This window comes from Lupinus angustifolius, chromosome LG05 (genome assembly GCF_001865875.1).
Source record: "Lupinus angustifolius cultivar Tanjil chromosome LG05, LupAngTanjil_v1.0, whole genome shotgun sequence".
NCBI lineage: Eukaryota > Viridiplantae > Streptophyta > Magnoliopsida > Fabales > Fabaceae > Lupinus > Lupinus angustifolius.
The window spans coordinates 76,388-220,566 of NC_032013.1; the positions used below are offsets into that span (position 1 = coordinate 76,388).

At 31.5% G+C, this 144,179-nt stretch overlaps 16 protein-coding genes across 22 annotated transcripts in view; 6 read left to right on the forward strand and 10 right to left on the reverse strand.

Annotated features, from left to right (window-relative positions):
• Nucleotides 1-920, forward strand: part of LOC109347249 (actin-97-like) — a 2,318-nt gene extending 1,398 nt beyond the window's left edge. The window contains exons 4-5 of the mRNA XM_019586959.1: nt 1-574; nt 671-920. The exon at nt 1-574 is cut by the window's left edge and continues 40 nt beyond it. Coding sequence (XP_019442504.1) covers nt 1-574; nt 671-736 — 640 coding nt within the window. The 3' untranslated portion in view covers nt 737-920. The remainder of the gene's footprint in view (nt 575-670) is intronic.
• Nucleotides 7,036-16,058, reverse strand: LOC109347248 (mediator of RNA polymerase II transcription subunit 33B-like). 3 transcript variants are annotated; one of them, XM_019586957.1, is made up of 11 exons: nt 15,274-16,058; nt 14,757-15,088; nt 14,551-14,642; nt 13,836-14,196; nt 13,197-13,407; nt 11,671-11,785; nt 10,533-10,694; nt 9,567-10,233; nt 8,868-9,074; nt 7,234-8,391; nt 7,036-7,193 (listed from the first exon to the last, which is right to left on the reverse strand). In XM_019586957.1, the coding sequence occupies exons 1-10, from the start codon at nt 15,996-15,998 to the stop codon at nt 7,268-7,270; spliced, it is 3,996 nt and encodes a 1,331-aa protein (XP_019442502.1). In that variant the 5' UTR covers nt 15,999-16,058; the 3' UTR covers nt 7,036-7,193; nt 7,234-7,267. The 3 variants fall into 3 exon arrangements, with proteins under 3 accessions (XP_019442502.1, XP_019442503.1, XP_019442501.1); XM_019586958.1 differs by having other exon boundaries at nt 7,036-8,391; nt 15,274-15,549; nt 15,580-16,057; XM_019586956.1 differs by having other exon boundaries at nt 7,036-8,391.
• LOC109347251 (2-hydroxyacyl-CoA lyase) lies at nt 17,639-20,483 on the reverse strand. The gene is made up of 2 exons (XM_019586962.1): nt 19,045-20,483; nt 17,639-18,156 (listed from the first exon to the last, which is right to left on the reverse strand). The coding sequence occupies exons 1-2, from the start codon at nt 20,431-20,433 to the stop codon at nt 17,842-17,844; spliced, it is 1,704 nt and encodes a 567-aa protein (XP_019442507.1). The 5' UTR covers nt 20,434-20,483; the 3' UTR covers nt 17,639-17,841.
• On the reverse strand, nt 28,772-29,759 carry LOC109347165. The gene is made up of 5 exons (XM_019586886.1): nt 29,699-29,759; nt 29,528-29,617; nt 29,265-29,396; nt 29,075-29,164; nt 28,772-28,977 (listed from the first exon to the last, which is right to left on the reverse strand). Exons 1-5 carry the CDS (start codon nt 29,723-29,725, stop codon nt 28,975-28,977), a joined length of 342 nt encoding a protein of 113 aa, XP_019442431.1. The 5' UTR covers nt 29,726-29,759; the 3' UTR covers nt 28,772-28,974.
• Nucleotides 29,831-30,416, reverse strand: LOC109346916 (nuclear transcription factor Y subunit C-2-like). Its single transcript, XM_019586655.1, has 3 exons — nt 30,346-30,416; nt 30,166-30,236; nt 29,831-30,088 (listed from the first exon to the last, which is right to left on the reverse strand). Exons 1-3 carry the CDS (start codon nt 30,413-30,415, stop codon nt 29,831-29,833), a joined length of 399 nt encoding a protein of 132 aa, XP_019442200.1. The 5' UTR covers nt 30,416.
• Nucleotides 32,666-38,974, forward strand: LOC109347252 (lisH domain and HEAT repeat-containing protein KIAA1468 homolog). Of its 2 annotated transcripts, none has more exons than XM_019586963.1 (19): nt 32,666-32,892; nt 32,997-33,319; nt 33,404-33,520; nt 33,610-33,786; nt 33,849-34,325; nt 34,602-34,676; nt 34,879-35,007; nt 35,078-35,152; nt 35,251-35,460; nt 36,030-36,182; nt 36,268-36,485; nt 36,599-36,716; nt 36,819-36,951; nt 37,124-37,325; nt 37,415-37,520; nt 37,586-37,726; nt 37,816-37,942; nt 38,034-38,153; nt 38,446-38,974. In XM_019586963.1, exons 1-19 carry the CDS (start codon nt 32,697-32,699, stop codon nt 38,778-38,780), a joined length of 3,432 nt encoding a protein of 1,143 aa, XP_019442508.1. In that variant the 5' UTR covers nt 32,666-32,696; the 3' UTR covers nt 38,781-38,974. The 2 variants fall into 2 exon arrangements, with proteins under 2 accessions (XP_019442508.1, XP_019442509.1); XM_019586964.1 differs by having other exon boundaries at nt 37,819-37,942.
• Nucleotides 41,061-41,757, forward strand: LOC109347255 (non-specific lipid-transfer protein 2-like). The gene has a single exon (XM_019586966.1). It carries the CDS (start codon nt 41,064-41,066, stop codon nt 41,397-41,399), a length of 336 nt encoding a protein of 111 aa, XP_019442511.1. The 5' UTR covers nt 41,061-41,063; the 3' UTR covers nt 41,400-41,757.
• On the forward strand, nt 46,022-47,625 carry LOC109347254 (protein NtpR-like). Its single transcript, XM_019586965.1, has 4 exons — nt 46,022-46,127; nt 46,222-46,395; nt 46,513-47,081; nt 47,208-47,625. The coding sequence occupies exons 1-4, from the start codon at nt 46,040-46,042 to the stop codon at nt 47,484-47,486; spliced, it is 1,110 nt and encodes a 369-aa protein (XP_019442510.1). The 5' UTR covers nt 46,022-46,039; the 3' UTR covers nt 47,487-47,625.
• LOC109347126 lies at nt 57,451-68,464 on the reverse strand. Its single transcript, XM_019586851.1, has 3 exons — nt 68,349-68,464; nt 65,483-65,488; nt 57,451-57,981 (listed from the first exon to the last, which is right to left on the reverse strand). The coding sequence occupies exons 1-3, from the start codon at nt 68,432-68,434 to the stop codon at nt 57,558-57,560; spliced, it is 516 nt and encodes a 171-aa protein (XP_019442396.1). The 5' UTR covers nt 68,435-68,464; the 3' UTR covers nt 57,451-57,557.
• LOC109347256 (serine/threonine-protein kinase HT1-like) lies at nt 98,420-101,304 on the reverse strand. The gene is made up of 6 exons (XM_019586967.1): nt 100,568-101,304; nt 100,351-100,483; nt 99,816-100,011; nt 99,272-99,396; nt 99,027-99,185; nt 98,420-98,869 (listed from the first exon to the last, which is right to left on the reverse strand). Exons 1-6 carry the CDS (start codon nt 100,696-100,698, stop codon nt 98,549-98,551), a joined length of 1,065 nt encoding a protein of 354 aa, XP_019442512.1. The 5' UTR covers nt 100,699-101,304; the 3' UTR covers nt 98,420-98,548.
• LOC109347257 (glucuronokinase 1-like) lies at nt 102,602-105,689 on the forward strand. Its single transcript, XM_019586969.1, has 5 exons — nt 102,602-102,996; nt 103,066-103,254; nt 103,329-103,445; nt 103,790-103,950; nt 105,265-105,689. Exons 1-5 carry the CDS (start codon nt 102,646-102,648, stop codon nt 105,503-105,505), a joined length of 1,059 nt encoding a protein of 352 aa, XP_019442514.1. The 5' UTR covers nt 102,602-102,645; the 3' UTR covers nt 105,506-105,689.
• On the reverse strand, nt 108,580-109,819 carry LOC109347258. Its single transcript, XM_019586970.1, has one exon. It carries the CDS (start codon nt 109,814-109,816, stop codon nt 108,752-108,754), a length of 1,065 nt encoding a protein of 354 aa, XP_019442515.1. The 5' UTR covers nt 109,817-109,819; the 3' UTR covers nt 108,580-108,751.
• On the reverse strand, nt 110,955-113,116 carry LOC109347259 (putative glucose-6-phosphate 1-epimerase). 3 transcript variants are annotated; one of them, XM_019586973.1, is made up of 9 exons: nt 113,022-113,116; nt 112,778-112,916; nt 112,442-112,516; nt 112,282-112,341; nt 111,971-112,128; nt 111,759-111,890; nt 111,578-111,680; nt 111,351-111,450; nt 110,955-111,273 (listed from the first exon to the last, which is right to left on the reverse strand). In XM_019586973.1, exons 2-9 carry the CDS (start codon nt 112,853-112,855, stop codon nt 111,044-111,046), a joined length of 936 nt encoding a protein of 311 aa, XP_019442518.1. In that variant the 5' UTR covers nt 112,856-112,916; nt 113,022-113,116; the 3' UTR covers nt 110,955-111,043. The 3 variants fall into 3 exon arrangements, with proteins under 3 accessions (XP_019442518.1, XP_019442516.1, XP_019442517.1); XM_019586971.1 differs by having other exon boundaries at nt 110,961-111,276; nt 113,022-113,113; XM_019586972.1 differs by lacking the exon at nt 113,022-113,116 and having other exon boundaries at nt 110,961-111,276; nt 112,778-112,950.
• LOC109347260 (alkane hydroxylase MAH1-like) lies at nt 122,061-123,791 on the forward strand. Its single transcript, XM_019586974.1, has one exon. The coding sequence runs from the start codon at nt 122,120-122,122 to the stop codon at nt 123,629-123,631; it is 1,512 nt and encodes a 503-aa protein (XP_019442519.1). The 5' UTR covers nt 122,061-122,119; the 3' UTR covers nt 123,632-123,791.
• Nucleotides 128,145-130,948, reverse strand: LOC109347261 (glycine-rich RNA-binding protein 3, mitochondrial-like). 2 transcript variants are annotated; one of them, XM_019586975.1, is made up of 6 exons: nt 130,761-130,946; nt 130,562-130,602; nt 130,302-130,465; nt 130,080-130,179; nt 129,707-129,876; nt 128,145-128,871 (listed from the first exon to the last, which is right to left on the reverse strand). In XM_019586975.1, the coding sequence occupies exons 1-6, from the start codon at nt 130,916-130,918 to the stop codon at nt 128,332-128,334; spliced, it is 1,173 nt and encodes a 390-aa protein (XP_019442520.1). In that variant the 5' UTR covers nt 130,919-130,946; the 3' UTR covers nt 128,145-128,331. The 2 variants fall into 2 exon arrangements, with proteins under 2 accessions (XP_019442520.1, XP_019442521.1); XM_019586976.1 differs by lacking the exon at nt 130,562-130,602 and having other exon boundaries at nt 130,761-130,948.
• LOC109347264 (glycine-rich RNA-binding protein 3, mitochondrial-like) lies at nt 136,670-139,471 on the reverse strand. The gene is made up of 6 exons (XM_019586978.1): nt 139,286-139,471; nt 139,087-139,127; nt 138,827-138,990; nt 138,605-138,704; nt 138,232-138,401; nt 136,670-137,396 (listed from the first exon to the last, which is right to left on the reverse strand). Exons 1-6 carry the CDS (start codon nt 139,441-139,443, stop codon nt 136,857-136,859), a joined length of 1,173 nt encoding a protein of 390 aa, XP_019442523.1. The 5' UTR covers nt 139,444-139,471; the 3' UTR covers nt 136,670-136,856.

Sequence of the window (144,179 nt, forward strand, 5' to 3'; positions counted from 1 at the left end):
TCCTATATACGAGGGTTATGCCCTCCCACATGCCATCCTCCGTCTTGATTTGGCTGGCCGTGACCTCACTGATACCTTGATGAAAATTCTGACTGAACGCGGTTATTCTTTTACAACCTCAGCGGAGCGTGAAATTGTGAGGGACATGAAAGAAAAGCTGGCTTACATTGCCCTTGACTTTGAGCAAGAGCTAGAGACTTCCAAGACCAGCTCTGCAGTGGAGAAGAGCTATGAGTTGCCTGATGGGCAGGTTATCACTATCGGTGCGGAGCGTTTCCGGTGTCCGGAGGTGTTGTTCCAACCATCCATGATAGGAATGGAAGCTGCAGGCATACATGAGACAACATACAACTCCATAATGAAATGTGATGTTGATATCAGGAAAGACCTGTATGGTAATATTGTCCTTTCAGGAGGGTCAACCATGTTCCCTGGCATTGCTGATAGGATGAGCAAGGAAATTTCCGCTTTAGCTCCTAGCAGCATGAAGATCAAGGTCGTAGCGCCACCTGAGAGGAAGTACAGTGTCTGGATTGGTGGTTCGATCCTGGCATCCCTTAGCACCTTCCAGCAGGTTTGTTATGTTCTTTGATTTGATTCTTCTGTTTTGTTGTGAGATATGCCTTTTCATGTTTTCTAATGAGACAAACTATCCATTCTTTGAGTGCAGATGTGGATTGCAAAGGCAGAGTATGATGAGTCTGGACCATCAATTGTGCATAGAAAATGCTTCTAGAAATGTTTTAAGGAGTATGGTTGTTGAACATAAACAAGATTGAAGTGCATTTTGTAACCTTTCATTCTAGTTTTTGTTATTCTTCGGAGAAGGCTAGGACTTTGATTTTCAAAATGTTCCAATTCTTTTTAATATTTATTATCTTGATCATTTTTACATTCATTATTATGCGTCCCAATTTTCTGAGACTATCAAATGAACTAACACATGTATCCATTGAATTACATATTTTGGATTTCCAAAGTTAACTTACCAAGCCTGTACATTATTTCTTAAACAATGACCTTAAAGCACTTATAAATATTATACTAACAAATATTTTGATAAGGGTGATTCTGTAATTCTGTTCAAAGTTAGTTAGGAAGTAGGCTATAAATAGAAACTTTTCAAATGGTAGTTAATAACAAATTTCCATTTTTAGAAAGTTTCAAAAACTTCTTCTTCTTCTCTCTTCAAACCAAATTCTTGTAATTCTTGATTGATTATAATAAGAAAGTTCGAATTCCTTTCTCAATTATAGGAATTCATACGCTTATTCCATTGAATTCATCGGTTCTTGTGTGATTCCTTGAATTCTATAAAACAACCACAACAATTGGTATCTAGAGTTTTTTTTCTGGGGTGGGGAATGGCAGAGTCTACGCGTGTGCAAGCCGTTGCAAGAGAAATTGAAGAACGGTTGGAAACACGCCTTTCGGATAAACTAGAACTACGTCTCGCTGAATTGGTGAGCTCAATGCAAAAATCCATGGCGGAATCTGTTAAGCAATCAGTGGAAGAGGTGTTCAGGCAGAATATGGTATCAGAAGGATCATCATTGCCGAACAAATCGGGCATGGGAAGTGGAGATCACCACCATCGCAATCAAGGTGAGCGTAATAATAACTACTTATATGTGTGTCACACACGGTTATCTAGGATAGAATTTCCTAGATTCAATGGAACTAATGTGAAGGAGTGGTTATACCAATGTGAAACGTATTTCATGGTGGACAACACTCGGGAGGAATTTAAGGTCAAACTTGCAATAATGCACTTTGAAGGTAAAGCCTTGAAGTGGCATCACGCCTATGTGAGGTCGATGTGGGTGAACTCACTACCTACCTGGGGAGAGTATGTGAAGACACTAATTGAAAGATTCGAGGAGGTTTGTGATGACCCTATGGCAGAGTTGATGAAACTTAGGCAGAAGGGCACCATTGTTGAGTATCACAAAGAATTTGATGTTGTCATTACAAGGCTGGATCGTTTTGAAGATTACATTTTGAGTTGTTTTCTGAGTGGTTTGAAGAACGATGTACAGATGATGGTACGAATGTTTCAACCCCAAACTGTAAGGAAGGCCTTCACTTTGGCTAAACTTTATGAAGCTGCTAGTCCTACCATTCAGAATCAGGGGAGAGTCAAGAATCCTTCTTATAGCAATACGGGAGGAAGACCCTTAATCAGTTCTAAACCTGCTTTGAATACTGATTCAGAAGGATTGAAAGAGAAGACAAGATTTAACAGAAGCTTGACACCGACATAGATGAATGAGAGGAGAGCAAAGGGTCTCTGTAACTTTTGTGATGAAACATATACAAATTTCCATTTTTAGAAAGTTTCAAAAACTTCTTCTTCTTCTCTCTTCAAACCAAATTCTTGTAATTCTTGATTGATTATAATAAGAAAGTTCGAATTCCTTTCTCAATTATAGGAATTCATACGCTTATTCCATTGAATTCATCGGTTCTTGTGTGATTCCTTGAATTCTATAAAACAACCACAACAATTGGTATCTAGAGTTTTTTTTCTGGGGTGGGGAATGGCAGAGTCTACGCGTGTGCAAGCCGTTGCAAGAGAAATTGAAGAACGGTTGGAAACACGCCTTTCGGATAAACTAGAACTACGTCTCGCTGAATTGGTGAGCTCAATGCAAAAATCCATGGCGGAATCTGTTAAGCAATCAGTGGAAGAGGTGTTCAGGCAGAATATGGTATCAGAAGGATCATCATTGCCGAACAAATCGGGCATGGGAAGTGGAGATCACCACCATCGCAATCAAGGTGAGCGTAATAATAACTACTTATATGTGTGTCACACACGGTTATCTAGGATAGAATTTCCTAGATTCAATGGAACTAATGTGAAGGAGTGGTTATACCAATGTGAAACGTATTTCATGGTGGACAACACTCGGGAGGAATTTAAGGTCAAACTTGCAATAATGCACTTTGAAGGTAAAGCCTTGAAGTGGCATCACGCCTATGTGAGGTCGATGTGGGTGAACTCACTACCTACCTGGGGAGAGTATGTGAAGACACTAATTGAAAGATTCGAGGAGGTTTGTGATGACCCTATGGCAGAGTTGATGAAACTTAGGCAGAAGGGCACCATCGCTGAGTATCACGAAGAATTTGATGTTATCATTACAAGGTTGGATCTTTCTGAAGATTACATTTTAAGTTGTTTTCTGGGTGGTTTGAAGAACGATGTACAGATGATGGTACGAATGTTTCAACCCCAAACTGTAAGGAAGGCCTTCACTTTGGCTAAACTTTATGAAGCTGCTAGTCCTACCATTCAGAATCAGGGGAGAGTCAAGAATCCTTCTTATAGCAATACGGGAGGAAGACCCTTAATCAGTTCTAAACCTGCTTTGAATACTGATTCAGAAGGATTGAAAGAGAAGACAAGATTTAACAGAAGCTTGACACCGACATAGATGAATGAGAGGAGAGCAAAGGGTCTCTGTAACTTTTGTGATGAAACATATACACCAGAACATAGCTTGACCTACAAGAAACTATAGATTCATCTGTTAGAGGTGGATGAGTTGGAGGATGAGGAGGTTGAGCTTGGTGGGGGGCAAGAAGCAGTCATGAATTCAAGTGAAGAGCCACACATTTATGTTAATGCTTTAACTGGGGTGGCCAATTTCAGAACTATGCAGGTCACGGGTAGGTACAATAACAAGCCCTTGCACATTTTGATTGATAGTGGCAACACTCATAACTTTCTTGATAGGCAAGTAGCTGAAAGAATTTGGTGCAGAATTGAGGAATTGCAACCTATCTTGGTCACTGTGGCAGATGGGACAAAACTACCAATTTATTCGGTTGTAAGGAACTTTAGTTGGACTCTTCAACAAAGTACCTTCACCTCATATGTGATGTTGCTTCCATTGGGGTGTTGTGATGTCGTCTTGGGCATTGAGTGGCTAATCACCTTGGGGGATATTACATGGAATTTCAACAAGTTGACCATGGAGTTTTGCCTCCAAGGAAGAAGACATGTGCTTAGGGGTGCCACACAATTTGAATGCAAATATGTTAAGGCTCAACAGTTGGAGAAGGCTATGCTCATGGGGGTCCATCTCTCAATAATTCAGATTGGTAGTGCAGAAGGGGGTCTCTTGCATACTTTAACAACTCATGCGGATTCTAGTCAGATTCCTCCAACAATTGAGTGCATACTACAAGCATATGCTGATGTTTTTGCCAATCCTACTCAATTACCACCAACAAGAGCAAAGCATGATCATAGGATTCCATTAATGCATAATATGGATCCTGTAAACAAAAGACCATATAGGTATGCTAAGGAACATAAGGATGTTATTGACAAACTGGTCCATGATATGCTAAGCTCAGGAGTAATCTAAACAAGCAATAGCCCTTCTGCGAGTCCAGTTGTTTTGGTGGGGAAAAAGGATGGCACTTGGATACTATGTTGATTATAGGGAGCTAAACAAGGGCACCATCAAGGACAGGTTTCTTATTCCCTTAGTTGATGACCTCATGGATGAGCTACATGGCTCTAGTATCTTTTCTAAGATCGATCTGAGAGCAGGCTACCATCAAGTGAGGATGAGTTCCAATGATGTTCATAAGACAGCTTTTAGAACACATAGTGGGCACTTTGAGTATTCGGTGATGCTCTTTGGCCTAACAAATGCATCTGCTACATTCCAGAATTTGATGAACTCAGTTTTCAAGGAATTTCTCAGGAAATTTTTGCTTGTCTTCTTTGGTGACATTCTTATCTATAGCAGTATAATAAATGAACACCTTGTGCATCTAGAGCTAGTACTTACTAGGATGAGGGAACATCAATTGTTTGCTAAACAATCTAAGTGCTATTTTGGATTTAGGAGGGTGGAGTACTTGGGGCACTTCATATCCGAGGAAGGTGTAGCCACTGACCCAGCTAAGATCAATGCAGTCCAGAATTGGCCCTTGCCTCAAACACTGAAGCAGTTGAGGGGATTCTTGGGGTTAACAGGGTACTACAAGAGGTTTCTGAAGGGATATGCATAGTGGCCAAGCCACTCACTGAAATGTTAAAAAGGGATAACTTCAAGTGGTCTGCTGAAGCCAAATTGTCATTCCAAAAGGTGAAGGAGTTGTTAACTACTACACCTGTGTTGGCTCTACCTGATCTAACACAACAATTCAGAATTGAGGTAGATGCATCAGGGCAGGGAGTTGGTGCTGTGTTAATGCAAGGCAACCATCCTATTGCTTTTATTAGTATAATGTTAAATCGGCAACAACAATCACTCTCAACATATGAAAAGGAGCTTATAGTTGTGGTTTTTGCAGTCCAAAAATGGAGGCACTATCTCTTAAACAAACACTTCATCATCAAGACTAGCCATAGGAGCTTGAAATATATGCTGGATCAAAGATTGACCACTGAATTTCAACAAAAGTGGTTGGTAAAACTTATGGAGTTTGATTTGTGTGCAGATACTCCTCAGCAATGGGTATGTTGGTTGCCACTAGCTGAATGGTGGCATAATACTACATTTCACACCTCCATACAAGCAACTCCTTATGAAGTAGTGTATGGTCAACCCCCTCCCACTTACTTGCCAGGAGAATCTAAGGTACAACTGGTGGATAGGAGCTTGGCTAAAAGAGAAGAAATGTTGAAGGTGCTTAAGTTTCATCTAAGAAGGGTCAAAGATAGAATGAAACAATTGGCGGATAAACATAGAAGTGATAGGCAATTTCAGGAAGGTGATTTAGTCTATATCAAGTTGCATTCTTACAAGCAAATTTCAGTAGCAGCTAGGAGTAATGAGAAGCTTGCTCCTAAGTACTTTGGTCCCTTTCCTATACTCAGCAGGGTGGGATCCGTGGCTTACAAAGTGCAGATTCCAGAGCATGCTAAAATCCACAATGTGTTTCATGTCTCTCAACTGAAAAAGCATGTTGGGCAGGTCGTTACTTCTTCAATTCTTCCTTCTACTACAAGTGCAGGTAATCAAGATAAAGAACCCAAGCTCATACTTGATAGAATCACAGTAAAACGCAAAAGGCAGCCACTAACCAAGGTTTTGGTTAAATGGAAACATCAATTGATTGAAGATGCTTCTTGGGAATTCTACTATGATCTATGCAAAAGATTTCCAAATTTTCATTCTTGAGGACAAGAATGTTCTTATGGGGTGGGCAATGATAAGGGTGATTCTGTAATTCTTTTCAAAGTTAGTTAGGAAGTAGGCTATAAATAGAAACTTTTCAAATGGTAGTTAATAACATATTTCCATTTTTAGAAAGTTTCAAAAACTTCTTCTTCTTCTCTCTTCAAACCAAATTCTTGTAATTCCTGATTGATTCTAATAAGAAAGTTTGAATTCCTTTCTTAATTATAGGAATTCCTATGCTTATTCCATTGAATTCATCGGTTTTTGTGTGATTCCTTGAATTCTATAAAACAACCACAACATATTCTAAAAGTATTTTTAAGAAACATATAATAGTATAATAAGTAAGTCGATATTAAAATAAGTAATTCCAACATAAATGCAACATTTCATCATTTCATAGTCATTTTTTTAATTTTGTTTCCTTAAAAAATAATATTAAGAGGCTTGTTAACCTATAATAAAAATAGAAAAACATGTATATATTGTCCGTGTAAAAGTTTTTCATACTGTCATTATATCATTTATCACTATTCATTTTCAATTATCATTAACTATTTTCATCAAAGTAATACAAATGAACAATGAATGATATACTGACTATATAAAAATCTTTACATTGTTATTAGTACATAAATATTATACTTTAATAGAAATATTATTGCATTCACCATTCAGTTTAACATGCACATTTAGACAAGGGAGTTAGCCACAACAAATCACACAGACTACAAAATTGCAAGGAAGTTCCCAATATTTATTGGCTATCTTGGTTGATATTATTATTTAATAATTATTATATATGTTGGTGTGGTGTGAGGTGCTTTTTCTCCTCACCATAGCGAAATTGTATTCAGAATTCATAGAGATAAATTATTAACAGAGATGATTTTTAAGGAACAACTATATTCTCCTCACATGGCTAACGTCAAAACCTGTTAATTCTTTAACAGTATATGATGACATTATCTATGTTACGAAATTTACATTGAATATGTACACAAGTGATAGCATATAACAGATCAAGTGACATTTTTCCTCCATAGAAGAATATCAATATGCCTAACAACACAAAAAGGATTCTTAATCAGGCACATATGCACCAAGCTTCCAAGTTTTTAAAATCTACTTTGACTTATCATTTCTGCTACCTCGCCCATGACGCTCCTCCCTCGAATTTCTAATAAGCGCAGAGCCAAGTCTTCTTCATTCAACTGTCTTAATCCCTTGCTCACTCTCTTCAAAATACCCACATCAAGCTCCTCTATCCACTGTGGTGTGCAGCTTACCATCAAGCTCATAACCCCTGACACATAAGCACGCCATGTTGCACTATCACAACGAAGTGATACTTTCCCATCAAGGGCATTTGCAAGAAAGTCTAAATGAATCCCAAGAACCTTAGGTCGTCGTTTCGATGCCGGTGATGAAGAGTCGATACCCCAAGCAAATGTCCCACTAAGCACGACAAAACATGCCATTGCATAACCTCTCAGCATTGCAACCACAACTCCAGATTCTAAAACATCCTGCTCAAACCCATGTGCAGATAAACACAAGGAAGGTAGAGTCTCAGTTATCAAAGATTGGACCAAACTTGAACCACCAGATATCCAAAGAAACGAAGCCCCGAGAAGAGCGGCATGCTTGACACGTGTCATCGACGCAGCAAGAGAAACCTGTCCATATCTCATTCCATGCTTAGTCTTCTTCAGTTTCTTCTCCGATTCACCCTTCGGCAGCCCACCATTCGCTATATCTCTAACTGAAAGCATTAAAAGGGCTACAATTTCTTCTGTCAAGAACATGACATCTCTAATGGACCTGTAAACTCTTAAGTAGAGAATCCCCGGTGCTACGGGAGAGATCCCACCGGAGAAGTGAGAACCAAAGCCATGACCAAGGAGTGCACCAACGCCACCATTGTTATAAATACAGGCAGAACCAAGGCCAAGGGTGGATGTGAAGCAACTATTTAGGAGCTGAACTACAGCATCCCTGCTGTGGTTGAAGACTGTTCCGGAAGCTTTGAATACAAAAAAGTCACTCCAACGCTTCACCTTCTGAGCCCACAAAGAACCTACAATCGGCATGCATGGCCAGGGACAACCAGCAGCAAGTGTAATCAAACTTGGGCCAGTCAAGATAAGGTAGCGCTCAGCAGATTTGTCCAGTTTATATGTTATTGTGAGACTTAGAAAAGCTGCCAAGGGCAAAGGAAGTGTGGCTGGCGCATTCCCATCTGCTTGCAGCAATTCAAAATGTAGTGTCAACATATTGATTTAATAAACTTTATGTCCATATAAACAATGAAAATAAACTTAGTCAGCCACAAACCCAAAAGACAGTGAGGGTATATTTCCAGGTCAATCATACATTGGGGTGGATATAGGCCGAACTAGGCTAAGCTTTGCCTAAATAGGCCTAGAGCGGTTTCACCATTGTTAAAAACAACAAAATCTTGTTTTCACCATTTCAAAACACAAAACTGAAGGGAAGCACAGCAATATTATTGTAATTATTAGTAAAAAATATATTATCTGGATAAAAACAGAAAACAAATCAAGCACCCCATTAGTTGACCAACAGATTGAAAATAACATTAATGCCACATGTGTCACCCAGGAAAGGATGGTTTTATCGTGCAAAAGGGGCTGTATGTAATGATTTACTGTTTAACTAATTTCCACAGACCGAAAAAAATGGTAAACTTCAAACCTATAGCAAGGCTTGGGACGTCAACACCTGTGGCTGCTAAAATTTTCTTGATTTGTTGCTCAACAGTTGATAAATTTGCAGCAGGGCTAGGCCAATCAGTTCCATTCATAAAAGCTGGCTTCCATATGCCACGTGTTACTTCAGCTGATAGGTAGCTTACAATAGTACCCAAAGTTGCCGGAAGAAAATCAGCAAGATCTTTGAGACCTAAGATAAAAAGCAAGCACATAGAACCTACTCAGAAAAAGCTTGAAGGAATAAAGCATTGGTAATGTAGTTTATTGTTTTACCAAAATATTTTTATTAACATGTATTTAATCAAACAAGGTAGTCTATGCCAGCTTAAATAAGAAGCAAGGGCTAAATAGAGAATGCAAATTTTCTAATAGATCTTGGACCAAGTACCTTTGGTTATGGCCAAAAGATACTAAAAGGAATAAGCAGTTTCCGGTCGAACCAAACAAGGGTGGAACTTATATTCTTCCAAAGTTAACTTCCTAAGTTATTTGAAGAATCACATTTTATGTTAAATCTTATTTCTTCCAGTCATAGACCTTACTCTACAGTTCAGACATTCTCACGATTGATAGCATGAAAGCCTCATGCTAATCATGAAATCGAGATCTCAATGATACATAATGAAGAATCAAATTAAAAATTAAAAAGGCATGAATATATCAATCAGAAAACTGGGAAAACCTGTAGCCAATTCACGAGGAGAGAGTCTTCCATGAGCACAAGCTGTAAGAGCAGCATCAAGAACAAATGGAGCTGCTTCGAGGATATCCCATGCAGGCACTTTGAGTTTCATCATAGCATCATCCAATGAAGAACCAGAAGAAGTGCTGCTTCCTGAAGTTGTAGGTGTCAATGCCTGAGAACTTCTACTTATTTTCTTGCACATCATGCTTAGTAGTGCATCAACAATCTGAAGAACAGAGCCTCCAGGTGCAAGAGCAGAGCGAGTTGATGCAATACATTCTTGATGTTGACGATACCAAATGTTCAATTTTGGAAAGGAATCCATAAATATGGGATCTGTAGAAAAACTTATCATTTTTGAAAATCTTCTACTGCTTACTACGAATCTCGGTAATTTCCCAAAGGACGCTAACATACAATTCCGAACCAACAAAAGGTACTCAGGACCTAACTGTGATCCTAATGCTGGAGTTGCAGCACCCCCCATCACATGGTCAAGAGGTGGATGATTGAACCGCCATAGTCTCAGCAGGAGAATAAATGCATTAGAGAATACTGCATGGCAAGAGAGTTTTTCTCCTGTTGCAGCAGTCCATGAGACGTTAGGAAGACATGATCCAAAAGCCTCACATATTGGCATTAGCTCAGCTGCAAGTAGTGGAACCTGAATGAATTTGGCAAATTACTGCACAGAATTAGGAAACAAGCTAAATGCAGCAATATTATTCATAAATACCCTGTCCCCACTAGAAAAGAGTGTGTTTAAAGTGCATTTTGTTGGTTATAACTTAAAAGTGAATTGAGCATAGAAACTTCCCCATTTTCTTTGGGGTGGGGGTTCTTCACAAACAATTGGCCTCTTTATTTTATTTTCCCTTATTTAAAAGGGAAAAAATAAACTATAGCCCACTTTCCATGTACATGTATGAGTTATAATATAAAGATTATCAAATTTGAACATACCGCACCATGTAGAGAGAATATCTGAACACAATCTACAGGTGAAATTCCAACAAGAAGGACATTCAAAAGTGGAGCATAGCTAATCAAATGGCTTTCACTACCAGAGTATTTCGGAGGAACTGGAGGTGAGAGCAATTTTATCATGAAAAAAATGATGTGTTCCTGCAAATAAAGATAATCATTTTAGTCACAAAGGAAAAGAACATATGGAGGGAAATTGTTGGCTTTCCTTCCTTAATTGATGGGGAGAGATCTAGGTAGTCAATTGTGGATAATGGAACATAGTGACCAACCCCAAAAACACTATCCTGAGATAGCCGATACAAGTAAGAAACAATAGTAATTTATTCAGTATTCATACCAAAATTCACTAGATTTAGGTATCTTGGGTCAATCATACAAGATGATGGAGAAATTGACAAAGATGTAGATCATAGGATTCAAACGGGTTAGATGAAATGGTGGAGTGCTTCAAGTCTCAAATGTGATGGAAAGATATCATTCAAGCTTAAGAAGAAGTTTTGCCGCACAATTATAAGACATGCAATGTTATATGAGACTAAATGTTAGACGATAAAATGTCAACAAGATAATAGACTCTATGTAGCAGAGATGAGAATGATGTGTTGGACACAATAGACAACATAGGATTAGAAATGATAGCATTAAGGAGAAAGTTAGAGTAACTCCTATTGTAGAAAAGATGGTAGAATCATGACTTATGTAGTTTGGACAATGTATGAAGGAGACTGATAGAAACCCCCATAAGGAAAGTAGACTAAATGAAGGCTAGTCCAATTCCTAGAGGAAGGGGGGACAAAGAAAAATCATAGACGAAATAACTAAAAAAGACTTAGAGATTAATGCTTTGTCGATCAACATGATTTATGATAGACATTATGGCGTCGTTCAGTACATGTAGTCAACCCCACCTAGTAGGATAAAGGCTTGGTTGTTGTTGTTATTACTTCCGCAAGTGCCTCTTTTGCATTAGGAGGGGAGATTGATACTTTTTCCCAACACAGAAATAAGGGAACGGGACAAAGCTAACTAGAAATAAAGAACTAAACAGATAAAAAGTAGTGGAATAAAACTATCTGATTTTGCAAAAGCCAAATGAAACGGGTGTCAGGATTACCTGCACATTCCAACCACGTACTAGAGATGCCCCACAAAGTATGGTAGCAGCAGATATCTTTTCTTCATCAGAGCCATTGATTGCAAATTCAAATATTTTCTCAATCTCTGCTAAGCTTCCATAAAATTCACGAGCTTAAATTCAGTCGCATTACCACAAGTAAATATACAAAATAGAGCATCTGATATACTACAGCCAATTAGACAGATACCACTTTCAAATACACACATCTCCATGAGTGCATGCATATGTGTCTGTGTCTATTCAATATCTATGCATCTATCCCTACTTTGCCACAGAGACGGGTATTTTTCTATTGTTCTTTTCCAGATTAAATAAGTTCCATTATCCAAAATTGTAAGAGTAATAAAGCCCATAGACTTAGACAAGGTAAAACCCTTCCAAAGCTACATTAAGAAAAGGTACTCCTTAAAAGAGGTCTCCAATTTCTGAGTGTGAAACAAAGAAACCCCTTTAGAACAAAGACATGCACATGTGCATAAACCCGCAAAGAAACAGTGAAGATTATCTTACCCAAACAAGATTTACGTTATGAAAAAATATATTGATACATTTATTAATAAATGGCTGTGTCTAAGAGTGAGGTAGAAAGAGAAATAAGAGTGGGGATGAATAAATTCCCTTTTTTGCCAAAACTTGAAACAGCTAGGAAGAGTAGATTGTGTGAACTAAGGATGGCTGAGGTTCAAATCCTGCTAGGGTTTTTGTCAGTGACTCATCTATATGTAATGTAGACCCCCATAAGCGCTCATTGAGCCTGGAGGCGTGGCCTAAACCTGAGATGAGGGTGGGGCACACCACCATCCTTGACCCTAATTTCTTTTTCCTGCAATTCAAGAAGTTGTTACCACAACTTGAACCTATGACCTCTACCCAAACTCATCTCGACCATTTCAGTCTCAGGATGAATAGATTCCATGCTAATATTATGTTTTTATAAAATGATACAGAAATGGGAGGGAAACAACAACGGCACAATCAATACACATGCTGAAACAGCAAAGGTTTCCTTTGAGTACAATACTACATGCTGTGGATAAGTCCTGTTGAAGAAATTAGCTTATGCCGACAAACATCTAGAGATTAATTTGGTGAGTGAAAGAGAATAAAACACAACTCAAGTTCTGCTTTCCAAAAAAAATGGAATCTGAATCACCATTGATAGCATTAATAAAATATATACTTCATTCAGGGTAGCAACTATAGCAACTGAAGTAAAAGGACATACTAATCTACAGTAAAAAGCTCAAAATATTGATGCTAATCCAGTAATCCACTAAGGGTTATCTCAATCAGCAGACTAAATGGCAGAAACCCAAGGGTATTCATAATATTTTTTACTGTTGCCACGTTGAAAAAAGCAACTGTCAAAAGCACACATGTGATAAGGAAAAGTAATAGCTCTTGTTTATATGAAGAAACACAACCATCTAAATTGGTTGCTTGAACCAACCAACTTCCTACCAGGGAAGGTGGGGCAGATATAATATGAGGCAGCAGGATACCTAGAAGCAGGAGTTGCGGCTAAGACGTTAACCAATGGAGGAGTTAGCGGTGATCCCTTCATCAATGATGACCAGCTAGGCAGGTGGTTAGGAATGCAATGAGGTATTTGATTGCAAGGTGCACTGACATAACCGGGCCAAAAATAAGCTGAAGTATCAAGCAGATGTCTTGCAATACAAGCCTCGACAATCAGATGCCATAAGTTACCAGCTGAAAAAAGAACACAATACAACAAAATGTCAATCACCAAAGCCACCCAGGACAAATATGAAAAGAACATTATGAGACTACCACACCTGGGAGCAAATAAACAGAGGGAAACAGAAATCATGAGTATTGACAGCAAATGCATGTCCATATAACCAAGCTAAATTGCAAAACAACAGAGTAATTAAATTATCATGAAATTATTGATGACTAAAGCTATGATGACCAAGATAGAGAGAAAGTTTAGGTCATATTGACAGGGTAGACAAACATTTCCATTTTTTCTTTGTTATGAAGTTTCCATTAGATTTTATTTGCAAATTGCACATGCCACAAGTAAAGGACACTTATCAAAGCACAACCATTTAATTGAGTTCCCACTGTAACCAAACACCTCTTTCACATTCCTATTACTAAAAGCTACTACTTACAGTAGTTCGTGGGTAAGTCATTCACATTCATACTCTCCAAGTATCCATTACCAACAGCATGACCTGATACGAACATAACAGCCTTAGCAGCAGCCTGATTGGCTACCCAAGTAACTGGTTGAGGCGGATTCAGTAAGCCCTCATAATCACCCAATAGCTGTAAGCTGATAACCAATTCCCCTCGACGCTCTCCCAAGGCAGGTTTGTCCTTCCTTTGATTTGTAGGGCTACGCTCAGCTTCTACAATCAATTCACCTTCCTCTTCTTCGATAATATTAGCGACCACGAGGGTTGTAATGCACAATAACATACACAAGCAGGTATCTAGGCGAGGTACAGGACCTTCACTTGGATCCCTCTCCTAAAATAACAGGGGGAAATGGAAGTCTTAAAATAAGTGACTTGCATGCAAATTTACAGTGTCACCAACTGGAATGTAGTGGAGAAAATAAGTTAAATGTAAATCTGCCAACAAAGACAAAAAAAAACAAGATGCAAATGACATGCTGCATTATTTTCCCCTATTTATGACTTGAATTATCATATATTCAAATGACAAGATATTACACATGCCTAAGTTCATCAAGTACTTGCCTTCATTCTAGCCTACCAACAACAAGATTATAAAATCAATATTCTGTATTTTCTTTCGGGAACTCCCTTAAAACTACAAGAAAATATGACAATTAGTAACCTCCCTTGGATCTGTCCTTACCCTTTGAACTAGTCTCAGTGCTGCCATCCATAAGCCTAAAAATGCATTGTGCCATGCAGTACCATTAACTGCTTGTAAAGATTTCACCAACCCTGCAATAGTCATTTCAACTAAATAACATTACTTATAAAATTTAAACTTCTTATCAATCCCAGCTACACTTAAGTTAAGCAAGAGTAACAGTGGTACTCAAATTTTACCCATACCAGTAAGAACATCAACAGCACTAGTTTCGGCAACATGATCACCATTCATTGCATCTTCAAGGATAAGATCAATGGGAAGCCAAAGCAAAGACCAACTATCATCATGAGTTTGAAGTGCACACGATATCTGAGAGCCAGCACCAGCAGCCATGACTGCATTAAGCTCCAGCTTATGTGTTGTTTTCCATTGAGAAGACAACAGCTTCAGCCCATCGGACTTGATAGTAAACGACAAGAGAGACTCGGGAGTAACATTTTTCAAAGTCCTCAAAAGTAATGAGTTTGCGGCAAGTCGCTGCAATTGGTGAACAAAAGTTTCCCAATGTGTTGGCCTACAAAGATCGAAAAGTATACATGTAAAATGAATGAATCATATAGTGCCACGTCACTGTGGAGGATTTTAAAAATAGATCTGAGGCAAGAAATGTTGAATGTGATTACTAATGATTGAGAATGTAAGAAAGTTAAGAGTAAGAGGTTAAATAAAATGAAAGAGTTATGTTATTTGGAAGTATACATGTTTGTACGAAGCAATGAAAGGATCCTTGATGTGAGTTTGTTTTGAAGAAACAATGCAATGAGTTCAATAGTCATTCCTGTATTCTTCCTCAACAGAGCTTCCTTCTCAGGCTCAGACATGATGACATCATCATCATCGACATCATCATCAACAACAACATGAGGCTTGTGTTCCAATAAGCCTTCATCATCCAAGGAAGCTTCAAGTAAACGAGAGAGAATGGTAAACAAGAACCAAACAAGAATAACTCCAGGTTCAGGATCGAGATCGGAATGAGAATGAGAATGATTATAGAGTTTAGAAAGGTGAAGAGATTGATCAACAGATTTCATGATGTGAGGGTAATTAGGGGAATTGATATTAGAAGAAGAAGAGAGAGACAAAATGAGATGTCGTTTAATAAGAGAGAGGAAGAGAGTGAAAGCGGCAGGGTAGAGATGTCGTTTAGGGAGAACACGAGTAGAGAGAAGAGAGAGAAGAAGGAAAGGAGGAACGATGTTAACAGAGATAGCTGCATCAAGGTACTTCCACGTGATAGGCACGTGATTATCCCAGCATATGTATGATACCAGACGCCGTGACAGCTCCGTCGATGGTAAACTCACTCCGGCAGAGCTCAGGGTTGAGCTAACCTCTACTGACCACAACACTGGGTCTGTGTTCTTTGATTGCGCCCACTTCGTAAGCTCTATTACACCCTCCCACACGCTATCATCACCCATCTTCTTCTTCTTCTTCTCCTTCTCTCACAATATTCACTCACTTTCTCTTTCTTTGACTGTAAACTCCGCTTTCGAGCCTTTCAGACAAATTCCACCACCCTCTCTCTCATACCCTTTGCAACTTGCAATAAATAAATAAGAAATCAAATAATATGATGACTAAAATCACATTATTTTTAAAACTAATTCTGGCTAATAATAAATATAAAAACTATAACATTATTACTACTATCATATAAGCTTTTTAGATTAAAAAACCAACCTATATTATTATTATTATTATTATTATTATTATTATTATTATTGTTGTGTATATACTTAAAATGAGAACACAAAGCATTCCTACTGGGTCCCACATTAAATCAGACCTACTCACAATCACAAAGAGAGTTCCCCTTTTCAAATGAAAACCAGCGCCCAAACACTCACTCCTATTCATGTTTTTCAACTATTGTATTTTTAGATTATACATTATAATGGGAAAAAATAAATCAAATACTCAAACTATAACATTTTTTTCTTTTCTTTCTTAAACTAACTTTATAAACTGAAGAATATCCATTTATAAAAAAAGTTTGTAGTTTATAGTTTATACACACAAAAAACAAGCACAATTGTACACGTTTTTTTTCCCACATCTAACTTTTTAAACACATTAAATATTATGTTAAAGGGTTGAATGATCAACATTTTTCCAATTCAAGATTTTATCCTCGCTTTTATTATTGTAGCTTCTCTTCCATTTTATTTGCAGCCATAAGCTTGTCTTCAAGTTTGAAAATGAAAATGACAATCTCCAACTCCAACAACTTCTAAAGGGAAGATAAAGGTTATGTATTTAACTGAGTATGCTAGGTGTATAATCTAGCATGAATAAAACATGTAAAGTAAACACAAGCAAGCAAGTTGTGTATTTAAGATATCACATGGTTTAGCAATATATCTTTCTATACTCAAAATGAGAGACTTTGCTTAATGGTCTCACTAATAAAAGTAACACAACTCATAAAGTCATAACTAAGATGGTGGTGAAAATGATAGTTTGGAATGTAATGACACAATTCAAAACTTGATGGTGCTAAGATTAGAGCTTTGAAATGGAGTATCACTAATGAAAATAGTGATAAAATAATGTTGGGTGATGGAAATAAGACATGTAAAAATTGATTGGCCAAAGTATAATTTCCAAATTTCTAATCTTGTATTTAATAACAATGAGCTAACTTTTAAACAAAAGATGAATTAATATTCACCTCCAAGCATAGTATTCAATTTACTTCAAAATAAAACAAATATTCACCTCTAAATTACTTCATAGGGTTTTATTATTACATAGTATTCAATTTTCCGTACTTTATTGAATTAATAATAATTCAAACACTAACTTATTATTACTTTTAATTGTCTATTACAATAAGCAAACGTTACAATTCTAATAAATAACAGTTCTTTTTTATAATAAAAAATTCTAAAAATACAGCATTTCTGATAGAGATCTGAAAAAATAGTAAATTATGTTTTTTTTGTTGCTCTAATCAACACTTATAATGACTAGGCCGATGTTGACATATTTGAGGTTTTATGTAAAAATATAAGCAGTTATAAGCAAAGTTTTTATGAAGATTCAGCTCAAAACAAGGAAGCAGACACCATCACTCTTTTCATTACAAATAAATCCTTCAGGTTCCATTACAAACTTGCTAAAATACACAGATTCAGTTGCATCATATATATATATAAAAGGTTTTATATTTATTATATTATCGCATCACCAATCAATTTACTGAAAGAAGTCCTTTATGTTTAATACTTGTGTGATCTCATAATAACTCAGAAGTAACAGTTAATTCTTGTGTTGAAGCCTTCCACTCTCTGCACCGGCATAGGGATCAATGATGACATTTATCACGGCTGGTTTCCGAGCAGAGAAGGCTTCTGAAAGAGCATTCTTCAGTTCTTCGGGTGTCCCAACAAGATACCCTTTTCCACCAAAAGCTTCTATCAAAGCATGGTACCCTGCATTTGGGACAAAAGATGTGGGTGCAGGATCATCTTTGTGAGGTCCATCTATCTCTTCAGGGCTTCTGCGGTCGCCACCATATACACCACCGTTGTTAAAAACAATCACAACCACCGCCAACTGATACCGAACCAGCGTCTGTGCAAAAGTCAGAGCATCATATGATAAAGGAACTAACTTGAGTTTGGAAAACAAGATATGAAAGCTATTCCAACAGAAAATCACAAACCCTGAACACATTAGTGTTCTAAAATTGGGCTTGGTATTTGGGCTGTCATGTGGTAATGTACTATACACTTATACAGTATACAGCTTATGTCATCATCTATCACAGTAGACTGTCTAAGCCTTATGGAGATGTATGAAGCACTAATAATTTAATATCCTTCACGTATTCGTACCCAACACTCTTCGATACTTTCTAGATACTCTTAAAATGCTATCTCTCTAGACACCAAAACTACCATACAAAAGCATTTTAAGAGAGCAAGAATAAACATAACATGTAATCATCAAGTGGAACATAACACTCAATCTATCCAGAGAAATCATACAGAAAGAAAAGACACATCACATGTATTGCATAGAGAAAGAAGAAGAAATGCATTTGAGTAATGACAACCAAGGATTAAATGAGACCGATATTAATCTTATTTGTGGGCAATATAGAGTGATTTCTTATGACAATATGATTTTCTTGTGTATTTAGTGATTTCTAAGAAGACTGTTCTTTATTTAGAATTTCAAAACACCAATTACATGTTAATTATGTTTTATGAATTTGATGCACACATTTGAATAGGATGTGTTCTCATCATTTGATAAATCACTTGAAGTGACTTGTGTCTTATAACAAGAGCTTATAAGCTCGTTTTCATCATTTTATACTTACCAATCAGACTTGTAATTAAATCACTTAGAGTCATAAGCTATGAGTCAATGCAGACTTGAGCTGATTTTGCAAGCAAGTTTTGTCAAACAAAGTATTAAGAAGAATGAACATCTTGTTTTAGCAATATGACATACCTCAACTTCAATAGCACTAAATCCAAATCCAGAATCCCCTTCAACAGCAACGACGAGGCGATCAGGAGACGCCACTGCTGCAGCAATGCAGTAACCAAGACCAACTCCCATTGTCCCCCATGTCCCTGCATCTAGCCTTGTCCGCGGCTCGGTCTGAATCAACACAGACCTTCCCACATCCATAGTATTAGCACCCTCAGAAACCACAATAGGAGCAGGGCTTCCCAAAGCCACAATAGCATCCCTTATGATTCTCATGGGCGTTAAGAAATTAAATGGCACAACATCCTTAACCAACTGAGCCTCCATCTTGTTGACATTGTCCTTGACCTTTTTAGATATAGCTTCCACCCAAGTATGACTCTTACCTAAACAAAATGGATCATCTTTAATCTCCTTATTCAAAGTCTCCACAATCTGTTTAGCATCTCCAACCAAACCTAAATGAGGTTTCCTAAGTTGAATCTCTTCCTGAGAGATATCAACCAATATAAACTTAACATCATTAGACCATTTAGGAGATTCCCCGAAATGAAGCAACCAATTCAACCTTGCACCAATTACAAGTGCAACATCACATTTACCTATAGCAAGTGACCTGGCAGCAGTAGCAGCAAGGTGATGTGTATCAGGTAACAAGCCTTTCCCTAAAGGAGTAGGCAAAAATGGAATTCCAGTAGACTCAACAAGTTTCTTTAAAGTATCTTCAGCTCTAGCATAAGCAGCTCCTTTTCCAAACACAATTAAAGGTCTCTCTGCATGTCTCAGCAAAGATACTGCTTCTGATATTTCATGACTTGTTGTTAGTGGTAGTGTTGAATCAGAAGGATTATTGTTTTGGGTTTGGATATTTTGTAACAAAGTTTCAGCTTCTTCCTTTGATATCCTCTGGTGGAGTACATCAGAAGGGAGATCTAAGTAGCAACCACCGGGTCTGCCTGATGCGGCTGAATTAAGAACCTTTGACAGACAATTTGGGATTTCAGTTATGTGAGTTGCTTTCAATGACACCTTTGAGAATGGTTTCACGGCTTCGATTTGGTCCAGTTCTTGGAAATCGCCGCGGCCAACGTCATTCTGGTCGCAGGAGCCGGAGATCATTATCATGGGCCAGGTGTTGGCCATGGCGTTCGAGAGACCAGCGAGGCCGTGAACGCAGCCAGGACCGGAGACGGTGAGGAGGACGCCGGGGGAGCCGGTGAGGAAGCCGTAGGCGGAGGCGGCGTAACCGGCTGACTGCTCGTTGTGGAAGGCGATGAAGCGGATGCCGAGAGAGACGGCGCGGTTGGCGAGGGAGGTTACAGGGATTCCGACAACGCCGAACATGTGACGGATGCCGAATTTTGCAAGTGACATTGCGACGAGGATGTTACCATCGATTTCCTCCATTGAAGTCAAAGGGGATTAATTATTGAAATGGTGATATTGGAATTGAGTAAGAATCTATTCTTATAATGGATAGAAAAGGAAAGGTGTAATGACAACTTAGTCCTTAGCAAAACTCAAATTGTTGTGTGAGACAACTTCTTCATTGCCTGAACCTGCCCACAAGTAGCCCCCACCTCAGCTACCAGACTAGTATTTACAAAGGCTAAAAGGTTAAGGTTTACCTTTACTTAAATATTGATTGAGTCATGTTTTTGAGTTTAGATTCGGTTTTAGATTCGAAGTTAATCTGATCATAAACATTAATTTGGTCAATAATTAAACTTGAACTTAGATCTAATTAAATATAATATATACATAGTCAATACATTATTCACCATTTGTTTGGATTATTTTTTTTGAAAAGTCTATAATTATTGAAAATGAATGGTGAATGATGCAATGAAATGACAATATAAAAAAAACTCTTACACTATTAATATATACAATTTTTTCTCTGTGATTATTATGCATAGATTCATATGAACATTGATAACATAGCTTAAACATAAAGTATAGTTAAAGATTCATATATTTTCATTTTGTTAATTTAGTTAAGACACATAGTTATCTTGATAAGTTATTAATATGACCAATATATTGGTGATTAATGCATTTTGGGTGTTGCACTAAACTTAATTTCACATGCATAGAAGTATGTTTCATGAGTTATAAATCTTCACTTTGTGTGTAAAATTATTAGACATGAAACTTTATTGCATGAACTATTAAATTAACTTAGAGTCTAAGACATTAGCTTTTATTATTATTAAGGTCTCCCAATGTATAAGAACCATTGATAAATGAATTTATGTTGTTGACTCTAGTGTATTTGGATGGTGAGTAGTAACTTGATCCCAACATCTTATTTCAATATTTTTATATAAGTTAAATTGTATTTAGTCGGTTAAACAAATGAAATAAAATCTTTGAAAATCTAGTACTCAATAGTAAGTGTTTATGGATTAGATAACTCATTCATGTTCTATTTTGGAAATAGTGTTGATATCCAATGTCGCTCCTTTTACTTCACTGCAGGAGTGTATCCAAACAACATCACTAAGAATTCATAATGACTATCTGTTGTACGGAATGTTGTTTTATGTGTATCAACCGGGTCAAAACGAATTTGGTGTTAACCTGCTCATAAGCTAATTCATTTAAATTTTGATAATCTACACAAAATCTCCAATATCCATATTTTTTTCTTACCAACAACACAAAAGATGAAAATGGGCTTGTGCTTGGGACCATAATGCCCTCCTGTAACATTTCTGCTAGTAAAGTCACCATGACCTCCTTTTGCGAGTGAGGTAGCGATATGGTTTAACATTCACTGGGAATTGGTTAGGTAAAAATATAATTTTGTGGTCATGAGATCTAGGTGGTGGTAGGTCCGTTGGTATGGTAAATATAGTGTCAAATTCCTCTAATAAAGATAGAATGTCTGGGCAGTGTCAAATTCCACTAATAATGATAGAATGTCTACGTGATGGTCCTTTGTTGGGTAATTCTAGGATGAACGTAGGGTGGTTAAGGTATTAAGAGAGGGTTGTGGGTTAATTGTAATGCGAAAAATATATGCAATCACATTCATCTCGGATAAGTGGTGATGTTGGTGAAAAAAGGCTAGAGTTGGGGTATTTGAATGTTGTCCAATTATAATGATAGGCTTGTGGTCATGAGTAAAGCCGCTAAAAGATAAAGGACTATAATCTGGTGAATATCGATAAGTGAAAGTCGTTGTGGACGTTGACCCTTAAAGGTGTGACAATGTTAGGAGTTCCACATTGAGTAAAATAACAAACTCAATGTGGTACTTAAGCCATGAGGCTCTTCTATATAATGTGAAGAAGATCTTTGCTCCTGATCTTGGCACAGTTTTGATGAACACACCAACATCACCAAAAGGAAGAAAAGGAAGAATACTTATAAAGACAATGAAGATTCAAACTTCAAGATATTCAAGACTTTTAGTCTAAGTCTAAAATATGTACTTCAATCTTATACTCTTGATTATACTTTTTATTTTTCTGCATATATTTTCCGCTGCACTTTAATTCTTGATTTTGCAGAAAAAGTTGCCATAATTTTTAAGTCAACTAATTCACCCTCTCTTAGTTGCAATCTCAGTCTAACAATTGGCACCAGAGCTATTTTTGAGTAAGATATTCTCAAATCTGATCTTATATCAAAGATAGCCTCAAGATCATTCCTAGGAGAAGGTTCCAACATCAATCGCCCTCCAAGCTTTGTTGGAGAGTGTTATGATTTCTGGAAAATCATAATGAGAATCTTCATAGAATCTCAAGACTTGGATATATTGAATGCAATTGAAGAAGGACCATATGAACCCTTCATCATTGTGAATAGTTTAAGGTAAGTAAAGCCAAAATCTTCATAGAATTATGAAGATAAGAAGAAGGTGCAGTATGATCTCAAGGTAAAGAACATCCTCACTTCAACACTTGGCATTGATGAGTTCTTTAGAGTATCAAACTGCAAATCTGCAAAAGAAATGTGGAATAATCTAGAGACTACACATGACGGGACGTAGGAAGTAAAAAGATCTAGACTCAACACTCTTTCCCAAGAATACGAAATATTTCGTATGAAACCTAGATAGAAGATTCTGGATATTCAAAAGAGATTTACTCATCTCACAAATCACCTTCTTGCTCTTAGTAAGGTCCTATCAAATAGTGACTTGAACTTGAAAGTTCTAAGATCATTCACCAGAACATGGCAACCCAAGGTAACAGTCATTTCTGAAAAGAAAAGTTTATTGAAAATGTCTTTAGCTGCGTTGTTTGGAAAATTGCAGGAAAACGAACTAGAACTCAACCAACTTGACCAACATGAAGATCAGAAGAAAAAGAAGAATATCTCTCTCAAGACAAGAGTGGATAAATTCGAATCATCGGAAGATGAATCTGATAAGGAAGAGATGGAAGGTATAAGTCTTTTTGTGAAGAAATTCAGCAAGTTCCTCAAGAGAAACAAATGTGCTAGAACTGGACAAACAAGGAAAATCACCAAGAACAATGACACCTCCACTTCCAACCAAAATTTCACATGCTTTGAATGTGGCAAGGCTGGTCACATGAAGATGGATTGTCCTAATCTAAAGAAGAATTCTTTCAAATGGAAGAATGAAACAAAGAAAGAATGGACGAAGAGCCTACATTGTTTGGGAAGACAACGATATCAGTTCCACCTCTGAACCTGAAAAATGAGGAACAATCACATATCTCTTTAATGGCATCTCATCATTCTGATGATGAAGTGGTAAACGACACTCAACTATATTCTTCTGAATTACAAACTGCTTTCAATGACTTGCATGACGAATATGTCAAACTTACTAAAATGTTTCTAAAATAAAAATCTGAGTTAGATGTATTTAGAAACAAACCCTCATCATCTTCATGTCAAAACTATATTACTCTTGAAAATAAAGTTTTAACATTAAGTCTTGAACTTAATAAAATGAACAAGAGTAATAAAAGTTTGGAAAAAATCATAAGTGATCAAAGACACTCAACAGATTGAAGAGGTCTTGGCTATTCAAAAAGCTATGTTTCTAAGAAACAAAGTGTCCCAACTAAGATAAACTTTGAAAAACAAGATATCCATGTCTTTAAAAATAGTAAAAATAAATCTAGGATACATGATCATCAACCCACATGTACATATTGTAAGAACCTTGAACATACACCAAATACATGTAAAACTAGAAAATATGATGTACCCCTAGGTCATTTTAAATAGGTTGAGAAATTTACTAACTATGTATGACCCAAAGAATATTGGGTACCTAATAAAACTTAAATTGTTTTGTAGGAAAATTTGAGAGCCGCCTGCAACTTATGGTACTTAGATAGCGGTTGCTCAAAACACATGACGGACAATAGAAAGAAGTTCTTTGTCCTCAATCCAAGGGACAAATAATATGTCATTTATGATGATAACAAGAGAAAAATTCTTGGAGTTGGTAGAATCGATAAACCACGCTCAACAACTATAGAAGGTGCACTATATGTTGAAAGACTCAATCACAACCTTCTAAGCATAAGTCAATTATGTTGAAGGACTTAAACACAACATTCTAAGCATAAGTCAATTATGTGCATCATTGAAAGTAAAAATTATCAAAACTCTAAACCTATTGATAAAATGATAAATAATATATATATAATTGACATAAATTCATCTTTATTAAGAACATGTTTAATTGCAAATGATAATCATAATGCATGACTTTCGTAATAAAAAGATATTGCCTATTTTATTTATTAGACAAATGTTTAAAACAATGTTGTAGAAAACCAAAAAATCATGGTCTAAACAAACACATTAGACTAACACAATTACATGGCTATTACTATGATAAATAGAATGATTTTGCTAAACTTGATAATGATTTCAAATGATTGTTGTAAATAAAAAATGTTGCAATAGTTAAGATGCTTTGGTCAAATTCTTCTTCATTTTACACATTTTCTATGCTTTAATATAATTTTAAATTTGATTCCCTTGGCATCATTAAAATTACAATTATTTATTAAATTATGAAAACCTAAACCCTAAAAAAAGCACAATTTAAAAAATAAATAAATAAATAAAAAACCACATTGTGAAGTTATTAGCATAGAAAGAGAAATTATTTTGGTAGAAGTGATTAATGTAAAATGTAGTAATTATATAAATGATAATAAAAGTTATACATAAGCACACTATAAGTGCATGGAGTAGTAGAGGACAATAAAGCAGTTCAATCTAGTAAACAAAAGAGAGATACAACTTCAAATGTGTATTTGTATCCCATAATAACATTAAAATATATATATGAATAGCGCGCTTAATAATAGGATGGTGGTGGAGGATGAGGCCATCCAGGCGGTGGAGGACCGGCTGGGCGAGGTGGTGGAGGTGGATGACGATGAGGATGATGATGATGATGAGGATGATGATGAGGAGGAGGAGGAGGATGTGGATGATGATGAGGATGATGGGGACGTAGTGGTGGTGGTGGTGATGGAAGGTGAAAACCAGGTAGAAGTGGACCGGGTGGTGGAGGTGGATGGACAAGCCCGGGTGGTGGTGGATGCGGTGGTCCTGGTGGAGGAGGGTGCCTGTTGTAACTCATGATTACTTTTGAAGTTGAATATAGTTTGAGAATAGAATGTAAAAGGTTTGAGAGATGAATGAATATATATAAAGAAAAGTGAAAGTGTGAAAGTATGAAATGGAGAAACTTAGAAAGGAAAGTTCAAAGTTCACAGCTTCTTCCATTATCAATAATACTTTTCACTTGGAACGGTGCGTGTATGCTTTTGGTGACTTTGACTGGATATGCATCTCTAGAAAACCTTGACGCAGTTGATGTTGAAGAGAGTGTGGTGACCCATCAACAATGATTCCTTGACTTGGTAAATCATGGTTATTTTTATGGTTTTTGTAAAATCAACGATTATTCTTACCAAACTAAGAGTATCATAAGTATTTATTATGACTTTGTAAAATTGATAAATCACAAAAATTGCATAATTTTTAGCACTACTTCACATTGGTTTCATCTTGATTCTTTGACTGTCCTTTCAATTATATATTGCTATTATTAGGAATATAATATATCAAGGTATGAGGTGTTAGAAAATTTGAACGAATGAATTTTAATAATCTTTAAATTAATTTTATTCTCCTTGTCCATTAGCTTTTAGTTATTTACTTTCTTTGATGGAATAAGAAAATTAATTGCATTCTTGCAAGTAAGCCGTTCCCCTTATTATTAAAAAAAAACACCTTACCAACCTTTGAAGAAAATAATTTTTTTTGATCGAGAAAAGATAAAATTATATTAAGAGATTAAAGAGTTACATGAGATTGTGGAAAGAAAACATGAAAAAGCAGCCAAGAAGCCATTACATTTCGGTATTGAGGCAAGAAATATGTTTAAAAACCCAATCCGAAAAAGTAATAGGATCATTGTCCGTTTGCCTATTAATACAAAGTCAAGATTTTACCCTAACAGATTTTAGAATCTCCCGAAGAGAGGGTTGAACATATTTAAAAATAAAATCATTCCTAGTTAGCCAAATGGACCAAGTAATAGCTAACCAAATGATACTCCAAAGATTCAAGTTGCTCTTATATGAAATCATGCCCATGTGAGTAAAAAGGTGATGGATGGGTTGAATAGGAAGAGCGGTGTTGATGTTCAAATAATTGTAGAGCTGTCGTTCAAACAATTGTAGAGATGCTGCCAAACAAAATAAGTCATGTTGCAAGTGAAGAAAAGATATTGGGAAGTTTCTGCAATGCTCATTGCAAAAAGGGCATAAGGGACCCCCTATGTATGCTAGACACACCCTCTCTTGAGTAGGGCATCTATAGTTTGAAGTCTATCCTGAAAAAATCTCCACGCAAAGGCTTTCACTTTTAAATAAGCTTTGGATTTCCAAAGCATGTGGAGATGGGTGGGAGTGTGAGCTGACTGCTGGTGAAGCTGAGTGAGAAGGTCATAAGCTAATCTGACCGAGTACTGAGTATATTTGTCATTGTGCCACTCTCAAGAATCAACAATGTTTTCTCAGATTGCTATCTCTTAAATCTTACTTAGAAAACAAAACTGTACTTGAAAGACTATTTCTCTTATTAATCAGACGCCAATTCCATTTCCCAAGAATAACAAGATTTAAGAGATAGATATTCTTAACTCCTAATCCACCGTCAGACTTACGATTACACACGTTATCCTATTTGAACAAGGGTCTTCCTAGGACTCTCAGTCCATCCCCAAAGAAAATCCCTTTGAATTTTTTCGATTGAACGAACAACAAAAATAGGACATCAGTAAAAGGACAAAAAGCACACGGGGAGAGGAGAGATAACAACATTAATCAAGATGAGACAACCACCGAAAGCAATATGATCCATTTTCCAAGAAGAAAGTCTTTTATGAATTTTTTCAATAAGAGGTTTCCAAGTATCATGTCTTTTATGATTCACATTAACAAGAATACCCAAGTAAGTAAAAGAAGTAGAGGAAAGCTTACAATGAAGGGAATCAACTAGTCTTTGGATATGATCCTTAACAACATTTAAACCAAGCAATTTGCTTTTGGTGAAATTGATTTTAAGACTAGAGGACAATTCAAATAACCGCAAAATACTTTTCATAACCCAAATACTTTTCACCAATTAAAATAGCATCATCAGCAAATTGAAGCAAAGACACTTCAATATTGTCAAAGTTCACCTTGTAAGGTGTGAAAAGACTATGAGAACTAGCTCGACTCATGAGCCCATCCAGACCTTCAACCATAATAAGTAGGGGTGAGCAAGACCCGACTCGACCTGTAAACCCGTCTCAACATAATGACTTAGGGACGGGTCTGACCCATCCTAATAAATAAAAAAGGACAAACCCGATTAAAAGGGACAGACCCGTCGTCAAAAAGGACGGGTTTGGGTCAATGTCCGAGTCACACGATCCGTTCCTTATAGTTATATATCAAGAATAGTTGAATAAGTACCTAACAATATATTATAAATCATGAATTTCATGTTAATGGTATAATCACTAAAGGTGTCAATTCTTTTTTATTTGTTTAATCGCGAATTTGTCTAGTCACCAATGGGGGCTATATACTGATCTCCCTAATTCGCCGCTTATACAAAATCCTAGCCAAGTTGCTCGCTAACAGATTACGGAAAGTGTTTATTATGGTCATCAATGATATTCAATCTGCTTTTTAGAAAGGCATACACATTTTGGATGGTGCAATGATTCTCAATAAAGTCATCCATGATGATAAGAAAACTGGGCAGCAATGTGCAATCTTTATATGATGTCTCGCTTAGGTTTCTGTCAAAAATGGAGGGGTTGGATCATTGAATGCTTGATTAGTGTAACAACGTCTATTCTGATTAATGGTATTCATACTGATGAGATCCATCTCCAACGTGGCATTCCTCAAGGAGATCCCCTATCCCCTATCCCCTTTTCTCTTCCTTATTATTAGGGGTGAGCATGAGACGAGGGACGTGTTAAGCATGTCTCTCACCCATCCTTAAATATTGATAGAGTCAACTTTTGAACCCGAACTCGTCCCTAATTAGGATGGGACGTGTGAGAGACGAATCCAAAATAAGACGGGTCAAGATAGGGACGGATACGATTGGAAAATGACAAAGTGACAAACTAAGAATATCCATCCCAAATCCCTTGTTTGGTTGCTTATTGTAAATTTGTGCAGGATATGATTTCTAAAATCGATGATGATGACATTTGATATAAGCATTCAAATGGGGTATTATTCATCATTTTTATTTAGTAAGTTTAAACATATAGGCATCCCATAAATTTATTAAACCAAAGTTTCTCATACATCGAAGCCATGAAAATGATGGGGACTCATTTGAAGTAAAGGGTGACATCATATATGGTTGCTCCAGTTCCACAATTGTAACAATTGTTGCATACTTGCACTGCAATTAAATTCACTGCAATAACAAACCGGGAATCTTAAAACTGAGAGGAAAATATGCTAATAAGGTTATTTTGCATTGAATTTTGTATCAATATATATATTCCTCTCACCTCGGGCTGAAAAAAGTTGTACTGGAATGGATCAAAATCAGACAGCATCATCCGAGGTTGTGGAAATTCTTGGTTTGTTGCCTCCATTTCCTGTAAAGTAAATTAAAGGATATCCACTGAATTAACCAAATCCATTAAGTCATTGTGTTATATAAAATATCATATTTTCTTCAAGTTACTTCATACTCACATCCATAATATTTTCCTTCTTATCTTCCATACAAGTACAAGTACTCATACCCATATTTGTCATAGTATTTTCTTTAGAACCAGCAACATCAAATAAGGAAGCTAGGTTTTCTTCTTTTCCAGCCTTCGTTTCCTGGTTTATGTATACCACAATTACATATATTTTGGATCTGAATGCATATTTTCAATCATATCATAAAACATGACTATATTTTAAAACCATGCATGCATGATCCACACTATCAATAATAATGTTCCTCTCACCTCAAGTTCAAAAAAACTGTAAGTAAATGGATCAAAATGCATCAACATCATCTGAGATTGAGGAATTTGATTGTTTGTTGTCACCATTTCCTATAAAATAAATGAAAGGTTAATTAAGAAATTATTGGTAAGAATAACATATTTTGTCATATTAATTAATTTCATACTCACACCCACATTGGTTTGAGCATTTTCCATAGAAGTAGCAACATGAGACAAATAAGCTTGGCTTCCTTCCTGCTGTTAAATAAATACACCATAACCCTAACTGCTGGTTAGTAGTTACATAAGTTTTGTATTTGATTATAATAATGAACCCAAATACAAGTTAAGAAAGAGAAAAAAGAAAAGATCGACCTCGTAAAATTGAAGCTGATCACAGTGAAGAAGATTGGTGAGGAAATGAAGGACATGTATTTTCTGAACAGCTTTAGCAATGTCACCATTCTGAAGGGTGCAACTCTCTTTGTCTTGAGTAAGAATCCATGCTCGAAGGGTTAACTCCTGAATGAAAATCTCACATGCTTTTGCCATAAATAATGGAACTTCAGCACTCACCATCTGCTTAATAACTCTACAATTAGTTTCATCATGTAATAATCGTTTGGAATGAAAAATATAAACACAAAATTGCAAACCTTCACATCCTTGTCTGCTTTCACAATCCTTTTAATTCGAGATAGAGGCAATTGTTTGTTGTTCCTAAATGCTGCAATTTATATCATAAACAAACATATATATATATTATCATGAAACCAAATGGTTAAGTAAAACTAATACTTAAATATGAAAAGTGCTTTATCTTGGAAATAGAGAACCTTCGGTATTTCGAATATCCAATAGCTGTTGGACCCAAAATTGCTGCAGACTCTGTTTCTGTATATGCATCAAAATATCAATTTATTAAGAGACAAGTTTTTTACAATGAAACTAACAGAATTAATAATAAATATTTTCCATGTTATAAATAATTAAAGAGGAATGAGTTCACCTCATTGTCTTGTTGATGGGAATGAGAGAAAGCAAACTGATTTGGTAGAAGTGTTGAATTACTAATTAAATTCATTGTTGTCTCTTTGTCTTCTTCATGGAATTGAGGATGAGAGTGCTTTGGCATGAGATTAGAGAGTTCATTTGTAACAAATGAAGCATTTCTAAAATACATCACTCTTTTTAATTTGTTTCACTCTTGTTTTCCCAACCACAAGAGACGTGAGTTTAAATAAATACCCATTTGCCTAACTCTTCTTTTACTTTTTTCTCCTTTTTCCTTTTCATCATCATTTTTTATTACAAATTAAAATAAAAAATTGAACATTAAATATATTATTAAAAAATGAGATGGCGATTATTTTTGTCACGTAAATAGGTAATATGCATTAAATATATGCAAATGCATTGATCTTAACCCACCCCACTTTATCATTTTGGTAAATACCACTTTATCAATATACAATAAACAATTAACATTACTAACATTTGCAAACAATCTTGTTTGAAATACGTATCTTTTATGATAAATAAGTATTTGAGTTTCATCATGGATAATTAACATGATTCATAATAAATTTATCAATATATTTGTCCGGGGAATCATAATTATAATTCTTAAAAAAGTCATAATCTTAAATCATAAAATACCACTCATTTATCATAAAACATATTAACCCAGTAGTCTCTTAAAAAAGATAATTAGACAAGTAGTTTCTTAAAAACGATAATTAGACAATGAAATATTAAGATGCTTTATCTTATTTATCTATTGCAATATTTTATATTTTTCTCTTATTTTTTATAGTATTTGTTATTATCATTTTCTATCTGTTGTTATTCTTGTTATAAATGTATTATCTAATAAACACCACAAGTATTGTACTAGTATACATCTAACAAAATATCATTTCAACATAATATAACTTTTAAGAAAAATATGTTACATGCACTTTCAAAATTTTGATACTTTTCAATCAACTTACTATAGAAACTTCAATGATTTTCTAATTAAGAATAAAATATCTATTTATATCAAAAGATAAATTATCTATTACAACTACTAGAATCATGATATGAGTCCTATATTTTTAGTTTTTAGAAATTTACATGCTATAATTTTAGAGGTTAGAGAAAAAAATTGATCTTATAATATAAAGAAAAACTTTATCTCATAATAGATGAGGATGAGGAGATACTTTATTATCTTTCTAATTTCCTCCGTATAAATTCACTTTAAAAAATCAATATAGTGTTAATGAGAATAAAGGAAAATGATGATTAAAAAAAGATGAAATATTGAAGAAAAAGTATCTTAAATACTTTTCATCTATTGCTATTCTCTAAAAAACTATTTTCATACTGCATGCCATATAATATTAGAAAAATAAAAAAAAAAAGTTATATTTTTCAAAAAGTGACACATGTCAAAACTTACTCAGAAACAATCTATACTATTAATAAAGCCAAAACAAGTAATAACCATTATGTATGGTATAATTTTTAAATTTTATTTTTATCATTTTTAACCTCTCTCCTTAATAAATGGAAATTTCCACATTTTGCTTTCATTTTTTCATCAATATATTATTACTCATCCACACATTCTTTTTTATCTTCTCTCTTTCTCAACCCAAAAATAAAACAGTAGCACATGAAAAAATATATCCAACAACTCGATAATGATTATTAGATACACGAGAAATTTATAAATTTTTTGTGTATATCATATCAATTATTACATCTTATATTCTTAAATTTACATTTTCTATTGAATTTATATGTTTCATTTTTTATACTTATAACTTATATTAAAAAATAAGAATGCGGGTCGACCGGCGCGGAGTGTCAATCGACACGCTAATACTTATAATTAAAATTTTCTTATGGCAAGCGCGGATATTTTTTATGGGAGTGAAGGAAAAACACTTGTTAAGAATTCAAAGATTTTTACATGGAAAAGAAGCGTCTTTAATATAGAAATCTAAAATGGTGAATAAATAAATAATATAATTATAAATAAGTGAGTTTTGGTTAGAATTTGATTGGTGAAATAGAAGAGTAGTAGCGAAAAGTAGGGATTTGGAAATGAAAAAAGAAATAGTAAAATGCATGCATGGATGCATGCATGCATGGTGATAGGTTAATGATTAATGGAATGAGAAATTGAGATATTGAAATGGAGAAGTACTCATCGGTGTGCAATTTGGTGGTTAAGTTTCTATTAGAAGAAAACTATTTACTCACTGCCTTTGAACTTCTCCATGAACTTGTTGATAATGGTCATCATATTCATGCCATTCGTCTCCAACAATACTTCTCCAATCCTAACCTCTTCCCTCCCGATTTAATCTCCGGCTTCAATTCCCTTCCATGTATAATAATCATCATCGTTATCATCATCATCATCATCGTTGTCGATCTTTTCCATCTTAATTCATTAATTAATTATATATATATGTTCATTGCATTTTTACAGTGGCAGATCCTCAAACCTTGTTGCATGAAAAAGAAGCAGCAGAAGAAAAATTCGCCATTACTAATTATGAATTGCGTTTGGCTCAAGAAGACATATTAAAACTCCAAGCTCAATTACACACCAAAACTGAATACCTTATCAAAACAAATGGAGATGTTTCAGTGAATAATAATGTGGTACAATCTGAAGAACAAAAAATGAATAGTTCCTTCAATGATTTAGGGCCAATAAAGGAGAATGAGCGTCTCCATCTTAATTGCGCGGTTAAAGAATATTTGCTTATGGCTGGATACAATCTTACAGCAATGACATTTTATGAAGAGGTTGATTAAGAAATGTTATGTTATGTTGTATTCACATTTTGGTGTTTAATATCGTTTAATCTTTATTAACTACTCTTCTTATAGGTTACAAATCATCAGAACATGGACATTTGGAAGAATAATAATACTAATACATTAACACCTGATGCATTGCGTCATTATTATTATCATTATCTTTCATCAACTTCAGAGCTTGCTCAGGTCTTTTATGTAACAATGTTGACAAGATTAGTTCTATACAATTGATTTCAAATTACTGTTGACAAGATTATGAATGAATGAATATGCAGGAAAAAGTAGCCCTAATTAGAGATAATGAGAAGTTGTTGAAAGAAAATGAGAATCTGAATGAACAAAAAGAGAAGCTTATTGAAGAAAATAAGAGGTTATTGAAGGACAAAGAATTGGAAGATGGTCAAAGATCTTTGGAAGAACTGCATAAAGATCTTAAAAACAAGGGCAACATGGTAGTACCCTTTTATAAACAATACTCATATTTTCTATTATGAATACTGATTCTAATATTTAGGTACAAGCACTAAAACAATCCTTGGAGAATCAAACAAAGGAGCTCAATGCTTGCAGATCAGAGATTAATAAGCTGAAAATGCACATTTCTCAATCGGAATCTTTAACCAAGTACAAGGAAGAAATTAAGAATTTGCAGATGGAAATTGAATGGTTGAAGGAAAAGAATATAGAAGCTCCTGTATCTAGAAATTTTGATGGTTCTGAAAATGAAATTGTGCAGACAGAAGACAAAGCCATAGTAATTCATGAAGATAAAGGTGCAATATCTTATCCTATTGACACAGCTTTGGATGATAAAGCAGATGCTCAATCACATTTTGAGCAAACTCTTAATGATTATGCTGATAAGCATGAAGATACACTTCATGCCTTATCCAACCCTGCAAATGCCAATAGTACTTTTGAAAACATTGAAAATGTTTATGAACAAAATGTTGGGAAGCAAGAAGAGGATGAATCAATATATGATAAAACAGTAAGTCCATTCTCCAATTTTATTACTTGCCAAGCTTCAACCTTTTAGCAATATTATCCAATCATGTGATGCAACATTATTATCATAGTTTGAAAATGGTATATGAGTGGTATTTGTTGTCATCTTCCTTAGCAGTAATGCAGTGCATATGCAAATATAAAGAGCATAGAGTAAGTTGAAGGCTATGGAACTTTTACATTAAAGTGTATGTTTTTGTCTACAACATTATGTAACTTATGTTTTGTCTTATTCTTATCTATGTTTATCCTATGACAGGGATTAGGAACCATACAGATACTCGCTGACACTTTGCCAAAAATTGTTCCCTATGTCTTGATCAATCATCGCGAGGTTTGCTACTCACTAATCATCGTACTGCTTCCGTTTAATATTTTTGTTTAGGTTACAAACAAAATAAAAGAGTAGGTAAGTGGATAATACAGAATATACTAACAATATAACAGAATGAAACATGAAAATAAGAACTAGACCTGTGTAACGCAGTCCATATGCTAGTTTTATTTTCAGTTGTTGTAGTGTTGCTTGATTGCAGGAGCTCCTTCCTCTAATGATGTGTGCAATTGAGTGCCATCCAGATAGCAGAACACGAGATTCGTTGACTCATACATTGTTTAACTTAATCAAGCGTCCTGATGAAAACCAAAGACGAATAATAATGGATGTAAGTTATATTGGATTACTAAGTATGTTTAAAGATTCTAGTTTTAAATGAAACATTTTGATCATTTCAGGCATGTGTCACCCTTGCAAAGAATGTTGGAGAGATGAGAACCGAAATAGAATTGCTTCCTCAGTGTTGGGAACAAGTACATTCTTCCCTTAATAATTTTTGACTCGCTCTTAAGATTATCCTGACTTAGGAACCAAGTATTCAGTTAGTTTTCTGGTGTCTTATGAATATTAGATAAATCACATGTACGAGGAGCGCAGGCTGCTTGTTGCTCAATCATGTGGAGAGCTAGCAGAATTCGTGCGGCCTGAGATTCGTGATTCACTTATTTTATCTATTGTGCACCAACTAATAGAAGATTCTGCCACCGTTGTTCGAGAGGCTGCGACTCATAATCTTGCAATGCTGCTTCCACTTTTCCTGAACACGGATAAATATTTCAAGGTCAGCCTCACTATATTTGATTCGAGGCAATCATGGAGAAGATTTCTGATTTGAGAGAATTGAGCGTAATGAAAGCCTTGGAACAGGTTGACAAGAGGGTGGATAGGAAATGGAGTATTGACTCTTACCATAAAATGAAAACTTCTAAAGAAATAATAAGGGAAAACTTCAAAAGCACCCCCTTGAACTTTGCAGAATGTGTGATTTATTCTCTAAACTTCAAATTGTCTAAAAATGACCAACTCAGGTTTGGATGATAAATGGTCCTTTGTCTTGTAAAATGTTAAAAATGGATAAAAGTATCACGTGAAAAGAAGAGTTTAGGGTACTTTCTTATGCATTTTTTAAGCTTAGAGACTAAATCACACATCATGCAAAGTTCAGGAGGTGTGTTTTAATGGTGAAGGACTATTCTTTACCCAAACCAGAGTTGAGGGTCCTTTTTATGCATTCTTAAAGTATCGGGACTACGTAGCGCATCATGCAAAGTTTAGGGGTGTTTTCGGACTTTTAGAGAGTAATGAAGATAAAAAGTTACTCAAATTCTTGGGTTTATTTGTTGTTGCTAGGTGGAGGAGTTGATGTTCCAATTGCTATGTGATCCCTCAGGAGTGGTTGTGGAAACTACTCTCAAGGAATTGGTTCCTGCAGTTATAAAATGGGGAAACAAGTTAGACAATGTTTTAAGAGTTTTACTCTCTCATATTATAAGCTCTGCCAAGGTATTTGTACTCAAATGTTATATCCCTTGTGACTAAGGAATTCATTCATTCTTTTTGGCAATTATTTGTGAATGAAATATTGCAGAGTTGTCCACCTCTTTCTGGGGTTGAAGGGGATATAGAGTCACATCTACATGCCTTAGGTGAAAGAGAACGGTGGAACATAGATGTACTATTGAGAATGCTAGTGGAATTGGTTCCTTTGGTGCACCAGAAAGCAATTGAGACATGCCCTTTTCAGTCCACCACAGAAACTACACAAAAAGTTGTGTTTTCAACCTCATTGCTTGAATTGTATGCAAGGTAAGCTTGGGGCACAAAATGTTGAGATTGAAATAACACCATAAGGACTATTGAAGATAGAACACAACACTAGTTGTTGTTTGCATAATGAATGTTATATACTTTTTTGTTAGGGGAGATGTTAAATGGGATGCATTTGAATGGATGCATGTTGAGTGCTTTCCTAAATTGATACAACTAGCTTGCTTGTTACCAGGGAAAGAAGATAATTTACGTACCCGAATATCAAAGGTTACACTTCTCTACCTTTCCTGTTTTTGTTGTTGTTGAAAATTGAAATGTTTAGGATCACCACTAAGTGAGTAATTTGTTATCAAAATTATATGATTGCAGTTTCTGTTATCCGTTTCTGAAAAGTTTGGAGACTCCTACATCACATGCATAATGCTACCTGTATTTTTCACAGCACTTGGGAATGATGCTGATTTCACATTCTTTCCTAGTGCCATTCATTCAAGAATTAAAGGTAGTGGTTCTTCAATTGTTACTGTGAATTAAAGAATTAGTTCGATCGCAAAGTTGGTTAACAAGATTATGATTATGAGGTTTGAGATGATGGTAAATGAGTATAAGAGACATATTTTAATCCTTATTTATAAGAATATACAGGAGATATATAATTGCGCATTTGGTTGTAGGTTTGAGGCCGAGATCGGGTATTGGTGAGGGGGTCTCTACATTGTGTGTCCTACCACTAGTATTGGCTGGTGTTTTGGGTGGTCCTGAACAAGGAAAACAATTAACAGAGTACATGAGAATGTTGTTACTTGAAGGGAATGTCAAGGAGAATCCCTCATTCAACCACACTTCTCATATTATTAATGCTGTCCGCTTCATTTGGTTTGCAGCATATCCCACCAATATTATACTTTTTTATTTCTATAAGTAATGAATTTTGTTGTAGTCATTATCAATGTTTTAAAATGCAGCATATATGAAGAAAACCATAGTATGGTATTCAACATATTATGGGAAATGGTTGTTAGCTCTAATGTCAACTTGAAAATAAATGCTGCCAAGCTTCTCAAAGTTATTGTAAGTTTAATTTCATTAATTTTACTAATAAAAATGGCAAAAGTAACATAAGTTTTGATTAATAGGTGCCATATATTGACCCAAAGGTTGTTTCAACAAATGCATTGCCTGCCCTGATTACACTTGGATCTGAGCAAAATGTGAGTGTTAAGTGTGCTAGCATTGATGCATTTGGTGCTGTGGCTCTACACTTCAAAAATGAGATGGTATCTATTGCTTGTATATATAAATTAATGGTGTTGGTGTTGGTGTTGGTGTTGCACATTGCAAATTTCTGATGAAATAAGAAATGTAGCAGATAGTTGACAAGATACGAGTTCAAATGAGTGGTTTTCTTGAAGATGGATCTGATGAAGTTACTATTGCTGTCATTCATGCATTGGTGGTCACAGTACCTCATACAACACAACAGCTTAGAGATTATATCCTTAAAATGACATTGTTTTTAATGTTGTCATGTTTTGTCTCTTTTTCTCACTCTTAAATTAAATTGTTTCACTTAACTTTATGTACATCTTTTGTCCAAGATTTCTCAACTTACAGCCATACCAACTCCTTCTTCAATAGATTTGATGCATCGCCGAGACAGAGCCAACGCATTTTGTGAGGCAATTCGTGCTCTTGATGCCACAGGTTTGCTCAATTCGTGCTCTTTACACTGACAGTATATAAATATTATATCATTGAAATATATCTATAGGGTGTGGGATACAATTTCAGAAGTTTGGTGTATAAATAATATAGTTGTTTCTTTTTCCTTGATACAATTCCAATACACCCTTCACAATCCTCACCTCTATAGTCTTGAATTGAAACGTTTCATAAAAAAACTATAGTTTACAAGGTATAATATTTTGATGATCTTTAACATTTGTTTCTTAGATAATGTATATTAATTCTCAGTTTTATCTTCTTATTGTAATAGATCTTCCTGCAAATAGTGTTCGAGACATGCTGTTACCAGCTATACAGAACCTTTTAAAAGACTTGGATGCACTTGATCCAGCTCAAAAAGAAGCCCTTGAAATTATTATGAAAGAAAGATCAAGGTCAAGTTTTGAAAGTGTAAATAATAATTATAAGGCAAAGGGTGCTCATAGAAACTCGTTTAGTGAGGGTAACTTGCATGCCAAGAAAGATAACATAGAACAAACATCATCTGAGACAGTTGTGTCTCCTAAGGACACTAGATTCAGGCGCATAATGTTGGGACATTTTGGTAAAGTCAAGGGAAAATCACACCAACAAACTCAGAACTAATAAATTCGGATTCTCTATACTCAATTGCACTGTAGTAGCTAGCAACCGTTATATGGGTAATTTTAGACCCATCTAATGGCTCAAGTTGCACCATGTCATTGAATATGACAAATGTGTGCAAATTCGAATATAGAGATTCCAAATTTGATGTTTTTTCTGCCTTGTAATTTTGTTTGTTAATCCGAATACATTAGCGAATATCAATATTGTTTCCGAATATACAAGAAATATTTTGTATAAATTATAAAAAAAATTTGATTCAACCTTTCTATAGTGATTTTGATGTGACAATAGTTGAAAATGTTGATAAAAGTACATTATGTTATAATTGGTTGCTTTAGTGTGGAGAATGAACAATTGCAAAACTCTAAGGGTAAAGTTCTGAGAATTTACCATCACTAAAACCATTGATTTAGTGATTTAAGATCCTACTTGATTCCTAAGTAAACCAAATGATCAAATGTTCGATTTTTAGGAGTTACATTTGTTGAATAAGCAATCATACATCTCGAAATGAATTAGTTTCTTAATCGTATAGTGAGAGAATACATTTGATTATACAAAAAGAAAAACTTTGTTTAATGTAATAAAATAAAGGATGGTTTAACCTTTAAGTTATTATATGATGAAGCTTTTACTGAATGAGCTAGCAGCAAAGAATATTGGAATCTATAACATCTTTCTTAAATTACTATCATTACCTCCATTGTGTCAATGAAAGTAGGCATTTTGACAATATTAACATCTATGTTGCTTATTTATTCCTTTCTTTCTTTATTGAGTAATATATTGCTAAGTTCTAACAATGAGAGGAAAGGATTCTCTAATAAAATTTTGTCCTAGTAATCATAATTTCATATTTTAAAATTATCATTGTTATATATAGCATTAATTTCTTGTTTGCTATGATACTTGAGTTAGAGGGATAGGATCGGAAGTGGAAGGTGTGAGGTGTCCACAATTTAATTTCTATATTTGTGGAAGTCCATGGCGCTACGCATTTTCATTATCGCCATATTGTAGTGAATCACACATGTCATTGTCACAAATATAAAAATAATAAGAGTAACCTTTATTGCAAATCCTCTACATCACAATAAATAAAAATATATCATTCATAAATTAATTATTAATAAATAAAATTAAAGTTTAATAACATGTTAATTTTTGTTATGATGAAGGAGAATTTATAAAGGATATGTCATTTTTCAACAAATAATATATTAAGAAACATGTAGTGCAACTCATTATGGAAGTGGGTTATTATTACACCTCTTTACCTTCCACTTTGTAGTCCACACATAGGCCTAGTTAGCCACTAACCCAATCCACCATCTCCCCACTTAATAATCAGATTACAGTAATGAAATTATTAACAATCTCCCTAATTCGAGATATGACATATGTACTACTAATAATCCGGTCACTTCTCAATCTTAATATATAAAAAGGAAATATGCAATACTAATTGCAACCATTCTTCCATTCTCAATTTTATTTAATTAAAAATGTTTATAATAATATTTAGTTTTTATTTAAAGGAATTAATTAATTAATTGAAAGAACAATAATTGCAAAGAGACAACATTGGTTGTAAACTACCTTCCTACTTTAAAAGATAGCATAAATAATACTACTAGTTATGATTGCATCTGTCTCCTATGCGTCGACGTCATCATGAGCACAATGGAGAAGGATGCACAACGGTAGAGGTCTAGGGACTAGGCTATGCTTTTAGTGACATCATCAAAGATGCTCGAAGATTGAAGGGGTCCAGAGCTCTTATGTAAAGGAAATCTCATGGAAGAGATGAATAAAGAGAGTTAGACATTATACAAAATTCATAGATAGCAAAAGACATTCTTAAGATGAAGATTGTTGATGTGTAGAATATATAATAACTTACGATTATTGTGCAGATGACACATATTGTAGATTAGTTTTAGGGTATGGTAAATTATCTTTTCAATATTATAAGAAGAACAATATAATTTTATCTCATGTAAAAGGGTTGAGATATTAGCCTATAAATAAATATATTATATATTTTTTATATGTGCTTGACTGCATCTTATATTTGTAATCCATATCTTTAATAATATATTTGTAGATGTTTAATATTTTGGTAGATGTAGACATAATTGAGGGAAATTCCTTAGTAAGTGTGATGTGTTTTTTGTCTATTATTTTATTTGATTAGTTATAGTGAACCATACCTAATGATAACTCCATATTACTAATAACACCCTTCAACATTCCACTCTTATAAAGAGCTGCCAAGTAATGAAAACTGAGATGAAGATGAAGATGAAGAAGGTGTGTAGCTCTAGTGTGGGTGGGTGTTCAATAATAGTGGTGGTGTTGGTGGTGGCAGCACTGCTTCTGGTGGAGGTTTCAACCATTGCAGAGGCTGTAACATGCAGCCCTGTGGAATTGAGTCCATGCCTAGGGTCAATAACATCATCATCTCCACCATCAAGTACATGTTGCCAGAAGGTGAAGGAGCAGAGGCCATGTCTTTGTGGTTATCTCAAAAACCCAAGTCTCGGTCAGTATGTTAATTCTCCTGGTGCTAGAAGGGTTGCTTCTGCTTGTGGACTCCCCTACCCAACTTGTTAGTCATCAATAATCATAAAACAAATATTATATTATCACACTTATTCTCACATTTCTTTTCTTATATTTATTTTATAATTATTGATCGAAATATATTGTTTTGAAAATAACAATGGAAACATGATCAATGATTATAAATTAGTTGTGTTTAAAAAAAGAGTGTGAGATAATTTTCTTATGTAAAACTGCATGCAGTGTGCAAATTTGAACTACTATGTTGTATAATAGTGATATCAATACCCAAATAAGAAAATAATGATGTTCAAGAGTGGCATTAGCATGAACATATATCAAGGAATATGTAATGAAATAAATGTTGAAGAAATATGATTAACTGGATTGAATATCAAGTTTTGCAATATTTTAGTTATTGATCTTCCTGCTTTAAATTCTGCTCCATGATTATATTGAGACTGGCACCACTGGACCACCTAACTTTAGGGTTGCAATTTGCAATAGCTACTATAGTGGAGAAGAATTATATGTCTCAAATTCTAGAATATCTCTCTTAAGCTTATCATATATTGATATATAGATAAAATAAAAATTTTAAAAATAAAAAATAAAAATAAAAATATTTTAATTGATTTGGGATAGAAAATAAAATATAATTTAGGACAAATAATATTTATCCTACTACAATTGCTTGGGTGGAGATAGTACTTACACTTTTCTTGTAAGGTGCTTTTTATCCTAAAGCTGTAAAAGGACCTCAGAGAATAACCTACGGTCATGAGAGCCTCACACAATTCTAAGAATATGTATATAGGATGGTTTGGGATTTAAGATCTTCAAACCTGTACAAACAAATTATAATAAAATAAAAATAGACAAAATTACGAATATTTAATTTTTTAATTAATATGATATATTATGATTGGTTTGTGACATATTTTGAAATATCAAATCCTTATCTAGTAGTTAGTATTAAACATGATCTCAATACATTATTGAAAGTAAAACATGTGAAATGGGAGAGTGCATAACTTTTATGGTTGGTCTTACAATTTCAGTTCATAGACTTTGAGCATTAGGTGTTACATAATCCTTCACTACATATTGTCTCGATCAACCATTTCTTATATTTGTTCTCATATTTTTCTTGCTTTTTTCATTTGTTGTCGTCTTATTCTATGAAGTCTTATCAATTCTTGCGTTAGCAGTACTTGAAATCCTAAAATTTCAAATGGTTTGCATATACTTCGATCAACAACTTGTTAATGTTCCATGAGAAAACAATGACCTCAAAAACTTGTATATATCCAATATTTGGATTATCTAATAATCCATCTCTAGTATATCCATGATATGCAAATAAGTGACCAAGAAACTTACATGAATAAACATATAAACAACTGAATTGTAAGGATGGACTTAAGATAGAAAAACTTATCATTAATCATTTATTATCAGATGACATAGTCCAATCCTAGAAACTAAGACTACAAAGTAACAATAAAGATATATAGAGGAAGAACATCATCCTAGAAGAAGAGGGATGAGAACTGCTCTAATCCTAATTGCCTTTTTATTAGAGTTTATATATATCTACTTAGCTTATGGAAGAGCATATCTATTTAGTTAGTTTTATTTATTAATAATTCAGTTACTATTTATAAAAGGTTGAGCCTTGTGAACTTTAATTCATTAAATGAATAAGAGAATAATGTATCTCCTCATATCAGGAGATAACTTATTTCCTCTCTAGCTAGTAAAAATGTGACATGTGTGCTATTTTGTTTATTTTATCCTACTGCTTCAGTCTTACAAATCAAGGGCTTTAGTGACTCTAATTAGGCATTATGCCCTGACACTAGACGTTTTGTATCTGACTACTCCATGTTCTTAGGAAATTCCGTAGTTTTATGGAAATCTAAGAAATAAAACATGATTTCTAGGTCCTCATTTGAAGTGAGTATAAATCATTAGCCATTGCATCTTATGAGATCCAATGGTTGATGTTCCTTTTGACTGGAATTTGTATTCAATACAAGCAACCTATTTTACTCTATTGTGATATCAATTCAGCAAGATACATAACAACTAATTTGATCTTCAACGAACACACCAAACACATCGAAATTGATTGCCATGTTGCTCGAGAACGTTTACCAGGGGTGTAAAAGTTCGGTTGGATTTTTGGTACAATTTAATGACTGAATCGAACACAAATATATGGTTCGATTCACCTCAATTAACCGCAAGTTTTATTGCAAGAACCGAACAGAACCACTCATGAATGGTTTGGTTCGGTTCATATATAAAACACTATAATTCACAAAAAAAATGATAATTTAAGTCACAAAATTGGTTGAAGAATTCAAACAACAATATAGCATTATTCCTTAATATATATTTCTTTAATATGTGGCTTAGTTCTAAATGTTCCTAAATTTTTAACACCATGAACCGAACCAAACATAGATGATTCCTTAAAAAATATAACCGAACCGAACCATGAAACCAAACCGAACCACAATTTATGATTTGGTTCAATTTCATTCCACTAGTTTCGCAGTTTAAACTGTGACCACTTACACCCCTAATGTCTACAACAAAAACTTTTCCATCTACTTCAAATTCCTAGTGCTGAAGATCTTGTTGATCTATTTACAAATGGCTTTAGAGCCTGCCACATTTGGTTACTTATTATCCAACTTCGATGTAGTCAATATCCACTCTCGAGCTTAATGAAAGGATATTAGAGTTTATCTAGGAATATATCTAGTTAGCTTATTTAGGAGCATATTTAGTTAGATAATTTTATTTATTAGTAATTTAGTTATGGTTTATAAAAGGTTGAACCTTATTTAAACTCCATTTCATTCAATGAATCAAATATGAAATTAACATCTCCTTCTTTCTTCTACTACAAAACCTTTACTCTCTAAGAGGATACAAACAATTTATTTGGAAAATGTGTAAAATTAAACTATAAAGATCCTATTTATTGATGTATAAGTTGGGTCCATGTCCACAAATCCGAGTGAATAAAGGATAAGAGGAAGTGTTGATCCACGAACATGTCAAGATATACATGACTAGGCCATGAATAGCTTCTGAATGAATATTATTTTTATCTAATTTTTAGAATATAGTCATTGTCGAGAACATGGTTTAATTTAGTCATGGTTCTTCATCTAATAATCACTTGCTCTACTTGTCTTCATGCTTTCTACAAGCTATTTGCTGCTTTTTGGAAAATTCATTGCATGGATTCTTCCTCTTTTGGAAAATTCATTGGCAACCTAACAAAACACCAAAAATATTTGCACTTCACCTGAAACTAAAGGAAACTATATTAAAAATAAAATTAAAATCCTAATGAAATTAAGAAATACATGCAAAATAATGTAAATATGCTACAATTATACATACATTAGAGTCCGCTAGATCTCTTTATTTGACATAATGTCGACTTTTAAATTATGTTTAATTTCTGAATAGTTTTTTTGTGTCAAATATGTACTATTACTCATCAATTATAGAAAAGTTGTAAGTGAAGTTCGTAGTGATAGTAAGTCTTCTTTCTTAACATGGGCGTGTTGTATCTCTAGAACGAGCGTGCTTCATCTTCATATGGCTTAATTCTTAGAAATAATAATGTATCATGCATATTCATATTGTTTTGAATGTGCATATATATGTAGGGGTTATTAAATTGGTAACCTCTAGCAAGTACTATCGACCCTTCAACGTTGGAACCTCCCCTACGTAACTAGTACATCCCATATTAATTTCTTTCTAACTATTTATATACTAAAGCAACAAAGGTAGAATAAATATGATGTTGCTGCTTTAACTTGTTTTCATCACATAATTAATTTCTCCTTTTCCCGGTACATGTATTTCTGCATTGTTTTCATGCATACGCTACACACTGCCCGCTGCTGCATTATCTCCTAGAAAATGATATATTCTTCTACTAAATCCTTATTGTAGTTTTTATATCCATAAAAAAGTAATGTATGTCACAAGATAATATTTTATTTATTAAGGATTAGTTTACAAGTAACATATATCACTATCTTATAGATAAAAAGATTAATATGAAGATTTAATATGAAAATATAACTTTTATCATATATGCCTTCAACCTTCCCAGAGTACCACCTTTTCCACTTAACAAATGAATTTGTAATCATTCACTGCGGTTTCTTCACATAAATTTTGGATTGTGACATCATAACCCATAACTTGGATACAAAAAACAAAAAGTAGAGGTCATATATAATTAATAGAACATACCCACCCTGGTTGAAAACTTTAGAACCACCTCGAAATGTTTCAACCCACACTTTAATACTCAACATTAATTGTGTAAATCCCAATTTAAATAAAAAAACTATGAAGAGAGCTTTTATTTGAACATTTTAAATAGCTCAATCTAGCATAGTAGCAATATTAGCAATAATATGTATAAGAAGAATGGTAGGATAAGTTCTCCACCAAATGAAACCTGCAAATTCTATGTTAAACTTTGACCTGTCTTCCACGTATGCTACCTTCGTTACATGCTAATCACTAACCACGTGTCTTGCATGCTCACTTCTAACACTCCTTATCTAATTCACTCTATAAATACAACTCTAATTCCTTATGTTCAAACCCGTCATAGTATAATATCAAATAACAATAATAAAATGTCTTCAGATCTTTCAATGATTCTCCCTCGAGTTGTAATCGTTTCTAGAAGAACCGTTCGCAAGAACAAATTCGTTGATTTTGTGGGTAAGACTCTCTAGTTCTATTTGAATTTGAGTTAGTTAATTAATTATTGAATAATAATATAATAATATATTAATGGGTTTTGTTGTATTGTCAGGGGAATATCACCTTGATCTTATAGTAAGGTATGGTGCAGTACCAGTAATTGTTCCTCGTGTTTCTGGGGTTCATATGTTGTTAAATAGTTTCCAACCAATTCATGGTGTTCTTCTTTGTGAAGGAGAAGACATTGACCCTTCTTTCTATGAACAAGACATCATTACTACTTCAGGTTTATTAACTAACAAAGGAACATCAAAATGTTTTATTTTTAAATCTAGTTTCCATGTTGTTACTGTTTGTTTTAGAGGATGATATATATAAATGATAGTTGTTACGTTCGTTGCAGGTCTTTCGCAAGAGGAGTTGGATGAGATTAGAAGGGTTCATGTAAGTGATACATCAATTGATAAAGAGAAAGATTCAATAGAGTTAAGTCTAGCCAAGCATTGCGTTGAAAGGAACATTCCATATATGGGTATATGCAGAGGGTCACAGGTCCTAAATGTAGCATGTGGGGGTACCCTATACCAAGACATAGAGAAAGAACTTCCAAAGTGCCGACCAGAAAGTGAAACAGTGATGCACATAAACTATGATGATTATGATGGGCATAGACATGTTGTTAAGGTTGTTGAAAGCACCCCTTTGCATCATTGGTTCAAGGATTCTTTACAACAAAATGGGAAAATGGAGATTTTTGTTAATAGCTATCACCACCAAGGGGTTAAGAGATTGGCACCACGTTTTGTGCCCATGGCATTTTCTTCAGATGGTTTGATAGAAGGGTTTTATGATCCAGATAATTATAATCCTGAAGAGGGTAAATTTATTATGGGATTGCAATTTCACCCTGAGCGAATGAGGAAGCCAGATTCTGATGAATTTGATTACCATGGATGTCCATTTGCTTATAAGGTTAACAACTTTTCTCTCCCCTTTCAATTAACAAAACTTCCAAATTCATTCTCTCTAACTAAGAGTATGGATTTGATGGTATTACCTATTATTACATTTGAATTTGAATTCATGGTTGATGTGCAGGAATTTGTGAAGGCGGTGATAGTTTATGAGAAGAGGTTGAATGGTTTAACATATGTACAAAAGCCTCTTAAGCTTAACAAGGAAATGGAGAAGAAAAGGAATGAAATTGAGAAAGTGAAGGTGAATGAGGAGAAAGAGAAAATGGCAAGAAATGTGATGGGGAAAATGTCAGTGGAGCAATTATCTGATCTCTTGTCTTTCTACCACACCATGGGACACATTTGTTGTGAAGTTCTTGAAACAAAGATTAATAATCATGTGAATTATGACTTTAGTTAATGATTTTGTTCTTTTCTTTGTCTTTTATTGTATCACTCACATGAATCTTGGTTCTTTGGTTGGTGGGTGTGCTTTCATCACACAGTATACCTGCAAGGAGAAGCTAATTCATTAAATTCTAATATTCACATTTTAATTACAAGTCAGAGTAGGAAAGGAATCCAATCCACTTTAACTATTGAATTAGCCTTCATATGCATTCAAGATACCAAACTCACTCATGGTGATGCAATCATCATTTGCTTCCAAAATTAATCTATTTTCACATGTTTTAATCATAAAAATATAATTTAAAATTATTGCTTGTTATGCAAGGTAAATGGATTTAGACTAACGAAGGTAGAACTTAATGATGAAGGTAGAACTTAATGACGTTGTTCATCAAGAACCAACACAATAGAAAGAAAATCAAATGAAATTAAATGATATTATTTTTTTAAGAATATCATATGAGTTTCTTGGTCAAAGAACGAGAGAAATCTAGAATATAATGAAATATGAATAATATTATTGGTCAAAAATAACAATGCTCAAGAATATCATCTTGTTTTTTTGGTTAAAGAATGAGAGAAATCTAGAATTCGATGAAATTGGAAAAATACTTCTTCAAGAATCATAATGCTCAATAATATCATTTTGGTTTCTTGGTCAAAGAATATGAGGAATAATTTGAGTCATTTTTTCTCAAGAATAACAAGAGAAAAATATGATGAAATATGAATATTTTTTACTCAAAAATAACAAAAGAAGAATATGATGTAATCTGAGCAATTTTCCTCAATAATAACAAAAGAAGAATGTGAAAAAAATTATAAAGAGAGAGCAAGAAGATGAATAAGGATTTTTAATTTTGGCATAAAAGTTGGTTGTTGATCTCATAAGTGTAACCATCCCTTTGAAAAACTGTACCTTCTTCTTCCAACATTTCTTTCCTTGAAGTCCTTGAATAACTCTCTTCCTCTATATCATAGAGGATATAATTACGTTGCTTTGATACCATTTATTTCAACATTCACAACCGCAATTGAACCACATTTTATAGAATTTTCCATAATTGCGGTAAATGTTACACAATTCCAATTGTGACAACAATTTACAAGAATCTCTCCTACATGGATAGTCGGTGCAATAAATGTCTATAATTATGGATAGTTCGTGTTGTTTAAAATATGAATGGGTAGTTTATGTAATGTATGCATACATTATTTTAAATTGACAATTAAAATGATATATATAAATTATAATAACAAGAAGATAAAAATATTAAGAAGTTGACATGAAGGGCCATCATTTCAAACAAGCTATTTTCTATAAGGATGTGTCTTCTATGAGTCTTTTAATAAAGACCTAAGTTAATCTTTTGTAGGACCTATTTTATTTTATTTCTTCACTATTATTTACACATCGGGCTATTTTTTTAAAATTTTATAGCACCTAACACCAAAATTCAGTGAAGTCATTCAGATATTAGTTCTTGCTACGTGTCTACCATTTCTTTGTGTAATTAAAAAGAGGGATAGAGGTAGTAAGAAGGATAAAAGGCATCAATAAAATGTTATAAGCATGAGACCAAAGAAGAGAGTATATAATCTTAATTAATCGAGTAGGACGGAAATCAAGCCACCAAAGAAGGATTTGAGTGTAGTGATCAAGCTGTCCTTATCTCTAATTTTTTATTTAGATTTATCAAGTTCAAAACTTATGGAAAGTAAGTGATCATGTTGATACACTACTTTATTTTCATTTGCCTTAATTCATGACATATGAGTTACAAATATAAATTATAAAAATGGCAGACTAGTAAGAAAGCTCAAATATTATTTAATTGAAGCATTACTAAATCAAACAAGCTAACTTACATAATATATTATTATTATTATTATTAATCCCTTCCGTATGAATTAAGTGGTTCAAGAGCAAGAGCTGGTTCTTGTTGTGTAGAAGGGTTAGAAATAAGAAACATCTTCCTCTCTTGAAGTTCATGTTGTCCTGTGGTATTCCATGGAAAGCAATCAAGATGGTTGGAATAATACTTACATGCCCCTGACTTCAGAATTAACCATTGACAATAAGAGCAATTATCTCTAATTTGAACATAAATATCAAAGTAGTGACTTTCTCTATCCCAACTAAAGAGGCAAAACCATTGGGTACGATTAATAAAATAGGGAGAAATTACAAAGCCGAATTGGTAATTTTGACCAGGAGCCAAAGTATGAAACCCATTATTACGATGTTTGTCCTTGCAATGAAAGCTCAATTGCAAATTGGGAAGTTGGTTTTCTATTCCAATAACTACTCTTGGAATAATACTGAATGACTCCACACCATTCATCATTTGCAATATAACAAATATTGTTACTAATGTAAATAAGGATAAAACAATTTTGTTCACTAAAGCAACCATTACGATGGATGATAATGGTGAATGATAAATACAATAATTATTGGAATGATATTAACTAGAGATATATTTCTTCTTATATATATAAGATTAGAGGGAATGGGCTACGATTAAACAAAAAAGAATTACCTCTAATATTGAAGAGGTAAATTGTAGTTTTTGTATTGCATTGAAAGGTAAAAATGTCACACTATTAAATCTAACGGATAAAAGTCTCACATCAGTCTATTTTTTCGTTTTTTATACACTTCCCTCTTCAATTTTATAGAGAATCCTAACTCCACTAAAACATATCAAGTGTCCAATCAATATCCTTCTGTTCATTATACTACATACATATTATTGTACTATTAATTCCAACAAGTGTCGTTCTCAGGAATAAAATCTTTAATCTTTTTGTCTATATGCGGATCTAGTAAAGCATTACATCACTAGACGAATTTGATATTAATTTGGACAATAATTTATCTTTTGCATTAATTATTAGTCTGATATAAAATATGTGATTAATAAGTTGTAAATTAAATTAATTATCTAATATTAAAATGTTAATAACAAAACAAAAAAGTGGAAGCTACTTCATGATGATAATTACATCATATTTTACTTTTATAGATATTAGTGTGCGACAGACAATTCGTGTCTGTCGATCACGTTCTTATTTTAAAGTACTAAGTAATTAATTTTTACACACTTCATTTTGTAGAATTAAAATGTCTTTTTTGTATTGTATTTACTTTATATTATATATAATTTTTTGTCTTTACTAGAGAATATGCAACTTATAATTAATATGTTTGAGGTGATTATATAGGTTTATATGGTTTTTTAAATTAAAGAATTGAAAGGCAAAATATGAATATATAATTATAACATGGTGATGATTACACCATGTTTTGACTTTATATATAGTATAGATATAGATTATTGATATATATAGATTACAGTCAATTGAGTTTTTCAAAATTTCAATTCATTTGATGTAACTAAAATGCATGCACTTGTGTTACGCTTTTGTCTTTTTCAACATTAACATATGACTAAATTACACTAATATTCCACGAGTTTTAGTAAAATTATAGAGTTTACTTTTCCTTTTTTGCACCTACCTACTTCCTTACTTAAAAAAAATGATGTTTTAGCATTTTCTTTTCTTCCAAACATATTTTAGTATTATAAAATAAAATAATTAAATATATATAATTTTCAATTATGTAATTTTTTATCATATTTACATTTTTATCTTAAATTTAATCATTTGACTCTCATTTATTGAAGTATTAATGTTGGCCTCAATGTATTAATATTACAATATTTTATAAAAACATGTCAAATATTGATATCATGTAATTATTTCTTAATTGCTGTACATAACCATTAAACATAAATATTTTATGTTTTCCCAAATAAAATGTTAAAATAATAAATGATAAGAACAAAATATTAAACACTAAAATTACCTTATGATTTAGAATTTTTATTTTCTTCCATATATCATAATATTTTAAAAACCTAGTACAAAAAAAAACGTTTTATCTATTATTCCTTTATTTATCATATATTATTTTAATATTTGATTAAATTATCCATTCACGGAAATACTAATATTATTAAAATATTTCTTTATTAGTAGATAGAACATCTAGTATTATAATAAAAAAATCAATAAATTTATTTATAAATTTAGAACGGATCATATATAAAGAGCCAAAATAAATTTATGAAAAAGGTTGTACCATAATATGTGTATTTATTATTTTATTGATAAAACTAAATTTTCATAATGACCATGTTTTCTGAAATTCCACCTTTTAATAAACTTTTCAATTTTAAAATTTCATAGTTTCAACATAAAATAATTCAAAGTTTCTTTATTTTTGAAATAATTTAAATAATAAAATCTATTTGGTAATTGTAAATTATGAAATGGTAATTATTATTACACCCTTTTGACTTTATAAAAAGTCAATTCATTTTATGTAACTAAAATGTATTTGAATGCATTCACTTGTTTTATGTTTTCTCTTATTTAATACTAATATATTCCTCTCTCCTTTACTTAGAAATTGATATTTTAGCATTTTCTTTTTTTCCATACACTTTCTAGCTAGTGTTATAAAAGTTAAATAATAAATATGATTTTTTTCTTAAAATTATACTTTATTTAGCATAACCGATTTTTTATATTCAATAAAATCATCCAACTCTCATTAATTGAAATATTAATGTTGGACTTTATTGTCGCGACCCAATTTTTGGTTGGAAGACCGACTCTGCGACTTAGGGAGAAACAAATTCGTTTTTGACCTCTCCCAAAGGATTTGGAGTCGCCACTATGTTTTTTATGGTTAAAACGTAGAAACGCTCTATTATGCCCAACTTGGATAATATGGCCATTAAACAAAGATTCTGAGCTTGAGAGTTGATTACAGATCGGAGAATGTATTAGCATCTCGTCTGCCCATATTAAAACGATATCCTCACTAGTAACATGGACTTTTATACCTTTAAGATTATTTGTTAAATATTCAATTACTCAAGAAAATTATTTTTTATTTTTATGTGTGACAAAAGTTTATCTTGCTCCTACGCATTCCTAGGTCCAATAGGGAAATCATGACTATATAGTTATGGTTATGAAAATTGATTTAATTTGTTTGGTTGATTTGGAAAACATCGGTTTGATTGAGTTGATTTTTATTGGTTTTTAAAATATTTCTAATATATGATTGTTTTAATTCAATGGAACTAATAGCTTAGAGACGATGTCGGTCGTAGACCTCTTTTTCATTTTCATAGAAATTAGCAATGACTCGAACCATGTGTTGAACAGAGATTTATAAAGTTAGCAGTTAACCGTATCACTTCTTTTGAAGGGTTGGTAAAAAGAATAAAAAATAAAGCAATAGATAAATACTAGTTGCGGAAAAGTAAACGACAGAAAGTAAATGTTAGTTGTGGAATGTAAATGACATGAAGTAATATTAGTTGCAGAATGTAGATGACAAAAATTAAATTGTACTGATTATATTTATTATTCATCACTCTTTTATTGTTTAAGTAACAATCCATTGTTTGGATTGTAGTTTTTGCATATTAGTCATATGTACAGAGTTACAAACCACAAATTGGTTGGAACTTATGTTTTTAGGAATCTTTAATCAAGAAATAAAATTTATAAGTTAACACTTCAATATATACATTTGCATCTCTTTCAAGATTCAATTGTAATATAATATAGAATTATATCGATCCAAAGGTAATTGCATTAATAGAAGAAAATCATATAGGCATATTATAGCAAAAATAATGATTAACAATTTTTTGATGATTTTATGTTATGTTGAATAAAAAATGAACAAAGAAACATAAGCTAATATTCACAAATTCTTAAGGAGAAAATTGGTTTGAAATATGAAATTATGTCTAGGCTCAAATGATTTTGAAAATACTAGACTAGTTACATGTTATACTTTGGTTAATTCCAAACACCAAGTCTTAATCCCCCATCTAGTGTCCTAGTATGGAAAGATGATTTTAAACCATATGTAAAACACTAAATAATTATTAACTGCAACTTGTCGGAGTAGTTTGTCACAACCTATTTCAGGATTCATTAACTTTATTTAGCCTTGAACATAAGTTGCTTAAAATATATGCTTTGAAATGGCAAATGAACTAAGGTGTAGGTTATACTTTTTAGTTCACCTCCCAATATCTTAAGAAGAAGCATTTTGGATCTTTAAATCAAGTTTTAGGTGATCAAGCTAAAATCGCATTAAGAACTTCTTAAAGAATCAAAACTAACCAAAAGTAATAATTTGAATATATTGAAATCAAAAGATGATACAAATGAAGAAAAAAAAATAACATTACACCATAATCTAAATCAATGTGTAGGACCATTATCTATCTATCCAAGGATGAGATGCTTTTGGAACCAAATGAGATTACAAAATTAACTTTTGCATCTCATTTTCCGACTCCTTTCTCCTATTGAATTCTAAGAGAAAATTACAAAATTTACCTAAGAACTAGCTTGGAACCGTAGCCCCAAAGTACAAAAATTATAGAGAGAAGTGTTTTGGAGAGAAAAAGTGAAGAATGAAATGTATGTTGGATGGCGGAATATGGCCTCTATTTATCGACAACTAGGTTACTGCCTAGCCCTCTTGGTCCACGCTAGGCGCACCAAACCCTTCAACTTGGGTTTGGTCCTTAGTCAAGCAACTTAGTCAGCTGCTTGGTGTTAACTCACCAAAGCTACATGTGAGTTACTTGACTATGTTATTGTGTGCTATTCTGAAAAGTGCTCAGAGACCTTGTCAAGTGAGGTCATGCATGATGTCATCATTGCTTGGTGGCCAAGTCAAGTTGACCACTTGCTGGGTCTAACCTGTTGGGCTACTTAGGTGGCACTGCTTAGCTGCCTGCTTGAGTAGTTTGTCCGATTCTGGTCAGGTGTGTGGTTCGAGGCTGGGCAGTCCAGGTGCACACTAAGTTGTCTGCTTTTACAAGTTGTCTTGTGTTAGGCTTGAGTCTGACTGTGCCATGCTTGAGTCTAACTGAGTCAAGTTGGTGTCAGGTCAGCTGGGCGATCTTGTTTGTCCAGGCCAGGCTACTTAGTAAGCAGCTTCATGTGTTTGGTCCATGCTTTGGCCAAGCACTTAGCTTGTCATGTGTGCATCAAAGGTGAATGATGTGGACACCTTGTTGCTTGACTATTTTTCTGACTTTTTCTTCTTTTTGATTTTTCCTAAAAATTTCACACAAAGATTTAGAAAAGAGGTGGACAAAATATACAATCAACCAATGACAATTTATCTAAAAAATGTTGAAATAAGTTGGTTTTGCGTGAATTACATAGGATAAGTGCCATGAAAAGTGTATGAAAAGTAGGTATTTTTAGCACTTATGAACTCCCCCCAACTTAAGACTATGTTTGTCCTCAAGCCAATGGTAAAATAACATCCGAATTTGTTTTTGGCTAATTTTTAAGATTAGATTGACATGATTTCAAACTTTGCTTAAGCATGCTCAAAATGTTCAATGAGATTTTTCAAGATTTGTGAATTTCACACATAATGCTTCAAACGTCAATCTTATGCTTATGTTCATAAAAAATGTGTAACAAAATCAATGCAAATAATTTTCAATCAAAAAGTGTTTGTTGTGCACATAAGTTCAAAAATAGAACTTTTCAAGGGATGTAAGTATTTCACTATATTTTCAACCATTTGCATGTAGTAATTTGAATTTGTTCTTTGTCTCACCTATTCTCTTAAAATTGCATTTTCAATCAAGGATCACTAAGAACTTTTTTCGCTTGTAATGAGGCTAGGCTTGAAAAAATCATGGTTTTTCTATATAAACAAATTTATTTGAAGAGAGCAAAATTTTGTCAAAATTTTCTCAACGAATTACTTCACTCTACTTTTTTTATAATTTCTTTCCCAACCTTTTAGCTTTTGAACCTTGGTTCTTTTTGGCTTTTTCATTCTCTTTTTGTTTTTCTATATTTTTGACAACTTTTGTTGCTTTTGCAAAGAGATTGAATTTTTTTTTCACTTTTCCTTTTCAAGAAGTCAAGCACTTTTCCTTGTTATTCTTTTTCAAGCACTTTAAAAATTCATGCTCTCTTAATTAGAACTTTTTGTTCTAGTTTTTGTTCATGAGTTTGTTTGAAAAAAATAATTCACTTTGTTTAGGCTCAAAGGGGTTTATCGAAGGATGATCCTATTTTTTGTTAGACTTTTTGGTCAATTTTGGTTCAACTAAAAAATAAACATGTACTGATCATTTCCTATCAATTCTATGCAATTAAGAGAACTAGATACTAAAACAAATTTAATTAGACAAAACAAATGTTGTTTTCACTCTTATTCACATGTCTTTGGATCATTCTTACACTTGGTTTGGATTTACACTTTTGTTTTGAAAATTGTTTGCAACAATTATGTTACACAATTTTAAAATTTCATTTGCACAAAATTTTCTTGTTATGATATTATGTGGTTTTTCACAAAACATTTTTGGCCTTATATCTAATTTTTCTCAATGAAAGCTTAAAAATGTGCTTAGCAATTTTTTAATCATGCAATTTTGTCAATTTGTTTCATTTAGTCAATTCAATTCGATTTTTGAGTTTTTTTTGAGTTTTTATGGACATACAAATTATTTTCTAAATAAATGTACATTCTACAAAAAATTATAATTTCCACACATTCATCAACCATATTTCCACTCTTTAAATGATGGTTTGTCCTCAAGCAAATGAAAAAAATTGTCTTTGGAAAAGAGATGTTTGATGAATATGGAAAATTATTAAAAATACAACTGAACTAAAAATTTGCAAACAATTTAAAACACATAACATAATTCAAACTAAAATTAAAACATGAAAGAAAATAACAAAGTCTAAAGTATGAACACATGGAAATAGTTTTGCAAAGTATCAAATGAATGAAAATAAAGTAAAGAGAAAATCTAATTTATTGCTTTGCTCAATCTTCATCTTCTTCATCAAGACCTTGTGATCTTCCTTCCAGCCTTTGAGTGATAGCCACAAACTCCTATAGGTTCCAAAGTTTAGATGAGAGCCATAGATGATATGAAAGCTTCTATACATGCTTGTAAAAGCAATTTTTTGTTGGTTTTGGAAGTGTTGTTCTTGAACAATTGCTTCTAAAGTAGGGTTACTTGCTCTTCCACGCGATGGTTGAGAAGAGGAACCCACATCTCCAAACTTCTTTCTCAAATGGGCCCTAGCTTGGGCCAAGATTCTTTCCTTGCAATAGGATTGGACATAAGAGGTGTTGATCTCGGTTTTCAGTGTCACGATATCCCCATAAGCTTCGGGTACTTCTTGGTACCTACATAAGTCATTAATAAGTGATGGTAAGATCAAAGAAGTTATACCCCTTGAGATGAAGTTAGCAATTGCATCCAAGATGATGGTCGCGATGTCAATGGAATCTTCCTCATAAATGGATTTGATGAGCTTTGTCTTTCCTAGAGGTAGATCCGAGACATGAAAAGTCGGCCAAATGTTGGACAGTCAGAATGCACTATTTTACACTGTTACTGACTTTTTTATGATTACCTCAAATGTATACATTATTTTAAATTGACAATTAAAATGACATAATAAAATTATATTAAAAAGAAGATAAAAATATTAACAAGTTGATTCATAATATTAATTTTCGTAGAGCCACATAACTATTTATAACCAAAATTGATAGAAGAAATACAAGTTGAATTTATATTGGATTTAATCCTTTTAGTGAGCTTTGTCTCCTAAGTTGAACGAGTTTGAGGTCGCTCAGCGAGACATATGTAGTAACTTAAAAATTTCTTGATGGAGGACTTCGCTATGCAATAGCATAGGGACTAGTCCTCATTTTGAGACATTAAAGACTTGTTGAGCGAGTAGTTCCAATTTCTATTTCATCTATATTTTCTATCTTTTTTTCCTTTTATCAATCAAAGTGGATATATTGTTTTTGCACCTAAATTCTTTTTACAAACGTGTCACAAATATAAAGTATAATAATTAAATGATTGAGAAACTAGTAAGAAAGCTGAAATATTATTTAATTGAAATATTATTATATCAAGATTTGAAACAAGCTAACTTACATAATATGTTATTTATATCCCCTTCCTTATGAATTAAGTGGTTGAAGAGCAAGAGGTGGTTCTTGTTGAGTAGTAATGTTAGAAATGAGAAGCCTCTTCCTCCCTTGAAGTTTATGTTGTTCTTTGTCATCCCAAGTAAAGCAAGTATAAGAATCGGGTGGCCCAAGATTCTTACATGGTCCTTTCTTCTGAATTATCCATTCGCAATTTTTGCAGCTATCTCTAATTTCAATATAAATATTAAAGTAGTGACTTTCTCCTTCCCAACTAAAGAGACAAAACCATTGCGTACGATTAATAAAAAAAGGAGAAATTGCAAACCCGAAGTTGTAACTTTCACCGGGAGCCAAAGTATGAAATCCATTATCACGATACTTATCCTTGCAATGAAAGCTCAATTGCAAATTTGGAATTTTGTTTGTTATTCCAACATTTGCTCTTGGAATAATTCTGATTGACTCCACACCATCCATCGTTTGCGATATAAAAAATATTGTTACTAACATAAACCATGATAACACAAATTTATTTACTAAAGCAACCATGATATTATGGTACTTGTGATTGATAAATACAAAAACTATTGGAATCATATTAACTAAAGATATATTTCTTATTATATATACAAGATTGAGGGAGAGGGCAACTGGAAACAGATCAAGTGCCCCAATCATCTATCTATTCAACATTCTAGATACATCGAATTAAGTGATTGGCTTAAAATTTTAATACTTTAACATAACATTCAATGTTTCTTCATTTTTGCATTAAATTCAATAATAAGTTATCTTTTGCATTAATTAATATTGTGATATAAAATTTGTGATTAGGGAGTTGTAACTTGTGAAATAGTATATTATTACACCCTCATTTTCAAAGTTAAATTCATTTAATATAAAAAATGTCTCTAAATGCATGCACTTGTTTGATTAATTATTAAAAAAAATAGTGGTCAGACACAATGAGAATGGTTTTTAATCATGACTATCATAATTTAATAGGCAATGATCAATAATTCTTCTATATTCCTTTTGAAGAACTATATAAAAATAAAAAATAAGAGAATAATATAAAAATTGTTAACTATTGTACTCTAAGAACACAAATTTAAAACCGTTGAAAGACAAGGCCTTGTTTTAGGCCAAGAATATACTAATGAGTAGCAGTCAAAACTACAAGCACGAAATGGTAGCTAGAATTTTAAGAAAGCTTATACAATATTTAATTGAAATGTTGTAGTTAGATTACTAGATAAAGATTTAAAACTAGCTATCATTTTCTCTAAGTTGGAATTGCTCCAGATCTGATTTTCGGTTAAACATCAGTTACACAACTTCTATCTTACATTATATTTTATGTAAGGCCACGACTATTATTATTTTGATGCCTTCAAAATTTGAGATTTTAAATTTAACATTCAAAGTTTCATGCATCAGAGTTTTCTTTGTCTCTGCCTCTTCCCAATGTTTTAAATTGTTGTCCCGATTGTGATTACATTTCCCATAGAAAATTATTGAAAAACGGTGTCACAATGACATTATTCATACTCATGTAACTGTAATTCAAATGCATATTTTTTGTCTCACAAAGTGTGTCCTGTAACACCTTGTTTTGTAACTAAAAAATTAGGACTTTATTATAAAAATGTGATAACAATATATAGAAATTTAAAGTTAACATCTTAAAAATTAGAGTAGATTTAAAACTTTTCGACTGACAAGTTCAAGATACAGAAACATTCAATATTATCTTTACCCAAAAACGAGACATTATGTTCAACCTCAAACATCAACCATAAATATAATTATCGTTGTTTAAGTAGGCAACTTTATAAATCATCGATTAATCTTAACAAAATGATTATAAAACACATCATATGTGCAAAAAGAATCATTCTAAAATATTTTTCATAAAATGTAACATAAAAAAATTAGTTCAAACCTGATTCATCAATTTGATTGATCTTAAACCAAGCCCACCTTCTTTGACAGGGTAGCAAACCTTACGCCAAGCAAAAGTGACTAGCTTTTTGACCTTAGTATCCCCAGACCAGATGAAGTTTCTTATGCAATTGTCCATCCTTTTTAGCAAATTGACAGGCCAACTATAGACATGAAAACTATAAACTAACATGCTATGAATTATAGATTTAACAAGCTCAACTCTGCCCATAATTGAGAGGCAAGATCCCTTCCACTTGGCCAACTTGTTGACAATTTTGTCTGCTATTGGCTGCAAATGAATAGCTTTTGGTTTTCCTTTGAACAAAGGAACACCAAGATAGTTGAAGGGCAATTGACCAGCTCCAAAACCTAGCCAGGTAGTGAGTTTCCCAATTTTCCTAGCATTTGCCTGAGTAGAGTAAAACTTGCACTTGTTCAAGTTTAAACACTGACCAAAAATTCTAGCATAATCATTAAACAGATCTTTTATGGCCCACAGTTCTCTCTTGATTTAATGTAATGAAATATATTATTAATTAATCTACATTAAATATTAGCCTTGTATGTTATTCTTCATAGAGATTGTACACACTGAGGATGATTAGGTGAGATGGTTATGGAGGTTTAGTTTGGACCAAGTTGAAAACATTTTGTAATAATTCGCATTATATAAATTGTATTAGAGAGTTTTTAGTATTTGGAAGGGTTCTTTTAATGGAAGACATGAGGAAAATATGCTCCATAGGTACATGGAACCTTAAGCTTGGAATCTTGAGGCTATTTCTTTGGACTTCAGATTTCAACCCCAATCACCAAAAACAAACTCACTCTCAAACTTGGATTAGAATTACTGGTTTACCCCAAGAATATTGGAGTCCAAAAATCATTTTCTCTACTGCTGGAGGTATTGGAACTCCTCTGTCTTTAGATGTTGCAACAAGTAACAGAACATTTGGCCATTTTGCCAAAGTTCTTGTAGAGATTAACCTAAAAATGGAGCTGCCTAACCAAATCTTGGTTGAAAGAGAAGGGTTTTCTTTTTTTGTTGGTATAGGGTATGAGAACCTGCCAGAAATTTGCACAAGTTGTAGTGCTATTGGTCATGTCCTTGCTCAATGTCGCAGGGTGACAAAGAAAAACTCAGTTGATGAAACAACAAAGGCTAAAGCCAAAGGTCAGCAAGTCTCCAAGCCTTATCTTGAAGTTGCACCTACAAATAAGGTTAAAAAGGTTCTGATGCCTATTCAAAGGGAGGATGATACACCCCCTAATCCTAAAATAGACAATGCCTTTAATTCCAGATAGATTAATGACTTAGTCATAAATCTGGAAATTGACAGAGGGGAGGTCAATATGGACACTCTGGGCAATCTTGTGGGAAACCCTGCTTCTCTAAGTCATCAAGTTGATGAGGATTTCAACTCAGACAAAGAACAGGAGGAGCTACAGGTGGTTGACTCAGATGACTCACAAGCTAATGTCATTGTGCAAGAAACTGCCAATTTGGATAATAATGTTGCCTCTTCTGATATGAGGTTGCTAGGCAGGCTCTGGGCAGGTGATAATGTCTCTCAAGATGGAGAGGAGGAATTCACACTTGTTATGTCCAAATCTCAAAGGAAAAAGAAGAGAAAAAGTGGTAAATCTCAAAGGATTCATAATACCTGAAGGGGTGGATATTTAACCATTGCCCAATGAAATCCTATTTTGGAATTGTAGGGGATTTGGTAATCATAAAACTAGGATTTTCTTCAAAAATCTTTGTATATCTATAAAGCCTGATTTAATTTTCCTTGCTGAACCTAAAATTCTTAGTAATAAGGTGACGGATAGGTATTGGACTTGCTTAAATCTCAAGCTTTTTGTGGTCAATGATAGAGGTTCTCTCATTCCTTCCATTTGGGGGCTCTGTAACCGTGATCTAGCTCCTACTGTCCTAATAAATACTGATCAGCATATTTCTCTCTCAATGTTGGTGAATAACAAGGTTCTGCATTTTTGTGTTGTCTATGCTAGAACTAGCTACCTCCTTCGGAGGCCCCTTTGGTCTGAAGTCCAACAGGTAATCTCTGATAATATTGGGCCTTGGTGTTGTATAGGGGATTTTAATATGGTCTTGGGAGCTCACGAATGTAGAACTCTCAGATTACCTGCTAGAATTTCTTCTGATGAGTTTCAGACTTTTATTGACAATGCTGGCCTCATAAGTCTTCCAACTACGGGTGCTCAATTTACTTGGTCTAATAGGCGTATTGGTAATGCTAGTACTGAGAAACGGCTTGACAGAGCTATGGTTAATGATGATTGGGTTAATGATTTCACTCATTTTGTTTGTTGCACTATGTCTAGAGTTGCTTCTGACCATTTCCCTTTGTTATTCTCTAGTAACAATCAAGTGCAGACTCGAAAATCCTCTTTCAAATTTTATAAAATGTGGTTGCTTAACACTGACTGCAGAAGACTGGTGGCAAAGGTTTGGAATGTTGAGGTGGTGGGCTGTCCTATGTTTGTTTGATCAACCAAGCTTAAAAACCTGAAAAATAGCTTATAATTTGGAATCATAATGTCTTTGGTAATATTCACCAAAGGGTCCTTGCTGTTAAGGCCAATGTTGTTGCCATTCAAAATTGCATTAATGATCATGGTCATGATAATAGTCTAATGGTTGAGGAAGACTTGGCTCAATCTGAGCTGATGGATGTTCTACTAGTTGAAGAATCATTCTCGATGGAAAAAACTAAAATTAATTGGCACACAATGGGTGACAGAAATACAAGTTTCTTCCATAAAGTCACCAAGATTAGATATGGCACCAATGCTTTGTCTATGATCAAGGATGGTGAAAATACTCTTCATAACCAAGTTGACATTGAAAATCATGTCCTTGCTTATTATACCAATCTGTTTGCTTCTCCTAACAACACTTCCTCTAATTCTCTTATTCATGATGTGATTCCTAGATTGGTCACTGATGAGGATAATTCTATGCTGACTAAATTGCCTTCTCACACTGAAATCAAAGCTGAATGGGGACAGTGCTCCTGGCCCTGATGGCTTCTCTAGTTGCTTTTTTCATAATTTCTAGGACATTACCAGTATTGAGGTGTGCAATGTTGTTTTGCAATTTTTCAACCAGGGTTGGTTGATGAAGAACTTAAACTCTAACTCAGTCATCCTGGTTCAAAAGGTCAAGGGTGCGGATAGAATTGACTACAAGCCTATTGCCCTTGCTAATTTCCAGTTCAAAATCATTACTAAGATCCTTGCTGGTAGATTAGCTATTATTGCTCCCAAAATCATCTCTAAGCAGCAGAGAGGATTCATCAAGGACAGATAAATTAAGGATTGTATTTGCCTTGCCTCTGAAGCAATAAACATGTTAGATCATAAAGCCTTTGGGAGCAATTTGGCTATCAAATTGGATATCAAAATGGCCTTTGACACAATAGATTGGACTTTTTTGTTGGACACTCTTCATGCTTTTGGTTTTAACCATAAATTCATTCATTGGATAAACATTATTCTTGATTCTACCAAGCTCTCCATCATTGTTAATGGAAATAGTGTTGGCTTCTTCAAGTGCACAAGAAGGGTTAGACAAGGAGATCCTCTTTCTCCCTTGCTTTTTTGCCTGGCTGAGGATGTCTTAAGTAGAGGTATCCTTAAGCTAGTCAATGAGAAGAAGATAAGCACAATTGCTGGTCCTAATAGAATGCACTCTCCTAGTCATGTTCTCTATGCAGATGATATTCTCATCTTTTGCAAGGGTGTCTAGCTGCTTTGTCTTAAGAAACTTGTTCTGGACTATGCTCAAGAGTCTGGGCAACAAATCAACACTCAAAAATGTAAATTCTATGTCATCAATGCCAATGCCAGAAAAATTAATGCTATATCTTCTCTGTTGGGTTTTGTTAGGGGTTCTCTCCCTTTCAACTACCTAGGGGTTCCTTTGTTTAAAGGTAATTCTATAAGGTATCATCTTCAACCAATTGCTGACAGAATTCTTGCTAAATTGGCAAGTTGGAAGGGCTCCTCCTTATCCATTATGGGCAGAGTCGAATTGGTGAGATCCATTATTCACATCATGCTCCTTTATAGTTTTCATATTTACAAGTGGCCTACTTCTCTGATCGATTGTTTGGACAAAGGAATCAGAAACTTCATTTGGTCTGGGGACATTGGCACTAGAAAGCTTGTCACAGTGGCCTGGAGCAAAATCTGTGTTCCCATCTCTCAGGGAGGATTGGGGCTGAGATATATCAAAATGTTGAACAAGGCTGCCCTTCTTCATTTAGCCTAGGATATGAGATGTGATAACCATGATTGGGCCAGATTCTGCAGGAATAGGTTTGGTAACTACAAGGATACCCCTAATAGGCACTTTAAATCCTCCATATGGCCTGGCATCAAAGAGAACTGGTCAATCACATCTACAAACTCAATATGGTTGATTGGTAATGGTGAGAATGTCAACTTCTGGAAGGAAAACTGGCTAGGGGAACCTATTGCTGATACTATGGGAATCCCTGCTCAAATACAGAGCTCCCTTCTAGCTTTTGTGTCTGATTTCATTGTCAACTCTAAGTGGATAATTCCTGTCCCAATTAATAGTCTTTTCCCTGATGTTGCCCTTAGCATAGCAAATACAATTAGATCTAATGGTGTTTATAAGCTAGTGTGGAGGCATTCTGAGGATGGTTTGCTATCTCTAAAGGTTGCTTATGATTTTGTCTCTAATTCTTCTAATCCTATCCACTGGTGCAATCTAGTTTGGTCTAAGGTGATCCCTCCTTCAAGCTCTTTCATCACTTGGAGGATAATTCATGGTAAAATGCATTCTGATGCCAACTTGCAAAGGAGAGGTTGTGCCTTGGCTTCTAGATGCAATTTGTGTAAAAAGGCCATATAAGACTCAAATCATATCTTCCTCAACTGTAATTTTGCTATTAATATTTGGAATTGGCTTATGTCAATTTTCTCAATCAAAATCAACTTAAATTCCATAAAAGAGTTCAACAAAAATCTCAGCAAGCAACTTCAACAGCTTTTGCTAATCTGCTCTGTCAGCACAATTGCAACTATTTGGTTTTGCAGGAACCAAATAATATTCGAGGACAGAGTGGTCTCTCTCAATCAAGCAATTGCTAGGATAATCAGGGACACATCTATCTCAGGCAATTACTCTACAATGGATGCTAATATCCTTCTATCAATGATATGATTATTCTCAAGCATTTCAAAGTCAGTATACACTACAACTCTGCTCCTAAGATTACTGAAGTTCTCTGGTTGGCACCTTCGGTTGGTTGGATAAAGGTAAACACGGATGGTGCGACTTTCGGTTGTCCTGGTCATGCGGGTGGAGGCGGCATATTTAGAGACCACAAAGAAGTGTTTCTTCTTGGATTTGGCTCCTATCTTAATATACAGTCTGTCCTCTATGCTGAGCTTTATTCTGCCATTAAAGCTATTTCCTTGGCCTACAAGAAAGGTTGGTTGAACATTTGGCTTGAAGTTGACTCTGTTTTGGTTGTGCAAATTTTTAGAGGAGAGTCCAATCCCCCTTGGCAGCTTCATAACAAGTGGCATAGGTGTACTAAGATTCTGGATTTGTTAAATTGGAAAATCACTCACATTTACAGAGAGGGCAACTCTTGTGCTGACAAATTGGCCTCTTTTGGTACTAAGTCTAGAAATAGTACAACTTGGAATTCAATACCTTGTTTCATTATGAATGATTATAATAGGAACTTACTCGGTCTTCCTAATTACAGATTTAGGAACATGTAACTCCTCTTTGTATCTCTTTTATTTTGGTTCCTTTCTGTAATATTTCTTGTGCTATAGCACAGTTGCTTAAAAAAAGGGTTCTTTTAGATTTTGTTCTACCCTTTTAGTGTTTTTAGTACTATCAAAGGTATTTCCTCTTCTTTTTCTTGGTAAGGAACTAATCTCTTTTAGGATTCGTGGTTGTCCCTTCCAACAAGTGTCACTCTAAGGAATCAAACCCCGACCTAAGGGATCCGGTGAGACCTTACACCATTAGACCAACGTCTTGTTGGTCTACCTTTTAGTTTACTGTGTCATTGTAAAAACAAATTATTTTTATGTATAAGGTTTAGTGTAGAAATTGATTTTAAGAATATTATTACTAAAAATAATTTAAATAATTATATACATTTTTATAATTCTGCACTGTATACTATACATGTTATAAAAAATATGGTGTTACTGGACAGGAAAAGTATATACATAGATTAATTCTTCTATGATTACTTCTTATCTTCTTTAAGATAATAAATGAAATCCATATAGCTGAATTGTGTCACCCATTCTCATAAAACATTGGTTATGGAAAACTAAGTGCCTTTGAAATTTTGACACTGGTAATCCTATAAGTAAGAAATTTATCTTTTTTGGTGCGTGTGTCTGTCCCTCTCGATAAATGTCGCTCACAAAAATAAAACTTTTAATATAGTAGGATACATGGGGATCTACCGGAGGCTTATGATACTAGATGAACATTTTTTTGTTTCCTACAGGTATCCTCGCACTGGTGACAATCCTGTCCGGGCCGGAAACATCCACAGGTACGTGGAGCTAACTCTCTCAGCGGACATTTTTCCATCTACAAGTCTCGAACCTGAGATCTTGCTTAAAGGGAATATAACATGTACCACTTGAACCAATGCCGATTGGTATTAGATGAACATCTTGTTAAGTGAGACTTTAATATAGTAATATTTAAAGTTTGTAGCAGCAATTTTATTTTTTTTTGTTTTGTGGTTATCATGGCATTGTTAATTCAATTTATTAGTGTCACTAAAAACTTCCCATAGTTGCATTTATTTTTTTAATACAGTTCTTGGTATTTTTTTTCATATGTTATTACTGATATAAAAATATATATTAAAATGCTTCATAATTCTTATTCATAATGTATCATATTAATTGTCACATTATCATTTTCACATGTTTAATATCGATTCTAACTTTAGGAAAACAAGAATCACTAACCTTTTCTTGTTTATTGTTTATTCATTTGTCTTATATTGACATACATTAATTACTTTAATCACTCTCTAGAAAATGGAAATATAATAGTTGATGATTTCAATAAGGGAAAAAGATATAGTCAATATAAATGTTTTTTGCACTGTCACCACATCATCCACTATTGATTTTTAGTCATTATTAATTTTTAAATAAAAGTATTGTAAATGAATGATGAATAATGTACTGATTGTGTATAAATTTTTACATTGTGTATACATTTTATACTCTTTCAATAAACATTATTTTGAAATTTTTAGTCAGAATGCACTATTTTAAGTTGTTACTAACTTCTAATTATTACCTCAAATGAATACATTATTTTAAATTGACAATTAAAATGAAATAAAGAAATTATATTAACAAGAAGATAAAAATGTTAAGAAGTTGACATGGAGGGCTATCATTTCAAACAAGCTATTTTCTGTAAGGCTGTGTTTCTATGGGTCTTTTAATAAAGACCTATTTAATATTTTATAGGACCTATTTTATATTATGTATTCACAATTTTTTTCTCATCAGCCATTTTTAATTTATTTTAAGTAATGTATGACAATATAAAACAAATAGAAAAAAATGAAAATGTTTTTCATTTCCTAAAGTGATAAATAATAGAGTGTCATATTTATGCACCGACAATATAAATATTTATATATAGTTAATACATTATCCACCATTCATTTGGATTAATTTTTTTGAAGATTCAATGATAATTAAACATTAATGATGGATGATGTAGTAATAATATATAAAACTCGTATATTGTGAGTATATATATTTTTTCCTCTAAATAATATATAAAAATAGAAAATATTAAAGTGACAATTAAAATGGGGCCATGGAATTAAGAATTAAAATTTATAAGAAGAAATAATTTAAATTTTAATGTATGAAACTTTAAATTGTAAAAATATACATCTCAAAATTTTGAAGTTATGCAGTTCTAAAATGCCGATCCTAAATTGTATTAGTCGTTGCTCTTATTTTATCCAAGGTATTCCAATCCTATATGATTTTTAAAATATTATTGAAAATGAATTTTATATTTAAGGGAGAATCTATTTTTTGTGCGGCTTGAATTGAATCTGCAAGTTATCAACATTCTTTTTATCGCATCTTGTTTGCCAATTGTAAGAATAACGAGATCTTGAATTGATGAAAGTATAAATAGCATATTAAGAGAGGGTAAATTACATTTTGTACGATTTTCGTTCTTTTAAAAATTGTTAGAATAAAAATTGCAACATAAGTTAAAAGATAAGAACAAATAGTGCAAAGTTGAAAATAGAAGGGATAGAGAAAACCAACTAACATTTATATGGATTCACGTCCTTCATCAACCGAAGTTACGTCATATATTATTATTATTATTATTATTATTATTAATCCCTTCCTTATGAATTAAGTGGTTCAAGAGAAAGAGCTGGTTCTTGTTGTGTAGAAGGGTTAGAAATAAGAAACATCTTCCTCTCTTGAAGTTCATGTTGTCCTGTGGTATTCCATGGAAAGCAATCAAGATGGTTGGAATAATACTTACATGCCCCTGACTTCTGAATTACCCATTGGCAATATTCACAATTATCTCTAATTTGAACATAAATATCAAAATAATGACTTTCTCCATCCCAACTAAATTGGCAAAACCATTGCGTACGATTAATAAAATAGGGAGAAATTGCAAACCCGAATTGATAATTTTGACCAGGAGCCAAAGTATGAAACCCATTATCACGATGTTTGTCCTTACAATGAAAGCTCAATTGCAAATTCGGTAGCTTGTTTGCTATTCCAATAACTACTTTTGGAATAAAATTGAATGACTCCACACTATTCATCATTTGCAATGTAACAAATATTGTTACTAATGTAAATGATGATAACACCATTTTATTCACTAAAGCAGCCATGATATGATGGATGATAATGGTGATTCATAAATACAATAACTATTGGAATGATATTAACTAGAGATATGTTTCTTCTTATATATATACAAGATTAGTGGGAATGGGCTAAGATTAAACAAACAAAAAATCACCTCTAATATTGAAGAGGTGAATTGTAGTTTTTGTATTGCATTCAAAGGTAAAAGTGTCATCCTATTAAATCTAAAGGATAAACGTGTCACATCATTCTATTTTTTATGTTCTTTTTTATACACTTCCCTCTTCAATATTCTTCTGTTCATTATACTACATACATATTATTATACTGCTAATTCTAATAAATGTCATTCTCGAGAATGTAACCTTTTATCTTTTTGTCTATATGTAGATCTAATAAAGCCTTATACCACTAGATGAATTTGGTATTAATTTGAACAATAATTTATCTTTTGCATTAATTATTATTCTGATATAAAATATGTGATTAACGAATTGCAAATTACATTAATTACCTTATATTCTAATGTTAAAGACAAAACAAAAAAGTGGAAGTTACTCCATGATGATAATTACATCATATTTTATCATATTTTATCTTTGTGGATATTATTGATATAGATTACACTCAATTGAGTTTTTCAAAATTCAATTCATTTGATGTAACTAAAATGTCTCTGAAAATCATGTACTTGTGTTACACTTTTTCTTTTTTAATATTAACGTATGAGTAAATTATATTAATACTCTCCGAGTTTTTCTTTTCCTTATTTTTTGCACCTACTCACTTCCTTACTTAAAAAATGATGTTTTAGCATTTTCTTTTCTTCCAAACATATTTTAGTATTAAAAAATCAAATAATTAAATATATATAATTTTCAATTATGCAATTTTTAATCATATTTACATTTTTATCTTAAATTTAATTATCTGACTCTCGTTTATTGAAGTATTAATGTTGGACTCAATGTATTAATATTACAATATTTTATAAAAAAATATCAAATATGTATATCATTTAATTATTTCTTAATCTCTGTACATAGCCATTAAACATATATCTCTTATTTTTCCCAAATAAAATGTTAAAATAATAAATGATAAGAACAACAAATTAAACACTAAAATGACCTGATGATTTACCATTTTTCTTTTCTTCCATACATCATAATATTTTAAAAACCAGGTACTAATATTTATATTTAATTAAATTATGGAAGTCTCATTCATGGAAATACTAATATTATTAAAATATTTCTTTATTGGTAGATAGAACATCTAGTATTATAATAAAAAATCAATAAATTTAGAACGGATCATATATAAAGATCCAAAATCAATTTATGAAAAAAGGTTGTACCATAATGTGTGTATTTATTATTTTATTGATAAAAACTAAATTTTCATCATGACCATGTTTTATGAAATTCCACCTTTTAATAAAATTTTCAATTTTAAAATTTCATAGTTTCAACATAAAATAATTCAAAGTTTCTTTATTTTTGAAATAATTTAAATAAATAAATCTATTTTGCATTAATTACTATTATGATAAAAATACGTGATTTGGTAATTTTAAATTGTGAAATAGTAATTATTATTACACCCTTTTGACTTTATAAAAAGTCAATTCATTTTATGTAACTAAAATGTCTTTGAATGCATTCACTTGTTTTATGTTTTCTCTTATTCAAATATAATATATTCCTCTCTCCCTTACTTAGATATTGATGTTATAGCATTTTCTTTTCTACCATACACTTTCTAGTGTTATAAAAGTTAAATAATAAATATTAATTTTTTCTTCAAATTATACTCTATTTAGCATAATCGATTTTTTATATTCAATTAAATCATCCAACTCTAGTTATTTGAAGTATTAATGTTGGACTTAATTGTCCGACCCGATTTTCGTGTGGAAGACCGACTCTACGACTTAGGAAAAACAAAATTGTTTTTGACCTCTCTCAAAGGATTTGAAGTCGCCACTATATTTTTTATGGTTAAAACGTAGAAAACTTTCTATTATGCCCAACTTGGATAATAAGATAATTAAACAGAGATTCTGAGCTTAGAAGTTGATTACAGGTCGGGGGAGATATTAGCATCTCGTCTGCCCATTTTAAAACGATACCCACACAAGTAACATGGACTTTTATACCCTTAAAATATTTGTTAAATATTCAATTACTCAATAAAAATATTTTTTATTTTTTATTTTGTGTTTCACAAAAGTTTGTCTTTCTCATACATATCTTTAGGTGCAATATGAATAATAAAACTACATAGTTCTGGTTATTAAAATTGGTTTAATTTGTTTGGTTGATTTTTGTTGATTTGGAAAATATTGTTTTGGTTGAGTTGATTTTTATCGATTTTAAAATATTAATAATATATTATTGTTTTAATTGAATGAAACTAATAACCTAGATATGGTATTAGTCGTAGACCTTTTTCCCATTTTCAGAGAAGTTAGAGATGAGTCGAACCATAACCTTACTATAAAAATTCCATTATTAATTAGGTGGTAAAATAGTTGGAAATTATTTTTTAACAATGCTCAATGAAAATGTTTTATTGGAACTGTAGAGGGTTGGGAAATCTAAATACTAGACTTGTTCTTAAGAATCTTTGTTTGTCAAATAAACCAAATTTAATTTTCATCTCGGAACCTATGATCTCAGCTGATGACTTAAATCCTACTTTTTGGAATACTCTAAACCTTAAGTTATTTCTGACTAATAGCAGAGGGTCTTTGAGAAATATGTGTAATATTTTAAACAAAAAATATGATAAATGCAATTAAGTTAAACAAAACATTATATTATTGGGACAAGTCCAGATAATATACAAATCAATGTATTTTCATTATTTTTTTGTTACAAAATGCATCAACGGTTCTAAAGAAATATTGTTTAAATCGATCTTATACTTTATCGTAACGAACCAAAAATAATAAAGAGGTATTGACTCATATATTATTTGGATTTGTCTCCACAATATATCATATTTTGATTAACTTAATATTTTTGTTTAAAATATTACACTTATTTCTCATGCAAGGGTGGTCAGTATAATGAAAGTATAAAAATGAGGGGGTTTGCGTAGGTGTAAAAAAGTAAGGGGTGATTTGTGTAATTTCGCTAAAACTCAAGGAGTGTTAGTGTAATTCACTCTAAAACTAATAATCTAAATGAATAAGGTCAATGATGTTATGACAATGTATTAATTTTTACACTAACACTGCATAGATATTACAATTAATTAGTATTATTTCTAACTTCATAAAATAAAAAACATTAAAAAATTTCGTGTTTTCCTCTTACATTAATTAACTTGACTATTTATCCTGAAATTGGAAATATTATTGATAATTTCAAAACATTGTTTTGGATATTTTAGTGTCAATGATTACTTTATATTGTAATTCACTTTCGATGATCACCTTAACCTAGAAAACCCCTTTTAAGATTGGTATTTCAACTAAAATTTTGGATTCAAAAATTGATTACTTATTGAGAAGGAAGATATTAGTATCTCGTCAACCCGTTATTAAACATTATCCTTGATAATCACATGAAATTAAATATACTTATAAGTTTGTTAAATCAAATAACTATTTATTAAAAAAATACATTTTTTAATTTTGTGTTTGAAAAGAGTTTGTCATAGTCCTATGTATCTCTAGTTGCAATGGAGAAATCAATACTACGTAATTTTTAAATAGAAAATATTTAGTGTGTGTGATTGCTTTTAATAGTGAATTAATAAATTTTAAGATGTTGATGTTCTATATCTAGATAAGGAATAAGATTTAACTTTGGCCTACACTATTCTACCCATATTTGAGAGAGATGATATAGTTTAAACTGCATATCGCTTTCTGCTCAAATAGGATAGAAAAATAATACTCGAGCAGAGTACAACTTCCTTTAACACCACTTTAGATATGTTTTCTAATTTTTCATTTGTGTTAGAGATTTTTTCTCCTTTGAAGCAAAGATGTTAGAGTACAAAGTTTTTGTTCCAAGAGTACTAAATTTCTATTATCAATAAACATAGTTTTTATTAAATAAAATAATAATTACTAAAAAACATACATTCTCATTTAATATATACTAATAATTTGAAATAAATTCAAATGATTTGACTAGTGAAAACATAAAAACTATCATGAGTAAGGTAATTTAAGTTTTTGAACACAATGGTTATTGGATGCGTTTGTCTCTTGGATGCACTTGTATCGAACATAGGAATACTAAATTATTTGAAGTAGTTTGTTCCATTATATAATAAAAAAAGAAAACATTCTTAATGTTTTTTTTTTCATTTCATAAAAATATAAGAAATGAATATATTAAAATGGTAATTAAAATGTGGAGGGGAATTAATAACTAAGAATTTTAAATGAATAAAAATAAACTTTAATTAATGAAAGTTTGAATTATAAAATAAAATATCTCAAAATTTGAAGTTGTGGTATGTATGTAGAATGGAGAGAGGATGAGATTGATTGAAGCACAAAACCCCTCTCTCCTTATATATAACAAGGAATACATATAGCTAGATATCAATCTCAAATACTTAAAAGAGTGGGTGAAATCATCAATAACATAATGGGTGGTGCTTTATGGAACAAAACAGTGCTAACATGGTTACTTATATTGGTAACAACATTTGTTACATTGCAGACGTTGATGGTTGGTGAGGTATCAGGAGGCATTATTAATAAAACAAAGGTTGTAATGTTCAATAACATGACAAAAACGCTCGTCCTTCATTGCAAAGATAAGAGTCATGATAATGGTTATGTTGCTTTGAATCCAGGTCAAAGTTATAGTTTCAAGTTTATTACTAATCCCTTTTTAAATAGAACTCTATGGTATTGCAGCTTTTCTTGGGAAGGAGCAGAACGTAGATTTGACATTTTTAATCAATTAAGAGATCGATGTTTGGTTTGCATTTGGGAAATGTTTGAAGCTAAACTTTGTAAGGTAGCTCCAGCGGAACGCTCTCGGGAATGCTTTCAATGGGATAAATTACAGAATATTAACATTAATACTCATCATGCTCTTATACAACAAAGGAGTCAAAGAGTGCATCAAAATACACTTTGGCATGAAAATAATTTGTAACCTTTGTTGCAAATTTTGATGTAACCACATCAATTTTCTTCAAATGAATAATAAAATTCAATATAATGATCTATGAGATTTGTTACAATTAATACTACAATGTTTATCGCAAGTTTATGCAATATCTGGCGTATCCATATACAACAGACTAGAGATCATCATAATATGTTTTACAAAACCTTTCACTTCACATGAATTGTTTACAAATGATTAACTAATATTATCAATTAATCAGAATTGTTTGTTAGTAAATTGAGGTATTTGATTTTCTAACTGCATCATTGTTGTATCCTCTTTCATATGTAGGGTACAACTCAATCTGTTTTTTTTAATATGTGAATCGAAATATAAAATCTACTGAAATATTAAATCTAAATACTCTGAAATTAACTGTTGATATTAAAATATTTGTTTATATAATTAACTTAAATGTTAAGAAAATATGTGGATGTTGATGAGATATATTACCCAACTGTACAAAGTATATAAAATTTATGCACTGTCGATGTAAAGATTTATACACATGCACTTCATCATCTACCATTTATTTAGATTATTTTTTTTAAAAAGTCAACAACAATTAATTATCAATAGTAGATGATGTAGTGACAGTGTATAAAACTCATACACTGTCAATGTATACATCTTTTTCTCTCGTACAAATTGTGGACCGTTGATTTTGAGTATGTTTGTAATCCAATAAATTTTATTGTTGAGAGTACATCTGATGGAATTATGTTGATTGTTGAGATACATTTCCTAGAAGCTTGAGGTGTTAGGTGAGGTGTAGCTACCTCCAACATGTGTACAGTGTTTAATGGTGGATTCGAGACATTTAATATTATATATCCAAATTGACTATTTTATTATAACGAATCATATTTATGCAAAACAATAATTAGAATATAATTTAAAGTAATGAAATATATTATTAATTAATCTACATTAAATAATACCCTTCTATATTATTCTTCATAGAGATTTTACATATTTTGGATGATTAGGTGAGATGTTTATGACGATCGAGTTTGGACCAAGTTGAAAACATTTTGTGAAGCGATTGTAATAATTTGTAATTTAGAAATTATATTAGAGAGTTTTTAGTATGCCCAAAGGGGCTTATAAACTTTGTTCTACCCTTTTAGTTCAGTGTCATTGTAAAAACAAATAGTTTTTATGTACAAAGTTTAGTGGCGAAATTGATTTTAAGAATATTATTATTAAAAAGAATTTAAATAATTATATATTTTTTATAATTCTGCACTGTATAAAATTAATTCTTCTATTATTACTTCTTATCTTCTTTAAGATAATAAATTAAATCCACATAGTTGAATTGTGTGACTCATTCATCATAAAACATTGGCACAGAGTGCCTTTGAAAACTTGAGACTTGTAATCTTTTTTTATATATAACGAAGAGTATTCTATCATTTTATGATTAAGAATTTTTTTTTTCAGTATACGTGATTATCCCTCTCAACAAATAACACTTACAAGAATTAAATTTTTAATATTAATAGAATACATAAGAATTTAAGATCTTGTACCACTAGATCAATGTCTTATTAGTTGAGTCTTCAATCTAGTAATTTTCAAAGTTTGTGGCAGCAAATTTTTTTTTGTGTTGTGGTTATCATCGCATTGCTAATTCAATTTATTAGTGTCACTAAAAACTTCCCATAATTGCATTTATTTTTTAATACAGTTCTTGGTATTTTCTTTGCATATGTTATTACTGATATATAAAAATATTTAAACGTCTCTTAATTCTCGAAGGTAATTTTAGGGGTTTTCCATTTTTGAGATAATTTGCTATTTTCTATTCTTGAAGATGATTTGGTGTTTTCTATTATAGAAGATGATTTGCAATTTTCTATTGTTGAAGATGATTCGCTATTTTATATTATTGAAGATGATTTGCTATTTTTTATTGTTGAAGATGATTTACTATTTTCTATTCTTTTTGTGCTTGATATTTTGAGGCGGTGCTAGGTGTATATTTTTGTGTTCTTTCAGAAATATTATGGTTGGAACTACACTATTTATTTATTTATTTTATTTATTTTATTTTTTGGGAACTACCACTATGTTGCAACTTTAATTTGGATTGTGATGCTTTGATTTATATTAACTATTTGATTCATGTGTTTATGCATCATAGAGGTCTTTTTATTGAAGTTTATATTCTATCATAAAAGCTCTATATGAGTGAATGAAGATCATCTGTCTTAAAATGAGTATGTTCACATGTCTAATGGACTTTTTTCAAGTAATATAAATATGTTATTTTATATTATTTATGTCCTATATAAGTAGCCATCAATAATAAAGTAAGTTGTTTGGACTTTTTTATGGCATTGGATATTCTCATAATTCTTCCAAATTGGCTCTCCACAAAAAACTCACTCTAATTGTATAGTTGTATCTGTTTAGATTTCACTGTCATATAGTTATTTCATATGTAAGTGCATTAGCTATTTGTTTTTTTTCTTTCTTCATGTTATTTATAGGTAGGAAGGCTTCTTTAGTATCCATTGACAATCAAAAGTCTTTTAATAATTTTTGTTTTAAAATAAAAGAGATACTAATCACAAATTACTTGTTACCATTTTTTACTACTAGTCTTTCTCAAAAGAATATATGTTTGGTAGCCAACCCACTTAGTTGTAGACTTGTAGTCTTTTTCTCAAAAGATTATTTACTACTATTATTTGTACAAATGTATTTTTATTTGATTAGGTGTTGGACTAGACTGCAACCGGAGAGCCTCCAACAATAGAGAGTTTTATTGTTACCGGTGTATGGGAAGAGTGGATAGCCACAATTGATGCAACACGTTTTGAACCAAAAACTTATGGCATTAGTTCTATGGAGTTTTTCTAATTATAAATTCTTTTACTCATCTCGCATATCCAATGTGATACTTCACACTTGAATAAACCCAACAATATCCCCTCAAGTGTGGGTACCACACACTTTTCGGTATGCTCCCCTTAAGTCCACCATGTTCTAGCCAAACCATCAACTCTGGTACCACTTGTTTGACTAAATTACTATCGGGAAGCCTTCGACTACTAGGAAGCCTTCTTGTATACTTCCCCGTTGTATTAGAGTTCTTTGCCCTTAAATTTGTTATTAAGAAAGACAATACCAAATATTTTCCCTCTTTATACATCATAAAAAATAATGGAAATTCAAAGCAATATATTTGTATAGGAATATACAAGATATAAAGATGTGTGCCAAGTTCAAAAAATGAGCATAATAATATCCATACATAACATTAAGGACCATTTTGTAGTTTTCTCTTTCCTCATTGGTCAAGAGATTTTTTGGCTTTTCTTTGGTTTCATCTTCCACCAAGTATAATGATACATAATTTGTACAACATGCCAAATATTTTATCAATGGCCTCGATAAAGATCCTCATTCTGACTTTCCAATAAGAATAGCCCTCTCCACTAAAGACGGGAGGGCATGAGGATCCTTCACCACCGAAAGGATTTGTCCAGCCGATAGTGTATATTCTTAGGATCGCACGAATTAGAAATTAAGATAGGATGTTCGAACTAGCTCCAATACCACTTGTTGGTACACAATGGCTCTATACTTCACCTAGAGGGGGTGAATAGATGGTTCGATACATAATTGTCGTTATTCGATTAACAAAGATATTATGTAGTTTAGCTCACTATTTAATCGATTAACTGATATCTTAATCGATTAATTGCTTCTGCATATAATTGACTAAGTACTTCTGCATATAATCGATTAACTCATTCTTGTTTCTTGAAAACTTGTTTTATTTAATCACCAAGATACCAAGATTTGACCAAACTTGTATGCACTCTTACAAATGATAACATGCAGTTAATAGCACAAAACAAAACATACAATTAAGACAAAAATATATGAATATCAAGTTAAGTAAATCAAACAATACGAAAGTGTAAAGAGTTGAGGGATAAGGATAATGAGACAATGGCTTTTATCTTGGTTTGTTTGCTTGTCGACATGCAAACTACATCCAAGCCTCCCCTTCTGATCTTGGGAGATTTTCTTCGCAATGGAAATTAATGTTTTACAAACACACTTCCACCAAGACAATCTTGGACTTCAAGCTTCTAATAGCTTGTCTTCACCCATAGCTAATGGATCCTCATCACTTCTAAAGGACGGCCCAACCACTTCTAACTTCTCATACCAAGAATCTTGTATAGTGAACCTAGCTAGCTTCTAATAAAACCAAACCACTTCTAACGAGGGTTTCCCGAACATTTTTTCTTCTTCTTGGTGACACCACATACCAAAGATAAATGTTGGTACCAAAGTATAATGTGTACAAACTAGTAAGTGCACCTCAATGTGCTAAATATACACCCTTACAGGAAGATTTAGCACCTCAATGTGCTAATTATACACCCTTATAGGAACCCTTTCTCTTCACCTTGACATTGTAAAAATTGAAAAACTTCTTTAAAGATTCATGAAGTTTTCTTCATATCTCTCTTTTCTAGAAACACTTAGGAAAATCTATCTTTTGATATGAAAGTGTATGAACAAATTGATTTTCGTGATATGATATGTGTATCTATCAATGCAACAAATGAGAAAAGTTGGTTTAAAATACAGTTCTATTTTCTAGTATAGTAAATCGATTAACAATCTCTTTAATCGATTAAGGATTCTTTAAAAATCAAGATTTCAGAAATTGTAACTTCCATTAATCGAATAGTCCTTAACTTAATCGATTAACGAGTTCCTATTTGCATAGCTTAATTGATTAAATAAACCTTAATCGATTAAGAGTTTTCTGAAAAAGATTTTATAATGTGATATGAAATCCTACATGATTTATAAAAGTATGATGCATGATTTTGAATGATGCATGATTTAAACTTGTTTAATGCACCAAAATCGTGTGATCGTGTATTTATGCATGTGCATGCAAATCATGTATGTAAGCATGCAAGTCTCTTTTTTAGTTATGACCAATTTTAGGTTGTGAGACTTCCATATGGTTCACCTAGCCTAGACTCTACCCAACCAAACATCTTAAGACCTCAGAAATATAAAAACTCTTAGCCTCTAGATCTTCATCAATGCTTGAACTTGAGTGAACTTGAGCCTGGACTTTGTTGTTTGTTAATTTTTCCATGTCTTCAAGCTTGTCTTTAAACTTGTCTTCAACCTCTGTCTTCATCAAAATTCATGTGATGCATGCTTACATATACAATTTGCTCATATGATGCATATTTGCATTTACACTGCAAGGACATAGACAGTGCTCGAAAGTGTAGTTGAATAGAAAAAAATGATTGTTGTTTAATAGCAATTATGGTGTAGTGCTTCTTCAGCACCTTCGTGTGTTATCTCTAAAGTGTCCCATGTTTCCTTAGTGGATTTTAATTTAAGACACTCTAAAGATTAATCTATGCCTAGTGTAGATTTCAAAATATTTTTGGCTTTGATGTCATATTGAACTCTCTTCTTGTCATCATTGTTCCGTACTCCCTTATGTTTTGGTTGTTTGATTCCATCTACCATTATGCTAGGGATAAATGGACCTTCGTCTATGTCATTCTAGATGTTTAAGTCTTGAGATTCAATATATTCTCATCCTTATTTTCCAGAAATCATTGCACTCTCCAACAAATCTTGGAGGGTGATTTATGTTGGAACCTTCATCTATAAAAGATTTTGTGCAAGCCATCTATCATAATTTTAGAGTATCGATGAATAACTTACCCAACCTTTGCTATGGTAGCAATTATAAGTATAGATGGCAAACTAAGGGGATGAATTAGTTTTTGCAGTCTATTTTATCTTTTAAAAATTGTTAGAATCAGAAATGCAATAGACGTCAAAAGATAATAACAAATACCACAAAAGGGAAAAGAGTAGGGGTAGGAAAAATCACACCAACATGCATCTGTGTTTACTTTCACCAACTGAATGCTACGTTTAATCCTTTTGACTTGTATCAAGGGATTTTTACTATATAATTTGAGTATCATTTTGAAAATCTCACACCAAGATTGACTCAATCCAATCACTCAAATTTCTTCAAACAAAAAAGTACATCAATTTCCTTGTTTTATAATTTCACTTACCAAACCATATGGTGATTCTTATTTTATGATAAGAAATGAAGAAGTAAAGACTAAGTATCACTAATACACAATTTTGTTTGATATGGATCTTTGTCAGACAACCAAACTAAATATCACAATCTCCTCTAAGTTTTTAATACTTGTAATAGTACAGAAAAGTTTTATGGAAAATTATGTTAACTTGAATGCCAAGATATGATTGAAAGTGTATTTGAAGTTATAAAAAAATGTGTGTTTCACTTATAAGGCTTAGTATAGTTTATATGGAATTTCAAGAAGTCGGGAAATGCTTTATAGGAGGTATAAAATGTTTCGGATGGCATTGGTTCGTTTGGAAAGATATTGGTTTAGTTTCAAATTTGAAACTTCATTAACATCATTGGGTATCATCGAATACTCAATCGTGGTAATCGATTCCTCACTCTTACTTTCAAATAGGGTGATTGGTTACTCAACTTGAATAATCGATTACTCTCTTTTTTTTTTTTCAAGTAACCTATTATTCAATTTTATAAAAAATTATTTTTAGACCCTTGTAACTCACTTTCATCCCCATTTAACTTTATAATTTTATTGATAAATATACCTAAGAGCATTTGTGATATAATATAGTAATTGACTTGGTAAGGATTTGGACTTAATTAAGAAGCTATTAAAGTCTTATATTGTAATGTCTGGTGTTTGCTTTCCATTTATCAAGTTTTCAATCTTTTTTTTCTTTTTGTTGGTGTTGTTGTATTGATTAAAACCTAGCCAAGGTCAAGGAGAAGGCTCTTCTTCATACTGTCTTCCTTGAATTTAAAAGAAAAAATCCTTATATTCCTACATTTTATTACTTTGATATATTTCCTCTATGATTACAAAGTAACGAATTACAAATTTGAATCTTCTTGAAAACTCTTTTATTTGTTTTTGCGACCCTTTTCGGCATTTGCTGAGTGATGATCTAACCATGATCATTTTGGTTGATACTATTATGTTCTTGAGAGTGGTAGTTTATGACACTCGATTGGGATCTAACCTTCCAAAAAGTTTGCTTTATGAGCACTATCCTCATTCTAATGTTGTTTTATTTTTTGTGAGTCCTTATGCCATTTTTGTTTTCTCGTGATTTCTTAAATTTATCTTGAATTCACCATGTTTTATTAACTGTCTATGGTTCACACCAATGACTAAAGCGCACATGAGTATTTTAATGGTTGTATTTGTGTTTGATTTTATGTATCAAATAATATGTGATCATGTTTTAACTATAATGTAAGATAATGGCACTCAAAAATCCAAATAATGTGTATATGAAGTATTGATGTAATTCCTGATTATAAAGGTGTAAGGCCTCGCTAAATTCCTAGGATGACTAAAAGGTTCAGAGTTCGATTCTTGTGAATAATACTTGATGGGAGGTACAATTACGAGCCCCAAAATAGATTAGTTCCTTACCCAAAAAGGTGAAAGAATAAATACTTTTGATATTACGAAAAAAATTATAATGTAAGATAATGGCACTCAAATATCCAAATAATTTGTATATGAAGTATTGAATGTATTTCCCAATTTCAAGATAAGTCGTTTGAACAATTAATTAATCCGAGAATATAAGACAAAATAGCTGTATTGTGAAACCCGAATCGGACATCAAATCAGAAGAAGTTTCATCTCAGGTTTAATTGGTTTGAACGGTTAAACCATTTGGTCGGACCGGCTGATTTTATATATAATTTATTATTTTTACCTATATATTTATATATAGTTATATAAAAATACAAAATTTTATATAATTATATTGAAATAATATATTCTCATATTTTCTTGTACTTGTACTGTAGTAAAACAAAATATTAGAGTAATGTTCTATTTTTTTTTTAATTTTAAGTGAACCATCCAGATAACTTTCCGGGTTATTGAGGTTCAACCAGGTTTAACATGGTCATACCAGAATTTCTCTGGTTCAAAGTGGTTCAACCTCTCACTCGGTTAAGACTACAAAATAGATCCGTTTTCAAGTCTGGTCAGCGGTTAAACCAGTCGGGCCATCCAGTCTGGTCTGGTTATCATAACACTCAAAATAGTAAACAAGAAAAATAATGAATATTTCCTTATTTTCTAGGTGATAGATAAAATGAAAATTATATATTAAAGAAAGTGGAGGGATTCGTTTACACTCAAGTTAAGTTACACCAATTACACTCAATTTTAGTCATTCATTTTCTTAAATTCAACGGACCAAATGGATGAGACTTCAAAATTATTTAAGATTTCTCATTTTCTCTCTCATCATTTATTTTACTCTCTAAATTGGTCCATTAATTTTAAGAAAATGAATGACTAAAATTGAGTATAACTATTGCAACTTAACTTTAGTGTAAACGAATATTACCTCTTTAAAAATGCAAAAATAATAATTAAAATGAGAGGTAAGAAATAAGATTGATTTTTTATATTTTATTTAAAGTAGTAAGATTGGAATAGACTACTGAAATAAATAAAAATAAGTGCAATCATTAAATGTTTTTGGTCACATTAATAAATTGCATTAAATACAAGATAAATGCACTCATGAAAAGTTGTGGAGCATTAATTTCTTATCCTCAACAATATTATTAATAAAGAATGATAAATCGTTTTACAAAGTTAATATATAAGTTTTTCTGCACAATAGGGAAAAAGACCTATGACAAAGTACTAATTTAAAATACATTGTGACAAATATCACACTTATAATGATGTAAAATAATTTATTTGTTCATTTTATATAAAAATATATCATTACTTTATTTATAATGGATAAGATCATGCAATTGGGAACATTATATATATGAGACAAAATGGAAATCGATCTAATTAACATAGGGAAGATAAGAAGTTATGCATCATTCAATTGTAAAATTAATTAAAAGTTATGCATCATTCAATTGTAAAATTAATTATAAGTTATGCACTTATTGCTATGTACGGATAATGGTTGAAGTAAGGATATTCACCTGAATCAGGTCCTCTCCAGTATTAGAGAGATGAGTTTTATCTTCCCTATATATATAACTAGCTATCAATCTCAAATACTTAAGAGTGTGTGAAATCATAAAAAACATAATGGGTGCTGCTTTAGAGAACAAAATGGTGTTAACATGGTTACTTATATTGGTAACTACATTTGTTACATTGCAGATGTTGATGGTTGGTGAGGTATCAGGAGGCATTATTAATAAAACAACGGTTATAATGATGAACAAAATACAAAAACCACTCGCTGTTCGTTGCAGAGACAAGAATCATGATAATGGTTATTATGGTTTGAAACCAGGTCAAAATTATAGCTTTCAGTTTATTGCTAATCCCTTTTTAAATAGAACTCTATGGTCTTGTAGCTTTGATTGGGCAGGAACATCTCACACATTTGATATTTATAATGAATTAAGAGATAAATGTATAATTTGCATTTGGGAACTATATATTGACTATGCTTGTAAGTTTACTCCTGGGGTCGGGTCTCGCGAATGCTTTCCTTGGTATACACTACAATTCATCCGTTATCATCAAGAAGAAGAAAAGGAAGAGAATATTAATAGTAATATTCATCATGCTCTTATACAAGATGGGAGTGAAGTAGTGCATAATCATACTCTCTAGGCGTCAAAATAATATGTAAACCATTGTTGCAAATCTTTATGTAATCACAACAATGTGTTTAAAATAAATAATATAATGAGATAAAATAATCTATCAATATTACAATTTTTATCCCAGATTTATGTGATATATGATGTATGCTTCAGTAATTTTCATTTTACTTTATGGGTATTACACGGAGCTCTTTCTTTAATTTTTATTGTTAACGACTTTTCAGATTAGTTATTTTTTTATGGTTAAAACGTAATAAACTTTATTTTAAGCTTATTTTAGAATTAACATATCTATTTAGATCAGAAATATAAATTTGGGAGTTAATTATGAATCAGAAAATGTATTAACATCCTACTTGTTCATACTAACATAGAACCCCCATTAAGTATATGAATTATTTTATACCTGAAGCATGTTTAAATATTTATTTAATAAAAGTAAAAGTATTTTTTTTTTAGTTTTTTTGTTGTGTCTGACAACATAAAATCTTATTCCTACGTATCCTTAGTGACAATAAGAAATTAAGACTATATAGTTCTTAGATAGAAAAATGTTTATTGATTGAGCTTATATTTTAAGTAATGTTTAATTTTAATCCACAACTTCAAATTAAATGAGTCAAGTACAATTCTAATGTCTAATACCACATCTTGTATTAAGGGGGAAAACTTGATTAAAATTTCTTCATTTATTTTTTGAAAAAACTTGATTAAAAAACTTGATTAAAACTTGCTCTTCACCTTGACTCGGTTTTGATGAATACACTAACATTATAAAAAGAACTAAAATGATTTGAAGATCTTGAACACTTAGAAGCATGTTCAACACACGATGAAGACTTATTAACTTTGAAAGATAGGTACTTCTATCCTAAAGTCATTTACTTTTAGTATCACCAAATGCTCCTAGGAAACATTTTTTAAAAGTATTAAACTTGGTTTTAAAAATTAAATAAACTTTCAAAAAGTTACTCGAACTGAGAAATGGTTACTATGATAGAAAAATTACCCAAACTGAGTAATAGGTCACCACACAAAAATAACCCAAAGTAATCGATTATTAAAGAGCGTAACCAATTACCCAAACTAGATGAATGCCTTTAGTAACCGATTACCCACCTCTAGTAATCGATTACACATAGTTGTTACAACAAATTTTCAAATTAAAACTAAAACAACTTCTCCCATAACGAATAGATGCTACTTTAATTGATTCATACCTTCAAGTATATAATGGTTGATCGAAAACCTATTTAAAGGCCCTTAGCATTCATATTCGAGAAACAACTTTCACACAGGTTTCATATATCAATCATGTAACATTTTCTACACTTTTGCAAACAACTTATTAAAACTTTCTGAATTTTCTAAAAAGTTGTTTTTGACTGTTTTTCTTCCAAATTTTATGCACTTAAAAACTTGAGCATTGTGTTATACTTTTTTTTATTGTCATATAAGGATTTAGTATTAAATTGTTATACACATTTAGCAATCCTGGTCATAGAAATAAAGTTCTTCATTTATATCAATTTTCTGTATATTTCACTATAAGGTGTAGTGAAGGAGAAAGAATGATTTCAGAAGTGGGGTACTTCTAAAAGTAGAGATTTGGTGAGTGTAGTCAGAGACAAAGTCACAGGGTGAGATTTGTAACGGTTGGCATTTCATCATATTAAAATCTCTTAAGATTGCAGAAGACTAGACGTAGCCTTTGATGGACTAGAATGTGAAGCAATATAAATATATGTGTCTCTCTTTCTCCTTGTACTCTTTTATATTTATGTAATTGATTTTTGCACACTTATATTTTGAACTGCATCTCAACTCTAACATTTTTTGAAGTTTCAAAAATATGCATGAAGTGTAGAAAACCCCGAAAACTAATTTACCCTCTTAGTTTGCCATCTTATCTTACAATTGGTATTAGATCATATGTTAGGTAATTTGTTCCCTAGATCCTAAATTTTATGATGGCCTCAAAGTCCTTTCTAGGAGAAAGTTCCAACACAAATCATCCTCCAAGATTTGTTTGATAATATTAAAAAATTTGGAACATTCACATGAGAATCATCATCGAATCTCTGGATTTAGATATTTAGAATGCCATAGTAGAGGGTCAATGCACTTCATACATTGTTATCAATGGTATAACGAAACCTAATCCAAAAATTGTCTAGAATGATGAGGACTAAAAGAAAGTCAAGATGACCTTAAGGAATAGATGAGCTCTTTACGGTATCCAATTGCAAATCCAATAAGGAAATGTGGGATACTCTAGAAACAAATCATGATGGAATTGTATAAGTTAAAAGATCTAGACTTAACACTCAATCTATCTCAATAATATGACATGTTTAGAATGAAACCTAGAGAGAAAATTCTCGATCTCTAGAAAAGGTTCACTCGTCTTACCAACCACCTTATCGGTCTAGAAAAAGTACTAACAAACAGTGACCTCAACCTTAAATTCCTCAGGAACTAACTAGAAAATTGCAACCAAAGGTAATAATCATACCAAAAAAGAAAACCCTTTCACAAAATGTCATTGGCTACTTTGTTTGATAAATTGCAGGAACATGAGTTGGAACTAAGCCAACATGAAGAACATGAAGAAAAGAAACAAACTTACTTAATTCAATCCAAGCAAGAGATTCATAAGCAATGAAGATTCTACATCATGAGAAAACTTTACATGTTTTGAGTATGGGAAACTTGGCCACATCAAGGTTGATTTACCCAGACTGAAGAAAAATCTCTTCAAAGGGAAAGCAGACAGGAAGACAAACATGCATTACATTGAAAGACAATGACACAAGTTCCAATTCAGAACATGAGAATCAGGAACAAGCACACTTATTCCTGATGGCATCTCATAAATATTAAGACGGTGATGTAACTGACTCTGAAATTTTAGATAGACATTTTTTTGATGAACTTCGTAATGTTTTGAACGAACTTTATAAAGAATATATGAATCTTTCAAAATTATTTCTAAAACAGAAAATTGGTATTAGTGTTTTGTAAAATCATAATAAAATTTTAGAAAAGGATATAGACCTCATAAAGGACAAGCCTTCTTCAAAAGTTCTAATTGTGACACTCTGGAAATTTGGATAACATTGTGAAAAAACAAAGACATACTAGTGACCAAAGAGTTCTAAGCTATTGTAATAGTCATCTCTTATAAGATAAACATAAAAATGTCTAGGTAAAGTTAACAAGGGAAGCATGCATAATTTTTATAAAGAAAGTATCAACACACACACACAGATATAGATATAGATATATATATATATATATACTAGGATATATCAACATCAACCTACTTACTTTTATTGTAAAAACATAGGTCATACACTTAACTCTTGTTATATGAAAAACAATTGGTGTACCAACTTGCCGATATAAGTGGGTTGAGAAAGGTGTCAACCCTATAGGACCAAAATCATATTGGGTACCTAATAAAAATAATTGATTGTTTTATAGGAATTCTTAGAAGCCGCAAATGAAATATGGTATTAGACATCGGCTCCTCTAAGAATATGAAAGGTGACAAGAGTAAATTTCCAGTCCTCATTCTAAGGGAAAAAAGATCTGTCATTACAAGAATAACAATAAAGTTAGAATACTTGGATTTGGTCGAGTTGAAAAGTCACCTTATCCTACCATAGAAGAAGTGCTATATGTTGAAAGCTTTCATGTGACTTTCTACCAGGACAAGTGCATCATTGAAGATAAGGTAACACACGATGCTAAACTCGTAGGAAATAGGATTAACAATATTTATATGATCTCATTAAATGATATTTCCTTAAGAGTAAAGTGTCTTGTTGTCAATAATGATGAGACATGGTTATGGCATAGGAGAATTGCATACATTCACATGGGCCATTTGAACAAGTTATTTAAAAATGAACTAGTAGTTGGTTTTCCCAAGATGAATTTTGTCAAAGACAAACAATATGCAACATGTCAAAAGGGAAAACAAACAAAAGTGTCTTTTAAGCCTAAGCATATAGTTCCTTTTAAGCCAAAACAAACAAAAGATTTTGGAGGCAACTATTATACTCTGGTAATACTAGCTAATTTCTCTAGATTTACGTAGACTGTATTTTTGGTGCAAAAAAATGAGGCTTTACATGCCTTTCGCAAATATGCGAAGCAAGTCCAAAAAAAATATTTCTATAAATTGTTTTGTTTCAAAATTTCAAAATGTCTTGTTTGTGAAGTTTTGTGATAAATATACTATCACACATAATTTCTAAGCACATAGACCACTATAATAAAATGGTATTGTAGAGAGGAAGAATAGGTCATTATAAAAACTAACACTTACTATATTGAATGAAACTAGTCTACCTAAATAATTTTACGCAGGTGCAGTTAGTACCACTTTTTATGTCTCTAATAAAGCTTTAATCGGACATATTCTTACGAAAACCTACATTTTAGAACGGATCAAATATAAAAAGCCAAAATCAATTTCTTAATGGTGATACCAAAATATGTATATTTGTTATTTTATTGGTAAAAACTAATTTTTCATAATGTCCATGTTTTCTGAGTTTCCACCTTTTAATAAACTTTTCAAATTAAAAATTTCATAGTTTCAACATAAAATAATTCAAAGTTTCTTTATTTTTGAAATAATTTAAATAATAAAATCTTTTTACATTAATTATTATATGATAAAATATGTGATTTGGTAGTTGTAAATTGTGAAATAGTAGTAACACCCTTTTGATTTTTCAAAAGTCAATTCATTTTATATAAGTAAAATGTTTCCAAAATGAATGCAAATGTGTTAGGCTTTTTCTTTTTCAACGATTTAACATATGAGTAAAGACCATCTTTCCTTTTTTTGCACATACTCAATTCCTTACTTAAAAATTGATGTTTTAGCATTTTGTTTTCTTGCGAACATATTATCTGTACTACTTATAAAGCAAAAACATAAAATAACTAATTATTCGTGGTGTAATTTATAGTTCCCTATTTTATCCTCACTATTTTTTATTTTCTACCAAAAAACTATATACATAATGTTCCCTTCATTCACATTATTACTTAGTTTTCAAAAACTATAATCTTTATTACTTTTTAACCACATTTTTTTAGAACCGTTTAAAACCTCCAATTTGAATTAATTTTAAAAAAACTGTACCTCAGTTACTTTTTCAAAAACTACCGCATTCAAAGAAATTGTTGCCTAAATTATATAATTTGAAAGTATAACACATCTTTAGTTATTGTTCTGTCAACTATATTATTTTAGGATGGTATTTCTAAAAAAGACAAAGCAATGCACCAAAGTTGCTGCAAAAATATAATGTTACTCACTACTATCATTTTCCATTTTTATTCTTCATTATCTTCCTCTTCCAATTTTTACGTATTTTTTTTTCTTTCAAAGAACAGACTTAACAATAACTACATTTCATGGTAATATAATATATTCCATGAATGAATACAATAAATAAGTCATTCTCTTTTATTCGGTACTTTATGTTAATGAAGTTATGTTGTTTCATTGGTTAATTGTTAAAATGTGTTGTTCATCCAGGAAGTGGAGTTGTTGGAATAATACTCCTTGAATCAAAAGACACGGATGATGCATTGACATTCCACTTTGATGTTGTAATTGGTGGTATAACAAAGAAAATATTGAATTGACTTTTTTGTTGTTGGGGGCCACTCCAAAAGCTCATAAGTCCGGTGAGTCAACTGACTTTTTTATAATTGGTTCCAATGAAATCTTTACTGACCGACATTGATGTTAAGTAGAACTTTGCAATCTTTAATAACTTAATTGATAATTAATTTAACAACATTTAAGAGTGGTAAATTTTATAATTTCATCTTATCGAAAGATATTTATTATTTTAGTTTTTAATAAAACTCTTACATGCTTACTATTTATCTTTGCTTCTACTATGTAAAGTAAATAACGTATGTGATTTGGAAAGATAATTGATAATTTAACTTATTTGAAATATGAGTTATCACCAAAAGATCATGTTATGAAAAATGTGATAAAAGTATACTAATCACTTACAATTTACTCAATAATGTTTTTATAGATGGTTGTTTCCGTATAAAACCATCCCATAATTTTAGGTAGAAGGCGTGGTCTTATTCATTCATATATTTTACTACATTTGATGGATGTAAAAAATATACATAATCAATTGAAAGATAACTACTGTCATGAAGTATAAATAATTCTATATATTAAGTTATAAAGTCAAAATATGTATATATTTGTTGGTATGGAAACAACCATCATTTGTAAGAGAAATAATATGAGCTCTTTTAAATCTCATGTTTTCATTAGTATTTTATGTTCCAATGAAAATTAATTTGTAAATAATTGTTAATTATTATATATATATATATATATATATATATGGGGGGAAAACTAAAAGACTATGAGTTACTAACTTTTAATTTGTTTTTATATTTATTTTTAATTGATATATTCTAATTTATCCATACAATACTTAATTGATTAGGACCGTAAAAAAACATATAATTCTATACTAAATTATAAAAAATATTCAATAAGATCATTGTTTAATAGAGATTAATACTTCTATGAAACACATCCAATAAATCACATATCCGGTATAACCACTCAGGTACAAATATAAATATATAATTTCACTACTGATTCATTTAAGTCGGATTATTGTATTTATTGAATATAGATATCTAAGGTACATGTATAATTTCATAAAGGAAAATGACTTATAAAGATAATTGTAAGTGATTCAATTATTTGAATGTTCAATTTTTAAATAATAGAATTGAATAATTACCTCAATCAAACATGTTCAACTCCAAATTATAATATCTAACATAAATTATTATATTTGATATTTATAGCATATAAATTATACATTAATAATAGGAGAGCGGGTTGATAAGAGAATGTCTGTCAACATGCTAATAGTAATATAAAATCAAATGATTAAATATTTAATTTTCATTATACAATTTTTTATAAGATTCACATTTTTATCTTCAATTTAATCACCCCACTCTCATTAATTGAATTATTAATGTTGGATTCAATGTATTAATATTACAATATTTTATAAAAAACATATCAAATATTGATATCATTTAATTATTTCTTAATCCTTGTACATAACCTTTAAACATAAATCTTTTATGTTTTCCCAAATATAATTTTAAAATAATAAATGATATCATCAAAAAATTAAACAGTAAAATTACCTTATGTTTTAGCATTTTGTTTTTCTTCCACACATTATAATATTTTAAAATCCAAGTACTCAAATAAATTTTCTATCTATTTATTCCTTTATTTGTCATATACTATTTTTATATTTAATTAAATTATGGAAGTGTCATTCAAGGAAATACTAATAATAGTAAAATATTTATTTATTGCTAGATATAGCATCTAGTATTATTATATAAAAAATCGATAAATTTATTTATAAATTTAGAACGGATCATATATAATGCAATATTGTCAAACTCGAGCTGGACATTAAACTAGACGATTCGGTTTAATGATCAGTATGGTCTAGTTCTCATAACACTAATATAACGATCTAAAATCAATTTCTCAAAAAGGTGGTAGCATAATATGCATATGTATTATTTTATTGGTAAGAACTAATATTTGATAATGTCCATGATTTCTGAATTTTCTACCTTTTAATGAACTTTTAAATTTAAAAATTTCATACTTTTAACATTAAATAATTCAAAGTTTCTTTATTTTTGAAATAATTTAAATAATAAAATCTATTTTTCATTAATTATTGTTATGATAAAAATATGTGATTTGGTAATTGTGAAATCATAATTATAATTACACATTTTTTCTTTTTCAAAAGTCAATTCATTTTTTTATACAAAAGTCAATTTATTTTATATAACTAAAATGTCTTCAAAATGCATGCACTTGTTTTATGCTTATCTTTTTCAATGTTAAAGTAGGAATAAATTACACTGATGTCCTATGAGTTTTAAAGAAATTATACATATCACTTCTCTATATTTGCACCAACTCTAACTTAAAAGTTGATATTTTAACATTTTATTTTCTTCCAAACATATTACAGTATTATAAAATCAAATAATCAAATATTTAATTTTCAATTATACAATTTGTTTATCATATTCATATTTTATTCTTAAATTTAATCATCTGACTCTCATTGATTGAAGTACTAATGTTGGACTTGGATTCAATGTATTAATATTACAATATTTTATAAAAAAACATATCAAATATTGATATCATTTAATTATTTCTTAATCTTTGTAGATAACCTTCAAAAATAAATCTTTTACGTTTTCCCAAATAAAATTTTAAAATAATAAATGATAAGAACAAAAAGTTAAACACTAACATTACCTTCTGTTTTAGCATTTTTCTTTTACTCAAATAATTTTTTTATATATTTATTCCTTTATTTGTCCTATATTATTTTATTATTTAATTAAATTATTGAAGTCTCATTCATGGAAATACTAAGAATATTAAAATATTTATTTATTGCTAGATGTAGATTCTAGTATTATTATCAAAAAACAATTTATTTATAAATTTAGAATGGATCATATATAAAGAGCCAAAATCAATTTCTCAAAAAGGTGGTACCATGATATGCATATTTGTTATTTTATTGGTAAAAAGTAGTTTTTCATAATGTCCGTGTTTTCTGAATTTCTACCTTGTAATGAACTTTTCAATTTAAAAATTTCGTACCTAAAATTAAATAATTCAATTTTTTTTTAACTTTAGTAAATTGGTCCTGAATAAAAATAATGTTAAATTATTAATAAAGTAATAATGAAACTATTATTTTTGAAATCAATATAGAATAATAAATGAGTGTTATAAGTCACCCCTCTCAAGAATATAAAACTATCAATCAAAATGATCATGGGAGATTCATTGGATTCACTCCAATATTTGAGAGGAAATTTCTATTTTTAAGGATAAAAATGAAATCTCACTTTAAATAGAAAAATACAGGTGTTATTACATTTTTTTTTTAAAATTTTAATAACACTTTGCTCTCCATTAATAAATCAAGGTTATAATGATCAACATCATATCACAACCCCTCCTTCTTCATTGCAAAGACTAGAGTGTGATCATGGTTCTTCTTAACTTTTTGTTATGTATCTACCATTTCTTTCTATTGTAAAAAAGAGGGATAGAGCTAGTAGGAAGGATAAAAGCCATCAATAAAATCTTATAAGTATGACACCAAAGAAGGATTTGAGTGTAGTGATCAAGGTGTCATTATCTCTAATTTTTCATTTAGATTATTTATCAAGTTGAAAATAGATGGAAAGAAAGTAAGTGATCATGTTAATACACTATAAATTATAAAATTAAATGAGAAGAAAGCTCAAATATTATTTAATTGAAGTTTTATTATATGAAGATTTGAAAGAAGCCAACTTACATAATATATTATTTGTATTATTAATCCTTTCCACGTGAATTAAGTGGTTGAAGAGCAAGAGGTGGTGTAGGAGTGTTAGAAATGAGAAGCAACTTCATCCCTTGAAGTTGATGTTGTTTTTTGTCATTCCATGGATAGCATTTAATTACACGGTTGGATTCCCAATCATACTTACATGGCCCTGTCTTCTCAATTATCCATTCGCAATAGTCACAATTATCTCTAATTTGGATAAATATATCAAAGTAGTGACTTTCTCCATCCCAACTAAATTTGCAAAACCATTGTGTACGACTAATAATATTGGGAGTAGTCGAAAATTGGAAGTGGTAAGTTTCATAAGGAGCCAAAGTATGAAACCCATTATCACGATGTTTGTCCTTGCAATGAAAGCCTAATAACAAATATGGAAGTTTGTTTGTTATTCCAACATTTACTCTTGGAATCAAACCGTGTGACTCCACACCATCCATCATTTGCAATGTAACAAATATTGTTACTAATATAAATGTTGATAACACAACTTTGTTCACTAAAGGAGCCATCATATGATGGATGATAATGGCTATTGATAAATAAAAAACTATTCAAGTGATGTTAACTAGAGATATATTTCTTCTTATATATACAAGATTAGAGGAAATGGTCTAAGATTAAATGAAAAAGAATCACCTCAAATATTGAAGAGGTAAATTGTAGGTTTTGTATTTGCGTTGAAGGATAAAAGTGTCATACTATTATATTTAAAAGATAAAAATGTCATATCATTATATTTTTTCATGTTGTTTTTGATACATCTACTTCTTCTATATTATAGAGGATCCTAACTCTACTAAAACATATCAAGTGCCCAATCAATATTATTCTATTCATTATACTACACACATAGAAATAAATTATCCCTCCTAACAAGTGATACTCCCGAGAATCGAACACTTAACATTTTAGCTCAACTGAGAATCTAATGGAGTCTTACACCACTAGACCAATATGGTATTAATTTGAATAATCATTTATCTTTTGCATTAATTACTATTCTTAAATAAAATATGCCTTATTTGTATTGAGTGTACTTATATTATAACTATTTTTATTTTCTCTACTTTATATTATATTATTGTATTTATTATAAACCCCAATTTTAGGTGAGATGAGTGGTTAACGCGTCAGTGATGGTTACTTAGGATTATATGGTTTTTTGTTAAAATTAAAAAATGTTAAGGGAAAAATAGAAAAATAAAAATTACTACAACATGAAAATTGAATCATATTTTACCTTTATAAATGTTATTAATATAGATTACACTATTGAATTTTTCAATTCATTTGATTTGATGTGACTAAAATGTCTCCAAAATACATGCACCTGTGTTACACTTTTTCAACATTAATAAATGAATAAATTATAGTAATATCCCATAAAATTTAGTGAAATTAAATAGATCATTTTTTCCTTTTTTACACCTACTCACTTCCTTAAATAAAAATAGATGTTTTAGAATTTTCTTTTCTTCCAAACATATTTTAGTATTAAAATCAAATAATTAAATATAATTTTCAATTATAACAATATTTTATTATATTCACATTTTTATCTTAAATTTATTAATGTTGGATTCAATGTATTAATGTTGGATTCAAAGTATTAATATTACAATATTTTATAAAAAAAAAACATATTAAATAATGGTATCATTTAATTATTTATTCATTTTTGTACATGACCTTTAAGAAAAAATCTTTTATGTTTTCCCAAATAAAATGTAACAATAATAAATGATAAGAATAAAATATCAAACACTAAAATTACCTTATGTTTTAGCATTTTTCTTTTCTTCCATACATTATAATATTTTAAAAACCAAGTGTTAGGTATCAGTGTCGAAATATACCTAGAAGGGGGTTGAATAGGTGTGGTGGAACTCAAGTTCCACTTTTCTGGTTTTTACACACTTGCTGAAAAATGCCCAGTTAATCGATTAACAATTGGGCTTAATCGATTAAATCTAAACAGAATCAGAATGATCAGAACAACAACTTGCACAGTTATTAACCAACACACAAACAGATATACAACAGATACTTTAATTCAAGATTAACAAGAACATAGCAAGGAACAAGCATGCAAAATATCAGCTCCAAACTCGCATTAAAACATCTTGAAATATAAAAGAGAAAATGATAGAAAATATTGCGCAATGATTTTATCCTAGTTCGTTTTGCTGTCCACTGCAAAACTACATCCAGTCCTCCCCTCTGATCTGGGAGATTTTCCTTCTTCACTATAAAACATAATGTACGTTACATACATGCTTCCAAATACAAGACTCGAATGTTCCTTTCTTTGAACCAAAAGAACTTCGTCACCCTTGGTTTGACCTTTCTCAAAACCGCCTCCAAGAAAACCTTTCTTACCGCGATTCAACCTCAGCCAAGGTATCGCTCTTTATCCCAAGACCTCTAGATTTAAGATATATCATGATAAGTAACTAGTAAAAAAATGGATACTAATCTTCTCAAAGTCGAGAAAACCAACCTATTCAAACTTTGAATCACAGGGAAACCATCGATTTAGTGAAGTAATTCAAGAGTTTTCTAACGGCGGACCATGGATTTGGTGAAGTAGTTATAGAATCTGTTACGGTGAACCATGAATCTTATGAAGCAGTTACAGAATCTACTATGGTGTACAATGGGTTTGGTGAAGCAGTTCTTGAATCTATTGTAGGTAGTTCACTGATTTGATGAAGCAATTCAAGAATCTGCTATGGTGGACCATGTATTTGGTGAAGCAGTTCGAATATCTACTTTAGGTGGGCCATGGATTTGGTGAAGCATTTCTAGAATATGCTATGGTGGACCATGTATAACACTTCAGTTCTGACATGCGACCCCTCAGTTCATGTGAATAATGACTATTTATCCCTAAGGTCATGGTTTCGAGTCGCGGGAGACTCCACTTTATGGGGAATAAAATACTACATTGGGTATTTAAGCTAGTGGGTGGCATGCTCAGTAAATTCATGGGTCGGGAAGATCGCATGTCAGGACTGGGGTGTTACCAATGACACCTCAATATATTCATGAGCCCGGAAGGTCGCATATCAGAACTAGGATTTTACACCATGGATTTGATTATGCATTTCTAGAATCTGCTATAATGGACCATGTATTTGGTGATAGTTCCAGAATTTGTTGTAGGTAGACCATGGGTTTGGTGAAGCAGTTCTAGAATTTGCTATGGTAGGATTTATAGTTCATCAGACATAGGATCCTGGAAAGCAGGATTTTGAAGAACATCAATCATGGGGACGTGGAAAGCAAGATTTTGAAAGACATTAGGCACAAGGTCCTGGAAAGTATGATTTTGGAATACGTCGGGCAAGGTGTCTTGGAAAGTATGAATTTGGAACATGTGAGGCACAAGATCATAAAGAGTATGACTTTGGAACATGTCATGCACAAGGTCCTTGAAAGTATGATTTTGGAACACATCAGACACATGGTCTTGGAAATTACCAATTTGGAACACGTCACGCATAGGGTCTTGGAAATTATGATTTTGAAATACGTCATGCACATGGTCCTGGAAATATATTTTGTAACACATCAGGCGCGAGGTAATGTAAAGTAGTATTTTGGAACACGTTAGGCACGAGGTCCTAGAAAGTATGATTTCTGTAAATGCAAGCATACATCAATGAACAGATTGAATATTCAAGCATGATCGCATAGGTTTTGATGAAGACAATAAAGATTGAAGACAAAGATTGATAAAGATAAAGATCGACAACAAAGATTGATAAAGACATAGGTTGTATACAAGGACAAGCTTGAAGGCATGAACAAACTAACAAACAACAAAGTCAACAAAGAGGTCAAAAGTCATGACTCAAGTTCACACAAACTAAAGCATTCAAGAAGATCTAGAGTCTAAGTGTTTTTATATCATTATTAGGTCTTAAGATCTTTGCTTCGAAAGATTCTAGCCTAAGATGAACCCTAATGGAAGTCTCACAGACTAAAATCATTCTTAACTAAAATGAGACTTACATGCATACATACATGATTTACATGCACATGCATAAATATATGATCACATGATTTTGATGCATTTAAAAGGAGTTTTAAATCATACATTATTCAAAGTCATGCATCATACTTTTACAAATCATGTAGGAAGTTCATACCACATTGAAATATATTTCTCAAAAACCTATTAATCAATTAAGAGTTATTTTAATCGATTAAGCAATGAAAAATTAGGAACATGTTAATCTATTAAGTATGGGTTTAATTGATTAAAGTTAGTTACACTTTCTTGAATTTTGAAGAACCAATAATTGATTACATTAAGTGATAATCGATTACCTGCACCAAAAAACAGAATTATATATTACCCCAACTTTTTCGTTTTGTTGATAACAACACACAATAACAAAAACACATTTTACACATATTTCTCACAATCACATTATTCATATACTTTTATATCCAAAGAGAAATTTTTAAAGTGTTTTTTTGAAAAAGAGAGAAAAGGAAGAATCTTTAGAAAGATTTTCTAAGAAGCAAAATTGTCAAATCTTGCAAAGAAACCTTGCATCTCACATTTCTAGGTCTTGAGCTTGTGAGACTTATAGAATGGTTCTTAAATTCTAGAAGAGTGTATATTCAGCACACATAAGTGCAATAACTTGTAAAGTTTAGACATTGGCATAAACATATTCTCTTAGTGTGTTTAATATCACCATTGGTAGAGGATTGGTTTGAAAAAAACCTAGTTGTGGTTAGGTAGTTATCTTCACTGCTTTATACAAGGATCTTGAAGAGAAGCAAGAATGGGCTAGGATGAACCGCGAGTAGTTGATGTATCCAAAAGAGGCGAGAGAGTTTAAGTCGCATTGCTTTGCTTAGAGTTCAAGAACTGAGCGCATGTAGAAGTGTAGAATTGGAAAGTGTGTTTGTATATACATTTGTTTCAATTTCATAGTGAAGAAAAAACTCCCAAATTCAGAAGGAATGCCTTGATGTAGTTTGCTTGTGGATAAGCAAATGAACAAGGATAAAAGTCGTGTCTCATTCTTCTCAACCCTTAACTCCTTACATTTCCTTATTGCTTGATTTACTTAACTTGACATGCATATTATTCTGAGTTACTTGCATATTTTGTTTGTTCACTTACTGTGTTTTATCATCTGTAAAAGTGCATATCTGCGGTTAATCGATTAAATAGTAAGGAAATTTATAAAATTTGTTTGTTAATCAAGCAACGATAATTATAATTATGTACCGTATCACTTATTGATGAATATTTAATCAATTTGATTTTTTTTAATCGGAACTAAGACCATTTTTGAAAAAGTTACCATTTTAAAAACCACTTTTTCAATAGAGCATTGTTTGTTTGTCATGTACTGTGAATATTACTATAAAGAAGGGAAGCAAATTTACACATGTCGTGCAAAATAAAAATTTCATGTCTTCCTTTGGGGCTCGGACGGCAACACCGCCATGTCGGAGACAACAACGCCGCCATGTCGGAGACAAAGGCGGCATCATGTCAGAATTAGACATGGATTTTAGTAAAATAAGAAAAACATGAACAAATAATTGTAAGTGTGTGAGTTAGTAGTTAGAATCGTAGTTACTTAAGCTGATACAAAGTTTGATGATGAATGCTAAGTAAACATTTTCCACTTTTATTTTATTATCAAGTGCCACATAAACATTTTGGATGAACCTTATTTTACAATGATATATATTACATTCCAAAATTATCTAAGAATCAAAATTAAGTGTTTTGAGGAATCAATAACAATGGTTAAAGCAGAACAAAAACCCTTTAGGCCTGTCTTCCATATTGGCTGCTTTTGGTGTTTCTATAGAATCATCTCTTGTTGCCATTAAAGCACGTGTTCCGGGAGATTCCGGTGGCAATACAGCATTCTCAGATGAAGTCATCCTCTGCAAAGGAGCGACCGACATTGATGGTGAAATAGTACAGAGATACCGAAGGAGCATCTGTATGATTTCGGTAAAATTCGGTCGCTCCTTTGGATCCTCTTTCCAACATGAAGTTACAATCAGAGCTAAATCCTCAGGAATGTCTTCAGCACTAGGCCTTGTATTCTGAAACAATCAAATATTTCTACCACCAGTCATTGGTAATTCCAACAATAACATCATCACATTCACCGGTAAAGTAAACACAATCCTTAAAAGATTGAAGGCGTCGTCGCATATAGTCTTCTAACTAAGGGCAAGTAAGCATAAGAATGTTAAATACCTTAAAAGCGGCTGCGTATGCTGCTTGTAGATTAGACATGCCTTCAAAGGGCACCTTATTATGGATGAGCTCCCACAACACAATTGCAAAGCTGTACGCATCCACCTTATGGTTGTAATGCTTCTTCTCGCCTTGTCTTAGAGTCACCGTGCTGTAAAGCTGCCATAAAACCGGAATGTAATGATCTAAATTACATAATATGGAACCAACCAAACCGTAAAATTCATTAATTAAGAGGTAAGTACTTCTGGAGCCATCCAACGATACGTTCCTGTTTCAGCAGTCATCATCTCCGTTAACGACTCTTCTCTGGCTAGACCAAAATCAGCAAGTTTAATTGTTCTATGATCTTCTGTCAAGATCAAGTTATCTGGAAAGAAAGAAAAAAAGAAACAAGTTATAATAAGGACCAGAGGAACTATGTTTCTCTTGTTTCCTTATCATCACAAACTCAACGGCCGAGAATGGCTAGCACAGAAATATGGTCTTACTATATAAAGGGAAGAAATATAGACTTTGTTGCATAAATTTACAACATAAAGCAATAAAGCCTATTTGTGAATAGTGACTCATAGCAGTAAACAAAAACAACATACTATATTTCAATTTACTTGAAAGGTCTTAGAAATCAAGATCGGCAACGTCCTAGCACGTAATAAGGCAACATGTAATTGATGCAGGATGCAAAATTCGGAAGAATAGCACTATAGCAAAGTCACACATCACAGTCATTTCGATCAATACTAAATGAAACTAATTAGCTCAACTTCAACATTCATATAGGCATACCAGGTTTAAGGTCACGGTGAATGATCCCATGGGAGTGTAAGCATTCCATCGCTCGAGCAATATCAAGAGCAAATCCAACTGCCACTCGCATATCCAAACACTTCGGCCGCATGTTCAAGAGATATTTGCGCAATGTTCCACCTAATAGAAGTTCAGTTACTATAACCATAACTGGTTCTTTGCAGGCCCCAATAAACTGGCATCAAACGAGGCAAAACAAAAACCTTTTGTAAGACACGATATAATTCCTAGTTCATCAATAAACATGATTTTAGCACCTCGTGACCTTTCGTATCTACTGCCAATTCAAATTATCGTCTCTTTTGTTAAACAGCTTACTTAAGTATTTATTCAATAAGCTAAAAAGAGCTTATTTTCATAACATTCTCTATAAGCTTAGTTTAATAAGCTATAAATCATCCTCATCGGCTTAAAAAAGGTCCCTATAAACTCTTCCGAAAACTCCCTAAACTATACATCTAATTTAGATATGTAAAAAAACTGATAATGTTTGTTTATGTTCTGAGATATGAACCTTAACCAGATTCTTGTGTTGAACCCTGGACAACATAGCAACCTCTCTACCAAACCGAGCTTCTCTCCTCGAAATCTCTTCAGGAGTTTCTCCCTTGTTGATAACCTTAACAGCAACATTCTGATTTTTATATCTGCAATCAAACTGTGACTCTGAAATTGGATTTAAAAACCAAATTTGATTCAAAAAAATTAAACCACAAAGGATCTTGACTTACTTCCCTTCATAGACTTTGGCATGAGCACCTTCACCAATTTTTGGACCAACAAATAATTCTTTTGGATCTATAATCCACTTAGCATCTAAATTGAAATCTTCAACCGAATGAACCTCATTCCCAGATCCCATTTTCTTCTCTCTTTTTTTCCCACAACAATATATATATATAGCACTTAAACTTAACTAACTAGTAAGTTTAAGGCCTCAAATTTGAGCTTTTGGGAATACAATTGCTATAAAAACTAGCTAGTAGCATCAACACTCACTCACACTAAGCAAGTACAACATACATGTTTTTTTTCTGCATTACTTAGATACAAAACTAGAGCTGCTATAATATTGTTGGGTATGAAAAGAGAAAAAAGTACAACTTTTTTTGCACTACAAGGCAAGGAAATATAAGAAGATCATGTAAGTGTCCCAAAATCACGCTCATAAGTGATTAAAAAAACATAAAATGAAATTAAAAATCAAACATTGCTTATGTTTAGGAGGCAAGGAATAAAATCCCACATGTGTTAGAGGTACTCAACAACAAACTCAGTACATAGAATAATGATTATAATACAAATCATAGATCCAAAACAATAGGTTCTGTCAGTACTCAGAACCAGAGTACTTGCTATGCAAACAACAAAATAATACAAATTCGTTTTTTTTATATAAATATCACAGAAACTGAACTTTACCCAGATTGAGAAATGGAAAAAATATTATTTTTTTTAATCTGGGTAATATAAAAAAACTTATAAAAATATTGTTTTTCCTCCTTTGTTTCTGAGAAGAAGAGAGAGAAAGTAAGAGAAGGTTGAAAAGTGAGATAGAGAAGATAAATTGAACGACCCAGATTGAGAAATGGAAAAAGATTATTTTTTTAATTTGAAATAATTTGAGGTACGCGTATTAGAATTGAATTCTTTGTGTGTTGTGTTGTCGTTCTTTTGTTAAAGGAATGGAGTCTCTGTCAGAGAAACAATGTTATAGTGCCTTGTGGTTTTTTTCTATGAATTATTGTTAAAGGAAAGAAATTAGAGTGAGTAAATTAATATCAACTTGCATTTGGAGATATGAAATTAGATACTCAACAGTGTTGGAATTGGAGAAATGAATAATGATGGTTGAATTTTGTTGTCAATTATATTCCTAAGTTGAGTTTAGATAGGATTTGGTACTTGGAAAGATTTTGAGAAGGACATTTGTGACAAGAGAAACAAATGCATGTAGGGACAATATTATTGCTAATTTGGGCTAAAGTTTCATTCGTCCTAAAATGTATAATCAATATATCATTTTCACTTATGGGCATTTCACGTGAGCCAAACGAGTAGCTCGCGAATGTTATTATATAAAATATCAAATGTGCAAATGTATTTGTTTTTTGTTAAATGTAAGCGTAGGATGTATTGACATGAGTTAAACATGTCTCTCATCCATCCCTAAATATTGATTGGGTCAATTTTTGAACTCGAACCCGTCCCTAATTAAGATGGATGTGACATGTAAGGAACGAGTCCAAAATAAAACGGGTCAAAATAGGGACGAGTGTGATTGAAATCATAAATTGCATCCTTCAAACTAAAAAATATCGTAATCATGTGACTGAAAATTATAGAATATATTAAAAATTTCAGAACAATTTAAACGGTCAAATGTCAACATAAGTTGAAGTGTTCTTATATATGATAAGTGGTATGGGTTTGTAAGTATTTGAGTTATGTGAGCTGAACATAATGTATATTGATAAGTACTTGTTCAACTATTCTTGATATATAACTATAAGGTACGAGTTGCGTGATCTGGATAAAGACTCAAACTCGTCCTTTTTTTTTTACGACAGATATATCCTTTTAATCGGATCTGTCTTTTTTATTTATTTATTCGGACTCATCCCCAAGTCATCTGGTTAAGACGGGTAGGAGTGATTTTACTCACCCAATGGTGTGACAAGACACGTGAGAGAAATGTGGTTAGATCCTAGTAGGTGCCACGTTAGAGGGAGTTGTTTGTTGTTACAAGAAAAACGAAACCGATTCGATTCGATTAAAGAGAGAAGTGAAAAGGGAAGAAGAAGAAGGAATGGAAGGAGAAGTGATATCACATAAAGCATACGCTAGAATTGGATTACTTGGAAATCCTAGTGATGTTTATTACGGGAACACTATTTCTCTCTCTCTTTCAAATTTCTACGCTACTGTTACTCTCACTCCTTCTCTTCATCTTTTAATTCAACCTCATCCTCTTCATGATTTCATTCAATTCTCTTCTCTCTCTCATTTAGTTACAAGACTCAACAACGAGGGTTACTACGGTGGAGTTCGATTACTTATGTCTATCTCTAAAGTCTTCTTCGATTATTGTAATCTTAATAACATTCATCTTCATCACAATAATTTCACTCTCTCTTATGACACAAATATACCTCGTCAGGTACTGCTACTACTATTTGTTTGTTAACGTTGTTGTCGGACTAACTAATAATTTAGGATGTTTTTTCAGACAGGGCTTTCTGGGTCCAGTGCTATTGTATGCGCTGCTTTGAACTGTTTTCTTGATTTCTATAAAGTCAGGGATCAAATCAAGGTGGAGGAAAGGCCTAACCTTATCCTCGCTGCCGAGAAAGAGCTCGGCATTGTTGCTGGTCTTCAAGATCGCGTCGCGCAGGTTTATGGGGGACTAGTTTACATGGTAGTACATTTCTTTAAACCATTCATTTCATATGTCTCTCTATATATATATATCAATGTGATTTTGATTTGTAGGATTTTGGCAAGGAAAACATGGATAAGCTCGGCCACGGAATTTATATACCCATGGATTTGAGTCTCCTTCCGCCTCTGCATCTCATCTATGCCGAGAATCCTAGTGATTCTGGGAAGGTTAGTGACTGTTACATTCAAATGTTATATGCTTTGCGAATTGCAGGCAAAGGCACAAAAGTTATCACAATTCACAAAGCATTTTTATGTTTATTGAATTGTGAATTGTGATAACTGATAATTCACAATCCTGTTTTTATGTTCTGTTTACTGCATGTATGTTTTTCTATGTCAGAATAGAAACTAAGTTTTTGGCATTAGGTTGTTGAATACTACATTGAAAAGAATGTCAGAATTGTTATTATAAAAGTGATAATTTGGGATAACAGTTTTAATAAGAATGGGATTTCCATATTAAAAGTTTCCCTCCTATTTGGTTTTCATATATAACTTTTAACATGTAGGTTCATAGTAAAGTACGACAGAGGTGGCTTGATGGTGATGAGTTCATTGTGTCATCAATGTCGGAAGTTGCGAATATAGCAAAAGAAGGAAAGACCGTGTTAGAACAGAAGGACTACTCAAAACTTGCAGCACTCATTAACCGCAATTTTGACCTGCGAAGGTAATTCAAGTTTTTCTATCTCATTATATATAGTTGCAATTGGTGTATATATGACTAGTAGCAACCACATCAATGCAGTTTTGAAAATGATAGTTTTATCAGAAATTTAATTGTTGATAGGATGTTATTGGTTGTCTTGTCATGCCGCCACAATTAAGCATTCTTCTACCCTGTGATTGGTGTTTAGGCTAAACTCCTAGTCTAGCATGCCTACCAATGTTATGACTTGACTCAATTATCCCGACATACAATTAGAGCGGTCCAATGCACAAGCCTCTCATGTAGTGAGGTCTGGAGAGAGTAGATGCGTACAGCCTTATCCTGTAAGCCGTAAGCTGAGACTGTTTCCAGGATTTGAAACCGTAATCTCTTGGTCACTACGCAACAACCTTATTGTTGCGCTGAACATACAATAAGCATAATATAAATACTTAATGTGCTTATGTAATAAAGATGAAGTTCAGAAATAAGTAACTATATAAGAATGGTTTCTAAATTAAAAAATAGGTTTCTCAGGAGGACATTCATTTGAGCACCCTTTGCGAAAACCTTACTATGATTTGGAGGGTCACCTCTACCTAACAAGTCACATCCCATAATCATATCAATTTTAAAGTCTGGCCTCACCCTAAAAGCCTCAAGGCCAAGAGTCTGCTTACTCATGGCCAATCAAAGGGGAATAAGGTAGCCGATGTTCTGGACAAAGGGGAATAAGGAGCCTCACTGATCACCTAAACTGTGTCAACTGGCCTGGATAAACATTATCCTAAACCTTCATCACCGATCACCTATGCATATACATTATCCTTGGCTCCTCGCGACTAACATGGAGTGTCTTGTACGTTAAAAACAAAAATCAGTTTGCATTTGTTCGCACAATGATTTTGATGATACCAAGATGCATGTGTGACATTGAACCTCCTAAGTGTACACATGTAGAACACTATGTGCTCAAGAGCACCATGAGGGATGCCTTGCTCCTTAGGGATACTGCACTTTCTAGTAAGACTTTAGTTGAGGGATAAATTCATTGAGGCTCCAACACCTTTATAAGGAAGCATGTATAAGTAGCTTTAGGCTTCCTTTGCCTTGAAAAAGTAAAGAAACCTCATCATCTTCCCTTGCCTTGAAACAGTAATTAACAGCATTATCTTGACATTCCCGTAACTCATCGCACGAGAAATGTCACTTACAGCCTGCAGGCACAACCTACAACCATACTTGCTGGTTTAGCCCTTTTATCTAATGTGATATGATTGAAATTATTAAGTTTCTATTATAAACTTTTGTTTTTGTTTGGATATTACTGTAAAGGTCAATGTTTGGAGATGAGGCCCTCGGTGATTTGAACATAAAAATGGTAGAGATAGCTAGAAAAGTTGGTGCTGCATCAAAATTTACAGGTAGTGGAGGAGCTGTTGTAGCATTTTGTCCAGAGGGGGAATCTCAAGTAAAGCTTTTAGAGGATGAATGTCAGAAAGCAGGATTTGTGCTACAACCTGTTCAACTTGTTCCTTCTCTTCTCAAGGAAATTGACTTCAAAACCTTGCAATGAAGTAATCTAAACTTGTTTCATTGAAGAGGACTTGGAATTTTCTATAACTTGTGTGTGTTTCTTTTAAAAAATGTTCTTGTATTGTCTTGTCTAAGTGTGTTATTTTTATCTTTAATTTAAATTTATGTTTTAATAATATATTATTGAGATGTCAAAATCAAACTAATCCCATGTTTGGAAAGGATTTAATAATTTCTTATAAGGGTGATTTCGGGAAAAGCAATTTCTGGAGAAACTGAAAGTAGGACTATAGTTCAGCAATTTTATCAGTAACCTTGCTTAGTTATAGTTATTGGGTCTGTTTGTTTCTTTAGGTTTATAAAGGTGATTTTGGCAAAAAGTTATTTCTTGAGAAACTCACAAATATAACTTCAATTCAGTATTTTTGAAGCTTCTGATTTTTTTGTTGTAAAAGTCTAAGCAAACAAAGTGCAAGTGTTACTAGTGAATTTTTACATCAAAATAATCAATTCTTTTTACTAAAGCTTAAACAAATAGGTGGAGTGTTTCTTTCCAATTCATTAACCATGGGATTGTTTCTGATTTATTTTTACTCAGAATGTTGTAGCTTTAGGACATACATCAAGCAATGTTATTCAGCTTCAATCGAATTCTTATTTTAAGTTATTCAGACATTCGAATCGATTATGTTAGACAATGTTAAAATTTCATTTCAAAACCAAAAGATTGCTATATCCGTGTGTTGCAGTTGTGTGATATCATTGTCGAGTGTTGTATACACTCATTCCTACACCAAAAGATGTAGAATAAGAGTTGGGAGTTAGGACATTGACTAGCCTAGTTCATGCACAGACCATGATAAGTAAGGATCCTCTCTAGTAATCGAAAGGCAAGTGCAGACTATAGTTCATATTCATTGTGCTATTGTGGACACACTGAGTGAATATTAAGATAGGTTTTATTCCTATTATTTCCAAAATGGGAGACTTGCACGAGGCCTTACCACATAATCCTAGCTAATTTAGCATGACTTACAATTTTTAAAATATTATTTAATCTAACAGTCGAACATATCTATTGAACAATTTTACATATATAATTAAGAATGTATAATCTTTACATAATTTAACCATTATATTATATTAGTATATATATTACTATATATCTTTATAGACTGTATATTAACTTTCTCAATGTATAATGGTAGTGTAATGCTATATACCATTAGTATTTATTTTTCTAAAAGATATTATAAGAGTGTAACATGTATGTGTTGTCAATATAATAAAGACTTATACGATATACTCACTATATCACGTATCATTCATTTAAATTACATTTTTTGAAATGTGATTGATAATGAAATATGAATGATGAATGATATAATGATAGTTTATAGAAGTCATACACCATAAATGCATACATTTTTTTCTCCTATAATATTATACTTTGACCTTAGTCTTCCTAAAAATTTCACAAATTTATTGTTTATCTTTAATTAATGAACAAATGAAAAATAAGAATATAAAGTGTTTTATATATGTTCCTCTGTTTCATATATTTTGATATTTTATGTTGTGAGTATAATTTAAAAAATCATTAAGTATAAAATGATAAATAAGGTTATATAGTTGAGAAAAATGTATAAAAGGGTTTGGAGTTTTCAAATCTTTTAAAGATTTGGAATATAAAGTAAAATTGGACATCAAAAGAATAAAAAATATCAACAAATATGAATTTAAGGAAAAGAGAAAATATGTCTTTAAGAATTTGAACCACCATGTCATGTGACTTTTAAAGAGATGTGAAAGTTTTATTTGTGATTGGTAACTGTAAAACAAATATCTCATATACTAATATTTTATTTATTAATAATTCATTTATATGTGACTTTTGTTATTTTTTGTGTAAGATGATCTATAGAATGATTTACTTTTTTTATTTCCTACAAGTATCCTAATACTGAAGATACTTCTGTCCAAGTCGAAAATATCCACAAGTACGTGAGAGTAACTCTTCTAATTGTAACATTAGTCTACAACTAGTGTTAGCCTATTTAATTAAAATTTAATACAACCCACCCACTTTTCACCTATTTTGATCGGGTCTAAGACGCTCCAAGAAGAAATGTAGAATTGACGCGTCAAATAAAATAAAAATAAACGCCATTAAATTTAATATAACAACTTTGCTTTTTGCTTGTTCGTTATTAATTTAATAATTAGATATATTTTTAGAATTATCTTCATTCTTCAGACTTGTCTACTTTCTTTTTTCATTCAAATAATTATTTCCTTTTCCACACACTAAGTACCCGATCTTGTTGTATCCTATTATGACATTTCTAGTATAATTACCTTACTTTGTATTTTGAAAGGTATCAAACAAAGATTCTCACTTAGCATAGATAAGAACTGAAAAGGGTAACAAAAAAGGTGTTGGTCTAGTGGTGTAAGATCTTATTGGATTACTAAGTTGAATGTTCGATTCCTAGGAGCGACACTTGTTGAAAGGGTGAGCCATAAATCCCGAAAGGAATTAATTTCTTACCAAAAAAAGATTAGAGAATACCCTTAGTAGTACCAAAAAGAACATAAAAAGGTATGAGCCTAAAGTTAAAATGAAGATGTGATAACTCTTAAAAACCATATGATGAGGAAAATGACATTTACATCAAGATCAAACATAAGATTAAGAAATCAATGGAAGAGTCAAGCATACAATGAATTGATATTTGAAAAATTAGATAATTTAGTTGGAGTCACAAATTTTAAGAGTTGATTCTTTAGTGTTATTATTAGGTGGTGGGGTCTCTAATTCAACCTTGATGCACAAGTTTGCTCCAAGAACTTTACATTTCCACAAAAGCCAATATCCATTAATTTCCATGGGAAAGTCTCAAGACTTACCTAAATGGGACAACTTTATCAAGTCAATAGAGTCCACTTCAAAATTAATAACAATGAAAAAAAAAATGTATTCAAAAAGCTGAATATGCAATCCAAAATAAAAACAAATGGGAAATTGTTTTGTATGAGTAGAACTTTTGGTAACTTATCCATTGATCATTGGATGAATTTGAATGCAGAATGATAAGAGAGTTGTTCTAAAACTGAATCCAAAACCTATGGTTTGAAATTCTAGGTACAAAAAGACTAAGAGATTCTATTACATAAGGTGCAACAACACATGCTCTAATAAATAGTAAACTAAGTACTGAGTTTCAAATAATGGCTTAGATTTGCTTGCAACTTTTGGGTTTTACACATTTTCTGATATTCAAACTCAACCACTTTCTCTTCTGCAATTACCAGGCAACAAGAACTTGTACTTCTCGGCATTATTCAACAAATATGATGGAAGATGCACCGCCGAATAAGAATGAGGAATAGGTCCTAACTTACCGATAATCTCCTTAAATGTATACTCTTCAGGAATCATGTCGAATAAGTCAGCACCTTCACATATCACATTCTGAATCCTTTCAGGGTTCAAGTAATGCGCAAATCGCACGCGATCATTATGGCTGTAAGCTTTTATCTTGAATATTAGTTCACTTATTCGGCGGAAACAGAAGCTACAATGCCATCCAGCATCAGACAGCAATACATCAGCCTGCCTATAGTGTGCATAATGTGTCTTTCCTGTCTCATACCGATGGACGGATGCTCTCCAACTATTGTTGTCTAGAAAGAACTCGAAAGAGTACAAGTAGTTTCTGAGTTGAAGATGAATAATTTGAGGGATTTCATCACACCACCTCAAGAGATTAATCGTGTGAGCGCTCGGAATCTCATCAACATCGGACATTATCAAGAGATCATCATCTTCTATTCCTGCTAATCTTAGAAGCTGATCGAGCTTAACTCTTTGATATGCCTCTTCATAAAAAGGATTTTCGCCTCTCTTGAACCTTCCTCCAACCACGCCATATGTGAGGCGTGACTCGACAAACTTGAAATTTTCCCTATTCCTTGCAAAAAGGAATGGTTTGATCAACCCTGTAAATGTTGAGTTCGATTCGAGGAGCACATATTGTGTCACATATGGCTGCATTTCTTTCCAACGAATAGTAAGCATGTCAACTTCATTATTAAACAGAACAGCATCAAATACTCGCCTCGGCGATTCACGAATTCCCCAACCGTGAAGTCTGCATAAAGTCTCCATCGATACGTTCTCATGGTAATAGTGAGGGATTTCACGAAAGGGCTTCGGAGGAGATTCCCAAAGTGGTCTGAGAAAGTACGAAATCTTCTGGCCGTGCAAATAGATACAGAAGATGGTCACAGGGATGACTACAATAAAAAATATGCAAGACTTGAAGTCCAATCCTCTTAGAATACACATGAGTCTTGAAATGCTCAATGCTGCAGGGGATCCTTGCTGCATATAAAACACAAAAACTCTCTAACCAACATGGATAATTTAATTCAGCAGTATTTGAACAACTGATTCAGACAACTTCTCTAAGCAACATAGATAATCTAATGATAAAAAACTCATATGAGTGACCACAAAATTTTGATTGGTATTATGTGAACATCTTACAGTTTTTATGCACAAAGTGCTCTTACTTTGATAAGAGTCTATCATGCTTCATGAAGCAGTTTTGGCATATAGTTGACGAAGATATCAAATGACATAAGTTGAAATTATAGAATTGCATCTTCTCATGAAAATATGAATTGGGGGAATCAAGAAAATGGAACTCAAAATGATAGATACACAAATTACAAGGGGAAAAAACACAATTATAGAATTGTTTATTTTCTATGCAAAAGTAAAAGACTGAAAAGGGTAAAATAACAAAACATTCAAAACTGAAATCCATAATTGATAACCTACTCTGCAATCTTGAGAGGTTCAGAAACTGGAAAGTCACACAGAAAGTATTAACTATGCATTCAAACAATAGCCTATCAATATCTGAGAGAAGCTATAAAAGTAAACAATACAATTAAAGTAGATACTTGCTAAAAAAATTGATTAAACAAAAATGAAATAAAATATACACTAAAAATTCTCATTTTTCATTAACAAACAACCAAAAGTGAAGATGCCCATTAAAAAAAATACATTTTTTTTTCAAATTTTGAAGTAATTAGACAAAAAGGAAGAAAAAAATGTACATGGGCACAAAGATCTCGACAGATATCATCATTCTTCTTGAAATTATAATAGGCTTGAGACATGTTGTATAGTTTAATCACTATGTGTCTTTGTTCCAAGTCCAAGTATGAAGGAGTGATGGTTTCATGGTTTGTATTGTAACTTCAATTATAGCCGTTTGGCGGTTCCCTTTGACTCATTCACTCATAACACGTCTTTCAACAAATGAAGGAACATACCGAACCAACTTATATTTATTATTTATTATTTCATAAAACTTAATTTAATGATAATATATATTAAGCAACTGAAGACAATTATTACTATTATTATTATTACACAATAATATGAGCATGATATTCATGCACAGATACTATAGTTGATCACTATATGGACATGCCATTAGTTACAATGAAGAGTAGAAATTAGCTTATTAAATAGATGAGTATATATTATTACATTACATTAAGAAGATGAGTGAAGGGTACTATAAAGAACTGTTGAAGGGTCCAATTGTCCACTACAATAGCTTGATGAAACAGTAGAAAGTTGTTGATACCCTTTCCATTCTTCACATGGTTTCAACACAATAGGGGTTTCAATAACTGCAGAATTCACACATATCATCACCTTGTAATCACCAACTCCTAAATCATCACCAATTGCTTTACCCTTTTTATCCCATGGATTCCATACTACTGCACTCACACACATAAATCACAAATAATAAATATATAAATACTATACATAAGTATTAATATTATTAAAGTACCTGCATCTGGCATTGCATTCTTGTGGAGTACAAAAGTTCTTTTCTTCTCATGGTCTATGATTGCAATTTTATTTGGGCTGTTCAGGTACACCCTATCCATCTGAGACAAAGTAAATGTACTAATGCTATTCGAACTAATTCGTTGGGTGTGTGCCTATAGCAGAATCTTACACCACTATATCAACAAGTTCTGAGTAAAGTAAATGGGAATGGTTGTTGTTAGTTACCTCAGCATCAAAAGTAATAGCATCAGCCTGCTCTGTGAACCTTGATCTGTTAATGAGATTGTCAAAGTAATCAAGTGTCTCCAATCCCTCAATCCGAACTTCACTGCACATTTTCAACTCTTAACTCTTAAGTCTTATTATTTAATCATACACATTATTCTCTAATAACATACATACATACCTGATATCTGAAACTGATAAATAGTTGGTGATTACAAATGTAAATGAAAATGCTTTATTATCAGTGTTTCTCACTCTGGGTATCATAATCAGCTTCCCACCACTCACACATATACGAAGTCTATACTCAAAACTGCATAAATTCAACACATTTATCATTACTCACCCTTCATTTTTAGGTACACTTTCTCCTAATTTTAAAGACATATATACCTTAAATGAGGTGTCTTTAAGTAAACTCCACTTGACTTCAAAATGAGATCCACAGATGAATGATTATCTGATGGAGGCAAAGGTGAAGGGTCTCTATCCAATGACCACAATCTCTTTCTTCCTAATCCATCTTCTTCTATTGAACTCATATCACCAAACTGCGTAAATATATACAAGACAGATTCGTTTACGTCCGACTTAAGTTACATTAGTTATATGTAGGACTTTATAGTAAGGAATAAAATTGAAATATGTATTTATGTCCATTATTATATTATAGTGTGATATCAAAGTTATAATTATAAACTAACCATTGGAAACCATACTGATATACCTCCTCTCTTTGCTTTATTACTTCCTTTTCTATTACCCTGTTGAAGTGAATAATCAACATTCAAGATTGATCATAAAATAGAATTGAGAAACAACATGGAATGGAATTTCAACTTTTAACTTTTAATTTTTTTTTACCTTACTGCTCATAAAAAGCAGTTCTTCTTTCCTCTGATTTTTCCAAGAAACAATCTGTGCCCCATATAGAAGAACCTGAAATCAAAGAAGCTTAGTAAAATATGCTCATTTTAGCTTATTTAAAAAAAGTCATTATTAGATAAGCACTTAATTAATCTGTTTGTCAATAAGCTATATAAAGTTTATAGGAAGGTCATAAGCTATTTTCACTCATGATTTATTGTATAAGCTCAAATATGTTCCTTATAAGCTCATCTAAATGCCCCATAATCCATATTAAACTTAGAATTTAGATGATAATAAGCAGAAGAGAAAAAGGTAAAATAAAATAGTTACCTCAAGAGATGAACCATTTGGGTCAGTTAATATAATCCGTGGCATTCCATCTTTGTCCTTTAATATATTCAAAGGCATAGTTGTTAATGTTCTTCTTCTTCTTCTTCAAAAATAGTTTCACTTTATTTCCAATCCAAAACTGCAACCAACAAAAACAACAACGTAGTAATCCCATACATTAGTACAACAACTTATGTTACTATTATTATCATTACATAATTTTGCAACAACATAAAAACACTACCCTTTATTCGTATTGAAGAAAAAGGAATAACAAACATGCAATTTACAAATTATTTGTAGCTATCTTTTAGTATGAAAAGTGTTCATCATTTTGCAGTTCCAAAAGGCAGAGCCAATGACTTTTGGTTTCTCTTAGAGTTCATGTTAACATTTTATATATGGGACAACATTATTCTTTTTAAATAACCATCAAATTTATATTTAGCTTCTTGTTCAATGTACCTTAAACAATAGAGTACATCTTCATTGACTTGTAACATTCTTTGTTCATCAACGTACTCTTATTAATATTTCCTTCAATATTTAACTTTTTTTAATCAAAATTATATAAATCATGTGACTTTATAGATTTTACACTATTATGAATATGTTTGTTTGGTGTAATGGTGGCTAAGACTAAGGTAGAAGTTGCTTAGTATCTACGCCGATTATAGTGGACATAAGAAAAAGGAACAAAATAATGTGGGCCTTGAAGCATGGATACTCATCTATTTGTTACATAAACCTTACATCATAATAGAATATGACCTAGAAGAGTAGGGTGTAAAGATGAGTGTACTCTATTTTGTTGCACTATAATATATTCAAGCTTGGTATTACACGTACAATAGAATTAATTCAAGTTGGGTTGTGCAACTTTTTGGAATTGAAAAAGAAAAGTTTGTATTTGATGATTAAAAAATTCTAATTATTTCATTTTTTATCTTCTTGTAAGATGGTAAGTTTTTTAGTAAGATATGAGATTTAGGAGTAAGGCTTATCTTCATTAATGAAGAAGGGAGTACTATAAAATACAAAGGAAATAATAATATAACAATACATTTATATTCTTTTATATGTAATAGAATAACACTTTTGTCATTGAAAACATATATAAAATTAAGTATTTGTCTCTCCATTAATGAAGAAAACTCTTGATCAAGATTTAGTTAGCTAGTGATAATTAAAAGTGCATAAAAGCAAAAAATAATATAATGTGATACTTTTATTCTTTAGATATAATGTAATGACACTTTTACTATTATACATAAAAGTCAAAAAAATATAATTCTCCAATGGAGGATTCTTTCCGGATAAGATTGGCTTGTTCCTAACAACAAAAGTTTGATGCCCTTTTCATTGGAAGATGGTGTGTGTGAACTATGGATTAAAGAGTAAGAGACAAAACCCTAGCACTATTCGACCATTCATAATCTTCATTTTAACAACCTAATAAGTTGAATGGATAAATCAATACCACAAGATAAATAATTAGATAAAATCTCTTGTTAATAGTTTTCCAATAATTAACACTTATTACAATACAAGCTACCAATAATATTTGGATTGAGCCCTTTCAAGCTTAAACAAGTATTCTTTGGGTCCATACTCATGAGGCTACTTCTTCAATAATGTTCTTTGGATCCATATGAGTCCTACAATACATCCCTCAAAATCAATAACAAATTGTGTCCTATATTTGATGTACACAAAAAATATTCTAGTGGATGTTTCCATTAAGCAAGGTCTTGGGTTCGAATCTTTGGATAGAAAAAATATTCGCTGGGAGAGTTAGTCTCACGTATCTATGGATGTTCCCGACTTAAACATAATTGCCTCAAGTGCGAAGATACCTGTAAGAAACCAAAAAAAATAATATTCCAGATAAGAATAATAAAACGTTATATTTTTTGTTTGGTCATTTCAAGGTTCATAAAACATACAAATTCCGATGCAATACCTCCACACTACCAAGAGTATTCGTGACTTAGATAATTTTGAAATAAAAAATTAACTGATGTTTAGTTTGATTCGACTAGATTAAATTATCAAATCAGATTCTATCCAAATCAATTCCTTCTTCAAAAAATCGTTCAAAAATGATCTGAAAATTATAGTTTTAGTTGATTTTCATTCTTTTATAATGGATTTAGTATTTGTTTTGTAACGGTTTGAAAACGAACACCATACATGATATATATTTGATTTTTTATAATCTATTGAGCATCATATGTCTCCAAATTTCTTACCATACAACTAGATTGAGAGAGTTTACAATGAATCAAATTAATTTTATATTCTTTCAAAAGTTAACACATTATTTACTTTGATAAATTTGATCCATGAAATAGATAAATAAGATGAAATTGAACTAAATATAGTTCTACTCATCAAGTTTATTAGTTAGAAACATTATATATCTATAAGTACATATTAGTATAATGAATCTTCAAATTTATTGATGTTAAATATATATACTTATTTTAAAATACTTTAAAATTATACAAGTATAATATATATATATATATGTTAAAATTTCATAAAAATAAACTTAGAAGTCAAATTTCTATTTATATATGTATATATATTTTCTATATATTAATGATCATCATTTGAGCTGGTGACATAAATTTGAGCTCGTTAATATACTTAAATAATGTTCGTAAACTTTAATTGGGTAGAAGTTACGATAAAAAAAATAGTCCATACTGAACTCAACACAAATTAATTCTTAACAATTTGAGTTTAGCTAAGTCAAGTTTAACTCGATTTGACTCATTTCCATTATTATAAGATGTAATGTTTTTCTATATGTCTTCACGTTATTATCATTTCCATAAAAGTCTAAAGAATCATATCATAAATTAAGTAAGAAATGCTAAAATAAAAAAATATTATTTTATCATAAATAAATTATTTAAAGTAGTACATATATAAATAGACTATTTTAAATATATGTATTTTATTTGAAATAATCAAATCATAAAAACATTTGAAATATAGCAATTCAATAGTTCATAATATACTTTTTTTTCTTCATTTTAAACCCAAAATTTTAAGATGAGATACCATCTGTATAGGCGAATTGCATGAATATGAAATGTTTACGGGAGATAGTTAAAAGTTCTTTAACCTCAACCTGTGAATTGAATTGCATAGGGAAAGAAGGAAAAGAAAAAGCTTATGAGTCATGAAATTCATTAATAAGATGGTTCCAAAGTCTCTCTTTCACAAACAGAACCTAAGGGTCTGTCTTGCGAGTTGAGTTTTAGAGAGAAAATAATAAAAATAAATTAAAAACTTTGTATATAATTATGAAATATACTTATAAGATAACTTTGAGACGTTTCCCCATTCTCCTATGAAATCCAACTCACATACTGACTATAAGCAAAGTGTTCTCAAGGGTCAAGGTTTCTTGGTCGTTCAAGGGTTCTAGATTGCGGATCAAACAAGTTGTAGGGTTGCAAATGTTGAAAATATATTTTCATATTTCTATATTTATACCCAACACCTAATCTATCATTAATACAGTTAAAGTAATACTATTTATTTATTTTGATTATTTAATTAAATATATTATATGATAAAGTCCTTGATTAAAAATTAGAGACGTGTTCATATAATAAAGAGAAACATGCTAATGTAATAGAGATTATAATAATGAGAAACATGTCTTTCATAATTTCTAGTCTAAATTGTTCTTGATCATAGAATTATTGAATATGACATCATTAACTAAGATAGATTAATATATGTGATAATATTTATTGGATAAACATTAATATATTTCATTTATTAAATTTCACATATGGATGGTGTGGATATGATCAACTGACTCAACTAAGAATTGACTCAACTAAGAATTCTTAATGATTAAGATTACCTTAAATTGTCAATAGGAAAATCTCAGGAAGAAATGAAATAGTTTCTTTTGACTTGAGATTAACATAGTAATTAACATGTTATTTATTATATTTTGATTTCAGACATATAATATCTTTGGACGGTATTTCTATGAACATTAAGTATGATTGAATGTTTGTAGAATTAATGATTAATCAAGAATCAATCCATCTACTCTTGTTGGTAATGAGCTTGAGCTTTATAAGATTTTGACCAAAGTATTACAATGAATCAAAAATGAGTTTCTTTGAGTCATCATGACAACTTATTAAAATTTGACAATTGTACTATACTTTAAAGTTAGCTCATACCGTAAAGATAGAAGAAGATATTTTAATTAATCTTTCTAGTGGTTCTAGAAAGTAAAATGTATATTATTTCATGCTAATTGATTGTTAAGGATAATTGCTAGACACCAACCTGTATTAGTAAAATAATTTACTTAATTTATTATCAGTTTAGTATTAAACCTACGAGGTTAAATATTAATGAGTGTTCTAATCTTTACTAAATAATTATATTATTTAATAATTTAGTTACAGAATTTAATTTGATCAAATAAGTAATTTTATGGAATATTATTTTAATTACTTACTGATACCAAGAGTTGAAATAATAAAGAAAACACATTCATAAACATTTCTTTGTGCCTGAAAAATAATAGAATAATAATAATAATACTGTTTGATGAAATAATATATGGTAGTTGCTTTGTACTAATTTTCAATGAATAGGTAGCACATGGAAGAGGCACCAGTGCACCACTTCATGAAGAGAATGGTGGCTCTCTTAGTTTGCGGTGCTTTATAAAGATGCATCAGTATCTTGCCTTATATATATAAACCTGCTATGTGTCATTCATTTTCCAAAAAAGGAAGGTACTGCGCATCTAATATATATATATATATAGTGTTTATGTACGTGCCTCAAAAGGATATAGCTTTCTTTTTCACTGTGTGCTTCCTACAAAGAAAAATATATTGCCCCTCCTGTGCAATTTTCATTGGTTATATACTATTCTATTTTTTCCATGATTGGTTCAAAGAATTGAGACTAAAAATTAGTTCAGAGTCTTCATAATTTTAAAGAACAACTTTAATAATGTTAATACTAACACCCGATATACATTTTATATGTATTTTTTTATTATATACAGGTCACACTCCATCTTAGGTGTAAAAGTAAGACAGGTGAGTTAAGAGCATTGAAAAATAGATTAGGGTATAGGGAAGTTGAATGCAATGTAGCAAAAAACATGATAGAAATGTGGACAGAAATAGTACACATTAATGAGTAGGTGAGATAGGTTTCTTTTTTTATTCAGAAGATTGGATCACCAAATGTACAACATTATCATAATCTAAGTTTGTTGATCATTTAAAGGGAGGCACATCCTTATCCTTTAAGGGCTTGTTTTGAGTTTGATTTTAGAGGGAAAGAAAAGGAAAGAGAAAACTTATAATCATAGTACAAATATATTTCATGGCTCTAAAGTCTTCTCCTTCTTTCTTGCCCTTCAAAAATTAACTTGCAAACAGATTGTAAGAACAAAGACCAATAGATCTAGATTGATGGTAAGTAGTCTCTCAAACGCATGTAGGCAACTGATTGAGTTAACTTCAATTATTTCATTTATGTCCACAATGAAACATGTACGTTTCTTGTTTTCCAAGTCATTATGCATAATTGTTTTTAGGTCTTAACCGTTATCTTTTCTCCTTTAAATGATAAGATGTTAGAATAAGAAGTTGATTGTTTATACATACGTCTCTTATTCATATGGCTAATGGTCTCTTATATGACTAGATTGGTCGATAAGGATTGTCACACTTTAACGTCTGATTGTCACACTTTAGCGTCTGATTGTCACGATCCAGACTCATTGTTAGTTAGCCGACTCGGGGTCAATCCAATGTGTTTTAAGAGTAGGATGGAAGAGTCAGCTGGTAAATCATAAAGGTTTATGCATTCAAGCAGAGTTTGGGAAGTTTGTTATAAATGGCTTGGACTTGATGTGATTTTTTACAACACTGTGTAGCAAGAAAGCATGGAAAATTTTGGAGATTATTTTGTATTGCAAGAACGTTGTTACAAAGAGCCAATTGTAGTTAAGTTGACAAGAGTTGATTCTCTCATCATATCTTTCATGATATGTACAAAGAGGTTTACACTTTTTGTGAAACATGAAGGACCAAAGGAGTAAAAGAGAAAGCCACTTTGAAGAACATGCATCATTCTTTGTTTTTTGTTTTTTATGAAACCCAATGAGAAAAAAAATGATAGATTCAAAAGTAAAGTTGAAGTCTTTGAATTTGATAAGAAACAACATAAAAAAAAACCACCATTGTGAAGAACAATTGCACCATATTTTTCTTTTGTTTTTTCTGAGACAATCTGAAAAATGATAGATTCATAAGCAAAGTTGAAGCATTTGCATTTGATAAGAAGATGGATATTTGAAATAATCTGATTGAGAAGCAAGTTCTGAAAACTCAAGAAGAATTAAAGAGGAAATAATGATTCTTCTTATGACAAATCACTTAATTTATATTATAATATTATAACCTCGCAATATATGTATATGTTATGTAGAATCTTATATTTTTACATAAATTTCAAAAGTTATCTACGGAATAAAAGTTAGGCACTTAATATATTTCTATAACAGTATTGATCGACCACTTTTAAAAATATATTACTTGATAAAATGTAATGAGAGAATAATACGTAATAAAAATTGAAGAATAATATTGCATATATAATACGCATTGACCAGAATAATAGCTTACTGATCAAAGTAAATTTAATAAACTAAAAACATAAAAACTATATTAAAAACATTCATATAATTAATTAATATAATTAATCCAAAATGTGACCTTCTAACAGACGAATTGAGAGTGCCATGCTATGAATGCTTAACCAGAAAACAAGCAAAGTAATTGCACACAAGAGTAGGAGGAATGGTGTGGCGCATAATTTAATGCTAATGATACACAAACATTATTTTTTTAGCATTTTTTATTTTGATCCCAATTATTGAGCTAATAAAGGGGTTGTATAATATTCAAAAAATTCACTTTTCCTATCATTTGATTTTTTATATTATTTCAACTTCTTTTATTTTTCAATTATAATATCTTTTCTATCCCCTAGTTTAGAAGATATACTAAGACTGCAGAGATATTTGTCTAATGATTTAAGGTTCTATTAGATCATTATGTATCATATTAAACTATAATTCAAAAATTCGATTAGGAAGCAATATATGATAGAAGAGATAGTCACATACTCTGAAAGAGATTAATTCATTTCGTTTGGATCATTAGTATGAAGGTAACTACCATTGGCTCTATACCCAATACATTGCCTTTTTAGGAAATTGCATGTGCTTCCATTCTTTTTTTGCAAAATTACTCAACTACTTTTATTGTTTTTATGAAATTCCAGTTGAAACATGTTACAAAGTGGTCGTGTAGAGAGATTCATAGGTACATATATGAAACGATTATATGGATAGAATTAAACTCATCTTTATTTGGAAATAAATTTGCTCAATTTTTTTAGAATGTAAGTACAAATCTAGTTATCAATATGATAACATGATTAATGAGTAGTTTTTAGGTATATAATTGTAAACATTCTATGACCCTTCTCAACTTACTTTATGTTTTAAAATAAGCTTAGTAATCTCCATTTTTAAAGAGACGAAATGTTTGTTGAGGAGTATGGTTTGAGTGGCGCAAATTGATTCTACAATCCTATTATCTTATCTTTGTATGTGTGGTTTGTATTAAAACTCACTATAGTTCCTTGAGAAAAACATGTGTACACCGATAATGTAAGAGTTTTTTACACTGTTACTTCATTATTTACCATTCATTTTTAATTATGTTTGATTTTTCACAAAAAGTAATCCAAATAAAGGATGAATAATATACTGATTGTACATAATTTTTTACACTATCAGTACATCAATATTACACTCTAGTTCCATACTAGCTTCCATTATATTGTAGGTGTGGTTCATCCTACCCTTTGTCTTTTTGGCTTGCTGGCTTCTCAAACTTTGCATATTGCTCCTTCATGTACTTTTATCCATCTATTCTTGATTTGTATTCTTTTGTTTTAGAATTAATAGTAGTTAACATATGAATGATAGATGATTTATTGAAAATATAAAAAATATTTATACCATTAGTATATATATATATATTAAATCCTTTTTTATTTTAATAAAGTTCATTCTTGACCAAAAAAATAAAAATAAAGATTACTTTACGTAAGAAAAATGGTAACTCATTAAAAACAAGTATATCCCAATGACATAGAGATCATCTGTTTCAAAATGGGTTTTACTTCATGTTCCAAACCAATTAGAGTACTTCATTTTATTACGTTTTGCTTTTAAAAATTCTTTTATCCACATGTCAATATATAATTGGTTTGGGACATGGAATGAGACATTACTCATGTGTTGAATGAGCCAAATCATTAAAGTACTCTTCACATTATCATTTAATATTTGAGTAATGATATATAATGTTACACAATCAACTTACAAATTAATTAATATATACATTGATGGTGATAATGACTATCCAAATTTAGCAACATTACTAAAAATGTATAGCACTAAAAATAAATCAACAAATCCTAAAACGTATACTAATGATACTTGTTGGGAGGGTCAGTCACAAACCTTGAAAAGATTAGCTCTATATCTATAGCGTGAGAAGATACATTTGATTATACCAAAAAAGTGTAGAACATATGTTGTTTAGTGATGATTTCAACCTATTTGGGATATTTTGTTATAGTAAAATCTTTTACGTCAGTTTTTTAATCAGATACTTGTATAGTGACAATTGTTTTTTATATTTGAAATAAAAGAATATTAAATAGTATTATAAACATTACTAAAAAAATATTCAATTGGTTCAATCACTAACTCGTGGAGCCAGTAACCGAGTTAATGACCATTACTAACAATATATACCATTAAAAATAAATATTTGAAGCAATCAATACACGTTATTAATAGATATCTTATAACTATGAAATAACCAAAAGGAGATAATTCAGAAAAGGCATCATATCAGCATTTTGAGAATATATTAAAGATTTGATGTTGATAACCACAACATATAAAGCTTTTTTTGGTAATGTCAACAAAATATAAAGTTTAAAAACAATAAGCTTTTTAATCTGCCAAATAAGTAAAACAAAAAATAATGTAAAATAATAGATAATTCGAAACGGAGAAAATATAATAAGTTTTGTGGCCTAAATAGACATAGCGTAGGCATAAAAAAGAGAAAAAAATAAAAGAAATAAAATATATTAAAGTGTATATATATGAACATGTTGCAGAGAGAGGAATGAGAAAGCAATAAGATATCTAAGAACAAAAATTTGATTTGTTTATTAACAATGGCCATTGTTGGCTATGTAGCATTATTTGTAGCACTCTTTTGTTTCCTATATTTCTTTCATAGGAAACAATGTTGCAAAACTCCACTCTTAATAGATTGGCCTATCCTTGGAATGTTACCAAAAGTTCTTCTCAATCTTTTGCAGGTTCATGATTTTATTTCTGACAAGTTGATACAAATTGGTGGCACTGGTGAGTTCTTAGGACCATGGTTCACCAAAATGAACTACTTGGTCACTAGTGACCCAAATAATATACACCACATCATGAGCAAGAGTTTTGATAATTATGTTAAAGGATCTGAGTTTCGTGAGATTTTTCAACCTTTTGGTGATGGTATTTTCACTTCTGATTCTGAGACATGGAAGTACAATAGGGCTTTGTTCCATTCTTTGTTCAGACAAAGAAGATTTGAGTTGTTTCTTGAGAAAACCATTCACAAGAAGGTGCATAATAGCTTACTTCCAATACTGGATCATGCACAACAACAAGGAACAGTTATTGACCTACAAGATGTTTTCAACCGATTCACATTTGATAACATATGTTCCTTAGTTCTAGGATATGATCCTAGTTGTCTTTCTATTGAATTCCCAGAAGTTGCATATGAGAAGGCTTTCAATGAAGCTGAAGAGTCCATATTCTACAGACACACAGTGCCAAAAAGTGTTTGGAAATTGCAGGAGTGGCTTCAAATTGGGCAAGAGAAAACCATGACAAAATCATGCAAAGTATTTGACCAGTTCATATATGCATGCATAGAGTCTAAGAGAGAAGAGATAAGAAAGAAAAGACACAATGAAATAGTAGAAAGTGATGATGATGATGATGAACATGTTGATTTTCTAACAACTTTGATTAGTGATGAGAAAGAAGGAGTACATGACAACATTTTTCTAAGAGATGCTGCATTTAATCTTTTTGTAGCTGGAAGAGATACCATAACTTCAGCTCTTACTTGGTTCTTCTGGCTTGTTGCAACAAACCCAATAGTGGAAACAAAGATTCTTGAAGAAATCAAAGAAAACTTTGGGTCCAAAGATACTTTAGGTATAGAGGAAGTGAAAAAGTTAGTTTATTTGCATGGTGCATTATGTGAAGCTATGAGGCTTTTTCCTCCTATACCTTTTGAGAGAAAGCAAGCAATTAATGGTGATATTCTTCCTAGTGGTCATAATATTAAACCAAAAACAATGATATTATTCTCATTGTATTCAATGGGTAGATTTGAAAGCATATGGGGAAAAGATTGCTTGGAATTCAAGCCAGAAAGATGGATTTCTGAGAGAGGAAGTATTATTCATGTACCATCTTACAAATTCTTTAGTTTTAATGCAGGACCAAGAACTTGTTTAGGTAAGGATTTATCCTTCATTCAAATGAAGATGGTTGCAACTTCCATTTTGAGTAACTATAGTCTTCACTTGCTACAAGATCATCATGCTATACCAAGCCTTTCAATTGTACTTCTTATGAAGAATGGTTTCAAGGTTATGATAAAAAAGAGATAAATTATTTTATGGAAGAATTTCAATTTCAATTGTAGCAACAAGGCTAGTTGAAACTATGTTACCATGTATACTTAGTACAGTACTTTATGATGTATAATAAAAAGCATGCATAATAAGATGGGGTGGATGAAAATGTTTATTATTTTGGTTATGATGAGTATCTCAATTATTCATGGTTATTGTAATATTCAGATATACTTTCTTATTTGTTCCTCCATAATGATTAGATATATTAGTCTATAGAGTTATGAGATATAAAGTATTAACATTTTTCTGTAAACACATTGCATCTTTAAGTGTTAGTGTTTTGCTGGCATTATCATAGATATTTTCCTCTTTGGTTCCTTCCCAATTCTCTAACCGATTGCATTCAAAGGGTTGTCAATTATTTGTGTGCTGTGTTGTTTTTTTGTACTTTGGAAAAGAAAAAAAAACAAAACTAAAAGATGGGGGAAATGTCTACGATGTTGAGTGTTTTCATAGCTGGTGTATCTCAAGAAATTGAAGATATACTCTGATTCAAATTAAGTTTAGTCAAACAATTAGTTAGAAATGTGTCTCATTTTAAGTACCTCAATGATGTCCTGATCTAATTAAAGATTGTTATGTAATTAAAAAGAATAATCATAAAAATATAAAATAATTTTTGTATACTACTTGTTGGAATGTGATTGATTTGGGACATAAGACGAGAACTTTTTGGAACAAGTGATCCTCATTCAATTAGCCAACATATTTGTCTCTTTGAAGATATACACGCACTTCCCAGTTCTTGTTAAACAAGTCGAAGATTTTTTGAAACTTGTCCCAGGTAGTGAAGGCAAATCTAAATTTTCTTAGTAACCATTTAGATTACATCAAAACAATCACTTTCTAGAATAATAGCACTAAAAGTTTATAAACAAAATAAAAATAATAGTAAGTATAAAAAAATTATTGGAATAGTTGTTGAGTTCAAGTCCTTTTCATTAAATAAGTTGTGACCATTAAATGAGAGAAATAAATAAGAAGGGGAGAGATCATAAACCAAACTTTAATTTTTTGACATGTTGTACAAATTGTGTAGCTATATATACCTGAATCTGGATGTTCTCATTTTATATAATTTCAACAATTGACCTAACTGAACGGTGCATAACTCCACATAAAAAAAATTAAAATGTATTTACTGATAGTGAAGATAATATCATTGTATAATTTATAATTCATATTTAATTATTATTGACTTTCTAAAAATAATATAAATAAGTTGTAGATGGGATATTAATTATATATAAATATTTATATATTTATATCTATGACTTAGTATTTGATCCATTATTGTAGGTGGGCAAAAACAACCAAACTTTGTTGGTTCTCATTCTCAAGTTGCATTAAAATATTGAGAATGGTGACCACAGTCCCTTGTGCAAGATAAAAGAGTTTATCTTTCTTAAATTATTAATGGACCACCCATGCATTATTGGTTATTGAGGATGCACATATGTTGTATCATATTTAATGTTATTTTATATGTTAAGACCTTGTAATTAATTGGAAAAAATATAATTAAATTAAAATTAAAATTTTAAGTGATTTCTTGACTAATCATAATATCATAACATATGGAATGATACTAAATGTAGACATCCTGCACGTATGAATTGATGTTTGCCAGTCTTATGAGTGTTCAATAAATCTGGTTTTTGCTATTCCAAACTAGATTTGAATTGTCTCTACCATTAAAAATTCAATGTTTAATTATCCATTTTTTTATATCTCAAACCATCAAAAACCAATTTGTAAGTATCATCCCTACGTGAGATACTAGTGGTTTAATATATGAGTAACCGAATCTATGCTTTTCACTGACATTTTGATTGAGTTATGAGTTATGATTAATCAGAAAAATATTTAATTATTAAATTTTTATTTTAATAATCAGAAATAGTAACACATGGAGTAACACACCTTTATTTGAGAACAAATATACCCCTAGAGTTTTAACTCTTATTTAATAAATGAGATACTAGTGGTGTTTGAATAATTGAACTACATTAAGATACTTACATTATAATAAATTTATAAATATAAATATTATTATTTTTAATATATAATAACACTATTACAATGGTATTATGTTACAAATATTTTCAATATTAAAGGTTTGAATCTTAGATGGGTTATTTTAAAAAATATGAAATATTTCATCTACATTTTATTGACTAATATAGTTTGGTTGATTCTGATTATCTTTTTCAATTTTAACTAATTTAATTACATGTTCAATCTAATTGTTATGCAATAATAGTATAGGGTTAGGTTCACAGATTTTCCATTTGAACAGGCTAGTGCAATACAATATTGATAATTATGCAATATAGTAATAGATGAATAACTCAATTTGTATTATTAATTGCAATATAAATCGAAGTATTATTATTTGAAAATAATAAATTTATAAATATAAGTAATATTGTTTTCAACATACAATTAAACTATTGTTATAAACAACTTCAACTTTTAAGGATTGAATCCTAATTGTGTTTTTTCGAAAAATATAAAATGTTTCATTTACAAATCAGCTTTAATTGGTATAGTTTGACTGATTTGGAGTAGAATTGTCCAATTTTTACTCGTTTAATTGTATGTCCAATATATTGTCATACAATATTGATATGGTAATAGGTTATCCGGTTTTTCATTTGAATTGGCCAATAAAATACAATATTGATAGCTAGACATTATACTAATGAGTAAAAATACAGTTTTAAAATTAGAATTTCAAGATTTGATAATAATTTCCAATTCAAAATTTGATTACAAAAAAATGATATAAAAATGTAGTTTCAAAACTAGTTTTTTGTTGTAGTGAATACCAAATTTGAAACTTGGACTTCATAAGATAGGAAAAAATCAACTCCAAAACTGATTTTTTTTAAAAATCAGATTTAAAACTTGTTTAAAATCCACTTTCTAAGCTGGTTCCATGAAAAACCGGTTTATTTTTAGTATAAAAGATCCGTTTACAACTCAAGTTAAGTTACACTAATTATACTCAATCTTAACCATTGATATTCTTAAATGTTACGGACTAAATGAGAGAGTAAAATAAATGATAAGAGAGAAAAAGAGAAATCTTAGATGATATTTAAGTTCCATCCATTTGGTCCGTATGATTTAAAAAAATCAATGGTTGAGATTAAGTATAATTAATGTAATGGGTATAAATGTATCTCTCCTTATTTATATATATATATATATATATATATATATATATATAGAGAGATATATACTTTGTGGTTTGGATTTAACAAGTAGCCGATCCATAAATACACGTTACTTGTCACATGATCTTTGTTGTGAATGGTCCTTACTCAGCCACTTAGATTTCACATCTATCATAAGGTAGAACATACCTTTCATCCAACAAAACAAAATTGCAAAATGCTATTACCAAGTTTTTTATGTCCTATCCTAAATTATTTAATTATTCATCCTCATAATTAAATGGTATTCTAAATCATATTCTTTTTTTATGTTTTTCACATATAAATTAAATAATGAGTAATATTTGTTGGGAATAATAACCAGACATTCAAATAAGAACACACAACTTTCAAAAAGTTTATTTAATTTAGCACACAAAGAACAGACAAATAAGGAAATATAAAAGATGGAAGATTAAAGGAAAGCACTAATGCAAAAGTGATGAGCCAAAAATAGTGAGAATCCAACTTCAAAATTATGACGTAACAGCAAAGAATGAAGTTTGACGGAACATTTTTAATTTTGTTTCTAAATTAGAGAAGTAATGTTTTCCATCTAAATCTATTTATAGTATTTAAAAGTAGACCCACTACTTGGACTTGTTATTCTTTTCTATATATATATGAGGAGAGATTCATGTACACTAAAATTAAGTTACATTAATTACACTCGATCTCAGCCATTTATTTTCTTAGATTCAATAGATCAAATAAGTAAAATTTAAAAGTTATTTAAGATTTATATTTCTCTCTCATCATTTATTACAGTCATCTACTACTTAGATTCAATGATTGTTACACAATATTGACGGCAAACAATTTACTTATGGAAAATATAATGGGTCATTGGTGAGTTACCTCATTAGAAGAACAATCTAATGGTTTTGTTTGTCTAAATGATTAAATGCAGGTATGGGGGTATTCTATTCCTAAGGATGTTTTAAGGTGAACACTTTTTTTGGGTTTGGGTAACACTGATATAATATTTAACTCAATAAATGGTTAAATAAACTAGGTTGGTTTGGTAGATAGAGTATAACATGACCAATAAAATGAAGTTTATATAGAATTGATTATGATCACATGTAAAAATATGATGACATTAACTTATTAATTAACAATAACTTGAACCATTATCCATCTTTTCATGAAGAAACAAAATAAGTCTGAAGGACTAAATCAAATCAAAATAAATATAAAGACAGCAGAAACAAACTTACAAGTATGAATAATTTGCAGCTCTTGCACAAATTCAACAATGGGCCAAGAGAAAATTTGTTTGGTCCTCTAAACCATTCAAACAAATTCTGCTGAATCATAAAAGTATCCTTAAATTTTCTCCAAAAATGAAGTTTATGATATGTAACCAAAAGGCAAACTACAAACTTGATTTAATGTTAGACATATCATAGTCCTAGTCTAAAATAGCTTGCTTGGTTTACAAGCAATTCTCTATCTTCCATAAGGATGATATCGACCAGCACTGTAACCTCCCCTACTTCCATAAAAGGAGCCTCCACTAGCCCCTCCTCCATATCCACCACCTAAGCCGGCAGCATCATAACCACTTTGATAGGCACCAGCGCCAGAAGAACCACCACCACCACCACTGGCAGCACCACCATACGCGCCATAACTATCACTAGGTCCACCATACCCACCAAATTCACCTCCATAGCCTCTGCTAAAGCCTCCACCATAACGACTGGCATATCCAAGGGAAGGATCTCTATAGGGGCCCATCGCACCAGCATAGCCACCGTAGCCTCCAAATTCGCTTCCATAGCCACCATATGCAGCAGCACCCCGACCACCATAGGCACCAGCACCGGACCTGTAACCCCCAACACCAAAGCCACCACCAAATCCTTCATAAGCATCTCCTCCATATCCGCCTCCACCGCCACCATACGAAGACCTGGACTCATTGTAACGCTTGGATGATTGAGGCGGTGGGTTTGGCTTCTTTGGTTCTGCCTTCTTGATTTCCACCTACAAATGAAAGATAATATGTTCCTTAATTGATAAATTCATTTCATAAGAAGTATCTTTATCTCCCACCAAGTTAGTTCAAACAGTTAAAACAAAGAAATATCCCTTTGAGGTTGATAGATCAAGCTAATGCACTACACAAGGCAACAAAACGCATGCAGATGGATCATGCATCAGAAAAAACCAAACTCAATCTCCCGATACCCCACCACCCGAGCAGAAAGTGTCTGCATACTATTCAAAATAAATGTTGAAAGTATCCCTTATAAAATGTGAGGATTCGTTAATTCCTATCCAAAAAACAATGCAAACCTTACTAGTCTCTAAGGAAACCCCACTCTATTACTCAAAGTAGTAATCACTAATCACAGTAAAACACAAAGATGCATTTATTTGTACAAAGGAAGAGATAGCAACTAAAGCATTGAATTAGGTAGAAAGTTAAGAAAACACAGCCTTAATTATTGACAGTAAATTATTCCATGAAGTTAAATCATTACAACTTTGGAGACAAACACAACAGCCATTCATCAATGAGCCTCCAAATAAAACCTAAACTTATAGTCGAGTTGATTTGTTACATAAACTAGTGACCTCCCGGTCACAAAGCACCTTATCATTGTGTCAAGGCTCACCATTTCAACAAACACTAATATTGTTAAATTATGTAAAACTAACCCAAAAGACTTGTCAAATGCCCCTTTACATCCCTATTTCATGTATTGTCTGCTACGTAAAATGAATGTATTCAATGAATGAATGTGCTTAATGTACAATTAAAAACAGGCCCAAAAGATGCAAATGCATTCAATGAATTGAATCAAAGATTCCTCACCTGAGCTCCAGAAAACTCAATCTTGTTCCCCAAAGACAGAAGATCATCAACAGCTTCCTCAGCATCAAAGGTGATAAACCCAAAACCACGAGAACGATTGGTGGAGTGGTCACGCATTATTTGGTGATCCTTGACTTCTCCATAGCGGCTAAAGAAGTCTCTTAGTTCATCTGCAAAAATGCATCTCTAATTAAAATTTATATCACTTAAAGAAAGGAACCATGCCGTGGAGCTATTCCATGATTAACATGTTTCTTCAGATAATTGTCATATATGTGACCATGTCACGAACCTATTTTATCATTCATTTTATACTTCACTCTCTCAAGGTGTTCTACTTCTACTATATTAGGCCACTAAAGAGTCAACCTACCTTCAGTCACAGTTGAAGGAATCCCACCTACGAAAATTTTCTTTGTCCTAAAATCCTTAGAACCACCGGCTCCCCTTGGTATCGTGCGCTTAATTTCAACCTAAACACGATTCCAAAACCATAAGATCCAGTAAAACATTGATTCACCAAACACTACAACTAAAACAAAACGCAAGATTAATATTCTAGATTAAAAAAAAACTTGATTAATGCAAAACTTACTTGTTTGCCATTGATGACATGAGTGTCCTCAATGACTTTATCAACGACTGAGGGATCTGCATATGTTATAAACCCAAATCCACGAGGCTGGCCGGTTTTACGGTCCTTCATGATGACAGAATCAGTAATCTCACCATATTTACAAAAGTGTTTGATAAATTGGGCTGCATAGAAAGACCACGTAAGAAAGGAAGCAATGAAAAAATCTAGAAATGCAGAAAGTAATTGTAATAAGTATAATTAAAGCACTAAGTACTAACCAATGGTAGTTTCTCTCGCTAAACCACCTATAAATATCTTTCTGCAAATTATGGGAATCTAACAATATTAGCATCTAACTAACAAATCTTACAACATTAGAATCTAACTATCAAATCTAAATAATAAGATGTAACTAAGGAATCTTGTTTTATAGAACATCTAAGTGAGAATCTGATTATGAAAAAAAGGGAAAGTTACCCAGGACTAGCACCATCACCAGTAAGGGGGTGAGAATTGTGAGGTTGATGTTGATGTTGATGTAGTTGTTCATCTTCTTCTTCTTCTTCTTCTTCATCCTCTTCTCTGTGAGAATATGGTATAACGGCGTCGTTTTGTTCTTCACCATGTGAGTCCATTGCTTCTTTACGATTTTACAAAAAATAATAATAAGACACAAAACTGAATACACCAAAACAAACAAACCCTAGTTACATATATATATATATATATATATATAATAACACCTTTCATTGTTTTATTGCAAATATTTAGATTGTAGGCCCATGGGCCACATGGTTTGGGTATTGGGCCTCTTTTGCTAATATATAATGGTGGTAAAAATAGAATATTCTAAAATTATGCTAATAAAATTACTTTCTTCTCCATGTAATTCTTTATCTAAAGACTAAATAGTAGTTAGAATCAATTGAGAAATAATTATAAAAAATAATAATATTAGAATTAGAATATTTGAAAAATTATTTAGTATATATACTTGAAGTATAGAAAACTAAATGGAATTTGAAAATGTGATTTTTTTTTGGTACATGGTGAAAACTAAAAACAAAGATAAAGAAAAAAAAAACTAGCACAAGCCTCTACAATCTAGAGGAAGAACATCTAGAATTTGTATAGGTGGAGAGTCATAAATTATGGATTCCCCATTCTTATTGTCTAACGTCAAGGCCGTCAGTCTATCTGCTACTTGATTCTGATTATGAAGAATATGAGAGATTACCAGTTCCCAATTTTGATGAATGATTTCCCATACGTCCATGATCTGATAAACATATTAATGAAGATGAACATAACTCATATTATTCAAGGCTTAAACAACATCCAAACAATTCATTTCACATATGACCCTAAAAAAATTGTGACACATTCAATCCTAAAAAAATATAAAAGAATCCCAATTTGGGGCGACAAGGTTTTAAATAGTGGTTTTTGAGGTCATAGTTTGTAACCTTGATTTAATATCTTGATGACAAGACTAATGTCCCTAAAATCAATACTAAGAATAGCTAATTTGGCTTGCATTATAGAATTTGAAATATCAAGTTATTATTCTCATTTTCGGGTATCAAACTTGGGTCTTTAATTTTCACTATTTTTTAAATTGAATGTTTTTATTTTAAATTGAGTGTTTGATCTTTAAGAAAGTAGAAATTACATTGATTTGCTTGATTACACTATATAACCCTTGCAATTATATTGACATGACTTTCGGGCATTCTAATGAGATAAGTGAATGTTAATTGATTTTAGATGAATGTTAATTGATTTTAGATGAATGTGAGTACATCTTTCTAAACAATAGCTGCCTAATTAAGCCAAATAACTGAATATACATTGTTTTCGAGTTTCTTAAACAATATAAAAATATAAAGTTAAAAATTACAATGTCGGTAGAATTTCAACCAAATTATTTGATAGCATATATGAACTATCTTGTATATAATACGTTGTAGGAAAACACATATATCATTTTATTACATGAATACTATATGCAAGGGTTGCATTTTTTTATTACCCAAGAGTATTATTTTACTTAGTCCACGAAGAGCATCCTCCACCAACCCTACAAGGTCCTTCTTTTTTTATATTCCAAGAACATTGTCGGTTAGCACACTTATCTCTTTTCTGAACATAAATGTCAAAGGAGTGAAATGCTTCTGTCCATTTAAAGCTACAAAACCAAAGTTCGACAGGGGCAACTATACCAATGTCAAACTTGAAACCATGGCTCTCTCCTGGTTGTAAAGTATGAAAACCATCATCATTATTCTTGTCTTTACAATGAATTGTAAGTGGTTGTCCTATGTTGTTCATCATTCTCACCTTTATTGTTTGAACCAACCCTATGTTGATTGCTTTCACACCAACCATCATTTGTAATGTCAAAAATATTGTTACTAACATGAAAAGTAACACATTTTTATTCACTAATAAAACAGCCATCATATGTTAATGATGATTACAAAATTTATTCAATGTATTATGTAAACATTACTTGATGCATTTCATCTTATATACAAAGAGCTTGTGAAACATATCTACGGTTTAGTCAATCAACTTTTTCTATACAATATTAAAATGTATTATATCTATTAATATTTATGAGCCCTATTTGGAAAACAGAAGCAATAAAATATTAAATAAGAGTAAATATGGAAAATTATAATTAAAGTGCTTTTGAACTTCTAAATGGGACATGTAAATAAAAATAAAATATTCAAATCATAAAACATAAATCCATATTTCCAAACCAATTTCCTCCTCCAAAATTTGTGCATAATAATTGTTTTATGTTTATGTTTACTTGTCAATATTTCCTAAACAAAATCAACCAAAAATATGTTTAAACATTATTAGTAATGCTAGTGTGTACAGACACTTCATGCCTGCTAGCAAATATTGTGTGATACTACATATTCAATTTTTATATATTTCATTTTTTTTAATTAAAATGTATTTGTTAGGTTCGGTGTACTTTATATTATATTTTTTTGTGTTTATGATAATGTTTAATTTAAGGTGATATATGTGGTTAATTAATGTATTGGTGGTGGTTGCTTAGGATTATATAGTTTTTTTGTAAAAATTAAATAATGTTAAGGGCAATATAGGAAATGAAAATTACACCATGATGGAAGTTATTTCAAGTTTTGGCTTTATATATAGTATAGAAGTATAGATATAACATGTTTATAATAATATTCTACTAGGCAATTCCTTGTGGTTCGACATAACCCTATAATATACTACAATTGAATTTTGAAAGAGATGCAAATGTAAAATAGTAAAGTGTTAACTTATAAATTTTATTTATTGACAAAGAAAGAAACTTTGAATCAAAGTGCAATTTAAGTCATAAGTTGTATCTTTGTGAAAAGAAAAAATACACAGTTATAATGAGTGATCTAACTACTAACTTTTAGTTTCAGTCATTTACATTTTCGCAACTAACATTTATTTTCTGTCATTTAAATTCTGCAACTAACTATTTATTGTTTTATTTATTCTTTATATCAACCCTTCGAAAGAAGTGGTACAGTTAACTTCTAACTTTATTCTTTTGTCATTTTATCATTCTTAGATACCAACCTTTCATAAGAAATTGTATGGTTAATTTAACAAAATGAGACCGACCTTTATGATATGATTAAAAGGAACCAAAAAATGGAGTAAATAAATAAAGTCACTAACTAATTAAATATCACTCATTATCACTTGTATTAATTTGCTAAATTAACACCATTAAATCGACGTTGGAATTTATTCCAACAAAGCCGAGATAATATGAAATTGTTAATTATTCAATAAAACTAAGTTTTTGATTAAAGGAACATTCTTGAAACCATTATACCGGCGTTGAAATTTATTCCAACAAAATTAAGATGACGAACAAATAATCGACATGTCATTAAATAAAATAATCATAAACTTGATGCCTAAAATAAAGCAAGTATCATGGAGAAAAAAAATCTTAGGTGTACTTTTTAGAAAATATCATTTCAAAAGAAAAAACATGGAATTGGCAACCACCCCGAAAAAGGGGTAAATTAATAACCAATGTAGGTGTACTTTTTAGCATTGTTATAAAACTTGGTTCGAAGTGACTAATTTGACCAATTCAATTGTCAATTGAACATCTTATCAATTCGAGCCTCTTATCTAACTGATTTTGCATCAAAATCAAATTGACTTGGTAAATTCAGTCAGTTTAAACCTAAAGCCATTGACTCAAATGGTTGGACCAACCGGGTCAATCAAAAATATTTGTTAAATAAATAACTAAAACAATGTCATTTTGAGAAGAAAAATCAAATATTTTTAGTTATATTTATCATATGTTAACTTATATTATAGCAAAATTTTTGTTGTTTAATTAAATTTTAAACTTATGTATACTTTTGTTATAATTAAGACATAATACATATGTTGTTTGACGATGCTTCCAACTTATTTATGATATTTCATAGTAGGGAAATATTTCTTGTTGGTTATTTAATTAGGTATGATAATTTTTTTAAATTTGAAATATAAATTTATTATATAATGTTAACTAATATTTCTTTTTAGATTTGTTAACATAAATAGAGTCAATCCAACCATTGACCCACTGGTCTAACAATGACTCATTCACTAAGTGTCCTCATCGAGTCATTGACCGACCAGAATTTAATAACACTATTTTTTAGTCTAATTATTGTTTTTTTTGTTCAACAACATCTTACATTAGATAAATTTATTACAATTTTTTTTTAAGATTTCGTTATTAAGAACTACATAAACATTGAATTGCTTAAATCTAAAATAAATATTAATGTTAATGAAATTGTTGAATTTTTTATATATATTTTTTATATAGAAGTTAATAACCACACTGAGTTGACCTCTTTTTATATTATTAGGAAACAATTAGCCATACCCTTCCAAGTGAGTGTTATTTATCAGGATTTAACATATATTTTTTCTAACCACTAAATCCACTCCTTAGTATTAATTAAGTATGATAAATACTATTAGTTCGGAAAATATAAAAATAGATAAGATGATAGATGTTTCTAGCGTCAATAGTATGGGTGGCATGAATAAAGATTGAAGAGAAAGTATTATATATTTTTAGGGTTTTGGGGTTGTTACCTCTTTTCTCCGTGTTGTTGCTTAGCCGATCCATAAATACACGTTACTTGTCACATGATCTTTGTTGTGAATGGTCCTTACTCAGCCACTTAGATTTCACATCTATCATAAGGTAGAACATACCTTTCATCCAACAAAACAAAATTGCAAAATGCTATTACCAAGTTTTTTATGTCCTATCCTAAATTATTTAATTATTCATCCTCATAATTAAATGGTATTCTAAATCATATTCTTTTTTTATGTTTTTCACATATAAATTAAATAATGAGTAATATTTGTTGGGAATAATAACCAGACATTCAAATAAGAACACACAACTTTCAAAAAGTTTATTTAATTTAGCACACAAAGAACAGACAAATAAGGAAATATAAAAGATGGAAGATTAAAGGAAAGCACTAATGCAAAAGTGATGAGCCAAAAATAGTGAGAATCCAACTTCAAAATTATGACGTAACAGCAAAGAATGAAGTTTGACGGAACATTTTTAATTTTGTTTCTAAATTAGAGAAGTAATGTTTTCCATCTAAATCTATTTATAGTATTTAAAAGTAGACCCACTACTTGGACTTGTTATTCTTTTCTATATATATATGAGGAGAGATTCATGTACACTAAAATTAAGTTACATTAATTACACTCGATCTCAGCCATTTATTTTCTTAGATTCAATAGATCAAATAAGTAAAATTTAAAAGTTATTTAAGATTTATATTTCTCTCTCATCATTTATTACAGTCATCTACTACTTAGATTCAATGATTGTTACACAATATTGACGGCAAACAATTTACTTATGGAAAATATAATGGGTCATTGGTGAGTTACCTCATTAGAAGAACAATCTAATGGTTTTGTTTGTCTAAATGATTAAATGCAGGTATGGGGGTATTCTATTCCTAAGGATGTTTTAAGGTGAACACTTTTTTTGGGTTTGGGTAACACTGATATAATATTTAACTCAATAAATGGTTAAATAAACTAGGTTGGTTTGGTAGATAGAGTATAACATGACCAATAAAATGAAGTTTATATAGAATTGATTATGATCACATGTAAAAATATGATGACATTAACTTATTAATTAACAATAACTTGAACCATTATCCATCTTTTCATGAAGAAACAAAATAAGTCTGAAGGACTAAATCAAATCAAAATAAATATAAAGACAGCAGAAACAAACTTACAAGTATGAATAATTTGCAGCTCTTGCACAAATTCAACAATGGGCCAAGAGAAAATTTGTTTGGTCCTCTAAACCATTCAAACAAATTCTGCTGAATCATAAAAGTATCCTTAAATTTTCTCCAAAAATGAAGTTTATGATATGTAACCAAAAGGCAAACTACAAACTTGATTTAATGTTAGACATATCATAGTCCTAGTCTAAAATAGCTTGCTTGGTTTACAAGCAATTCTCTATCTTCCATAAGGATGATATCGACCAGCACTGTAACCTCCCCTACTTCCATAAAAGGAGCCTCCACTAGCCCCTCCTCCATATCCACCACCTAAGCCGGCAGCATCATAACCACTTTGATAGGCACCAGCGCCAGAAGAACCACCACCACCACCACTGGCAGCACCACCATACGCGCCATAACTATCACTAGGTCCACCATACCCACCAAATTCACCTCCATAGCCTCTGCTAAAGCCTCCACCATAACGACTGGCATATCCAAGGGAAGGATCTCTATAGGGGCCCATCGCACCAGCATAGCCACCGTAGCCTCCAAATTCGCTTCCATAGCCACCATATGCAGCAGCACCCCGACCACCATAGGCACCAGCACCGGACCTGTAACCCCCAACACCAAAGCCACCACCAAATCCTTCATAAGCATCTCCTCCATATCCGCCTCCACCGCCACCATACGAAGACCTGGACTCATTGTAACGCTTGGATGATTGAGGCGGTGGGTTTGGCTTCTTTGGTTCTGCCTTCTTGATTTCCACCTACAAATGAAAGATAATATGTTCCTTAATTGATAAATTCATTTCATAAGAAGTATCTTTATCTCCCACCAAGTTAGTTCAAACAGTTAAAACAAAGAAATATCCCTTTGAGGTTGATAGATCAAGCTAATGCACTACACAAGGCAACAAAACGCATGCAGATGGATCATGCATCAGAAAAAACCAAACTCAATCTCCCGATACCCCACCACCCGAGCAGAAAGTGTCTGCATACTATTCAAAATAAATGTTGAAAGTATCCCTTATAAAATGTGAGGATTCGTTAATTCCTATCCAAAAAACAATGCAAACCTTACTAGTCTCTAAGGAAACCCCACTCTATTACTCAAAGTAGTAATCACTAATCACAGTAAAACACAAAGATGCATTTATTTGTACAAAGGAAGAGATAGCAACTAAAGCATTGAATTAGGTAGAAAGTTAAGAAAACACAGCCTTAATTATTGACAGTAAATTATTCCATGAAGTTAAATCATTACAACTTTGGAGACAAACACAACAGCCATTCATCAATGAGCCTCCAAATAAAACCTAAACTTATAGTCGAGTTGATTTGTTACATAAACTAGTGACCTCCCGGTCACAAAGCACCTTATCATTGTGTCAAGGCTCACCATTTCAACAAACACTAATATTGTTAAATTATGTAAAACTAACCCAAAAGACTTGTCAAATGCCCCTTTACATCCCTATTTCATGTATTGTCTGCTACGTAAAATGAATGTATTCAATGAATGAATGTGCTTAATGTACAATTAAAAACAGGCCCAAAAGATGCAAATGCATTCAATGAATTGAATCAAAGATTCCTCACCTGAGCTCCAGAAAACTCAATCTTGTTCCCCAAAGACAGAAGATCATCAACAGCTTCCTCAGCATCAAAGGTGATAAACCCAAAACCACGAGAACGATTGGTGGAGTGGTCACGCATTATTTGGTGATCCTTGACTTCTCCATAGCGGCTAAAGAAGTCTCTTAGTTCATCTGCAAAAATGCATCTCTAATTAAAATTTATATCACTTAAAGAAAGGAACCATGCCGTGGAGCTATTCCATGATTAACATGTTTCTTCAGATAATTGTCATATATGTGACCATGTCACGAACCTATTTTATCATTCATTTTATACTTCACTCTCTCAAGGTGTTCTACTTCTACTATATTAGGCCACTAAAGAGTCAACCTACCTTCAGTCACAGTTGAAGGAATCCCACCTACGAAAATTTTCTTTGTCCTAAAATCCTTAGAACCACCGGCTCCCCTTGGTATCGTGCGCTTAATTTCAACCTAAACACGATTCCAAAACCATAAGATCCAGTAAAACATTGATTCACCAAACACTACAACTAAAACAAAACGCAAGATTAATATTCTAGATTAAAAAAAAACTTGATTAATGCAAAACTTACTTGTTTGCCATTGATGACATGAGTGTCCTCAATGACTTTATCAACGACTGAGGGATCTGCATATGTTATAAACCCAAATCCACGAGGCTGGCCGGTTTTACGGTCCTTCATGATGACAGAATCAGTAATCTCACCATATTTACAAAAGTGTTTGATAAATTGGGCTGCATAGAAAGACCACGTAAGAAAGGAAGCAATGAAAAAATCTAGAAATGCAGAAAGTAATTGTAATAAGTATAATTAAAGCACTAAGTACTAACCAATGGTAGTTTCTCTCGCTAAACCACCTATAAATATCTTTCTGCAAATTATGGGAATCTAACAATATTAGCATCTAACTAACAAATCTTACAACATTAGAATCTAACTATCAAATCTAAATAATAAGATGTAACTAAGGAATCTTGTTTTATAGAACATCTAAGTGAGAATCTGATTATGAAAAAAAGGGAAAGTTACCCAGGACTAGCACCATCACCAGTAAGGGGGTGAGAATTGTGAGGTTGATGTTGATGTTGATGTAGTTGTTCATCTTCTTCTTCTTCTTCTTCTTCATCCTCTTCTCTGTGAGAATATGGTATAACGGCGTCGTTTTGTTCTTCACCATGTGAGTCCATTGCTTCTTTACGATTTTACAAAAAATAATAATAAGACACAAAACTGAATACACCAAAACAAACAAACCCTAGTTACATATATATATATATATATATATATAATAACACCTTTCATTGTTTTATTGCAAATATTTAGATTGTAGGCCCATGGGCCACATGGTTTGGGTATTGGGCCTCTTTTGCTAATATATAATGGTGGTAAAAATAGAATATTCTAAAATTATGCTAATAAAATTACTTTCTTCTCCATGTAATTCTTTATCTAAAGACTAAATAGTAGTTAGAATCAATTGAGAAATAATTATAAAAAATAATAATATTAGAATTAGAATATTTGAAAAATTATTTAGTATATATACTTGAAGTATAGAAAACTAAATGGAATTTGAAAATGTGATTTTTTTTTGGTACATGGTGAAAACTAAAAACAAAGATAAAGAAAAAAAAAACTAGCACAAGCCTCTACAATCTAGAGGAAGAACATCTAGAATTTGTATAGGTGGAGAGTCATAAATTATGGATTCCCCATTCTTATTGTCTAACGTCAAGGCCGTCAGTCTATCTGCTACTTGATTCTGATTATGAAGAATATGAGAGATTACCAGTTCCCAATTTTGATGAATGATTTCCCATACGTCCATGATCTGATAAACATATTAATGAAGATGAACATAACTCATATTATTCAAGGCTTAAACAACATCCAAACAATTCATTTCACATATGACCCTAAAAAAATTGTGACACATTCAATCCTAAAAAAATATAAAAGAATCCCAATTTGGGGCGACAAGGTTTTAAATAGTGGTTTTTGAGGTCATAGTTTGTAACCTTGATTTAATATCTTGATGACAAGACTAATGTCCCTAAAATCAATACTAAGAATAGCTAATTTGGCTTGCATTATAGAATTTGAAATATCAAGTTATTATTCTCATTTTCGGGTATCAAACTTGGGTCTTTAATTTTCACTATTTTTTAAATTGAATGTTTTTATTTTAAATTGAGTGTTTGATCTTTAAGAAAGTAGAAATTACATTGATTTGCTTGATTACACTATATAACCCTTGCAATTATATTGACATGACTTTCGGGCATTCTAATGAGATAAGTGAATGTTAATTGATTTTAGATGAATGTTAATTGATTTTAGATGAATGTGAGTACATCTTTCTAAACAATAGCTGCCTAATTAAGCCAAATAACTGAATATACATTGTTTTCGAGTTTCTTAAACAATATAAAAATATAAAGTTAAAAATTACAATGTCGGTAGAATTTCAACCAAATTATTTGATAGCATATATGAACTATCTTGTATATAATACGTTGTAGGAAAACACATATATCATTTTATTACATGAATACTATATGCAAGGGTTGCATTTTTTTATTACCCAAGAGTATTATTTTACTTAGTCCACGAAGAGCATCCTCCACCAACCCTACAAGGTCCTTCTTTTTTTATATTCCAAGAACATTGTCGGTTAGCACACTTATCTCTTTTCTGAACATAAATGTCAAAGGAGTGAAATGCTTCTGTCCATTTAAAGCTACAAAACCAAAGTTCGACAGGGGCAACTATACCAATGTCAAACTTGAAACCATGGCTCTCTCCTGGTTGTAAAGTATGAAAACCATCATCATTATTCTTGTCTTTACAATGAATTGTAAGTGGTTGTCCTATGTTGTTCATCATTCTCACCTTTATTGTTTGAACCAACCCTATGTTGATTGCTTTCACACCAACCATCATTTGTAATGTCAAAAATATTGTTACTAACATGAAAAGTAACACATTTTTATTCACTAATAAAACAGCCATCATATGTTAATGATGATTACAAAATTTATTCAATGTATTATGTAAACATTACTTGATGCATTTCATCTTATATACAAAGAGCTTGTGAAACATATCTACGGTTTAGTCAATCAACTTTTTCTATACAATATTAAAATGTATTATATCTATTAATATTTATGAGCCCTATTTGGAAAACAGAAGCAATAAAATATTAAATAAGAGTAAATATGGAAAATTATAATTAAAGTGCTTTTGAACTTCTAAATGGGACATGTAAATAAAAATAAAATATTCAAATCATAAAACATAAATCCATATTTCCAAACCAATTTCCTCCTCCAAAATTTGTGCATAATAATTGTTTTATGTTTATGTTTACTTGTCAATATTTCCTAAACAAAATCAACCAAAAATATGTTTAAACATTATTAGTAATGCTAGTGTGTACAGACACTTCATGCCTGCTAGCAAATATTGTGTGATACTACATATTCAATTTTTATATATTTCATTTTTTTTAATTAAAATGTATTTGTTAGGTTCGGTGTACTTTATATTATATTTTTTTGTGTTTATGATAATGTTTAATTTAAGGTGATATATGTGGTTAATTAATGTATTGGTGGTGGTTGCTTAGGATTATATAGTTTTTTTGTAAAAATTAAATAATGTTAAGGGCAATATAGGAAATGAAAATTACACCATGATGGAAGTTATTTCAAGTTTTGGCTTTATATATAGTATAGAAGTATAGATATAACATGTTTATAATAATATTCTACTAGGCAATTCCTTGTGGTTCGACATAACCCTATAATATACTACAATTGAATTTTGAAAGAGATGCAAATGTAAAATAGTAAAGTGTTAACTTATAAATTTTATTTATTGACAAAGAAAGAAACTTTGAATCAAAGTGCAATTTAAGTCATAAGTTGTATCTTTGTGAAAAGAAAAAATACACAGTTATAATGAGTGATCTAACTACTAACTTTTAGTTTCAGTCATTTACATTTTCGCAACTAACATTTATTTTCTGTCATTTAAATTCTGCAACTAACTATTTATTGTTTTATTTATTCTTTATATCAACCCTTCGAAAGAAGTGGTACAGTTAACTTCTAACTTTATTCTTTTGTCATTTTATCATTCTTAGATACCAACCTTTCATAAGAAATTGTATGGTTAATTTAACAAAATGAGACCGACCTTTATGATATGATTAAAAGGAACCAAAAAATGGAGTAAATAAATAAAGTCACTAACTAATTAAATATCACTCATTATCACTTGTATTAATTTGCTAAATTAACACCATTAAATCGACGTTGGAATTTATTCCAACAAAGCCGAGATAATATGAAATTGTTAATTATTCAATAAAACTAAGTTTTTGATTAAAGGAACATTCTTGAAACCATTATACCGGCGTTGAAATTTATTCCAACAAAATTAAGATGACGAACAAATAATCGACATGTCATTAAATAAAATAATCATAAACTTGATGCCTAAAATAAAGCAAGTATCATGGAGAAAAAAAATCTTAGGTGTACTTTTTAGAAAATATCATTTCAAAAGAAAAAACATGGAATTGGCAACCACCCCGAAAAAGGGGTAAATTAATAACCAATGTAGGTGTACTTTTTAGCATTGTTATAAAACTTGGTTCGAAGTGACTAATTTGACCAATTCAATTGTCAATTGAACATCTTATCAATTCGAGCCTCTTATCTAACTGATTTTGCATCAAAATCAAATTGACTTGGTAAATTCAGTCAGTTTAAACCTAAAGCCATTGACTCAAATGGTTGGACCAACCGGGTCAATCAAAAATATTTGTTAAATAAATAACTAAAACAATGTCATTTTGAGAAGAAAAATCAAATATTTTTAGTTATATTTATCATATGTTAACTTATATTATAGCAAAATTTTTGTTGTTTAATTAAATTTTAAACTTATGTATACTTTTGTTATAATTAAGACATAATACATATGTTGTTTGACGATGCTTCCAACTTATTTATGATATTTCATAGTAGGGAAATATTTCTTGTTGGTTATTTAATTAGGTATGATAATTTTTTTAAATTTGAAATATAAATTTATTATATAATGTTAACTAATATTTCTTTTTAGATTTGTTAACATAAATAGAGTCAATCCAACCATTGACCCACTGGTCTAACAATGACTCATTCACTAAGTGTCCTCATCGAGTCATTGACCGACCAGAATTTAATAACACTATTTTTTAGTCTAATTATTGTTTTTTTTGTTCAACAACATCTTACATTAGATAAATTTATTACAATTTTTTTTTAAGATTTCGTTATTAAGAACTACATAAACATTGAATTGCTTAAATCTAAAATAAATATTAATGTTAATGAAATTGTTGAATTTTTTATATATATTTTTTATATAGAAGTTAATAACCACACTGAGTTGACCTCTTTTTATATTATTAGGAAACAATTAGCCATACCCTTCCAAGTGAGTGTTATTTATCAGGATTTAACATATATTTTTTCTAACCACTAAATCCACTCCTTAGTATTAATTAAGTATGATAAATACTATTAGTTCGGAAAATATAAAAATAGATAAGATGATAGATGTTTCTAGCGTCAATAGTATGGGTGGCATGAATAAAGATTGAAGAGAAAGTATTATATATTTTTAGGGTTTTGGGGTTGTTACCTCTTTTCTCCGTGTTGTTGCTTCTGATTGAGTGTTGGTTGCCTAATTATCTAGGGTTTATGGGGATGCTCATTGTGCATCTAGGGTTTAGTTAAGTGGAGTCTTTTTTATAGCACCTTAAAATTAGGATAATGATTTTGGTGGAGGTTAGGGTAATTGGACTTTGGTCCTAGGAATGTACCTAATTATAACACAATTTTGAAACTTTTTAGAAATTTAGATA

Excerpts from the sequence above, each read along its gene's own strand:
- LOC109347248 (XM_019586957.1), bottom strand. The coding sequence starts at position 15,998 with ATGGGTGATGATAGCGTGTGGGAGGGTGTAATAGAGCTTACGAAGTGG. Across the intron at positions 15,089-15,273 it reads TCATTGCTTCGTACAAACAT|GCCAACACATTGGGAAACTT; the intron begins GTATACTTCCAA and ends CGATCTTTGTAG. Across the intron at positions 10,695-11,670 it reads TACGTGGTTGGAATGTGCAG|GAACACATCATTTTTTTCAT; the intron begins GTAATCCTGACA and ends CTTTATTTGCAG.
- LOC109347251 (XM_019586962.1), bottom strand. The coding sequence starts at position 20,433 with ATGGAGGAAATCGATGGTAACATCCTCGTCGCAATGTCACTTGCAAAA. Across the intron at positions 18,157-19,044 it reads TTAGTGCTATTGAAGTTGAG|ACGCTGGTTCGGTATCAGTT; the intron begins GTATGTCATATT and ends ACTTTTGCACAG.
- LOC109347165 (XM_019586886.1), bottom strand. The coding sequence starts at position 29,725 with ATGGAAAATGCTCAAACCAATGTGGGT. Across the intron at positions 29,618-29,698 it reads ATGCTCAAACCAATGTGGGT|GAAATGGTGACAACAAACAA; the intron begins GTGAGTATGAAA and ends TTTATTTTATAG. Across the intron at positions 29,397-29,527 it reads ACAGTTTTTTTGAACTTGAG|GAAACGAAGGCTGGAAAAGA; the intron begins GTGAGAGGAACA and ends TACATAAACCAG.
- LOC109346916 (XM_019586655.1), bottom strand. The coding sequence starts at position 30,415 with ATGCATATACAGAAACAGAGTCTGCAGCAATTTTGGGTCCAACAGCTA. Across the intron at positions 30,237-30,345 it reads GGATATTCGAAATACCGAAG|CATTTAGGAACAACAAACAA; the intron begins GTTCTCTATTTC and ends TATAAATTGCAG. Across the intron at positions 30,089-30,165 it reads AAGCAGACAAGGATGTGAAG|ATGGTGAGTGCTGAAGTTCC; the intron begins GTTTGCAATTTT and ends GTTATTAAGCAG.
- LOC109347252 (XM_019586963.1), top strand. The coding sequence starts at position 32,697 with ATGGAGAAGTACTCATCGGTGTGCAATTTGGTGGTTAAGTTTCTATTA. Across the intron at positions 35,008-35,077 it reads AAAGACGAATAATAATGGAT|GCATGTGTCACCCTTGCAAA; the intron begins GTAAGTTATATT and ends TGATCATTTCAG. Across the intron at positions 35,461-36,029 it reads ACACGGATAAATATTTCAAG|GTGGAGGAGTTGATGTTCCA; the intron begins GTCAGCCTCACT and ends TGTTGTTGCTAG.
- LOC109347255 (XM_019586966.1), top strand. The coding sequence starts at position 41,064 with ATGAAAACTGAGATGAAGATGAAGATGAAGAAGGTGTGTAGCTCTAGT.
- LOC109347254 (XM_019586965.1), top strand. The coding sequence starts at position 46,040 with ATGTCTTCAGATCTTTCAATGATTCTCCCTCGAGTTGTAATCGTTTCT. Across the intron at positions 46,128-46,221 it reads CAAATTCGTTGATTTTGTGG|GGGAATATCACCTTGATCTT; the intron begins GTAAGACTCTCT and ends TTGTATTGTCAG. Across the intron at positions 47,082-47,207 it reads GATGTCCATTTGCTTATAAG|GAATTTGTGAAGGCGGTGAT; the intron begins GTTAACAACTTT and ends GTTGATGTGCAG.
- LOC109347126 (XM_019586851.1), bottom strand. The coding sequence starts at position 68,434 with ATGGCTGCTTTAGTGAATAAAATGGTGTTATCATCATTTACATTAGTA.
- LOC109347256 (XM_019586967.1), bottom strand. The coding sequence starts at position 100,698 with ATGGGATCTGGGAATGAGGTTCATTCGGTTGAAGATTTCAATTTAGAT. Across the intron at positions 100,012-100,350 it reads AACACAAGAATCTGGTTAAG|TTTATTGGGGCCTGCAAAGA; the intron begins GTTCATATCTCA and ends GTTTGATGCCAG. Across the intron at positions 99,397-99,815 it reads TCACCGTGACCTTAAACCTG|ATAACTTGATCTTGACAGAA; the intron begins GTATGCCTATAT and ends CTTTCTTTCCAG.
- LOC109347257 (XM_019586969.1), top strand. The coding sequence starts at position 102,646 with ATGGAAGGAGAAGTGATATCACATAAAGCATACGCTAGAATTGGATTA. Across the intron at positions 102,997-103,065 it reads ACACAAATATACCTCGTCAG|ACAGGGCTTTCTGGGTCCAG; the intron begins GTACTGCTACTA and ends ATGTTTTTTCAG. Across the intron at positions 103,951-105,264 it reads CGCAATTTTGACCTGCGAAG|GTCAATGTTTGGAGATGAGG; the intron begins GTAATTCAAGTT and ends ATTACTGTAAAG.
- LOC109347258 (XM_019586970.1), bottom strand. The coding sequence starts at position 109,816 with ATGTGTATTCTAAGAGGATTGGACTTCAAGTCTTGCATATTTTTTATT.
- LOC109347259 (XM_019586971.1), bottom strand. The coding sequence starts at position 112,855 with ATGCCTTTGAATATATTAAAGGACAAAGATGGAATGCCACGGATTATA. Across the intron at positions 111,681-111,758 it reads TTATCAGTTTCAGATATCAG|TGAAGTTCGGATTGAGGGAT; the intron begins GTATGTATGTAT and ends GAAAATGTGCAG. Across the intron at positions 111,451-111,577 it reads CTATTACTTTTGATGCTGAG|ATGGATAGGGTGTACCTGAA; the intron begins GTAACTAACAAC and ends ACTTTGTCTCAG.
- LOC109347260 (XM_019586974.1), top strand. The coding sequence starts at position 122,120 with ATGGCCATTGTTGGCTATGTAGCATTATTTGTAGCACTCTTTTGTTTC.
- LOC109347261 (XM_019586975.1), bottom strand. The coding sequence starts at position 130,918 with ATGGACTCACATGGTGAAGAACAAAACGACGCCGTTATACCATATTCT. Across the intron at positions 130,466-130,561 it reads AGCGAGAGAAACTACCATTG|CCCAATTTATCAAACACTTT; the intron begins GTTAGTACTTAG and ends CTTTCTATGCAG. Across the intron at positions 129,877-130,079 it reads TCCTTCAACTGTGACTGAAG|ATGAACTAAGAGACTTCTTT; the intron begins GTAGGTTGACTC and ends GCATTTTTGCAG.
- LOC109347264 (XM_019586978.1), bottom strand. The coding sequence starts at position 139,443 with ATGGACTCACATGGTGAAGAACAAAACGACGCCGTTATACCATATTCT. Across the intron at positions 139,128-139,285 it reads GGTGATGGTGCTAGTCCTGG|AAAGATATTTATAGGTGGTT; the intron begins GTAACTTTCCCT and ends CATAATTTGCAG. Across the intron at positions 138,705-138,826 it reads ATGTCATCAATGGCAAACAA|GTTGAAATTAAGCGCACGAT; the intron begins GTAAGTTTTGCA and ends AATCGTGTTTAG.